This window comes from Danio rerio, chromosome 10 (assembly GCF_049306965.1).
Source record: "Danio rerio strain Tuebingen ecotype United States chromosome 10, GRCz12tu, whole genome shotgun sequence".
Taxonomy (NCBI): domain Eukaryota; kingdom Metazoa; phylum Chordata; class Actinopteri; order Cypriniformes; family Danionidae; genus Danio; species Danio rerio.
In genome coordinates, this window is record NC_133185.1 from 15,494,674 (window position 1) to 15,638,852 (window position 144,179).

The 144,179-nt window shown below is 36.7% G+C and overlaps 1 protein-coding gene across 22 annotated transcripts; it reads right to left on the reverse strand.

Annotated features, from left to right (window-relative positions):
- Nucleotides 1-3,316: 3,316 nt before the first annotated feature.
- On the reverse strand, nucleotides 3,317-101,436 carry il11ra (interleukin 11 receptor subunit alpha). 22 transcript variants are annotated; one of them, XR_012385801.1, is made up of 14 exons: nucleotides 101,339-101,434; nucleotides 80,082-80,233; nucleotides 48,249-48,345; nucleotides 39,341-39,407; nucleotides 38,742-38,902; nucleotides 36,599-36,713; nucleotides 34,896-35,080; nucleotides 31,219-31,385; nucleotides 26,633-26,789; nucleotides 22,404-22,481; nucleotides 20,429-20,531; nucleotides 20,242-20,321; nucleotides 10,897-11,753; nucleotides 9,656-10,710 (listed from the first exon to the last, which is right to left on the reverse strand). XR_012385801.1 is itself a non-coding variant. In XM_073913523.1 (13 exons), the coding sequence occupies exons 2-12, from the start codon at nucleotides 80,226-80,228 to the stop codon at nucleotides 20,243-20,245; spliced, it is 1,356 nt and encodes a 451-aa protein (XP_073769624.1). In that variant the 5' UTR covers nucleotides 80,229-80,233; nucleotides 101,339-101,434; the 3' UTR covers nucleotides 3,317-3,673; nucleotide 20,242. The 22 variants fall into 22 exon arrangements, 9 of the variants coding, with proteins under 9 accessions (XP_073769624.1, NP_001106971.1, XP_073769627.1 ...); XR_012385802.1 differs by lacking the exon at nucleotides 101,339-101,434 and adding an exon at nucleotides 80,640-80,904; XR_012385803.1 differs by having other exon boundaries at nucleotides 10,571-10,710; nucleotides 10,910-11,753.
- Between the last annotated feature and the right edge of the window lie 42,743 nt (nucleotides 101,437-144,179).

Consider the following 144,179-nt stretch of genomic DNA (forward strand, 5'->3'; position numbering starts at 1 on the left):
GATTGTGCTTTTTTGTAACATGGTTGCACTCTTTTGCAAGATGATTGCGCTCTTTTGCAAGATAGTTGCGCTCTTTTGAAAGACTGTTGCTCTCTTTTTCAAGACGTAGTGCGCTTTTGCAAGATGATAGCACTCTTTTGCAAGAGGGTTGCGCTCTTTTTCAAGATGATTTTGCGCTTTTGTAAGATGATTGCACTCTTTTGCAAGACGGTTGCACTCTTTTTCAAGATGATTGTGCTCTTTTGTAAGATGGCTGCACTCTTTTGCAAGATGGTTGCACTCTTTTTCAAGATGATTGTGCTCTTTTGTAAGATGGTTGCACTCTTTTGCAAGATGGTTGCACTCTTTTTAAAGACGATTGTGCTCTTTTGCAAGGCGGTTTTGTTCTTTTTCAAGACAGTTGTGCTCTTTTAAGACGGTTGCACTCTTTTTCAAGACAGTTGCGCTCTTTTGCAAGACGATTGCAATGTTTTTCAAGACTGTTGAGCTGTTTTGCAAGACGGTTGTGTTTTTTTGCTTGACGGTTGCACTCTTGTAAGAAGGTTGCGCTCCTTTAAAAGACAATTGCAATGTTTGCTGTCCAGACTGTTGATCTGTTTTGCAAGACAGGTACATTTTTTTGCAAGATGGTTGTGCTCTTTCGCAAAATGGTTGCAAAACAAATATGCTGTTTTTCAAGACTGTTGAGCTGTTTTGCAAAATGGTGGCAATGTTTTAAAGAGAGTTGCGCTCTTTTGCAAAACAGTTGCACTCTTTTTCAAGATGGTTGCACTTTTTTTTTAAAAAAAGGGTTGAGCTCTTTTGCAGAACAGTTGCACTTTATTTCGAGACAGTTGCACTCTTTAAAAATGGTTACGCTTTCTTGCAGATGGTTTACTCTTTTGCAAACAGTTAAGTTCTTTTGCAAAAAGGCATGTGTTCTTTTGTAAAAGTGTTATGCAAAACAGTTGCCTTTTGCAAAGAGTTGCTTTTTTTTTGGAAAACATTTTTTTTGCAAAATGGTTGTGTTCTGCAAAACTCTTGCCTTATTTCTGAGTTGCGTTCTTTTGCAAAATGGTTGCATTCTTTTCAAAGTATTTCCACTATCAAAATAATAATAATATGAATAATAATAAATTAATGAATCCATATTGTGTTGTTCTCTTGCAAGACTATGTAATTCCCCAGAGAAAACTTACATTCTTTTGTAAATGTCTTGCATTCCTCCAAGAAGCTGCATATTTTTCTTCGTCTTTGGGTCTAAACACTTTTATTCTCTCAAAATAGTTTTGCATTCCCCGAAAGAACGTTGCATTCTTTTACAAAAACATTAGCAGTCTCTCCCAGGCTTATTGCGTCTATCTAAAAAAAACTCAGCTCCCATCACGTTTTTTGATGGCCTTCCTCTAATTCCCTTTATCATCTGTCCAATACTAACCTGCCACAGCCATTGACATTGTTTAAAAAAACCACAATCAAAGTCTTAATCAGTAGCATAAATGATTGAGCCGAACATGTAAATATTAGGATTATGCTATTTAAAGTCAATATAGCTTTCAAATCCCTGCAGACTGCAAATCACCACTCTCAAACATCGGAGGAATAATATTTTACCAAAACCTTGGCCGAGTAACAGTGCTCTCGCTGTATAATTTCAACAGGGAACTGAATCCCTTGCCTGATTTTCATGATTAAATATTTGTAAATCAGTGTGAGTGATTGGAAGCGAGTTCCTGAAATCAGTGAAAAGATCTGTCGTTCATTTGGCAAAGAGCAAAGTTCTTCTCTTAACCTTTTTATAAAAAGTTATAAAACTTTCAGTATTCATAAAGATTCCCAGGAACATGCATTCTCACACACACACTCAAAAAAAAAAAAAAAAATCCTTAACTCTTTTATCATAATACTTAAGTATATTAATTTAGTAAAATGTTTAGTTCATTACTTGTACTAAAAACATTGTAAAATGATATTATAGTATGTTTTTAATTCAGTAAGTATTTCAAGAGAAAGTATTCTGGAGGCATTTTAGATTATTAATCAAACTGAAGCAACTATAATGATGTAAAAATGTGATTGTAAATTATACATTGATTACTTAGTACAAAGTGTTGCCATGAATATATCCAATCCTGCTGGTACGGCATTTAAACATGGGTAGATGGTGGATAGAATGCATAGTTGCTGGGGTTTTGCTAAGGTATGATATATATATATACCTATAGACAGACAGACAGACAGACAGACAGACAGACAGACAGAGAGAGAGAGAGATAGATAGATAGATAGATAGATAGATAGATAGATAGATAGATAGATAGATAGATAGATAGATAGATAGATAGATAGATAGATAGATAGATAGATAGATAGATAGATAGATAGATAGATATAGATTTTATGGTTGCAAGGGATTTGTTAGGGTATGATATATATGTGTAGATATATTTAATTGATTGATTAATTTATTACATGGTTGCAAAGATGTTGCTAGGGTATAAGGTGTTCAATCATTTTCTTTTCGGCTTAGTTCCTTATTCATCAGGGGTTTCCACAGTGGAATGAACCACCAACTGCTGCTGCGTAAAAAACATATGCTTTATTCAGCATATGTTTTACGCAGCAGCAGTTGGTGGACGCCCTTCCAGCCGCAACCCAACTCTGGGAAACACCCATGCACTCTTGCATTCACACACACACACATTACTGCCAATTTATTCAGTTGACCTATAGCGCATGTCTTTAGACTGTGGGGGAAACCGGAGCACCTGGAGGAAATCCACAAGAACAGGTAGAGAACTTGCAAACTCCACACAGAAATGCCAACTGACCCAGCTGGGGGTCAAACCAGCAACCTTCTAGCTGTGAGGCAATCATGCTACCCACTTGCGCCACCGTGACGGCGGTATTAAGTATTTCTTGCGAAAATATTGATTTTCCACAAGAAACATTCCATTATTTCACAGTACATTTCCTTTCTCTTACTAAAGTTATGGATATTTGCTGTTTATTAGTACTTATAAAGCACATATTCTACATGATCTTGATATGATGTATATTAAGATCATGCAGAATAAGTGCTTTTTACCTATATGTGCTTTCACCTAATCCTACCCAATAATTAAACATGCGACTTGTCTAATAATTATTAATAAACAGCAAATTAGAGTTTAAGCTAAATCACAGTTTATAGTTTATTAATAGTGATAATTGTTTATTAAAATAAAGTGTGACAAAAAAACGTTATTTTTATCTTTTTTTTTTATCTTTAGCAAAACATTAATGTTCTCTCAGAGTTCCCCCATTCATAAAGAAAAAAAAAAAAGAGTCAAATCCCTTTCTTCCGATAAAATAACTTTTATTTCACAAAAATATAAACAGGAGAATAATAAAAGAGCTTATGTTGCACAAGAAAAAAACAATATAGATATATATGTATACTATGTACATTTGCTGTGGACACCATTGTGTTCACCTTTTCCCCATTTAACAGGCAACAGTAGTCCAAGATTTATGCATCTCTTCAATACATCTGGCTTTGACAGGCATGCAACATTATAAAACAAAGCCAAACATGGAAATAATGGGAAATCAAGCTCTTTTCTCCAAAAAAGGCTGTACTTGCTGACGTGTTTGGCCTGCCAGTAAATGATGATTGCTGATCGATTGGCTCGTCTACTTTGGAATTGGATTTCTGTGATGCAAGAGTTGATGGTCAGTGCGGTGAGACTAGAACTGGCCAAACACAAACCATTTACAGACATAATAATGCGGTAGATGTCTAAAAATACGCTGAAATCAGTTATAGGAAGATATTTAGGCATGTTACACTTCTTGTGTATTTTTAAAGCAGTTTTCAGCTGGTTATGATCTAAATTATAGTGAATGTGAGAAATTAGCTGCAGTCAAACCATGAAACCATTGACTATTCACATAATGTTAAGAAAACGAATGAGGAAAACAAAATAAGCCAAACTACTTTAAATAGGGGTTTATGTACAGATATGAGCGTCATATAAGCGTTATAAATACATTATATAATCAACATTTGGAGTAGATAAAAAATAATAATAATCTTAATTGTCTTAAGACAAGATTGTGTTGTTCAGTAGTTTTAGTCAATTTAATTTTTGATCCACTTCAAATGTTGACTAGAGTGTTTGTACAGTAAGGGAAAGTATTCAACACGTTTTTTCCTGTGAATAAAGGAGCTGTTGACATGGAATTGAACCAGATTTTGGTGAAAGCCCAAACAATACAAACATATATATATATATATATATATATATATATATATATATATATATATATTAAAAAAAAAAGAAACTAATCTGAAAAAAAAATGTGTTATAACAATAGCATGATACAAGGAGAAAGTACTGAACTACTGAAATGTGTTTAATACTTTATAAAAGGCTTTTTTGGTGATGTCAGCTTAAAGACGCCTAATATGGAGACTGAAGTCACATCCATTGCTAACTGTGTAAAAATCTTGATGGTTTTGTGGGTCTCAAATCTGAGCTTTATTTAGTGTTTCCTATTGGATTCGAGTCAGGTGATTGGCTGGGCCATTCTACAGCTTGATTTTCTTTCTCTAAAAGCATTTGAGAGTTTTCTTGGTTTAGATTTGGATCATTGTCTTACTGAAATGTCCAGCCTGGTTTTATCTTCATCATACAGATGTTGGACCGAAGTAGCTAATATTCATTTACAATAATGAAGGGTAGACGGCTGCTAAAAAACTACTGAGAGATTTCAGCTGCTGTCTGGGCGTTCACTGCATTTCTACACCTTCCTTTCTTCATGTGTTTAATGCTTTTTTTCCTGTGGCATTTCATTTTATGACACATAACTTAATTTGTAAACTAATTAGGTTTGTTTTCTTTCCATATATGGATTTATTTGGTTGTTATTAACATTTGTAAAAAAAATTCAAGTCATCAGCACCTTTAGAAAATATGTTTCCGGAGAAAAATGGTCACATGTTCAATACTTATTTCCCCCTCTGTATGTATAATTTGCAAATGCAGGAACGTTAATATTTAGTGTTTTTTGCCATGCACATTTGTGGTAATTTGAATTTCATTTATTTTCTATAATAATAGGATGCAACAAAATTTCCAGGGATTCTAAAGCAAAACCAGTTGAGAACCCTAAGTTTACTGAATAAGCCTATCAAAAAAAGAATATTTTCCTAAATTGTCCACAACTTTAAACAATAAGCTTAAGAAAACGGGGAAGGTTTTTCTAATATTGCTGGTTAATCTGATTAATGACTAACTTGTTAACCAAACACTCTTTTCTTTCCATTTCTGCATTTTTATTGCACACTTCCACTGGAAAAATGTATGCAAAGCTGATTCATTTTTTGAGAAACAGACTATTTTTTTAAGGAAGTATCAAAAATGCACCAATCAAACAGGCCACTTTCAGAATGAATACTGCAACGCTAAAAACATCAAAATCATATTGCTGGTGGAAGAAGAACAGGCAAAAACGTTTAAGGCACATGAATGCCAGAGTATATAAGTAAAAGGTGCAAAAATGCATGAAAGATATGTACAAATAAAATGTTAAACACACATGTAATTGTAAAAGAAATAGTCACAGTGACATCTTTACAAAAAAAATATATCATTTTTGGTCGTAATATCATGGAAGCTTGTTTATGCCACAGAATGAAATAGTTTAATTATGTATTTCATTTTTTAGAGTTTATATCTCACCGTTTCGCAATCTAAACTTGTAATTCTGATACAAAAGGTCACAATTGTAAGATCTAAATCAGTGGTCACCAAACTTGTTCCTGGAGGGCCGGTGTCCTGCAGATTTTAGCTCCAACCCTAATCAAACACATCTGAACAAGCTAATCAAGGTCTTACTAGGTATACTTGATACATCCAGGCAGGTGTGTTGAGGCAAGATGGAGATAAACCCTGCAGGGACACCGACCCTCCAGGACCAGGATTGGTGACCCCTGATCTAAATTCAGAATTGTGAGATCGCCCATAAACTTGAAATTGAGAAGAATATAGTTCCACAATCAGAATGAAGATCAGAATTGCTATATTATAGTAAATAGTTATGTTACAGTAACTATAATAAATTCAGAATTACACGCGCATATAAAGAAATGGGGAAAAATGATAATTGGGAATTTGTAATAAACTTAATAGCAATATTTTTTAAAAAGTCTACATTTTTTAATAAAAAAATCTGAATTGTACATAAGATTTTGTGGGAAAAATAGTCAGTATAGCGAGTTTGCCTATAAATTTGCAACAAAGCTGCAATTCTAAGGGGAACAAAAATGTCAGAATTGTAACATGTGAACTAGAAAGTGCAAGAAATTTTTTTTTGCAGGATTGCCTATAAACTATAATGAGGTAAATGCACAGCTAGTGTTTTTTCCCATACCGATTACTTCCGGTGAACCATTAACGTGACCTTTTTCAATATTATACGGTTCCTTTGAAAGCATCAACATTGTAATGTAATCAAAATATAATCAGTTAAATAGATTTCAGCATTCATTTAGATACAAGATGTTTATACGCACACGCTGTCAGGATCAGCAGGCGTGTGCAAATACTCCATTGAGAACACTGGAGTAAAATAAATGTTCATAGTTTAGAGACATGGCATAGAAAATGTAATTAAATGCAGTGCTTCTTTTGCAATCTGCATAACCCACTTTTTGTCGTTTATCAATCAGGCAGTGAATAACATTGGTTTTTAGGGAAAACAGACCTTAAACACGCCGATTTTGTAACAACATACAGAACAACAGAAGCGTCAACTGAAACAGGTCAACAATGTCAGATGTAGACCTCAGAAATAAACTACAGACTTATGCGGTGTAAACATAATTTGCAAGAAAAGAAATCTAATTTGTAACTCTATATCTTGCAGCTTTGACTTTGTATCTCACAATTTAAAAAAGTGAAAGTGGAAAGAAAAAAAAACAGGATTATAATTGCAAAATGATAATAAATCATTCTCTGGCAGAAACAAGCTTCCATGATGTATAGCATTGCTGATGAACATCTCAAATATTTCATATTGTACAAAAGAAAAAAAAATGAAGACAGAATTTATACATAATCTACATCTGACAACAGCCATCTTAGTTTTGGACGATGTTCCTAATTCTTTGCTTGTACCTATAGGAAGGATATGTGTGCTAAAACCTTATAAATCAATAACATCATATATTTTTAAAGAATTGAAAAAATAACGGCATGCACTGAGCTTTATGTCACTGGAGAGCAATGTACAACAGAAAAGGAGAAACTATTATACAATATATGACTGCATATAAGAATATACCTATGTAAATGAGCTTCAATAGAACTTTATATTGTGTTAGCTTCAATGTAGAAACAATCAGCTTTGATCACCTCACAAACATGTATACTGTATGGGACGTCGTAAGACTGATTTACATTCAAGTCCCCATTCCATGCAGTAAAGAAAAAAAAAAAAAAAAAGACCATTTGCTTTTAAGGCAAGACACTGCAAAGGGAAAGGGTAAACAACAAAAACATGTATCTACATATTTTCAATGTTGATTGATTACATTATGAATTATTTAATTACATAATTATTTGGTATTTGAAGTTTTCTTAAATATGCAAATTATATATGATTAAATATGCATAGATTTGCACACATTTATAGCACAAAAATAAAATAAAAAAACGGAATGAAATCGACTTCAAAATTTATGTTTTATCCCTCTCAGGCTCAAATTAATTTTTTGAAACAGGAAAAATCTGATATTTAAGGAAAATTATCATATGGGGTAGTACAATAGAATCCTGACTTTTTTTTAGAGAGACCTTCACATGCAGGCGTTCTGGGAAGTTGCAGATTTGCAACATTGGCTCAGTGTGGTAATTAGACACTGACGACTGAATATGATATGAACAATAACTTTTTATATACAACTTTTTAAACAATGTAACTAATTGCTTTTCAGTGGCAGAACAACAACAAAAACAATATGAGATCCAAATCCAATATCTCAAATCCTCATTGAGTAGGTCATGTTTCCAAGTCACTTTGTCATGTGGTACTCCAAGAAACCTTTTTTTTTTGTGTGTGTGTGTGTGTGTCATCTGGTGAGCAAGTGGGGAAACAGTTTGTTGCTAATGGACAACCAAGTCCTGCAGTGGTACTTCTGAGTTAAAAAAAATCATAAAATATGTATCTGGAGTAATTAGGTAGTTAATTTTTAACTGTTGCAAAACAGCAACGCCTGCCTTGAGAGGGTTATTTGACACTCTGCATTTACATCAAATGTAGATTTAAGTATTTACTTGGGCTGGTCGATATGAACTTTTTTTTTAAATCCCAGATTTTTATTTATGCAGTATTTTTGTTCAGTTTCGACCCCACCTCCCCACAATAAACTATATAACATTATCATAATTATAATTATTGGACATAAAAATGCTAAAGAAGAAAAAAATAACTTTTCATTGAAAGATCAAATTATACAAGCTCTATTTACATATATATTTACTGTTTGATTGCATACAAGACTTGGTCCCACTTTATATTAGGTGGCCTTAACTAATGTCTACCTACACTAAATGTAATCATTTGTTAGAATGTACTTACTGTGTGAATACATGTTTTTACATTGTACTTTTGATTTATTAAATACCTACATCTGTATATAGTTTCTGTAATTACAAATTTAATTACACTGTTGACCATCCCTTATACATTTAACCTACTCATAGCACCAAACCTGTCCATAAACCTATCCGTATCTCACTTCAGGGGCGACAGAAGTGTTCTGCAATACATTGTGAACACAGTAAGTACACTGTACTTTTTTTTTTATGCAAGTCCATAGTAAAGGCCACCTAATATAAAGCAGAGCCAAGACTTTAATAATAATAATAATAATAATAATAATAATAATAATAATAATAATAATAATAATAATAATAATAATATTTTATACAATTACAGTGAAAAAAAATCATAATAATAATAATGTTAAAAGGGGGACATTTTTCAAGATGATTTTTTTTAATGAACTATCATTTTTATTCTGTGTTATATCAGTTCATATAAACATTATTTATTGCTTTTATTTACATGGGGTCGCTGCATCTGGTAGATTACTCTAGTGTACTTATCGATCTTTGTTAGTGTTGATATTTACAGTATTGAACATCTTTACGGCAGGGTCACATAATTTATCCAGAAACAGCAAAGTTGGATTTCATATGTACAATGTGTAATGTAATGTGTATTTTATATAGCGGATTTATTGTGTGCGGCCATACACCCAAAGTGCTTCACAATTATGAGAGGGTCTTTCCACACCACCACCAGCATGCAGCATTCACTAAGATGATGCGACAGAAGCCACAGGACAACAGCGCCAGTCCGCTCACCACACATCAGTTATAGGAGGAGTGGAGAGCCAATTCGGTGGATGGGGATGGGTGGCCATGATGTGTAAAGGCCGATAAAGGGAATTTGGCCAGGACACCGGGGTTACACCCCTACTCTTAATGACCACAGAAAGCCAGGACTACAGTTTAACGTCTCATCCGAAGACGCTAACTGACAGTATGGTGTCCCCTTCACTATACTGGGGCATTAGGACTCACACAGACTGAGGTTGAGCACACCCTGCTGGGCTCACTAACACCACTTTCAACAGCAACCTAATTTTTCCCATGTGGTCTCCCATTCAGGTACTGACCAGGCTCAGCGTTGCTGCAGCATCAATAAGTAACCACTCTTGGGCTGCAGGCTAATTTGGCTGTGGAATCTGTGCATCCTCTCCATTAATTGTCTTATCCATTACTTAACACTGTGAGAAATACATGGTGTGGTTCAAATGCGCATTTCAAATGTAGCTCCAATTGCTATTTTCTGGCGAGTGTGTTTGTGGGTCCGTGTTGTTTTTCAATTAATTTCAAAGAGCGCAACATTTTTCTGAGTTTTCTGCTCGCTGCATGCTGTTTGTTTGTTTCTATGGCAATGTCGGGGAGCTACTGGAGCGTCACGTGTTAGGGTGAAAACTGATTTTCATTTAAACAAATCAATGTGAACTTTGCATTTAAGTTAATCGATAAAATCGATTTATCGACCAGCCATTTGCCAGGTAAATTATTTACAAAGTCAATGCTAACACATATAGGGGTGAATTATTATCATGAGGCACAAACGATGTGAAATGTGCAATGTGTCTTTTTTTTTTTTTCAATTGCATCTACCACGCTAGTTCAAACAATTAAACTCAAGCGAAAATTTTGCATGAGTGGAAATAAACATTCCATGAGTAAATAAGAGATAGTGAACTATAATGATCTGCATTTGATGTAAAATCAGCATTTGAGTAAAAGTTCTTACAGAAATAATTTGAAAAATCTATTTTTTTTTCAATCCATACTTTTGATAAAATACTGTACACTTTTTTATAATTCTAGAATAATTAAAAAGGTTATGATTAATGAACAAATAGCTCTGTACAAACCTTCAGAATATTGATATGAATAAAAGTGTGAAGTTTAGTGTATGTGTTGCTGATTTATGGATCACTGTAGGAAAAAAAAAACAATTTGAGAAAATGGCCTTCAAAAATAGGTCTTGTAATTGAAATCTTAGGACAGAATTTGATAAAGTGCAACAAAAGAAACACTTAAAAGTGTATTTTTGGATGCTTTCTTTGCATTAGACCACAAGTGTCAATTCCAGTTCCTGAAGGGCCGCAGATCTGAAAAGTTCTAACCGTGCTCCAAAACACTTACCTCTAGGTTTCAAACAAGCCTAAATGACTATTTAAGGGACATAGTTTAAAGATCAAGTGTGATTAATTAGGGTTAAAACTAAACTATGCAGAGCTGCAGCCTTCCAGGAACTGGAATTGACACCTGTGCATTAGACTAAAAAGTGACACTTTGTTCAAAGCTAAAATGTTTAAAGATGCTAAAAATATAAGATCAAATAAAAAATAATAATTTTTACCTGGAGTGTCTTGCCTTAAAATAAAATAAAAGTAAAAAAAAACTAATAATAATAAGTGCACTGAAGGTCTTTTAGTTTCTTGAGCACCAGCTTTAAGAAAAAAAAAAGAAAAAACATCCCAGCTGGTGTTTATTTTCAAGACATGAACTCCAAGGCTGATGAGAAATGCGTTTAACAGGAGTTTATAATGGAGAACTGTAGATCCCACATCTGGCTGTAAATGAAGCAGACGAAAGCGATCAGCTGCAGATGTGTCCACCTGCTCCAAATCGAAGGAAAAAAACAGACAAAACAGTCTTTGTTTCTCCAAAGCAAGAGCAGCGTGTCCATCACTGAAGCGCAAGACAGAAAAACACCATTCTCCACAGATAGCAGCTGTCTAAAGGTGGAAGAGTGTCTACTTTTCACCACTTTACCCATAATGCCCTGTTTGCTGCTGGCTTTCAACAGCATCCATGTGTCTAGAGTCCAGTGGAGTGAGCTGAGAAACATCGAGGAGGAGGAAGATTAAAAAATGTTTTTCATCATCCAGGTACTTGCTGTGAGCGGTTAAAAGCCAAGACAGTGAGAGGGAAAACCAAGAGAAATCCATGTTTTTCCATTGCATTGTGCTACATTTGTAGATTGTACATGTTCACAGTTGATGGGACTGAGTGCATCTTCTAATTGGCTAAGAAGAGAGAGGTGGATTGTGGGTAATGAAGGCTGTTAGCTGCAGTGGCAGTGGTGGTGATTCCCATATGAGGACCGAACTGGAGACGACCAACTTCTCAAATCTGGAGTTTAAAGAGAAAAAGGTACACTCTTATAGAGCAACAGTTCACTTTTTCATTCACTTTACATACTAGGGGGAAGGGGATATGTATTTATTTATTTATTTATTTAATTGTTTGTTTGTTGCACATTTTTTAAACAAAAGTTAATGAAATAAACAAAAAAGAAACAAACAAACAAAAAAGCAACAAAACAAATGCACAATATACTGTAGCCTACATAAGAACAAAAAAAAAAAAAACAAGACATCAAACAACTTATTTTTATTATTATTATTATTATTATTATTATTATTACTAAAATTGACACTTGATAAAATTGACATCAGTTTTTCCCTGATTGAAAAAAAAAAAAACCCCAATTTGAACAATATACATTTACCGGCCACTTTATTAAGTACCACCTGTCCAACTGCTCGTTAATGCAAATTTCTAATCAGCCAATCACATGACAGCAACTCAATGTATTTGGGCATGTAGAAATGGTCAAGACGATCTGCTGCAGTTCAAACTGAGCATCAGCATGGGGAAGAAAGGTGATTTAATTAATTTTTGAACGGTCAGAAAGGCTGGTCTGAGTATTTCAGAAACTGCTGATTTACTGGGATTTTCACACACAACTATCTCTAGAATAGCCACATTTTGAGCCCATTAGTACCAATTGAACAACATATCAACACCACAATGTACCTGAGTATTGTTGCTGACCATGTCCATCCCTTAATGACCACAGTGTACCATTTTCTGATGGCTACTTCAAGCAGGATAACGCACAATGTCATAAAGCGCAAATAATCTTAAGATTGGTTTCTTGAACATGAAAATTCACTGTACTCAAATGGCCTCCACAGTCACCAGACCTCAATTCAATTGGGTACATGTGGTGGAACGGGAGATTCGCATCATGGATGTGCAGCTGACAAATCTTCAGCAACTGCGTTATGCTATCATGTCAATATACACCAAAATCTCTGATGAATATTTCCAGTATCTTGTTGAATCTGTCTTGAAGGATTAAGGCAGTTCTGAAGGCAAAGAGGGTCAACCCGGTACTAGTAAGGTGTACCTAATAAAGGCCAGAGTGTTTAACAAGTTTGTACATTTTCTATTTTCTTTAAACATTTTTTTTGTTTGTTTTGTTTACTGAAACATGAATGCTTATTTTTTACACATAAATATTAAACCCATAAAAACAGCATGAACATGCTTTCATTATCTACTCACTCTCATACCATTCCAAATCTGGAAGTTGGAATGACATGAGAGTGACTAAATAATGAAAGCATGTTCATTTTCATTCAGTTGGTAATTATTACATCATGTGAGAGAGCGAGTGGAAGATGACAGACTAATACAGTGCAGGCGTTTCTCATATAAATCATCATGTTTACAGCTTCTCATTTTCCCTTCACTCACAAACTGAGATCTAAAAAAAAAAGTTCAAAGTAATGTTGTTTATGTCTCAGTTTTTAACATTATTAATTTACAGCAGTCAGTGCTCATAACTGGATACAAACTAGCTATTACTGTAAATGAGTCGTGTGATGAACAATGTGATGATATGATTAAGTATTAATGTGTGCAGTTTTGTATTACAGCAATAAAAGCAAATGATAGCAGCTAAATATTGATTTTCAGTCCTCTTCAGGTAGAGTTTTTGAAGGATAGTTCAATTTTTCCTCCACCATCATCACATAGTGACCTGGCCACTATTCTGCAAGAAGAATGGCTCAAAATCCATCTGGCCACTGTGCAGGACTTGTATCTGTCATTCCCAAAACAATTTCATGCTGTATTGGCTGCAAAAGGAGACCATAACTATACTGATGAATTGTTGTGGTCTAAAAACAGGTGTTTCAGTTTCATTGTCCAACCCCTGTAGATATAGGACACACATTCTGATGCTAGCATCTAAAAATGTAATTAGATTTCATGGGGAAAGATGCCAACACATGCTAGTGCCATCTAATAGAGAAGCTAACACATGCTAGCATTAGACTAACAGTGTTAGCGAGCATAGATATATATGTACTAGATATCGCATAGAGACTCTGAGAATGTGTCAATAGCGCCGCCACATTTGTACAGTGCTCCCAGGACAAAAGTCATTCAACCGCACTAGTCAAGACTGTTTCTACGTAAAGATGCTGGACTTTAGCGCTGCCTACGGGCGTAGTAACGAGTAAATAAAGAAAACTAAGCACAAAGGCAGAACATTTCATATGTTTAGGTTTAGTTTTTTACGTTTTTCTATGCTATAAACTTTTGTGCTAAACAGGTAACGTTATTGATGATAATACAGTCTCTTACTGCATTCACCATAAGGAAAAGCAGCACCAACTCACACTAAATACTCAGCTTATGCTAGTTTTGTTGAACAAAATCAGCAAGCAATGCAAAAGAAATATGACAACGAGATGCTGCAGTGCCAGAAACTTGTATTATTGTCTGTTAGTGAAGGAGTCGTTCATAATGGAGTCGTTCATTAATTCACAAACGAATCACTTTCTCCGTCAGAATGAGAAGTGAAAGCAGGAGAGGAGGTGGTGTGTTTCAGGACACGGATTAGATCAAATTTAACAGGGAGGGTGGATAGTACATTTCCACAAACACAAGCTTTTTGTCAGGAATACCTGTGCAATCACTTCTCCATCAATGTAGAAAAGTGTAAAATTATAAAGATGTAAAATTATAATTTTCGTAATAATAAAAAAAAATAATAAAATAATTGCATACTGACCTCCGGGAAAACTCCTGATCATAGATATATGTTTATATATGTATATCTCTGGCTTTGGATGGCCACAGTCCTCCACTGCAGCTTGGTCCTGCATTCATTTCAAAGGAGCGCTACCCTGTACTAAAATGGTGGCTCTATTGACGCATTCCTTCCAATAGACAACAACAAGGTAGGTGACATCTAATGTATATATCTACTGCTAGCGAGTAGCTAGGTGCTAGCTTAGCTACAATTCACAATAACTTGACAGAAATTCAGCTACTTATGTTACAATGTAGCTTTTCCAGTAGCTAGCTACTGCAAGAAGTTGAGCAGCTATATTTCATTTAATGAGCTTAAAAATGGTCTGGAGCAGTAGTTTGTCATCTTACAAGCCAACATACTATACTAGTATATTAAAGAAATCTGCTGATATGTCACACATCTCATGGTTTTACATTTATTATTTTTTATTTATTTATTATTTTGGTTTGCTTTTCAGCAATAAGTAGGCCCACACATTTGTGTGTGCAGAAATCCGCAGAATTCTGCAGAATTGCGCAGATTTTTAGCCCATCATTGAGTCTATTCATTTATTTGTGTGTAAATTTATATTTATTCAGTTTTTAAATTATTTCAGTAATATTATTGTCTAATATGAAAATGTTGATATGATTTATTTACAATATAATTTGTAAAGTAACATTTTGTTTTTTAGTAGATCTATTATATGAGACTTGCTTTTCTTACCAAATAAGCGGATCTAATTGAATTTGCACTGTAAGCATTAAATATTTATTTTATTTTTTTTTCATATATTACGTTTTCAGTTGCGATACTCCCAAAATCATTCGGCAAAAATCTGCAGATTTTTTACAAAATTCTGTGCAGAAATAGCAAAAAATGTCCACAGATTCTAACAGGCCCTAGCTATAGAGTGGAGGGGAATGGAAATGCTATAAGTGGATTTAATCCATATATGGGGATTTCGTTCAGAAAGCCAATCATCTGAAAGAGTATATAAACGGGCCAATGAAATGCCAAATGACTTGGCAGCATCAGCTTGGGCAACTGATGCTTGTTGCAATCTATTTAGCATATAAGCACAGGGAAAGCAAGAAGATGCAAACTTTTTAAGCTAAAGAGACTAATATCAACAACTAAGGAACAATTGTTATGGAGATGCAATTCAGCATTTCCGTTCCCTTCCTCGGGGAACGAGGGTTACTTTAGTAACCAGAGCGCTCCCCTTCGGATGGGGAACTTTAGTGCTATAAGTGGATTTAATCCACGTATGGGGAAATGTCTGGAAAACGCCACAATGACTGCACCTTATCTTCGCCTCCGATGAGAGGATAGCCAGGCATAGTGTCTATCATAGAGAGGCGCGGTCTTCCAACATGATCCCTGGCCCTTACTTATCCCACTTCAAAGAAGATTTACGAATTTAGATATATTTTTCGGGAGCCGTAAGCGTCTAGGAATTTAAATATGACAGTACGTTGGGAAAGCATGCAGTCCCTAAGGGGAGGACGCTACGGAGGCCACCTGCTACCTAAATGGGATATAATATTATGGCAGAATATATGGACGACCACAACAGACGAAGAGCTGTTCAGATGATCTAAAGCTCTGAATGCGGTACAGATAAATTTGCAAAGCACGAACTGGACAAAGTAATGAAAGGGCTTTGTCTGCCTCTACCTGGTCTTTAAACGGTGTGGTAGGAACAACACACAGCCCCCAGCCCGTGCTGGAAGCATATTTTGAAACAACAAAATGACTGGATGCCTGTCCTAGAGGCACTCCGGCCTGTAGGAACGGGAGTCATTCCAAGGGGCTGAGGGCGAGGTGAAACATCGCAGTAACAGTGACTCGGTGTGTGCCCGCGTGCCATGTGCGTCTGGGGACTCGATCGTGAAGCCAGTGCTGAAGTGGTCTCATATGGAGTAATCCAAGCGGCGTGACAGTGGCTGCTGATGCCATATGTCCCAGGAGCCTCTGAAATAATTTCAGTGGGACCACTATTTTGCTGTCGAACTCTCTTAGTTCAGCATTAGCTGAATGCGCTCTCTGGAGAGACGCGCTGTCATGGTGACCGAGTCCAGCTCCAGCCCCAGAAAGAGATCCTCTGCACTGGGGCGAGTTTGCTCTTTTCTTGGTTGACCTGAAGCCCCAATAGGTGGTGGTGCCGGAGCATTTTGTCTCTGTGCATAATTAATTGCTCCCAAGAGTGGGCTAAAATCAGCCAGTCATCAAGATAATTGAGTAGCGGATGCCCGTGAGCAGAAGGGGCGCTAAGGCACCCTCCGCGAGCTTGGTCAAGACCCGCAGAGACAGAGAGCGCCCGAAGGGGAGGACTTGGTATTGCCAAGCTCGACTTTCAAACGCAAACCACAGAAACTGACTGTGGTGTGGAAGAATGGAGACATGGAAGTTTGCGTCCTTCAGGTCTGTTGCTGCAAACCAATCCTGAGGACAAACGCACCGGAGGATGTGCTTCTGCATGAGCATTCTGAACGGCAGCTTGTGCAGACAGCGGTTCAAAACGCGTAGTTCTAGGATTGGCCGTGACCCACCACTCTTTTTGGGCATGATGAAGTAGGGGCTGTAAAACGCACTCTCCATCTCAGCTGGATGGACTAGCTTGATTGCATCCTTCGCCAGGAGGACAGCAATCTCCTCTCCCAAGATAGGGGTGGACGGGGCTGACCCTGGTGAAATACACACCCGTGAACTTGGGGGGCCGTCTTGCAAAGACGAGTCAGATTGTGCGAGTCAGATTGTGCATATGAGCCACTGCGAAGGCATGGCCCATGCTAACCAGGCAGGCAGTGCTCTCGGTAATGGACTCATCACTACATCACTGACGTACCAGCAGTGCGGCAGCGCGGAGTGGGTGTGCTGATCCGGGAAGTGCAAGGGTCCCGCGGAAGAGCTGGAGGCGAGAGATTCACTCTCACCTTGCACCCAAGCTCTGGAGGGGGAGGGCTCGAGGAGTGGGAGAAAGGCGTCCTCCAAGCGCCTGTAAGCCACTGGCAAAAAGCACAGAACCTGTGAGCTCTAAAGCATAGCGTCCCAGACTGGCAGAGTTTGGGCTGTTACATCCAGGGAAGTGGAAAAGTGCTCTAACATTGATGTTTGCATGGCAGTGAAAAGTGCCCTTGGAAATGGGGCCCGGCCCTCCAGCAGGGAAAGGGCAAATACCCTCTTCTCCGGATGACCTTTCCCAGGGACGCTTTGTGGTCCAGTTACCGAACGTAACAGCACTAATGTAACCGAATGTAACAGGGGGGGCTGCCTGCTTTTGAGGTGCTAGACGCGCCCCCTGCACCATAGGCGCAGGCACGGCAGCTCTCGTAGCAAGCACTTTCAGCGAGGAGAAGCAAACATGCATGGCTCGCCGGGCGGAGCGGGAATACGGTCCTGCTGATAGATGACATTACCCATCGCATCAGACTGCTCTCTCACCGCCTTGAATTCCTGGGTGAATTCACCCACGGTGTCGCCGAACAGGCCATCCTGGGATATGTGGGAGTCAACAAAGCGGACTTTGTCGACTTTGCGCATATCAGCCAGGTTTAGCCAGAGGTGGCCCTCCTAGACCAATAATGTGGACATTATCCTCCCCAACGCACACGCAGCAGACTTAGTGGTCCGAAGAGCATAGTCCATTGCATTGCGGAGCTTGCAAAGCAAGCTTGAGTCGGACCCACCCTCGTGCAGCTGGGCCAGTGCCTGCGCTTGTTTGCGCTGGTAGGTGGCCAAAGCGTGCAAGGCGGAAGCAGCCTGGCCCGCAGCCTTGTAAGCTCTGGCTCTGAGGGAGGCAGATAACCTACAGGCTTTGGATGGTAGACGAGACAGACCCTGCCAAAAAGAGGCACCATGCGGACAAAGATTGACCACAATGGTGCGCTCGACTTGAGTAATCGCCTCATACCCCCTGGTTGCTGCACCATTAGGAGTGGTGAGGGCAGAGGGACATGCAGCACTGCACGAGCTTACTGTGCACCTCCGGGAAGAAGGGGATGAGAGGCTTCGAAGGCTTGGCCCTCTTGTCCTCTACGTAGCACTTATCTAGTCGGTCCGGCCGTGGAGCTGGGGGATAAACCATCTCCAACCCCACGGCCAAAGCAGCCCAGGAAAGCATGGCTAACTTGTCTGTTTTACAATCCGTTTTGATAGCGCTCACCTGCCCAGAGGGGGTGAGCGGGTCTGGATCCTCGTTGGACAATGAAAGCCTACCCTCCGATGCAGCCGTGGAAGTCTGGTCCCCGGTGTCATCGAACGCAAGGGCTACCATCTGGTTAGACGGATTGCTTCCTCTGCCCGAAGCTTAGATGGAGCACTTGGAGGAGCGTGAGGCAACAGATAATCTCCCACTGGAACCCTCAGACCTGCCCAAATGCCTGCTGCAGTGCAGGAGACAGCTGGGGTGGTTCGCCGTTTTGCAAGGGCTAGCCACAATCATAACTGCGCAACAAATAGGCATCTCAATGGCGACATGAACTGCCCACGAGCACCGCATTAACATGCTGGACCCCCAGACATGCAACGCAGTTCTTGCAACTTTATACAAACCACTCTGGAGGACTGGACCCAAATAACGCCAGGCAAGGGAGAAGCCCAGCTCGACCGTCTGCCGCTGCGTGTACACACTCCGGACCGGGAGACCGCTCTTGTTCCCTCGAAGCAGAAGGAACCCTCATCAGCAGAAGGAACCCTCATCTACTTTCTCAGAAGGCTGTAGAAGTCTCTGAAGTGAAAAGATTCCATCTTCTTGCTTTCCCTGTGCTTTTATGCTAAATTTATTGCAACAAGCACCATGTGCGCAAGCTGATGCTGCTAATTCTGTTGGCATTTCATTGGCCAGTTTACATACTCTTTGCCATAGATTATATTCACTTATAGCATGGTAAACACAAAACTAACAATATTTTTACTTTGACATTTGAAATAAAACCATCATAAGTACATAATGAAGTAGTATTTATACAATATTACTATAGTAAAACTATAGTCTCAATAATGTGAAGAGTAAGGTGACCTCTTTAGCATTACCTCAACATTAATCGATTCAATATCCATTTTAATAGTTGCATAAGGCCTAAATGTGTGTTCATTTAAACAGATGTCTCTCTTTTGGGTGCGCGGATAGAAAAATACTGAAACAGACATTTGTCCTGACTCGTTTGTAAATGATGGTCTCCGCAGACGTTCCTCACAGCAGCCCTGTGGTTGACAGGATTTGCAAACCACATTAAACTACAGTGCAGACAGAGAGAAAAGCAGCAGCTCCACAACAACGTAAACAACTTGCGATGTTCTTGTTTACAGTGTTTCTAAATATAAAACATCTCAAGCTACTAATATCAACAACTCAATATTCTCATGTTTGTAAGCTGCTGCTTTGTGCGTAGTTGTGAGATGAAAAAACAGTGCTTTGGTTTTGATTATGTCACTATATTCCACACACACCCAAAACAGTCATTTAGGAGATCCAATGCCACATAGGCAGCTGTCACTCCCTAAATTAAGTGAGTATGAAAAAATTGATTTGTTATTCCTCTAGTTGGTAATCTGGTTGGTTTTGTTGACTGCATGTTTGGCGGACTTAGATTTCTGTTAGTTTAAAGTCAACACAGTAAATAAAAATAAATGGATAGTTTAGCAGGGCTTTTTTTTTCTAAACAGTTTGAACTAAAAATGGGCAAATCGCCAAAACGGCAGAAGGGAATGTGGGAATGGAAACAAGTGTCTGTGCCAGCTTACTTTAGATTGGTATGGACTTCATCTTCAGCATAGAAGTCAGTTCTTGTTTCTTCACATTGTCTTGTTTCCTTTGTCTCACCCTGTGAGGAGAATAGTTGCGATATCAGGTCACACATTGTCTTATTATTGAATGCCATTTATTTGGTTTGTATTGTAAAATATAGGTTAATGTAAAACAATTTTTCACCAAAGAAGCGTGATGATTGTTAATAAGACAGCCACCATGATCGCTGCAAACAGCCCCAACAAAACCAACAGTCCAACATTTCCATTATGGTTTGAAGACGAATCTAAGACAGAAATGGAATGAGACACAAACAAAATAAAAAGCACGTATAAAACAGAAGTAATACAATATCAAGCACAAAACAAAGTGTAATCAAATGAAAACAATAATGACAATTATAAAACAAACAAAACAAATTTAAATAAAACATTACGCAACATATTAAACAACAAAAGAAACAAAATTAAACAAAACATTAAAATCATACCAAATAAGACGAGTTAAAACCACATTATATTAAACAACAAAATACAAACAACGTTAGATAAAAAGTTAAAATAAAATAAGGAACTAAATAAATTACCTTATTTGAACAACAAAACACATACCAAATTAAACTAATCATTAATTTAAAACCAAATAAAACAAAACTAAATAAAATTACCCTCTATTGAACAACAGAACACAAACAAATTCAAGCAAAACATTAAAATAAAAAAACTAAATAAAATAAAACAACATTATAATAAACAACACAACACAAATAAAATAAAACAAATCATTAAAATAAAACCAAATAAAATAAAACTAAATAAAATTACCCTCTATTGAACAACAAAATTAAGCAAAACATTAAAATAAAAATAAAACAATACTATATTTAAGAACAATATATATTCTGTCAATATAAAATGACAAAACAAAACAAAAATACAAAAACAAAATGAAACTAAATAAAAAATAATTATAAAAGCAATTTTTAATCAAGTCAAATGTTACAAACATAACAAAAAAGAAAATGTAAAAAAGCAACAAAACACCAAAACAAAAAAGCTAATTAACATAAAATTAAACAATACACACAATAAATAAAATACATCTTAATTTTGATAAAAATGTAAAACTAGTAAAAATAAAATGAAACTACATTAAATTAAACAACAAAACAAACAAAATTTAACAAAACATTAAAATAAAACCAAATAAAACAAAATAAAGTAAATAAAAATAAAATTATCTTATATTGAACAACAAAACAAACAAAATTACACAAACATTAAAATAAAACAAAAGAAACTAAATAAAATAAAACAACATTACATTGAACAACAAAACACAAACAAAATTAAACAAAACATTAAAATAAAACAAATAAAAAATAAAACAACATTATATTGAAAAACAAAATGCAAACAAAATTAAACAAACTATAGGAAAACAAATCAATATAAAATTAAATACAACATGCTGTAACAAAATAAAAATAAACAAAACAAAATAATAAAAGCAGAAAAAAAAGTAAAACAAATTCAAATGAGTCAAATGTTACAAACAAAACAGAGCAAAATGAACACTCTAAAATCAAAACTAAAGTAACCTAACCAAAACTAAAGAAAAACACAGCTAATATGATACAAAAGTGTAATATTAACAACTAATAATAGACATACAAGGCACTGTATTATGCTTTGCTTTTAAATCAACAACATCCTCATATGAATCATACAGTTCACAGAAGACGTTTAATCTGATTAAACAAATTATCTTAAATAATTAAACAGCTCTAATTATTACAGTATTCAAAATGAATGTACTTGTGCTGATAAATATGACTCTGCTACTGTACAGCATGTCCGCACGCTGGATGAACAGATATAAATAAACAGCCTGGAAACAGTTAGTTAATGAACAGCAGAATGAGTCACCCTGGTGTCTGTCACTTGACCTACGTTTTGGAATGCTCTGATTGGTCAAAGCCAGATGAAGGGGGAAACTCCGCCCACCGCAAGTGACTCTTAAGCATATGGGTGTTCATAAATCAGGCTCAGATCTTAAATGCTGCAGATGCTCTGTGTTTGATCTCTGAATGTGTTACTCACATTATACTCTAAGCAAAAGCATATGCTGGATTTGGATTCATTTTTTAAGTAAATACCTGTAGACTTGTCTGTTGTCCTCACTGGATAGGACTGAAGTATGTAATCCGGTTCCTCTGTTGGCTCTTTTGGAGGTTCTAAAATTGCAAAACAAATACAATTATATGTATTTATGACTTCTGAATTATTCATGACCAGCTCCCCTGAAAAGTCGTCATGTCAGAATAAGTTTTCCTCCATTTTATTTTATTGTATTTTTATTTAATTTACATTCATATAGTTAACAGAATTACTTTGTTTATTGTCTGACAAGCAACATTAATATTGCATTGCTTATTTATTGTATAATTGTTTTAATTATTCAATATAGTTTTACTTTTTTTAAACGTTTTTCTTAGTTTTCTTAGTTTTATATTTTTTAACTTAGTTTTAAGAAAATTAAAAAAAGAAATTCAATTATTTGAATATTTAAATAATAAAGCTCAATTGAAATACATTTAAATGTTTTATTTATTTTAATTTAACTAAACTTTTTATGTTCATTTATCTAATTTTATTTAATTTCCATAACCTGACCGACTTAAGTAGACTCTTTTAAACAAACACACAAGAAAAAAAATAAATAAATACTGAACGTTTTATTATGCATAATAAAAAAGTATGCTAAACATAAGTTGCCAACAACATCTAAACATAATTACCTTACTTTATTAAATTTATCAGCTTTATCAGCCTTAGAACTGCATCCAACATCCTGAGGGAACATGCTGATCTGATTTACACCATTATTACATTAGTAATCTGCAAGAGTTGATGGATGATGGCGAAAACATAGTACATTAAAACACTGGTACATAAAAACAAACAAACCCCAAAAAAAAGTGATTCAGAGTTTGAGTATTTGCATGCACTTATTTCTGATCCCTTGCTCTGATTAACCAACCCACCAACTTTACACTGAAACACAAATCTAAAGTATTAATCTTTTTATTTACTGCAATGTCTACCAAAATATCTGTTAATATAATTCATGCATTTATTTTCCTTTGGCTTAGTCTTTATTTTAGAGTTTGCCACAGTGGAATGAACCGCCAACTATTCCAGCATATGTTTTATGTAACGGATGTCCTTTAAGCTGCAACCCAGTATCGGGAAACACCCATATATATTCATTCACACACGCACACACACACACACACACACACACACACACACACACAAACACACACACACACACACACACACACACACACACACACACACACACACACACACACACACACACACACACACACACTATGGCCAATTTAATTTATTCAATTCACCTATCCGCTTGAAAGTGGTGACGTGTTGGTGACGCATGTAATACTGTTTCTAGGTCCAAGCGCCACTTATTTGATTAGAGACATTATTCGTTTATGATAACTTTTTATTGATATCACACATTAAAGTTAATTTTATATAAAGTCATTGTGTACTCAACAATCGCTGGGCTTGCTGCATAACAAATACCAACATTTTAACAATTTATAAAAAAATAAATCACTTTCTGGCCATTAGATATGGGCATGAGCATATGTACTGCGATCGTGATTTTCGCAAGTATTAAATTGCTTTGTAAACGTTTATTATTACCATTTTATGAGTCTCCCCATACAGCTGAATAGAGCACTTTTACCCGGAAGCCGCTTCGCGTGACGTCACACTTAACAAGCGGATAGCGCATGTCTGGATGTGGGGGAAACTGGAAGGAAACACGCTAACACGAGGAGAACATGCAAACTCAGAAATGCCAATTGGCCTGGTTGGGACTTGAACCAGTGACCTTCTTGCTGTGAGGCAACTGTGTTAACCAATGAGCCACCATTCCGCCCTTGTTAATATTATTCTTGTTAATATTATCACTAGTTTTTTTACTTTATTTATCACTTTAGTTTTTACTTACTAACCAATTAACAATCAAGCTAGCAAACATTAGTTATCATTCATCAATGATGAAAATGAATTAAAGCATCGGATTACTTTAAAGATGATAACTAGCATTACTTAAACATCTTAAAATAGACAAAAAGTAAATATCTTAAATAACTTAATTAGTTATCATTAGTTAACAAACAATGAAACAATTTTCTAAACTATTTTTTATTATATATTAAGTTGTTATTGATGTAAAAGTGGTGTCTTGGTGGCACAGTGTGTAGCACGATCGCCTCACAGCAATAAGATCACATATTCAAGCCCTAGCTGGGTCAGTTGGCATTTCTGTGTGGAGTTTGCATGTTCTCCTCGTGTTTGCGTGGGTTTCCTTGGGTGCACCCCCACAGTCCAAGAACATGTAGTATTGTGAGGGCGCACTCACACTATGCTATCCGACCGTGCCCAGGCCCATTTCCCAGACCGTTGTGAATGCTCTGAATCGAGCTCAGGCGTGGTTCAGTTGGCCGGCCCTGGACCAGTTGGTAGAGTTGTGCCAGAGAGTCACATCTTGTCTTACAATTCGGGCTCAAGACGTGACTTTTAGGGGACTGTTTCATTTGGATTTATTAATCATTCTTACTGTTTAATGAACGCAAACTGTCATAGATTATTAAACCCCTTATTGCACCACCATTGCATCTTTAACAAACCTCCTAATTCCTGCAGCACGAGGACTTGTTTATGAGCGTCAAAAGTGGCTCAGTTCAGCAAAATATTTGATCTCATGTCACTGCATCCCAAACGTCTAAAACGATATAAAGAAATCTCCACTGTGCTGAGCGAGAGAGCTTCTTAACCCGAACAGCGCATCATCGATGATGTTAGTATGCTCCGGCCCGAATGCAATGGAAGTGCAGGCCGTCGGGGGAGAAGGGAGGCGGGACAAGCGCGTTTAGGACCAGTTAAAGGCAACTGTACATAGTGTGACTACGCCCTGAAAGAAAGAGTGTGTGGGTGTTTGTGCTGGGTTGCAGCTGGAAGGGCATCCATTGTGTAAAACATATGCTAGGTAGTTTGGTGGTTCATTTTGCTGTGGTGACCCCTGATTAATAAAGGGACTAAGCTGAAAAGAGAATGAATTAATGAATGAATGAATAAAGGAAGGAAGGAAGGAAGGAAGGAAGGAAGGAAGGAATGAATGATGTGTTACTTTTCAATGCACACAAATATATTATTAAAAATGGAACACTAGCATTGTAACTACCAAGCTTACTAAATAACTAACAAACATTAAGACAAAAAAGGTAACACTTTAATTGATGATGAAACCTTTGAAATCATGACATGTCACAAATATGAATGATACTGTTATTAAGTGTCATTTGCTCAGTTATTTCACTTTAAATGCAAAGATGACATCGTTTGTCATGACAACTTGACATAAACAAATACATCACAACCAGCCTTTATCTTTATAATGACAACTTGACATTACCAAGAAAAAACATGTCATAAATCTGTCATAAACATGATTGTCATGAGGCTATTATAATTGTGTCATGAATATTTTTCTTATCACTTTCTGTATTTGGCATTACAATGTCTCATTAAAAGTGTCATTACTTAATTTTTAATAGCATCATTAATATTTAATGAATTTTAATGACAAGTTTAGCTTGTATACCCTGTAGTTGAGGTGACATATCATGACATTTATAATGACTTCATGACAGTCAAGTTTATGATGGATTTATGACACGTTTTGTTGTCTTGGTAATGTCAAGTCTCATTAAAAATGTAATAACTAGACAAATGACACCTAATGACAGTTGCATTTAACATTCATGACATGTTATGTCATGATTAAAAAGGTTTCACGACAGCCTTATGAACAACACTTCAAGGAAGGCTTTAAAAAAAAAAAATAGAATACTGTCATATCTTTACATCTCCTTGTCAATCAAGTGTTAGTTAACTAAAAGTTCTAGTCAAAAATGAAAATAAATAAGTAAATAAATAAACAAACAAACAAACAAATAATCAAACAAACAAACAAATAAATAAATAAAATTACTGCACACACAAAAAAATTATAACTACAATTAATTTCTTTTAATTCCTTCATTTTCCTTTGGCTTAGCTTAGTCCCTTTTCTTTCAGTGGTCACATAGTGGAATGAACCATCATAACTTTAATTATACAACCTAAAAATGGTGCAAAACACATATGCCTGTATATCTCATTGAAACTAGTTCATTTGCAATTGTGTGTGTGTGTGTGTGTGTGTGTGTGTGTGTGTGTGTGTGTGTGTGTGTGTGTGTGTGTGTGTGTGTGTGTGTGTGTGTGTGTGTGTGCGTGCGTGTTCACTGACCTGTCCAGGGTTTGGCCTCCACCATGTGACTCCACTCACTCCACTGGCTGTGGTTGATGAGGGCGTCCTGAGCTCTGATCTGGATCTGATGCAGGTGACCAATCAGAGCGTCTGTTATTATCAGACTGGTGCTCTCAGTGTCTGACTCTATGTCCACCTGAACACAGATAAACACAAAACAACATTTATCAAACAACAACACTCTTGAGTCAGATTCAGATCACTTCAAGTACTGATTTATTGCCACTGATTCATAATAATCCATTTGTAATACATTTTACATATTTAATTAATATTAGTGCTGTCAATTGATTAAAAAAACTAATTAATTGCACTTTTTTTTTGGAAAATTAATCACGATTAATTGCATTTAAAAGACTGAAACGTGTAATTTTGACTATTCAAATGTAAAATTAATATAAACGCAAGACAAAGACAGATTTCTTCATGTAAACAACAAACCCACAATAAACCATCAAGATCCTGGCTTGACAGCCATAATTATTACAGAAATTAAAACAGGCATGTTAATGCCATTTGAATTTCAAAACAATCAATGCCAATAAAGAAAAAAAAATGATTTCCAAGTTGGACTCTAAGTGGACTACAAAAAAAAAAAAAAAAAAATACAGGTGTTGCAGATATGGAAAATGGAAAGTTATAATAATAATAATAATAATAATAATAAAGTATTGAATACAAACAGTTGCACTCATTGTAAAGTTGTATTGCTGTAAGTTGAGAACATTAATTATAAAGTACAAACAATTTTGCTCAGTCCTTTACATTCATCCAGTTGCTAAGACTAGGAGTATCCCACAAATGCACTCTCCACCGCATCCCTCTTAGCTCTTCAGGTAAGTTGCGTGCAACTCACCCCCACCGCTCTTCAGGTACGTCGCGCGCAACTCACCCCCACCGCTCTTCAGGTATGTGACTCCCTTCAGATTCAACCCGCATGATCGCGTTCATCAAATTTGCTTAAACTAAGCGTTCTTAAGTATAGCTGTATTTCACAAGGATTCTGGCACAATAATGCGAAGCAGGCGCTTTCGTTGCGTTTAATGAGGAAACATGTCAAACTTAATGAAACATTGAAGGGTTCATGCTGAATGGCAGAGTAATGCGCTGTCTTTGACAGTTTGCGACTTCACCAGAGACTTTCTGAGTACATGTACATAAGACACCAATTCTCCTATTTTAATATGATTAAGATAGTACTCTTTTTAAGAGAGTGTAAGCAGTGTAATCAGCGATTTGATTACCTCAAATGAGCAAAGAGTCACGAAATACGGAGGTTTTTCTTTCCGTTCACCATGCGGTATCAAATTACATTAAAACAAAAGTCGAAAGCTGAAAGTGTGCCTGGTGATGCGACAATATTTTTTTTTTGACTGAAACTTGCCTTCAAAAAGTACTTTCTTGATCTTATCCATATTTCTTTGCATGTTGAACACGTCAACCACAACATTCTTAATAGCCCTATTTGGAAAAATATGTATTCATTTTCAATCAAATGGTATGATTTTGTAAGGGAACAAATCATGCATGAAATGTAATAAGCAAAATAGTGAAAAAACAATGCTTTATGGTTTTTAGAGTATAGTCAAACCGTATTCAGGCACGAAAAAAAAAAAAAAAAGATTATTTTATATTAAATATTGGGTCTGAATGCTCTTAGCACTTAAAAACATGTGAAAACGATAAACTTTTACTCCATTAAGGTTAAACTCTGCAGTAACTTAAGAATAATTGAGTATAGTCTATTTTGAAAATGAATATTTAGATCCATTTCTTTTCCCAGTGATGGGTTGCGGCTGGAAGGGCATCCGCTGCGTAAAACATATGCTGGATTAGTTGGCGGTTCATTCCTCTGTTGCGACCCCAGGTTAATAAAGGGAATAAGCCGAAAAGAAAATGAATGAATGAATGAATGAATGAATGATCTATTTTTCAGTGAATATAGGAAATTTATTTGGTACATTTAAACAAAACAGATTTATTAAAAAGATTTATTTATTAAAATAAAATTTTAGTTATCAAACATATTTAGAAATTGAAAGACAATACAATTAAATTTAAGCAAAATACTGCAAAAAAACTACAAAAAAACTACAAAAAAAAAAAAATAATATATATATATATATATATATATATATATACATATATATATATATATATATATATATATATATATATATATATATATATATATATATATATATATATATATATATATATATATATATATATATATATATATATATAAATACAATTTTAACCAAACTTAAATTTGCTTCTTTTGATTATTCCTCTTTTTAAGTTTGTATTTAATATTTTTCTATAACTTAAATTTGTGTGTACTGGATTTTGGACCGTTACCGTAAGTTATTTTATTAGATAAGCTCTAGATTTGGCTGCAGTACTTACTAATCTAATGTATATACAGAAATATAATATTGTAGAGCTTCATATTAAAAATATGAATTAAAAAGATACATTTGTGAGAGGTGAATTTATATATGCAGAGTACTGTATATTCCTAAACTGTAAAATCCCAACACACCATTGCAGGTCCTGAGAGGCGACATTGCGATATCCATTCTAAAACAATATATCGTGCATCCCTATTGCTAGTGGTACTGTATGTTAAAAAGTATGTGGTGAGTTACATTTAAAATGTGTGCTTGTGAAAATCTTGCTTATGCTCACCTGCATGTCTTTTTTTTTTGTTGTTGTAAAAACAACAACATTGTAAAATATTACAATTTAAAATAACTACATCTTAATATATATATATATATATATATATATATATATATATATATATATATATATATATATATATATATATATATATATATATATATAAAATTAAATAAATAATAATACTGTTATTATTATAGTAATTATTGTTATTATTAATATTATTAAAGCTGTAGTATTTTTTACATTTTTAAATATTTACAAATTTATATAGAAACTAAATGTAATAATTTTAGAATTTTTTAATGAACAAAAAACATAACAGCTAATTTTTGAAAGAGAAATCTTCTGTGATATCACAAATCCTCTCACTTTTGATGAATAAAGCACAATTAAATAAAAAAAACATACTCAAAAATACATAAACCCAAGAAAAATTATACATACACTTAATCACCTTTTTTTTAACTAAATTCAACAGCAGTTTGTCCTTTTTGCTTCTGATTGTTTTTATTCAAACACTCATTCATTCATTTTCTTTTCGGCTTAGTGCCTTTACAAATCAGGGGTCGGCACAGCGGAATGAACCGTCAATCTATCCAGCATATGTTTTACGTAGCGGAAGCTCTTTCAGCCACAACGCAATGCTGGAAAACACCCACCTCATACACATACACTACGGCCAATTTAGTTTATTCAATTCGCCTATAGAGCATGTCTATGGCTTGTGGGGGAAACCAGAGCACCCGAAGGAAACCCATATGAACACATGGAGAACATGCAAACTCCACACAAAAATGCCAACTGACCCAGCAGGGGCTCGAACCAGTGACTTTCTTGCTGTGAGGCGATTGTGCTGCTGCACCACCATGGGACCCTTTATTCTAACATAGTAATCAAAAACAAGCAAGTTTTAAACTGGCTTCCCTATTTACTTATCTGATAAAGTAAACAGAGCCTTCAACAGTCCAGTGACACACACACACACAAACACACACAAAAGGATTGGGAGACAGCAAACATCTGGTTGTCTGATGAAAGGCCAAGCAGGCTGATGTTATAGTAGATAAGATCAGCCCAAGCAGAGAGAACTGTGGGTTTCTGAGATTGTGTGTGTGTGTGTGTGTGTGTGTGTGTGTGTGTGTGTGTGTGTGTGTGTGTGTGTGTGTGTGTGTGTGTGTTTGCACTGAGAGGGTTGGGGCTCCAGAACTGTTTACTGAAGACTCATGAAATGAGGGTTGTGTGTTGGTCGTAAAGCAGGAAAATAAAAGTCAGAATGGGTACCTTGCTGGGCCCTATTGAACTTTATTATATAAGCAATAGTTTAATTTCCCCTATTATTTTAATTTAAAGGTTGCTGATTTTGTTTTGGAGGTCTCATACATTGGATTTACATGCATCTAAGGGTAAAAAAGAACACTTAGATGTTTATATAATGTACAGTACAGAATCATCTATTTTCTCTCAGAATTTTAAAGTTTATTAAAGGATCCTTTTTAAGCCCCACTTTTCAAAAAGTCTCCTCCGCTCTGATTGGTCAGAGGTTTGTGATTGGTCTCCTGTTTACAGAGAATGGCTACATTTCATTCCAATTTATTTTAAGCCCTTCCCTTTGTCTCATTCCCTCAGATGTATGTTATTAATTACTTTACACGAGTGTCCACTACTTGCGGAACATCTGAATGGGGTTAAATGAAATGCTCTAAACCCTTGGGCACTTGGAAATTACACTGTTGTGATATCACAGTTGCACTGCATTCTGGAACATATGAAGCAGACTCCCTCAGTCAAAATCGAGAGATAGAGAGTATGTCATTGTTTGTGTCCAACTAACAATACAATACAACCAATAACAAGTTGCTGAGGTTGAAAGTTCTTACCTTTGACCAGTAGTTGGAGCCAATTGGCCGGTAGCGCAGTAAATATGTCAATGAAAAAGCAGACATGCCAACCAGCCATGATGGGGGACAGTTCCACTGGACCAGTAACTGTGTAGGCTCACCCTCCACCTGAGAGACTTGAACATCTTCTGGGGGATCTGGTTTCACTAAAACACCATTATTAAAAACATTTAATTATGATGCACTTTATTTTGGCCAATTTTACAAGACACTACATACATCTCTGTGTAATATTAACAAAAAATATACCTTTAATCATTTATTGCAGCTTGGTGTTTATGTGTCTTTTTTTAATTCAAATTAGCTAATGCTCCCCGCCCCCTTTCCAAAAAAGTGCGGAACCTCAGCAAATCAGGCAACAAAAATCTGAATTTGTATTTTGCCATTGTTTTTACAATCAACATGCCTTGGCTACTTTATAGGGTACACAACCCAGGCTCTTTACTGGCACGTACCCTTGTATACATTTCTGGACAGAATAAACGCAAAATGCGTTCCAGGAGATACTTTTTTTTTTGTAGTTTTAATTTCCGTGTGTACACACAAATTTCTCTCACAAGTGCCATTCATGCCTGCTGTTCTCGCATAAAACCACCAGAGGCCACTGTCAACTGACTGACTGACTGACTGACTGACTGACTGACCAACTGACCAATACCCCCAACCACCCCCTACCCTAAACCTAACCGATAATGTTTTCAATAGCACTGATTGACCCACCCACCACTTTCCCTAAACCCAACCGACAGTGTTTTAAAAGCAATCCAGAAAAAAAAAGCCTTCGCGGCTGCCTAAATATTATGACATTTTTAGAATTTACCATGTTCTCACCCTGTTATTCACTTGTTTATTTTATTTATTGGCTTTTGTTTTTGTTTTACATGCTTTCTGGAACCTTTATTCACTGGACCACCGCTGCTAGTGCAAAAAGAATCTGAAGTTAGCACTGACGTCATACCACCCCATAGTGTTCATTTTAAACACGTAATGCAGCCATACGTTGCTCTGGCTACATAATTCCCACTCTCCAGAAATGTATAAAGGGGTGCGTTTTCACCATGAGCCTGTGTTGGTTTAATATGTTACTAGCATGTTTAACCACATTGATAGTATACTTGTGAATTGCTAATATGACAACCCATTGCTAGCATGTTTTATATGCCATAAATAACCCATAAATACAGCACATTACTAGCATGTTTGTTGAATCAACATGTTTTCATGCTATTTCTTTTCTTTGCAAAAATTAACCATGGTTTTACTATAGTAAAACTGTAGTACATATAACTGAAGTAAGCTTGTTTTTTGTTGCAAAATGTGATTTTAAATACCAGGGTATTGAAATATCATGTTTTTGCTACAGTAATATTGTAGTATCAGTACTGCAGTAAAGCTCTACTTCAGTATACTGGGGCATTAGGACCTACTGTACACAAACCATAGGGTAAGCGCCTCCTGCTGGCTCCTGGTAGCAACCCAGTTTTCCATTGTGGTCTCCAATCCAGGTACTAACCGAACCATGCACAGCCCTGCTTCGCTTCAGTGATTGTATAGCTTCTGTTACTAAGGTTTTAATTTAAATGCCATAGTAAAACTATAATTAATTTTGTGGCTACTATAGTTTTCCTACAAAAAACATGTAACTATGGTTTCACTATGGTTACTGCAATAAAGTCAATTCATATTTTAAGTATGATGCTAATGTTTTAAAATTTTGTTAACATGCTTTCCCACATTATTAGTATTTTTAAAGCTTTGCTAACATGTCCAAGGCATGTGCAGTTGTTTTAAAGTCTTGTCAGTTTAAACTCCTTACATTTGGTTTTCAGAGTGCAGAGACATGAAGTCATTTATTCATTCATTTTCTGCCGCTTTTCCAGGGCCATGGTGGCAAACCATCATGAACCGCCACTTTATCATGTTGGGGGGGTTTAAGTGCCTGAGTGATCCTAAGAGCTATGTTGTCGGGGGCTAATGCCCCTGGTAGAGTCTCCTAAGGCAAACAGGTCTTAGGTGACAGGTCAGAATAAGTGCGATTCAAAAACCCCTTATGAGTTCAGTGACATCAAGGACTGAGACGTCGCCTGGTATGGCGCAGCCGGGGCCCCACCTTGGAGCCAGGCCAGGGGTTGGGGCTCGTATGTGAGTGCCTGATGGCTGGGTTTTTTCCCATGGAACCCGGACGGGCCTAGCCCAAAGGAGCGACGTGGGACCATCCTCCTGCAGGCCCACCACATGCAGGGGAGCCGTAAGGGGCCGGTGCATTGTGGAACGGGTGGTAGTCGAAGGTTAGGACTACGACAACCCGATCGTCGAGACATGAAGCATGGGCACTTAAATACATGGCTCGAAAAGAAATCTTTTTTCTTGGTAGCACCGGTGTTCCTAACTTCAAAAATAGTCGCACCCACCAAAAAGTATGATCACAGTTACTACAAGTTTTATATTAACAGATTTATTGCATTTGAAATCAACTCTAATCAAATCTTACAAATAAACAAAAATCTGCATGCGCTCACCAACCCTGCACGCACTGCTTGATGTAAATGAGATGAACTGAATCAACAATAATAACTGTGCTGTTCTCATGACTGGTGTCTGATATTGCACAGATGATTCTGACATATAACTTATTATTTGCATACGTCATCTTAATAGCAATAACAGTCTTTTCATGAGCTGCAATATTAGTTTCATCTTGGTGAATACATGCTCTTTAGCAATGGTGAACGCGGTGTCAGTCAAGATTAAATGATGGATTAAATGATAGAACATCTAGTGCTTAAAATGTATAGATTCAGTGGCAAACACTTTTACCTGAAAACTGTCTCACCGGCTTTATGGTGAATGCTTTAGTCATTTTCATAGCAGACATTAACAGCTGGACTTCTTTTATCCACTCTTCGAAAAGTGTAAATGCCGGACTGACATTTACATGATCACTGATCACATGTGTCATTATTTTAAACTTTAGGTGGTTTCTAAAACTAAATCTGTCAGTGTTGTTTTCATTCTCTCATGTCCAGACCTTTACATTTTCACGGCTGAAGCTCTATGTCATCGGAACTGAGTGATTAACAGCTGATATTAACCAATCCATTCGCGTTCTGTACTAGAACAGTGGACCAATAAAAAGAGCTTGAAGGTGAGACAAGCGGTGCAGGCTTTGTTTACTGCAGCAAGTTGACTGGTCAAACCATTCCTGAGTGCTGCATTTGGTGTTTTTAGGTGCAAAGATGCCTAATGCATGAATGTCTCCGAAATGTTCATATGGTGCATTTTGCTGTTAAAAATGGTCGCACGACAACAATTTTACGCAGTCGCACATATGCTCCCAATATATTTTAAGGTCGCACAGATAAAATTTTAGGTCCATATGCGAGCAAAAAAATTGCAATTACGAGCGCTGAAAAATGTCTGTCACTCAGATTTGAACTAAGCACTCTTTCACAGCAGATGTAAAATACATAAATGTTTAAGTTAAAACCAACATTATGCAAACTTGTGTTTATGTCAGTGAATTTACACAGCTGGAGAACAAATTGCACGTGTATCAGTATGTTAAACTGTCTAAGATACTCTAATACTCTGTAAGGTGGGGAAGATACTACGAAAAAGAAGGTTTTAAAAAAGAATAAGAGGGTTCATTGACTTACAGAGTTCACGGAGATCTATTTGGATGATGGTGGAGTTAGATCCCAGCGGGTTGATTTCAGTGATGTTCACCAGGATCTTCGAGGAGCTCCAGAAAGGTGGGTCTGTAATTGTGCACTCATTTACCCCGGTATCCTTCTGTTCACAGGGTTCACTGGGAATTTGCTTGCGGCCCTGGCCCTTCTGACTGTATGGAATCAAGTAACAGAGAGTATGTTTACATGAACACCAATAATAATTTTTTAATACAATTAAGACAATACTCTGATTAAGAGTCTACCATGTCAACAATGATTTTTCATTAATTTAATCTGACTAAAGTCAGAAATGGAATTAGGACATCTGATGTATGCCGATTTTAGTCGCATAATTGAAGAACAGAACAGACATGTAAACACCATAATCAAACTATTACTGTCGTCTATGATTTTCGCATTTTGCAACAGGATTTTCCATGCATGGCTGTTTGACACTATTATCTGCACCTAAGAAGTCAGTGAAGGATCACAGACACCTGCATCATGAAATGCAGAGATTTTATTTCCCATACGACAGGTGGTATCATATTCCATTAAAACAATACTCTTGCCAAAATGCAGTTAAAGTCAACAAATTAAAAATGAAACACCCGAAATTACATAAACTGTAGAGTTAATTTAATGACGCAAATCCAATTATGTGCTATAACATATATATTGTTTGTTTTTTATTTTACATCCAACAGTGTCTGGAATGGTAATATAAAAGGGGTCCTTCACATCTTTGTGTTTAAAACACAACACGCAGCACTCAGGAAGGTGTTTATTTTTATTTATTTTTATAAGCGCCATGGTGTTTTCATGCCAACTTGCTACTGTAAACAGAAGCTCATAATGCTTGCCCCACCTAAGAGTTTTATGATTTTTACCAACTGACATTGATGAGCAGCGGCATGTTAAAAGTTCAAATTTAATGTAATTTTATTTAAATCTGACAAAGTGGCGCTTCAGAAGTTGTCTGTCATGTTTACAAAACATGTTTAAAAACAATAGAAAAGTAGTGGGCTGGAATGAAAGAATATGTTCTGTGTGAAAGCCAAATCACATGATCCACGAAGTGCAATAGCCATCAGTCAAAAATTTTATTGCAAAGTATTAAAGTCAACCAGTCAACTAAACAGTAGAACAGTAATACACAATATTAGTAAGTAAATATCAGGTTTTAACATGTTGCTAGAATGTTTCAGCATTAGTTTATGTATCATGGTTTTTATTACATCACTAGAATTTTTAACTCACCACTACCATCTTTTATGAGACTGCTAACATGTCCTAGGTTACTTTTAAGACTTTTCTTTTGATTGGATGGAAGACGAACAGACGAATGGACAGACAGACAGACAGACAGACAGACAGACAGGATGGATGGATGGATGGATGGATGGATGGATGGATGGATGGATGGATGGATGGATGGATGGATGGATGGATGGATGGATGGATGGATGGATGGATGGATGGATGGATGGATGGATGGATGGATGGATGGATGGATGGATGGATAGATAGATAGATAGATAGATAGATAGATAGATAGATAGATAGATAGATAGATAGATAGATAGATAGATAGATAGATAGATAGATAGATAGATAGATAGATAGATAGATAGATAGATAGATAGATAGATAGATAGATAGAAGTAAAGAACAAGATGAAGCTGCACCTGTATGAGGCTCTGTATGATGTGGGCAAGTTTGTCCTCTTGGTTTGTTCCCAGGAGCAGGAGATTTTCATATGATTCGGCACACGACAAGACACACTGACGAAATGAGGTGGGTCTAGATGTAGAAGACAAAGAAAATCTCATGAGATAACTTCACACAAAATATCATTCAGTATCTGTGAACACAAGTCGAATCATTTAAACAGCACTGGAGAACTGTTCAGCTCATGAACATCAAGGCTGTACATTAATTCTTTACTATACTTTACTATTCTTCACTCTACCCTGCAATCTCACCCTTCCTATCAGGAAACTGTGGAGCTGTGATGTATTGACTTCCTGTTAGAGGAAGTGCCTTGAGTTAAACAGAATAGGGCGTACAACTTTCTTTTGCAGCTCCCTGAGCTCAAAGAGTTTCCTTTTTACTAAAACATTTCCTGGCCTTCCAGAAATCTGTCCAATACAAGTGCCATTTCAGACACATCCAGCAATTATCAAGACTTAATGTACTTTAACCCTCCTGTTGACCTATGGGTTAAAATGACCCACGACCATTTTAACTGCAGAAAAAAAAAATTACATTTCTTCTTAATGACTTTTATGACGGCATCAATAATATTTTTCTTGACCTCACCTAAACATATTAAAATTTCAATAAATGTTATTAAATATCAATGATGCTGTAATACATTTAATTGACACTTTTGCTGAGAAAATGTAATCACAAATATATTTTGTTTCAGTGAAAAAACATTGAGAAAAAATTACTAATTGGATTTACTCTTTTATTTTAAGGTGCCGTAAGTGGGTGCAAGCTATTTTTATGTGTTGAATTTAAACAAACAAACGCAATTTAGCAATATTAAACTAAATATGTTAGTTTAAATTTTGCAGATATATATTTTTTTTACCCGCTTGCAGTACCATAAACGGCACCTATGAAAAAAATCTTCTTTTGTAAGCTGTTTGGACAGAACTGTGTATATGTATAGTGTGTCCACAGTCATATTAGAGTGATATAAGTCTCTTTTTTAAAATTTCCTGACATTAAAATAGGACCCAAATCCCAGTTATTTTGAAGCTCACCGCAACGTGATGTAGTATAGGGTCATAGTGACAATCTTGTTTATGACATGTATGACAAACCATGTTGTCTTGATAATGTCAAGTTGTCATGATAAAGATAAAAACAAGTTGTGATGCATTTCTTTGGATTGTCATTACCAAGGTATCTCAAACAATGCCACCTTTGCATTTAAAATGACAAAACTGAGCTAATGACAATTAATGACAATCTCATTTATATTTATGACGTGTCATGTCATGATTATAAATGTATCATGACAATCTTATTATTACCCCATTCAAGTAAAGTGTTTCCTTCTAGGGTAACCTGATTATATTTATATATATTTTTTTCCATTAATTTACAATCATTTTTGACCTTGAAGGGCCTTGAAGGACCTTGAAGGACCTTGAAGGACCTTGAAGTGTAACATCCAAATAATGATTATAGTGTGTTCATATAAGAAATAAAAATGTCAGCAAATGTCATTCCATTCTGATAAGGCAAAAAAAAAAAAAAAAATTAAATTCATTTATTCATCAATTTCCGGCCCCTTCTGCCCAAATAGGCTCAGACAGTTAAACTATTTTCGGTCCCCCTTTATATTAAGTGTCCTTAACTACTATGCAGTTACAAAAGATAAATACAATGTACTTAATGTGTTCATTAATGTGTTCATAACTTATTACATAACATAACTTATTACATAACTTATTGTGTTCTTCTTGAGGTGGGATATGGGTAAGTTTAAGGACAGATTTGGTGGTCTGGGTGGTTTTAAGGGTAGATTAAAGTGTAAGCAGGAGTCAACAATTTAATTATACATGTTATTACAGAAATTTATAGCAGATGTAGTAAAATTCAGGTATTTAATTTACCAAAAGTACAATGCAAAACGTGTATCTTCAAAATAGAAGACATTCTAACGTGTTTATAATTTCAGTGTAAATACATTTTAGTTGAGGCCACTTAATATAAAGTGGGATCCCATTTCCCCCTCATGTATTTTATCAAATAAAACACATTGAGTGTCAAAACACAAAACAAGGGACTCTTGTATAGCTGAATTTGACTTACGTCCCAGGCGCAGTTTGATGGACTGCAGTAAAGTTCCCTGTTCATCATGGCAGCTGTAGTTACCTTCCATCGAGTGTGTGGTGTTCAGTAGCGTAAGCAAGCCCTCGTGTGTTTGCCACGGTGGTACTGAGCTCCCATTGAAGCGCCATTCCACTGGAGACCTGCCGACCCCATCCAAACTCACAGTCAACATACTCAGTAAACCTTCACCTATTTCCCTGCTCTAAGAAAGATATACCTACGACAAAATACCAGCTATCAACTCCAGCTGGACTTGCGTATCATGTTACTCATATGTGTGTCATGCAAATCTTATTTTTGGCAGGCGGACTTTCTTGGATTGGGCCTTTATTGGCAAGAAATATGGATTATTCAGCAACTGCCTTTATATGAAACCCAAGCTTTGCCAAAATCCGAAGCTGGGGAAGCGAGCCCCCAGCCCGCAGTAAATGGCCTCAATGTGTCCAAACCCTATAAGGACTGGCCTCGTGCCCCAACGGAGGGGGGGTTAAGCACACTATTATCACTCCTTACAGGAAAGCTTAGCTCTAGGGCCTAATGGAGTTTTAGCCAGGCTTAATATAGACTGGAGAACATACCCGGTGTGAGAGCCTCCACATGTGAGGGTGACCCTGGAGCCCAGTCCACCGAACTGGACATCTGAAACTGAAAGCAGAAGACATGCAAGTCGTTTAGTTCATCAAGTCATTAAGCTATCAACAAGAAATGTTGCTGGTGCAATGTAAAATAGAAGCAATTAATTTTATGCTATATTTAGTGTTCCTAATTTTGGATTAGAGGGGTCTGATCTCCAATGTCAATCTGTCAAAGGTCAAAAAACACAGTGCAGCCTCAACTTTTCTTACAGTCTCTGACTATGCTCAGGCAGTTCAGAATTGCTTCCTTATTTTGGGATATTTTGCTATGTAGCCTGTACTTCTATATTGCGCGTCTATAGAAAAATAAAATAATAACCCCTTTAGAAATGTAAATGATGACCCATGTGGACAAAAATGTGTAATATTGGTGTTATGATTGGTGTAATGTTTGGTTTTATGATTGAATATGCGATTAAAAGATTTAGTTATCTACGTTGGGATTCTTAACTGGATACCTCAGAACATACATGGAACAAGTTTGACTGCTCAGCTGAAATGCTGAGATGTAGGCTACTCTGTACTGGTTAATGCGAAAGCCTTTGTTTTCATTATACTCACTCACTTAATTAAGGCTTATTCTTGTTGATTAGAAGGAAATTAAAATTAAATTAAATACAGATAAATTAGCATTAGGCGTTGTTAAAAATTAGTGCAGTTTTAGGTTTGATAAGTGTGAAAAGATGTCAAGCAGTATGTGTAATTTTGTTAATCCATTTTCTGCAAACGCAAGACATAAATGTCATCTATAAAAGGCAGAGTGTGGCCTCTGTTTTGAGGCAGTTCCCACTATGCTATGGATTTGACTTTTTGTTGAAATGAGTAGCTGCAAAACCACACTGCTAGTGAAAAAGTCAGCACACTTTCAAGGAACAAACCTCTAAATGGGTCTATAAAACCTGAACATACCTGCTGAAGATACTTCAAAAATTGTTGTGTTGCCTTAAGTAATACAATCTTTGATAAGATTTCATAAAAATGCAAACTCTCCACATTTATCACGGCTTTGTCATTAATAATTAATGGTGTAAAATCATTTTGAACATCAAAATCAAACAGAGTTTCCTTTTGTTTAAAGAGCATTCGAAATTAAATGGTGAGTTCTGTTCGGTTAACGCCTGATTTCAGTAGTCAGATTTGGTATTGTCAATTATTAAACTAATTATTATAGTATCACCTGCATTTTTTGTTCAACAGATTTGATGTGTGAAACTCAATTATTAGTGCAAATGGAATACAGAACTAGTCACAGTACACAGCCTTGTGTATACGCTCATTCTTATAGGGCTTGAGGTCATATTGTAAATTTTGACTACCTGTGACCTATTTTGTAGAAAATCCTGAATACACATGGCAAGCTAACACATATTATTGCTGGAACAATTGTGTTAGATGCTGATTTATAATCAGCGGTTCATTTCACTGTGGCAATCCCTTAGACCTGGGGGGTAAAATAGTATCAATATGTAATGACTGAACACCATTGTCAATAATGATAAAAAAAAAAAAAAAAAAAAGAGTTGGTATGATTTTTTCGGTATGAAGTGCTTTAGCTTTATTAAAATGTGGCTGCTGAGCATGCACCTTGGAAGGAATGCAAGTAGGCTTAGGGTTATTTCCAATCGAGGCACATGGCTTGGCACAGCACATGATGCATGCGCATTTTATTTGCTTCAAATTTTGTATGCAATATACACATTTCGGTAATAATGGCAGACTCAGACAAACACAGCAGTGCTTTTTCATTCTCTTCATAAATGCAAACTCGTTTTAGAATTGCAGCAATGGTTTGTTTGTCTGAGAAAATCGTTGAAGATCGCCTAGTAATGAGAGACACCAGAGGAGCCCGAGCGTAAACCACATTGAAAATGGTGAAGAAAAACTGAATCCACATGTAACACTTTTCATGTGCTTTTGGACACAACACGTGAACAGATTTTGTTGAGTTTCGCCACCTCAGGTCAGAATAACAACACTGGCAAAATGCCATATATAAAAGTTAGAAGATTGTAAATAAAAAAGGATGTAAGGATGTCGCCAGAGTGGCTTTTTGGTTTCTTTTCTTGTGCAACCCAGCCACTAGCTCCCCATCTGAAAGAGTTTTTTTAGCATGGGGTAATGTAGTCATTCAACTTCACAATTTCTAAGGCTGCAGTCTGTGTTTGAATGATGATGGTTGATTCCTTTACTTGAAAGCTCAGATTTGATTATCATAATTTGCTTTGTTAATAGAGTTTGTGGTATACTGTGATTATTATAGACACCTTACAGATGTTGATCAACCCTAACATTGGCTTTGATTGTTCAGAGTTTACACTTTGTAAGACACTTTGTTAATATTTGATTTTGATATTGATAATTAAAATAATATTGTTAAATTAAAAGAAATGAATCCCAATATTCCCAAATGGTTTGTAAAAATTATTCTTTAATTATAAACAATTAAGTATATTAAACATTTTATTGTGATATATTTTTTTTCTGTATCGCCCAGCCCTACAACCCCTGATAAATAAGGGACTAAGCCGAAGGAAAATGAATGAATGAATGAACGGACGAATGAATGAATGAATGAATGAATGAATGAACGAACGAACGAACGAACGAACGAATGAATGAATGAACGAACGAATGAATGAATGAACGAAACAATGAATAAATGAATTGAATGAATTGAATGAGAGATCTATCTTAAGTGGCAGTTGTCTCAAGGTAATGCAAGATTGAATGAAGACACAACGCAACAGCATTATCAACATCATCAACATCATCATTTATAGTGATTTAACAGATTCTGCTCCCTGACAGTAAAAAGACAAACCGGTTCTGAACGAGTGGCACTGTTGGCAAAGGATTGGTTTCAGCTCTGGCATAAACCCAATTAGAAAAGTTTCAAATAAACCCAAATATTTTCACAAGGGGTCAGCTACAGTAAGACACATTACTGTTTTCACAAGGTATTAACATGCTTATGTTATTAAGTACACTTATGTTCCTATTTCTATTTTAAAATTTAAATGTTTAAGTTGGAAAGTTGACGACTTTTTTTTTTTCAAAGGGTCATATTGAATGTAGTTTAACTGCAAAAAATCATATGCAATGTGAAAAGCTAAAGTTTCAAGGGTCGCTTCCCCTAAAATTGCACATCCTTTCATTATTTATAAGCCCAGCAGGGTTTCTATAGCAAGAATTAAGGTGTTTATGTTACAGTGCGTTTCTGCATAGTCAGATTTCAGTATTTATATCAGGGATGTACTGCCATGAGTTAAACAAAGAGACACACACACACACTAAGTGTGGCAGCATTCCAGTGCCCAGGGTTTAACTGCGCTCAAGAAACACTCATGCTCAATGTCGGCTTTCAAGAAATACTGGCAAAAGCATATTATTTGAAATCCCACCGCATTTCTCAAATTTCTCCCTCTCTGGCCAACTAAATTGCAGCCATAACACACACACACAGAAAGAAAGAAAGACCAGAGTTGCATGCATTAATTGAGCAATCCATATGCAGGGCAATAGAGACTGGGAATTTAAAACAGAGATGTTTATTGTTCTACAAAACAAGGCTACGGCTATATTCCTGCGATGGATTAAAATTGAATTTTGCAGATGATAAATCAGTTTGTTATCTGGCATAGCTGTTCAGAATAATTTCATCATGATTGTCTAAATGAGGACACGCTAGAGAGACTTCTGATGAGTTTCATATGCTGGAACACAAACCTAAACACTTGAGGCAACCAAACTGAATGATAACAATTTAGAGTATATTATAATTAAAAACAGTTCTTTTCCATTTTAATCATGTTGCACAATACTATGGTTATTATGTTTTAGTTTTTTTTTTCTAAAGCATTACTGTATCTTAGTGATTTTATAGTGCAAAAGTATAAAGGCTTGTGTTTCACCTTTAGATGTTTTTTTTCTTAAAACTCTTAACAATATCTAAAATTGAAATCTTGTATTATGATTCTTTTTATCATAAATTTGTATCTTCCCAATTCCAAAAAACTAAATCAATATATTATAAATAGTCTATAAACAATGGCAAGGAATAAACTTATAGAGCCCCTATTATGGGTTTTTGAAATTAACCTTTAATGCAGCATGAAACACAACTCTAAGTGTAGGGCTGCACAATATATCGTTTCAGCATCGAAATCGCGATGTGCGCATCCGCGATAGTCACATCGCAGGAGGGTGCGATGCAAAGCAAAAAAAAATTAATTATATATATATATATATATTATGGGTGGAGCCGAACCGGAATACGGTATTCGAAAAGCACGAATAGCGTGTTTTTACGAACGCTTATTTCAAACAATACTTGATAAATTATTTGTATTTGAGAACAAGAAAAACATTATATCAAAAAGCTGCGTTTCCTCATGAGACCGCAGTGCATGCCCGCATGAGTGAGTGAGTGAGTGAGTGAGTGAGACGTTCAGGAGTTGGTGGGCGGGGTGGGGCCGGGGTAAGGAGACTGAGCAGGCTGCTTCTCTATACAGCAACAGAGAAGGCTTGGCAGAGCGAAAAATACTTTTCTGCATTACTATTTTTGTTTATTTTATCATACTAAAATAACACGTGACAGAAGTTCACTCAAAAGTGAAAGTTCTTTCTGTCATTAATTAATAACACTCCTGTCATTCCTACTACTTTCAGAACATACATTTTGATATTTTACCATATGAAAATGCAATGCAGTTATGAAAATTGAGAAATTAAAGCAATAGTGCAGAGATCTGGTCCCCGCGTCAGGTCAGGGTGCACCTGCAACCTTAAAAACGCAGACGCGGAGGCGCACCAAACTCACACGGGAAAGAATTGGGCATTCAATTCTTGTTTTAGTGAAATAATTCTTTAAATACAGCTCTTTTGATCTCTAAAGGGGAAAAAACGCAAAAGAAATTTGTTGTTAAATTAATTTTAGCAGAGAAAATGACTCCCTGTCATTTTCACATTCGTTTTTCAGTTAGGGATTTGGTCTATTAGAGTAACCTAATAAAATTGTTTTGTTGGACACTGTAGTCTACACAATAATCAATATTAAAATTTATTATATACATTAGCTATTATTAAAACTAAACTATACAATTGATAAAACAAAACCCTTTTTAATGTTTGCTTTCATTTTGACACCGCTAACAGTTGTAATAAGAAACATCACATTATGCAGAAGCAGTCTCAAGTTAAAAACACCTTTTGAGTTTAAAGATGATCAGCCAGCCAAGTCAAGTTTACAGTGTCATAAATGAAATGGGTAGCATGAGTAAAGGGGATTTGCCCAGCACACAACCTCATGTGCTGCAGGTAGGCTGAATGATAATCTTTAAAATTATATAGGCCTATGCAATACAAAACTTTAAACATTTATTTATTTTTTAATGAAAAGAAATCAGGAGAGTAAAATATAATTTATACCACTGGTCTGGCACTGATACTATTGTTTGTATCGAGAAGAAGGGGAAAAAAAGCAGATGAAAACCTGGCTGGGGAGACGGTGATAACATATCAGTTCTTCAGCAAAGATCACGACATCATTGTGATGCGTTTATCATACAACGCAGTTCGTGTTTATAATCATTAATATTAACTAGTATTAATTCTCTCTCTAGACTTAGTTTTAGGGCTTTTTCTTGTCGGCGCAATATAGCCTCGGCTTATTGCACGTACGAATCCGATTGTGAAGAATGATTAAGCGCTTGCATTTTTTATTGCATCCTTTTCGCAAGTTATTCATTTATTTATTTTTTTAAGTGGTGAGAACATTATTTACTGGCAAACATGTTCCTCGATCTCGTACATTAACAAATAATGTAGCCTACCTAAGTTAATTTACCTTTTATGTAAAAATTAAGGAATAACTTAATTAAATATTAATAAATAAAACATCCGTATAAACATACATGTTTATTTTTGAACTTTCGTTAATAAAACAACATAAAACTGTTTATAAATATTGTAGTTAAATATTAAATTACTTTAACTGCTTGAAACCGTATAATAATAACAATTAAACGTTACATTTTTAAAAACTTAACAAATAGCCTAAATGGCACTTTACTAATCAGTGAATTATCAGTGAATAAATATTAATAATTATAAGTAAAAAAGAAAATATTAACCTAGTAACAATATAAGTCAGATGTTTAAAAAAAACAGCGTTGTTTCTCTCCACCTTTTGTATTCATATTTTAAATTATTTGCCAGAAAATCTAACATGTTGACTTTGTCCGGTTTAAGTGAAGAATGGGGTTATAATGTTTCCAGCAATACACTGTCAGACGGTGTGCTTGTAGCGAAAATGCACAGACAAGCTACTTTTTCACAACCATGCGAGGGAGGGCTTCTGCTTCTGTTCCGCCGCCCGCATTTCTCGCAACGCAGGTTTCTCTACTCTGCGGAGCGGCGCGTTCTTAACTAGCTACCAAATAGCCTATGTTGCTCCATTTCTCGTCAATGTCTTCCATTTATCACTTTCTCTTTTGTATCTGGCCATTTTTGCAAATGCCTCTGCCATGCCTGGCTGAGCTGGGCTTCTGCGTTTAGAAGATAGGAGTTGATTAAAGCCTACATGGCTTTTTTTCCCTCGCCGTCAATCGCCACTAGCTTGCATGGTTCGGGACCCGTGGATCTGCGTATCGATGGATTTGCTCCTCAGTGTTTGGACTCTCAGCAGTGAATATTAAAACACACTTTACTTAAAACCCCCATACAAAAAGCTTAATCCAAATTGATTCGTTTACCTTTCTCGGTCGGCACGAATCCAAAATGTTCCCAGATGTAAGAGTTCGTTTTCTAACAAGATTCATGGTTGAACTTGAACTTGCTGAATCGCGCCTAATGTTATATTCTAACAGATATGTAATACTTGGCAACATAACAGTAATTTGTGTTTTAAAGTGCGTGACGTCACATACTTCGGTCGGTGGCAATGGACAACCGAGGTGGCAACTGACCACCGCGGTGACGCAGTTGTCATGGTGACTGTCACAGCCCTAGTCTTAAGTATATATAGATAAAAAATATCGCAATATATATCGCAGGGGAAAAATATATCGCAATGTCAATTTTTTCCAATATCGTGCAGCCCTATCTAAGTGTATGAAAACATCCAGCTGAGGTTTAAATCTGAAAGTGCACCATGTTTAAAACTATTAATTCTTCGAGGAAAGAGTCGACTTAAAGTCGAATGTATAAATTGTTCTTTGTTTGGATCGTTTGCCTGCCCGTATGTACGATGATATACGCCAAATATGAAGTGCCGGATCTGGTAAAAAGTGAACGTGCTTTTCCCTTCAGACACTAGCAGAGTGCAGGTGATCATGTGCATGATCATGACGCAAAGATTACAATAACTCACAGATGGCCACATATGCAGCTGTGGGTTAATTTTCACAACAATACGACAGTATACCTTGTGCTGTGTGTGTTCCTTTCATTTTTCTAATGATTAATACAATAGCCTACGCTGCAATGAGGGGTTTGCTAATAAAGGAAGGATCAGTAAAGACTATTAATGTATGGGACGTTTCAGTAACTGTTAACACAGTTCAAATGGACCAGTTTCTTCTTCCTCCAGGTCCAGTAAGTGTTTCTCCTTCTTACACAAGCTGTAAGTATGAATAAAATGGTTGCCCTGTTTTCTGTAGTTTGTAAAATATGTATTTAATTGTGTGTTGTAACTTGTTATCGTTTTACATGCTTTGTAATCACTTATCTATTATAGATCAGTGATTGTAATGTATGTTTTAGGTTAAATCTTTATAGGCTATTCACATTCACATTAGTCCAAAAACACATTGAAAATGTGATGAGTGCTTCTTTCTTTACCAATTTAAATGCGTTTTTGTACTCGCAATCAGTAAATTTTCAAAATAGTTAAACTTTTGCCACTGTGTGGATTAATACTGAATGTGTGTCATTGTTATTACTTGGGGTTAGGGTTACAAGTAGAGTATATGCTGGTGTTTAACTGTATTGCTTTAATGCATTCCTGTATTGGGCTTACGCATATACTCTGAACTCTGCTACTTCATAACCATAGTGGGCGTTTCTGTCCATCTTGTGCTGAACCCGACATAGACGTCATCAGACCAATTAGCGCAGATTAGCCTCACGCAAAGGAGGAGTTTGGATACAAATTAACTGCTGAATGAATCATAAAGGATTTATTGGGATAATTAGGTAAAAATAAATGCAAAATACAATGAAAGTTTTTTTTTTTTTTTTTTTTTTTTTTTTTTTTACCTTACATGCATATCAGTGTTTTGTTGGAGAGCCCCAAAACCTTTTATAGTGCATAATATAGGCTCTTCAAAAGTAGGCGAAATTTAGAAATGCAATTTAATTTCTGAATATAAATAATGTGAAAACTGCTAAATGTAAACAGAGAATTGTGAGACAAACTTGGAATTCTGTGAAAAATTCTTAGTTCAAATAATTACTCTAAATAATGTGCAAAAAAGAGATGTAGAATAAAAGAATAGATGAGAATAAGAATAGTATAAAAAAGTAAAGATTTTAGAAGTAAAGATTAAATAAAGAAATAAAAATAAATCTTTAAAAATAAAGATTTCAACATAATTATACCACATATCTAAATTGTGAGTAAATTTGTGAGTAAAATCAAAACAAAATTTTTAATTTGCGAGAAAATAAATGCTGAATTCTGATAAAAAAGGTCAAAATTGCAGAACTGTACAATACAAGAAATACAACTTTGTATATGTAAATATTTTTCAAAACATAATTTTTATTTATTTAAATATTAATAATTGATGTATCACTGTATTACTGTCTACTGATTATTACTGACTATGGTTTAAATAACAGGAGTGTGTACCTTCATTGGTCCATATCTCTGATGTGACGAGCTCACAGAAGAGGATGATGAATCCAGTGACTATTAGATTTCCAAGACATGACACTAAACCGGGCATCTGCAAGAAGAAAAACACGGCAATTCAGTGTGTTTCCTACAAGGACGTCCTGTCTGCAGACTTAATGGGCATCAATCTGTGTAAAACATCCACCTGCTTAGCAACCAACAGCCCTGCAAAACAACATGACAATTAGTCGCTCTAATTTTGATATAAGCAAACACGACACCGTGGCAATCCATGCGTAACTTTGAATTTTCCATCTAAAAGGTGCAGAGAATAAACATCCACTGAATAGACCAGCTGTGCTAAAAAGTAATTTTGCTACTTTGGCTATTCATTAATTGCCCTGCAGAAATATGAAATAAAATAAATTAAAATAAAAATGTTTTAATGATTACAATGGAAGTTAATAAATTAATTAATAATAATAATTATATATATATAATTATATATTATTGTTTTTGTGTGTTTTTACTAGCGTTTTGTTATCATTTTTTTCAATTTATTTTAATGTGTGTGTGTGTGTGTGTATATATATATATATATATATATATATATACATATATATATATATATATATATATATATATATATATATATATATATATATATATATTTATTTATTTATTTATTTATTTTTTGATGTGATTTAATAGTATTTGCTTTTAATTATATTTTATTGCATTTCAACTGTACTTAATTGTGGTCAATATTTTTTTTCATTAAATTATTTAATTGACATAATTTGATTTACTTAAACTCAAATTAATAGATTTATTTTATTTTATTTTATTTTAGCTAACTAGCCTTTTCCTGGCATGTTAAATCCAGCATACAGTGCTCAGCACAGATAAGTTCACCCCTCACAAATCAAAGGAGCACTAATGGTATTGTAATGTTTTAGTGATTACATTAGAAGTAAATTAATTTTAACTATATATATATATATATATATATATATATATATATATATATATATATATATATATATATATATATATATATATATATATATATATATATATATATATATATATATATATATATATATGTCTAACAAAATAACTTACGACAAAAATCCAAAAACCAGTACACACAAATGTATATGTTATAGAAAAATATTAATTACAATTATTTAAAAGAGAGGAAAAATCAAGGCAATCGAAAAATTTGAAAAATGTGGTTTTGTATTTGTAATTTCCTTGAATTTATTTGTATTATCTTTCAATTTCTAAATATTTTTGGTGACTAAAATATTATTTTCATTAATATATCTTTTTAATAAATCTGTTTTGTTTAAATGCACCAAAATACATTGCCTATATTTACTCAGAAGTGGCTAAAACTATATTTTCAAAATGGGACATACTCAATTATGCTGAGCACTGTCTCCTGATAAAATATGTCTCAAAACAGACTAGAAACTTTTAAACTAGGGATTTTCATGGTTAAAATTTGATAGTTAATAATGTTTTAATAGTATTAGTGGAAAGCAACAGTGTCTTCTGTATTGGTTTCTGTTGTGTTTTTCAGTGGGGTGTAGAGGGCATTCTGGGACATGACGTCAAATGAAAAGGCCCGCTATCTGAAAAATGGCCCTGAGGAGCTGAGTATCAACAAGCTGTAAACGCTTTAAACAAATACAGTAACTGACAGGACACATCTGTCGTTTGCCTGGCAGGCTGGCGTTTTATGACAAACGGTGCCCGAGGAAAGACATTAATAAAAGTCAATGCAGGAACTCATTTCACATTCCAGATGCTGAAGTCACCACACCTCACAACAACACTCTCAGGGGAGATCATTTGATCATTGATGAAGGAAAAATGACAATGGTTTAAATATAAACACTAAAGATCAAAATGTGGAAACAAGAAAGAAAGAAAGAAAGAAAGAAAGAAAGAAAGAAAGAAAGAAAGACAGACAGACAGACAGACAAGACATTATTTTATACATAGAATGAATGAACAAACTAAACAAACAATCAATAATTAAGATAATTGTAAATAAATTACTTAATTATGAATGAATTGATTAATAAATCTGTTACCTAATTATGAATGAATGAATTAGTTAATTGTGAATGAATGAATGAATTAATTAATTAATTAATTAATTAATTAGTTAAAAGTAAACTAATAAATTAGTTCTGAATGATTGAATTAGTTAATTGGGAATTAATGTATAAGTTATAAATTAATGAATTCTTAAAGAATCAATAAATAAGTTATGAATTAATGAATCAGTAAATTGTTAATAATTAGTTAATTGTGAAATAATAAATTAGTTATGAATAAATGAATTAGGGCCATAAGGTGGTGTAGTGGGTAGCACGATAGCCTCACAGCAAGAAGGTTCATGGTTCGAGCCTCTGCTGGATCAGTTGGCATTTCTGTGTGGAATTTGCATGTTCTCCCCGTGTTTGCGTGGGTTTTCCCCATATGCTGATAAGTTGGCAGTTCAATCCGCTGTGGTGACCCTGATTTAATAAAGGGACAAAGCCAACAAGAAAATGAATGAATAAATGAATGAATGAATGAAATAGTTAACTGTTAATGATTGAATGAATAAAAAATTTATGAATAAATAAATTAAGAACTAAATAATTAATTAGTTATGAACGAATGAACACATTGTGAATAAATAAATAAGTTAACTGAAATAATGAAGGGCGATGCGGTGGTGCAGTAGGTAGGGCTGTCACATCACAGAAAGAAGGTCGCTGGTTCGACCCTCGGCAGGTTTAAAGACATGTGGTACAGATGAATTGGGTAAGCTAAATTGTCCGTAGTGTATGAGTGTGAATGGGAGTATATGGATGTTTCCCAGAGATAGGTTAAAGCTGGAAGGGCATCCGCTGCGTAACATGTGCTGGATAAGGTGGCGGTTCGTTCTGCTGTGGCGACCCCAGATTAATAAAGGGACTAAACTGAAAAGAAAATGAATGAATTAATTGATGAATGAAATAATAGATTAGTTAAAAACGAATTAATACATTATGAATAAATGAACTAGTTGATTGTGGAATAATGTTATGATTGAATGAATTAGTTAACTGTTAAATTATGAATTAGTTATGAACGAATTAATATGTTATGAATTAATAAATTAGTTTATTGTGAATAAATGAATCAGTTAATTGTGAAATAATGAGTTAATTATGAACAAATTAATATGTTACGAATGAATGAGTTAATTCTGAATGAATGAATTAGTTAATTGAGTAATAAGGAATTAGTTATGAATGAATGAATGAATGAATTAATGAATGAATGAATATGTTATAAATTAATTGGTTATTTCTGAATAAATTAGATTAGATTAATTAGATTAATTTAAATTGTAGTTAAATGAACTAGTGAACCATCTTACTGATAATGAATGAATGAATGAATGAATGAATGAATGAATAAGTTTAGTAAAAACTACAATAAAATTTGTAAACAAACAAACATTTGTAAAATAGTAAAAACTGTCAAAAAACATTACTAAATAATTTATTCATTCATTTTTCTTCGGCTTATAAACCAGGGGTCGCCAGAGCAGAATGAACTGCTAACTTATACAACATATGTTTTAAGCAGCGCATGCCCTTCAAGCCGCAATCTAGTACTGGGAAACAGCCATTCATTCTTACATTCACACACACACACACACACACAAACACACACACACACACGACCGCCAATTTAGCTTATTTAATTCACCTGTACAGCATGTCTTTGGATGGAAGGAAGGAAACCCACGCCAATACGGGGAGAACATGCAAACTACACACAGAAAGGGCAACTGAAAAACACTTTACACACTTTTTTGTTACAGTCTGCACTTTTTCAGCTTTCATACTTATCTCAACACAAAAGACTGTCTATTACTGCCAGCATCATTATCATTCTCACAGTGTAAAGAAGCTGTGACAAAAAAACTGTTAGTACAAATACCCTTTACTTGGGTGTATCTGACTACAGGAAATCATCGTTCAGATATCGCTATAGGGCTTCAAACTGAACAATAATTTGTTAATAAAATGAGAGCGTGTCAATGATTCACACACAGATACACACATGGTGACGCATCAAGCATTATCATTTTGGTCAAATGACGTGGTAAAACCACAACATGTGACATCCACAGAAAAACAAACAAAAGGCTTTTTTAATCACAGTTCTCCAGATGACAATCACAAGACAAACTAAATATTTTCCAATAATTAGGAACGAGTCACAGATGCCACCATCAGAATTTTTTTTATTTTTATTGATGATGACAGGTGTCTCAAACAAACAAACATGCAAGCAAGCAAGCAAAAAAAACAAACAAACAAACAAAAATTGTGTGTTTGAAAGATAAATACAATGAGATTTTAAAATATCAACTATTGGTCGGTATTCAAGGTATTGTGATCACTGCTCTAAAATATATTCTTGATATTAAAAAAAATCCTTTAAAAACAATATATTTTATTTTTTGAAAGATTTTAAATATTTTGGAGCAGTAAACATGTCAGGCTGAATAAGTCAAATGAATCATGGACTTCTGATGTCTTCATTTATTTCAAAATCACTGATGTCTTTACAATTTAAAACAGCATCTTTCGATATCTTTTTTTGCTGGAGATACTGTTGTTTAAAAAAAAAAAAAAAAGTAAAATAAAAAAAATCTTACACATACCTTAGAAATGGTATTACCGAAAATTTTGGCAGTTTTAAAACCCTGACTTATACAAACCACAGAATACAGTACTTTGAAAACGTCCCAATATCAACAGGATATTTATACAATATCACTGCACTACACTAAATAATCCATATCAATTTGTACAATAAACTTGTTAAATACATCAACTCATGTCCTGTAGCTGCTGCAAATTGCTTGTATATTGTTTATCATTTGTTTTCATATAACTCAATAACATCCCAAAACTTAACATGTCAGAGACAACCTGTAAATCAAATTCAAATAACGTTACAGGAGATCGATGTGGGCGTAAGATTTAGTTTAGTCTTCCAAATTATTATTTCAGACCCAAACAAAAATTCCTGCTAGATAATGATCACCTGTTTTTTTTTTCCCCATCACGGCTAGGCGTGTATCAGCAAACTAATAATAAAGCCAGATAAAGCCCATATTTTATTGACTAAACAGTGATCCACCAGACCCCGTAGGTCAGAAAGCTTGGTTTACTGCTGAACTCATTTATCATAGTAAAATATCATAGAACGGAATAATAACTCTTCAATCTCGTCCTGAAGCTCAGACGGTCTGCTTTGGGAAGCTTTTAACCACAACTGTCAATCATGATGACACGCCTTGTTTTTATAGCATTAAATTACTGGCTAAAAATGGTTACAAAAATTAAGATCTGAACCTAAATCAGCTTGATAACCAGAGCCTCAATTGACCTAAACAATATGCACATAATCTCTCTTTCCGTCTGTCTGCCTGTCACTGCTGATTCAGAAGAGGGACTAGAAAATCTAACATGTCAATATTGACAAAAATTCGGACAAATACTGCGCTGCAAAGAGCAAAACTTGTTAAAACTTAGGTAAAACTACCTTAGCAAACGACCATGGAATAAGCAGGATAATCAACGGCTTGCGTTGCGATAAAGGATTTTAATGCACTTTGCCTTCAATTTGTGTATTAAAATCCTTTAACGCATGGCAAGCTGTTGATTATGCCTTACACATACTGTATATGCAATGCTAATGCAATATATGTATTTTAATACTGTGTTTTAATATATTTATTTTACCATTGTTTGTTTTTCTTTAATTTGTCATCAATTATTTTTATTTTATTTTTTTCACTTGGATGGTTGGTTAAAACGGCTTTTGGAAAGATGTTTTTTGTTAAAAATAGCTTTTGACAATAATCAAAAATGTTGTTTTATTTGCATTTTTTTTTTCTCTAGAGACATTGTTGATAAAGCTTGATAGCTCATATGCAATATAAAGCAATTATTTACAAGATCATGCTATTTAAATGTAAATAGTATACAGATTTTTTATTTATTTTTTGCAATGCATTTTAAATTAAATTATACATCATATTTACTAAAATAATCAGATATAAAATAAACATATGGGTTTATATATGTATGTTATAAAAAAAAGATTTAAGAAGTTATTTAAAAAAAAAAAAAAAAAACTAAATCTTTAATGTTAATTTAATGCTAGTTAGATATACAAAACCCATCTAAATTATATAAGATGCATCATCCTTCATGATTAAAATTATCATTATCAGCTCCTGAAGAATGACAGGATGTGTGTTTCTCAAAGTAAACTGGTCAGAGAAACACTCAGGAGTTTATCAACATTACTGGCAACTGTAACCGGTAACTGAGTAGCCAAATTATAGACAATTATGTTTAACAGTAATCAGGAGACACATACTTAAGTCCAAAGACACATGTAATTATCAATCTTCCACAGTAAATCAGGTTTTTAGAGAGGAAAAAGAGTCTAAAACTCGCAGAGTGGGAAAAACACACTTGATTTTCATTTCCATATGGTTTAGTCATCATTATTACCGGACATCTTTTGGTAACTGGGAACAGGGGAATGTTCCTCAATGCATCAGAAAATGTCTAAAAAGTTTAACTTCTGAAAACCGCAGGCTGCATTCGCTGTTGCACATTAATTTTTTATGACACTTTATTGCAGGACTGCACCAATCCACAAAGTTTTCCCCACAGCATTAATACAAAACTTTATGGCAAGCAATTTATTATGAAATAAAACTTACTAGTAACTACTTTATTGCTACTAGTATAGAAGCTAATGGAAACTTTGTCATTAAGTCCTAGTGCATATCCATTAGCTGCTTCTCTTTTTTAGGACGTTTTCAAAAAAAAATTAAGATTAGTTTTTTTTTTGTTTTTGTTTTTTCATTAGTTACTAGTTTTTGTTTTTTTTAGAGACTGGTACTTATTAGGGCCAGACAGACATTTTGAATGAAATTTGTAAAGAAAAAATAAAATAAAATAAAATGATGCAGTACAGTACAGTACAGTAAAAAAAAAAAAAAAATAATAATAATAATAATATATATATATATATATATATATATATATATATATATATATATATATATATATATATATATATATATATTATTATTATTATTATTTTTTTTAAGGATTACAATGTAAATTGCAACAACTTAAGTCTCATAAAATATATCTAGTAAAATACATACAATATTATTTTACAAACAGTATTGTGAATAATTCATATACACATTTCCATATTGGTTAATAAAATGATGGAAATAAGTATAAAAATAAGGTAAATATTTATTTACCCACACTTTCATTTAAATAAACTCAATTATGGGCTAAAAAATCTGCTGAAATCTGGGCCTAGTAATACTTCATTAGACACTAGTTGCCATTTGTTAAATACTAGAACTTATTAATATTGCTAATTTAATATATATAAACACTATATATAAAATATGTATTACATAAATAAGATATGATTAGTGTGATAAGACTTGTCACTATTAATATGAATACTCATTTATACATTTACCTTTGGCTTAGTTCCTTACTTCCCTTACTTACCAGATACAAGTAAGTGTAAGAATAAGTACTTATGTCTATTTAATATGTGTGAGTTCCTAAACAGTAAGCACTAGTATCTAATAATAAGAACTTATATCTGATAGGGATGCTCTCATCAGTATTTTTGCAGCCAATACCAAGTACTGATTCCTTGTCATGGTGATCAGTCGATACAGAGTACCAATTCTGATGCTTTAAGCTTTAAAAGTAAATTTCCCTCAAAGTATGACACTTAAGTTGAGATCTCTTCTTACCTAAAGAAGAAAAAAAAAAAAAAAAAAAAGAATATGCTCTATATAATCCCTTAAACATGTCTCTTATAACTATTTAGGTGTGAACATGTCATGGTCAGAAGTAGCTTTATAGAAAATAATAGATAGCACAGATGAAAATAAAAATAAAACAAAAAGAAAAATGACTAACAATGCAATTTGGAAGCAGTGCATATGATGCAGAATTCTACAAGTCTCAATATAGATAAAGTTTGGAGTGCATATTTGATGCATAATAAGTTAAAATTTAACCATGTAAATCCATTACGTCTTTACTAAATGAAAATAGGTCTATAAACTACTGTTATTATTGCAATAAGTAAAATGAAAAACACAGAACTTACATTTCTTATACATAAAAAAGGCCTAAATGCATGCAAGGTCATTCAAATATTTTGCTCATCTCAAACTAACACAAACACTTGCAATCGATTCACAAGATTTTGAAAATGCTCTTCATATATGTCTATACGATCAACCAATCCAATCTCATCAATCTACATACAAATAACACATATTTACACTTTTCATTTACATTCTATGCATATGCCTAAAATCAATTTTGCCACCAATCTTTCCCTTTTACTTCTATGAAGAACAAATGTGTCCAAATACCCAGCCCGATCTTATGAAGAACAACTATTTTATGTATTGTAAAGTTTATGTAAAGTGGCAAATTCGCTCAAATTCATACAATTATTAAAAAGAGACTTGCCCCCAAACCCTATGCCTAACCCATCCCCTCATTAGGGGATGAGCAAATGGTACTAAAATGTATTAATTAGATCTTACAATTAATATGAATTGGCCACTAAATCAAAAAGTTACAAATTGCCATGATATTGCATTGGAAAAACGGTCTAATAATCACTTTAAAATGTCAGCTGCAACTTTTAACTTCATATATGTGCAATGACTCTTGTACATGTGTATCATAGAGTGCAAGTCCAGAGGGCAGAACATAGTCAGCAGTGGTTTTTCCCAGATCGGACACAGTGTGCTATCTGGATGCCCTCCATGTTCTCCAATCTCAAGAGACTGTCAAATTCAGCAGTGAGGTGAAGCTCCTTTCGCTTTCACGCAGTCCGTCAGAGTGACATGTTTTCTCTGTTAGTATGATAAGGGGCATTGCACTTAAAATAGAGCTGGATGAAATGGCAAAAATGTCAATATCAGTAATAGTCAGGATTAATGTTGAATATTTATATTTACTTTACTTTTTTCTTTGCTCTATAAAAAAGTTGTAGAAACCAGACAGTTGTGGTTTTAAGTTGTGGTCATGATTTTATTTTTTTGTCAGATCTTTCTGCCATGAAAAACACTAGCAGTAATTACAATTAAAATATTGTGATAATAAGCTTTATGGTTGATTTATTTAAACATGCATAAAAATAAGACAGCAGGTTAAGCAAAAATATAATGGATTTCAAATTGATGTTGTATATTTATCAAAATCCTGCTCTTTGTTTTTCTATCCAGCTAATGATTTTGGAGACAGTAAATGGTTTCCTGAGGTAAATGTTCTGTGACATTGTTTGCGAACTGTTTTACGGACGTCTTTCAGTGGTTGAAACACTGGCTGAGAGGTTATGTGAGGCATGATACATTTTGGTGAGTTGTATACAGTTTCTTTTGTGGTTGTTTATTTAGTGCTATAACTAGTAGTAAACAAGAAGAGAAGATCAGTTCCCCTTCGGGGGGAACTTCAGCACTATAAGTGGATTTGATTGTAAAATCCACGCATTGGGAGGTTCGGTTCAGAAGCTACTCGTCTGAAAGAGTATTGAACGGGCCAATTAAGAATGAATTGGCAGCGCAAGCCTGCGCAGGTGAGCGGCATAAGCAATCAACTGAGTATATAAGCTCACCTGGCGCAGCAGACGCTATCCTTTTCGCTTCAGAGACTTTCTGATCGAGTCGATGAGGGTTCCTCCTGCTGTGACCAGCGATTCTGAGCGAACGAGAGCATTCTCCCGGTCCAGAGTGTGTACACGCAGTGGCAGACGGTCGAGCTGGGTTTCTCCCTTGCCTGGCGTTCTTTGGGTCCGGTCCTCCAGAGCGGTGCGTATAAAGTTGCAAACTTCACAGAAAGAGCAACACAGTCGTGCAGCACGTCCTTATCAGGACGGCGCTCCGACTGTGCGTTTCTGGATGCGGTGGTTTCCTGTCCTCGGATGATGGGCGCGGGCACTGTGTTACATGTCTGGGGGTCCAGCATGTTAATGCGCTGCTCGCGGGCAGTTCATGTCGTCATCGCGATGCCATGACTGTTGCGCAAGATCGCGGTTAGCCTTTGCAAAAAGGCGAACCACCCCAGTTGTCCCCTGCTCTGCAGCGGGCACTCGGGCAGATCTGAGGGTTTCAGCGAGAGATAATCCGTCGCCCACGGGCCCGCGGACCTCCCGCTCCTCTAAGCGCTCCATCCAAGCTTCGGGCGGAGGAAGCGATCCGTCTAACAGATGGTAGCCCTTACGCCCGATGACACCGGAGACCAGATGTCCACCGCGGCATCGGAGGGTGGGCTTTCATTGTCCGATGATGATCCAGACCCGCTCGCCCCCTTCGGGCTGGTGAGCGCTGTCACTACGGATCCTGAAACGGACATGTTAGCCGTGCTTTCCCGGGCTGCTTCGGCCGTGGGTTGGAGATGGTTTATCCCCCAGCTCCGCGGCCGGACCGACTAGAGGGGCGTTCCCTTCTTCCCGGAGGTGCACAGTAGGCTCACGCGGTCTTGTAAAGCACTTTTTTCTGCTCGTGCTGCGTGTTCCTCCACCCTAACCACTCTTGACGGTGAAACAGCCAGGGGGTATGTGGCGATTCCTCAGGTTGAGTGCGCGATGGCGGTAAATCCGCGCGGCGCCTCTTCTTGGCGGGGTCCGCCTCGTCTCCCATCCAAAGCCTGTAAGTTATCTACCTCCCTCGGAGCTAGAGCTTACATAGCTGCGGGCCAGGCTGCTTCCGCCTTGCATGCGATAGCCACCTACCAGCGCTACCAAGCGCAGGCGCTGGCCGAGCTGCACGAGGGTGGGTCCAACCCAGGCTTACGAGCTTCGCACCGCCGCCGACTTAGCTCTTCGGACTACTGAGTCCGCTGCGTGTGCGTTGGGGAGGACGATGTCCACATTAGTGGTCCAGGAGCGCCACCCCTGGCTGATATGCGCAAAGTCGACAAAGTCCGCTTTCTTGACTTCCCCATATCCCCAGCCAGGTTCGGCGACACTGTCTGTGAATTCACCCAGGAATTCAAGGCGGTGAGAGAGCAGTTGGTGGGTGATGTCTTATCGGCGGTCCGTAGCCCGCTCCGCCCGCCGTGCCATTCATACCTGCTCCTCGCCGAAGGCGCCCGCCTACGAGAGCTGCTCCGCCCCCGCACACGCCTAAGGCGAAGCGAGCGCGTCGGGCACCTCGGAAGCAGGCAGCCCCCCTGCCCAGAACGCCGCTAAGTCCGGCAACGGACCGCGAAGCGCCCCTGGGACAGGCCATCTGGAGAAGAGGGAACTTGCTCTTTCCCCGCTGGAGGGCGGGGCCCCATTTCCAACGGCACTTTTTACTGCCATGAAAACATTATGAAAGGGCACTTTTCACTTCCCCAGATGTGACAGCCCGAAATCTGCCAGTCTGGGACGCTATGCTTTCTAGCTTGCAGATTCGGTGCGTTTCGCCAGTGGCTCACGAGCGCTGGGAGGACGGTCTCCTTTCTCCCACCCCTCGAGCCTCCCCTCCGGAGCTCGGGTTTGGAGTGAGAGCAAATATCTCACCTCCAGCTTTTCCGTGGGACCCGCGAGCTTCCCGGATCAGCACACCCACTCCGCGCTGCCCCACTGCTGGTACGTCAGCGATTGTAGCGATGAGTCCATTAGCGAGAGCTCTGCCTGCCTGGTTAGCGCGGGCCAGCTCTTCGCGGTGGCTCATACGCACAATCAGACTCGGCTATGCGATTCAGTTCGCGAAACGGCCCCCCAAGTCACGGGTGTGTATTCACCAGGGTCAGCCCCCTGTCCGCCCCTGTCTTGCGAGAGGAGATTGCTGTCCTCCTGGCGAAGGATGCAATCGAGCCGCTCCCTCCAGCCGAGATGGAGAGCGGGTTTTACAGCCCACGCTTCATCGTGCCCAAAAAGAGCGGTGGGTCACGGCCAATCCTAGATCTGCGCGTTTTGAACCGCTGCCTGCACAAGCTGCCGTTCAGAATGCTCACGCAGAAGCGCATCCTCCGGTGCGTTCTTCCTCTGGGTTGGTCTGCAGCATTAGACCTGATGGACGCGTATTTCCATGTCTCCACTCTTCCTCGCCACCGACAGTTTCTGCGGTTTGCGTTTGAAGGTCGAGCTTGGCAATACAAAGCCCTCCCCTTCGGGCTCTCTCTGTCTCCGCGGGTCCTCACCAAGCCCGCGGAGGGTGCCTCAGCGCCCCTTCGGCTCGCGGGCATCTGCATACTCAATTTCTTTACGACTGGCTGAATTGCCCTCTCTTTTGATTATGCACAGAGTTGATTATGCACAGAGACAAAGTGCTCTGGCACTTCCACCTGTGGGGGTTTCAGGTCAACCGAGAAAAGAGCAAACTCGCCCCCGTGCAGAGGATCTCTTCTCTCGGGCTGGAGCTGGACTCGGTCACCATGGCAGCGCGCCTCTCCGGAGAGCGCGCTCAGCTGATGCTGTACTGTCTGAGAGAGCTCGACAGTAAAATAGTGGTCCCACTGAAACAATTTCAGAGGCTCCTGGGGCATATGGCATCCGCAGCCGCTTCATGCCGCTCGGATTATTCTATATGAGACCACTTCAGCACTGGCTTTACGATCGAGTCCCCAGACGCGCATGGCACGCGCGCGCACACCGAGTCTCTGTTACTGCGCTGTGTCGCCGCGCCCTCAGCCCTTGGAGCGACCCCTCGTTCCTACAGGCCTGGGTGTCTCTAGAACAGGCGTCCAGTCTTGTTGTCGTTTCAGCAGACGCTTCCAACACGGGCTGGGGGGCTGTGCGTTGCGGGCATGCGGCTGCGGACCTGTGGAAAGGTACCCAGTTGCATTGGCATATCGCCTGGAGCTGTTGGCAGTGTTCCCCGCTCTCCACCGTTTTTTTCCGGTGTTGGAGCGGCAACACGTGCTGGTCAGGACGGACAGTACGGCGGCGGTGGCGTATATCAGCCGTATAGGGGGTATGCGCTCTCGCCGCATGTCTCAGCTCGCCCGCCGTCTGCTCCTCTGGAGTCATCCGCGGCTGAAATCGCTGCACGCCATTCATATTCAGGCAAGCTCAACCGTGCAGCCGATGCGCTCTCACGGCAGCCTTGCGTCCTGGAGAATGGAGACTCCACCCCGAGTCTGTTCAGCTGATATGGGCGCGATTCGGGGAAGCCCAGATCGATCTGTTGCTTCCCCCGAGATCGCTCATTGCCAGTTGTTCTTTCCCTGACCGAGTGCTCTCGGCACGGATGCACTGGCTTACAGCTGGCCTCGGGGCACGCGCAATACGCGTTTCCCCCAGTGAGCCTGCTCGCGCAGTTACTGTGCATGGTCAGGGAGGACGAGGAACAGGTTGCTGGTTGCGCCCCTCTGGCTCAACCGGACCTGGATGTCAGAGCTCTCCCTCGCGATAGCCCTCCCCTGGCAGTCCCTTCGAGAGAGCACCTACTCTCTCAGGGACAGGGCACCACCTGGCACCCTCGCCGATCTTTGAAGAGATTTTTAGACGCGAGGAAGACTTAGGTAACCTCCGATTGCGGTGGCTAATACCGTCACTCGGGCTAGAGCCCCCTCCCCGAGCGCGCCTATGCCCTGACGTGAAGTCTATTCACTGAATGGTGTGTCTCTCGCTGAGAAGACCCCCGTAATTTGCCAGATCAGTGTTGTGCTTTCTTTACGCCGAGAGAAGTTGGAGAGCAGGCTGTCGCCCTCCACACTCAAGGTTACGTGGCTGCCATCTCCGCTCTCATAACGCGGTGGCTGGCAGCACCGTGGGAACGCATAACCTCATCATCCGGTTCCTCAGGGGCGTTAAGCGAATTAATCCACCCCGCCCCCTCTCATGCCCTCTTAGGATCTCGCCCTCGCTACACAAGCCGCGTCAGATCCCTTCGATCCTCGACTCAGTATTTTCTGTCCCTGAAGACAGCTCTGCTGGTCGCGTTGATATCGATTAGAGGGTCGGGGACCCGGAGGCATTTTTCGGTCAGTGACTCGTGCCTGTAATTGGGCTGGCTTCTCTCACGTATGAGACCCCGCCCGCGATATGTGCCCAAGGTTCCTACCACTCCGTTTTAATACGAGGTAGTGAGCCTGCAAGCGCTGCCCTCGGAGGAGGCAGACCCAGCCCTTATTTATTGTCCAGTTCGCGTTTTGCGTATTATCCGGACCGCACTCAGAGTTTAGATCATCTGAGCAGCTCTTCGTCTGTTATAGCGGTCGGCAGCAGGGAAGTGCCGTACCGAAATAAGTTCCCACTAGATTGTGGATGCCTTTCTTTCACTATCAGAGCCGAGATGAGCCGCGTCCCCCGAGAGCGCGTGCGCACTCCACTCGGAGCTTCGCATCCTCTCGAGCGCGCGCACGCGGCGCCCCTCTAACAGACATCTGTAGAGCTGCGGGCTGGGTGACACCCAACACATTTGCAAGGTTTTACAATCTGCGAGTGGAGCCGGTTTCCTCAAGGGTATTAGGTAACCCTTGGTGATTGAGGAAACAATTCGGTAGGGTGTTGAAACACGCTTGCTGCGCCATTTTCCCTAACACGGAGATACGTGCGCCTTTTTATCTGTCAGTAAAGTTCCCCGTCAGGTGAGCCCTGCAGATTCCTCCGTGGCCCCCAGCACTGACTCAGCGGAGGAGTCACTTGCTGGCCCACTACGTTGTAGGTCTGCCCGCTGGTCAGCCCGCGTTTTGGGTAAAGGTGCCTGCTATGCGTGGTCCCCACTAGGCGATCCCATATGCTTATTCAGCCACGGTTAAGTCCCCCCCCCCCTGGGCGGACCCGTGTCTTCCCTCCCCGCTAACCACTCTTTTGCTATGCGTACTCCCCCTTTTTAGGGCTAGTCCATATGTAAATTCTGCCATCTATCCCCCCTTGGGTAACGGATGGCCTCCGCAGCGTCCTCCCTATCGGGATTGCACGCTTCCCAACGTACTGTCGTATTTTCCTAGAATTATCTAGATGCTCACGACTTCCCAAAAAATATATATAAATCCGTAAAACTTCTGTTGAAGTAGGATAAATTAGGGCCAGGGACACGTTGGAGGACCGCGCCCCCCATGATGCGGGTGCGTCACGCTTGCTTGACTATCTCCTCATCGGGGGTGTTGGTAAGGTGCAGTCATTATGGCGCTTTCAATGGGCTCCCAATGCGTGGATTTTACAATCAAATCCACTTATAGTGCTGAAGTTCCCCCCGAAGGGGAACGTTCGAGGTTACTAAAGTAACCCTTCGTTCCCCGAGGAGGGGAACGGAAGCACTATACTCCATCGCCATAATGACTGTCCCTTAGCTGTTGAAAGTCTCTTCAGCTTAAAAAGGATAGCGTCTGCTGCGCCAGGTGAGCTTATATACTCAGTTGATTGCTTATGCCGCTCACCTGCGCAGGCTTGCGCTGCCAATTCATTCTTAATTGGCCCGTTCAATACTCTTTCAGACGAGTAGCTTCTGAACCGAACCTCCCAATGCGTGGATTTTACAATCAAATCCACTTATAGTGCTTCCGTTCCCCTCCTCGGGGAACGAAGGGTTACTTTAGTAACCTCGAACGTTCATGTGCTGCTTGAACTGAGCAGTAATGCCAGCGTCAGAACCACATTTATTGAGTGTGTTTTGTCGTAAAATTGATTAAATTGAGAGGAAAGCTATTGACTGTCTTCTGCAATGTGGAAGTGCTCTCTTGTATGTGATTGTTTTAGAAGTTCTGAGTCATTTGTCTATGCAAAAATGACTAGGAAAAATAAACATTAATAAAAGGTCAAACTACTCGCTCTATAAAAAGTTGTGTTTATGACGATGCATGAACAAATATATACTATATAATAACAAAATAAAAAGTTGCAACTTCAAGCGGCATAATGAGCTGTTTTATGGCTAAAAATCAGCGGAAGTGAAAAAGATGGCTATGTCCATTTGTACTTAAAAGAATAAGGTCAATATTTATATTCCTTTTCCATTAAAAGCTAATTGTGATAATCATAAAGCATCAAATGTATGGTACAAATAGCATTTAGAAAAATCATGTATAAACAGAAAATAGCATAGATAAAAGTAAATACCTATATCAACAAGGGTCGATATAGAATTCTGTTGGTACCTTGGATAAAAATATCTCGGTTTCACAGTATTGTAATTACTACTCTAAAATAAGTTCTTTTTATTTGTCTAACATTTTTACACATAGAGCACAATATATTTTATTTTAGAACAGTAAACAGGTCAGGGAAAATAATAAAAATAAATCATTGACGTCTGCTGTCTTTGTTAGTTTTATTAACACAAATACATTGTACATTGTCTTGTTTTTTTGAGAGTATGCTGTATGTTGTTGTATTTTGCACTGTCTGTATTTTGCACTGTCTAGAGCCAGCACCTAAGCTTTTCACTCATCATAGTAAACATGGTGCTGATGATATGACAATAAAAGTGATTTGATTTGATTTCAAGAAAACTTGAAAAGCAGTTAATATCCTCTAGCCATCAACAGAACCCAAAATATAGCCATAACGATTTAGCAGGCAGTAACAATCGTGCGTTTAGAAGATAAATACAGGAAGATTCCTAAATATCAACAGGATATTTACACATATCTACCCTACAATTTGTCAATTTGTGCAAAAAAACTTTACACTATTAATACAATGCCCATCTGCTGCAACATCACTAGTATATTGTTTATTGATTTTCGCTTGAATTGTTTATTTATTTAATTTTTTTGCCTCCGTTTTCATTTGGTTTATTCGATGCCTTCATTATATCTGGCAACGAGGAATTTACATTCATTTTAATGTTTAGTTGGAGTTTTCAAATAAAACGCCAACAGTAAATGATGTAAACAAATAACATGTAACATTTACAGCTTTATTAGGCTATATAAGATTCGGTTTCAAGAACCTTATAATGTTTTATAACAGCAAATTCAGTAGATTACTTAATAACATGCCGAAACTTAAAATGCAGAGACGTCCTTTCTGAGGCTTTCTGAGGCGGACTGCTGGCGCGTTGCTATTTTGATAAACTAAAATAGATTTTTCATTACAAAAACAAACCCGGTCTAAACTCCAGCGCAGAGTTGCAACTGCTTAATACGCACAAGAGAGCAATAGGCAAATATCTTTACATATGAAAAAATTTAAATATTAAAGATATATATATAGTATATAATAAGAATAGATATAGGATATAAATATAAAGGATTAAAATATTACAAAACATATTATTTTCTAGCCTCCATAAATATGAAACATCACTGCTTTTATGTCTTCTTCATCTCGGGAGGCTTTTTCAGTTTATTCATAACAATTTGCTTTTGTATAATGTTATTATTATTAGCAGTATTATTTATTATATCCATATTTATATTTTTTGTTAAAAACAGGCTTAGATTTGCCCACCTGCTGGTTTTAGACCATATGGGTCTATGTTTTAGGATATAACTCAGGTTTTTGAGCACATTTCGTTATTATTGTTCATTTATTCGTTTGCTGGAAATTAGAACTGAATTTAGAAATAGTTTTGAAACTAATGTTTGCGCTTAACGAATGAAATTAATTATTTATAGACTAATTGATGTCTGTGCGTAAAGGTTTCCCTATCCAAGAGCGAAAGTGAAAGTAGATCCATTATCTCTCATTCTCAAGCAGTAGATGCTCTGTTTAACAGTTTTCTGTTAAAAAAACTGGTAACTGTTTGCTTGTGAAATGCTCAGTTTTTCCACTTAGACTTACTTTACGTCCTGTAAATAGCGAATGCGCTTGGCGCGACGTAGCTGGCTCTTAAAGGGAATGGGAGATGAGACTCTAATTGGTTTATTCTCAAAACACACCTATAACTCATTAAGAAAATAAACTCAACCCTTTTAAACCATGCGCCATGGCGCAAAGCGGATTTTCCTGTCGTTAAATTAACAAAAATGCGTTCTGACACGCCCTAAAAGTGTTTGCGCCCTGTGTTTTACGCTCTGCGCATGGACTGTCAAAATAGAGCCCTTTGTGTTTACATAATAATAACAAAAATAGCTATTTTTACTTTTTGGCTTTTGGATTTTGGCTTGTTTTTAGTCCAAATAAGTTCTTAAATCAAAAGGAATTTCCTAGAACTTAGAAATATTGTTTTGTTGTAGATTTGTTATGTCAAAAATTACGTGAATGTGTCCATAAAACAAGCAAAATAATCTTTAGATATTTGGATTAGAAACAATACAATCAACATTCAAATAAGTAAGAAAGTAAGAAAAAAGTAGAGTTTTTTTTCCGTGCAAATGTAAAATAAAATTGTAAAGCTTTGATTATCTAAATAATAAAAAAAAATTAATAAATTAATAATTTTTAATAAAATAATTTCATTAAAAAATCTTGTGCCTGAAAAAATCTTACATACAGTCACATACCTCAAAACTTTTGCTCTATTATGTTTAAACTTTGTAGTGACTAAAAATAGCATGTTTTGTAGCTTGTCAACTATATTTATAATTCAGACTTAGACATTGCAGACCCTGGGATATTCATTCATTCATTTACTTTACGGCTTAGTCCCTTTGTTAATCTGAGGTCGCCACAGCGGAATAAACCACCAATTTATCCAACATATGTTTTACGCAGCGGATGCCCTTGCAGCTGCAACCCATCTCTGGGAAAAAATTTAGCTTACACAAATCACCTAACGCATGTCTTTGGACCGTAGGGGAAACCAGATCACCTGGAGGAAAGTCACGCAAACATAGGTAGAACATGCAATCTCCACACAGAAACGCCAACTGACCCAGCCGAGGCTCAACCTGAGATATGGATGCTGAAATGATATATTGTGCAAACCTGATGCATACCTTTTCATTAGAAAAGAAAAGGAAGTCATGTGAAACTGAAGACTGGAATATTGATGCAAAAAACTCTCACGCTGAATCACAGAAATGCATTAGATTTTTAAAATATAATATAATAAAAACTTATTTTTAAATTGCAATACTATTTGACAACATTACTGCTTTTTTGTATTGTTAACAAATAAAACCAATGTAAAATTCACAAACTAATACCAAATGAGAAGAGAAAAATTGCAACCTATAAAAATGTCCTAAATGCACATGCATTAATAATTCTGCACTATAGATGGAATCATATCAATACACCGAAAATTCAACTTCCGTAAGCTCTGTATTCCTTTCCAAAGTGGATGCACCTGTGGTTCTTTCCGCTGAAAAGGGGCAGAGTTATGACTCCGGCTTCATCAACCCCCACCCAAAGGAATGCTTCTCCTTCTCCTCAACCACAAAAATGCACCTCTACCATCCACATGTCAAAGCCACAGCGTGAAAACCCAAAAGCTAAACGCTGACCACGAGCCAATGGTAAATTATATATCCTTATATATTATTTAGTCTGTTGTCTGTTGTTGTTCAGGACGACTGGCTCAAATGCAACTGAGCGATGAAGCATCTGGCGAAGATAAACATAGAGCTGTTAATCCAGGTTAAAAACAGACCCTCGGTACCCATAACACCCTTTAGGATTTTCCAACAATACGAGAAATATGACTGTCCTATATTGCCCTTGTATAAGTTTAATAGTCTTTAAAAAGAAAAAAATAATCAAATACAAAAGTTACTACAGGAAAATTGTGACAAATGGATACAGACTACTGTAAGTATGTTGAAAACAACAGTAGTCTTTTATTTCAACCTTTTATTATCAGATCAGTAATAGGGCTGCACGATAGTGGAAAAATCTGACATAGCCATATTTTGTTTATATTGCAACATAAATACATGTTCACCTGATGATTTGAATAGCTCTCTTAGGGAAAGACAGCAATCATTTAGATAAACTGGAATGATCCAGTCTTTTTTTATGCATATAAAATACAATAAATACAATAAAATAGAAACATATATAAATAATATACATTTTCTGGGGAGTGTAACCATATTCGAGTATGGAAACTGAACATCAAAAATGTAAAATAACATGGACATCATTGTATATATATATATATATATATATATATATATATATATATATATATATATATATATATATATATATATATATATATATATAAATTTCTTTATCTTTTAAAATTTAATAAGCAATCCAATTCTACAATGTGACTATTGCAGATACACACATTGCGATATCAATGATCAAACTATGTATTGTTAAACCGTATTCAGCAATAGAATATGCATATTTTAAAACTAATAACATCAATCATGCATATAACCACTGGCTTTGTATTAAGTGCACTCACAAATGCAGGCTCATTAAAAATACAGTATGTGCTTGTGGCAAAATTGCTCACCTGTTTCATATTGAAAGTTCTCTCTAGGCACCATTTGAAAATAACAAACTAGAAAATAAATAAAGATACATTTCCTTAAACTACAGTAGGACTGCAGCAAATGATCCATTTGATAATTAGTTAATCTACATCTAATTAAAATATTTTAAGGATAGATAAAAAAATGTCATTGTTTAGTCATCCTCAACTTGTTCCAAACCTGTTTGAGTGTCTTTCTTTTGTTGAACACTGGAGAATGCTGGAAAAAACAGTCATTGACTTTCATAGTAGTTTCTATATGGATGTCAATGGATACTTTTCCAACATTTTTAAGAATATTTGCTCTGTGTTCAACAGGGAAGAATGGACATTCACTTGAGGATGAGATTATTTTTATTGGTTTGAGGGTGAGTCATTTTTCAGTGAACTGTCTCATTAAAAAAATAAACTGGCCTTAATACTTACTATCAGAGTTGGGTGTAAAGTTACGTTACTGTATACATTTTTGGGGAACGCAATAATGTAAATTTAGAATTGCATTTTAAATGTGTGTAATTTGATTAGAGTTACTAAAGTTGATGTAATTATGTTACATTACAAATATAGTATTTAGAAGAAAAAAATGCTTCTTTTAAATCCCGTTTTCTGCTGCGATGTCAGTTAATAAGCATTCTTACAGCACTTTTAAATTGCTGGAGAACAGGAGCTGAAATGGCTGTTGACGAGAGTGGTTGCTTCTTTAAGTGGAACACTGCAGTGCTTTTTCAAACTATGGATGTCAATGGTACAGGTATCCAATTTTCTTCTAAATCCCTTTTGGGGGTGAATTGTCTCTTTAAGTGTTTTTAATATGTCAAGCTGCTGTGATCAACCCATTGTAATGCGTTTCAGTGATTATTAAATTACTGAAAGAGCTGCAGTTTACTTTGTATTTTTAAATAGGTTTTATATGTTTTAAAAGTAACTTTAAAGTGAAGTAACTAGTAATCTGAATACCTTTTACATAAATTAATTAGTAATGTAATCAGATTACAGTTTTCAAGAAGCAGTCAGTAAGCTGTATTCGATTACTTTTTTGAAGTAACTAACCCAACACTGCTTGTAATGCACAATATCAACAATCATCAGCCTCGAGGGATAAATGCTTTTATAAATAAAATTCTAAGTGTTCTAAACATAAAGTAAATAATTGGCCCACAAATTCATTCATTCATTCATTTTCTTGTCGGCTTAGTCCCTTTATTATTCCGGGGTCGCCACAGCAGAATGAACCACCACGTTTTTTTTTACATAGTGGATGCCCTTCTAGCCGCAACCCATCTCTGGGAAACATCCACACACACTCATTCACAAACACACACATTCATACATTACGGACAATTTAGCCTACTCAATTCACCTGTACCGCATGTCTTTGGACTGTGGGGGAAACCGGAGCACCCGGAGGAAACCCAAGCGAACACAAGGAGAACATGCAAACTCCACACAGAAACGCCAACTGAGCTGAGGCTCGAACCAGCAACCCAGCGACCTTCTTGCTGTAGGAGATACATCACTACCAACTGCCAACTACCAACAATAAATTTTATGGATTATTTCTGACGGAAATTGTTTTCTCCTATAGTTAGTATAGGCTAAGTTTATTGTCTTAATTTTTGACTATATTCAATTCTTTACTAGGGCTGCACGATATTGATAAACAACTTAAATTTTGATATTTTAATTTTCTGCAATTTATATTTCAATATTTCATAAGATACCTTGAATAGCTGTATTGGGAAAAAATATATATATAACTTTAAATTGACTGGGATGTTTTTCCCAGGGATGGGTTGCGGCTGGAAGGGCATCCACTGCATAAAAACGTGCTGGATAAGTTGGCGGTTCATTCTGCTGTGGCGACCCCGAATTAATTAAGGGACTAAGCCGACAAGAAAATGAATGAATGAATGACTGGAATGATTTTGTATAGGAGTGCATCTGCATAAAATATTCTAAACAAATTACAAGCATAAATACAGTAGAGCAAATATACAAATGCACTATAATAGTATTCACTAACAGAAATAAAATAATCAAATGTAGGATAAAGCTGTATAGTCTTCATTGTGTAAAAAAAATAAATACAATTATTTTTTGCAAACTAATGTAAAGTTCAAATGCGTTAAACTAACTTATAATGCTTACACATGCAATTTATTAACTTTCACTTTATTGTGGTTTTATTTTTACATAACTACCTAACTAACTAACTTTTACATTACAAAACCATTGTTTGGCTTTACTTTCAATATAGGGGCACGCGAGAGATCAAGATATTTGTGCTGCCCATTACATTACAAACCACAGGAGAGTGCAAATTCTTCAGAAAGATAGCTCTCCTTCTCATACTTCAGATTCCACATCAAAGTTCCTGAAAGCAAAGAAGGTCAAGGTGCTCCAGGACTGGCCAGCCCACTCTAGAGACATGAACATTATTAAGCATGTCTATTAAGTTATTTGAGACATTGCAGAGATGTATGAATGCGGTAGTCCAAGATCATGGGAGTCATACCATGACTTCTATACTGTATATTATTTCTGTTATGTGACAAGACTTTTGTTTAAGCAAAGTCAGGCATTGCTGTCCTAATTAAGTAATTAAAAATCAAGGCATGATCATGTTTTATTTTGGTAAAATAAGCATGCTCTAAAGGCCTTTCATATAAGCCACTTCTGAAACCAAATGATTAACTAATACTATTTGTTGTTCCTAAAACTTGGATAGGCATAACTTTTGTTAATAGAGACACGTGTCCGATAAGCCTGAATCTATATAGACATATCATGCAAATTGTAGGACAGTTTCTATGCACTATGAATATCCTGCAGCAAAACCTCTTCTGTGAAAGACAATCATTCAGTTTCACATTTGTTTATACGGCATTACAAATCCTTGTTACACAGTGGTCCCAAATGTTCCTAAAATTACCATTTATGAAAATGTGATGGTTTTGGAGAATTTTTCCCACCACAAGTTTTCATATTTGAATATTCAACTCCAAAGCAAACATATACACACAAACGCGCATATGCCAACCAGATGTTGAGTTTGCATATTTAAGCAAGTCAAAAAAAGTGAAAATTTACAACTGCACAGGCAGGAAAAATTAATGGCATCTATCAGGTTCTGGAATACAAAGACATATGCATTTATTTCTCCAAAACTGAATCATCAGAATACCACATGTGCAAGTGTAACACAGCTCATCCATCAGAATACACCTCACCTCAATACAGCAAACCAACCATGACTCTTTACTGACACTAATGGCTCTGTTCCAAAACCTAGAGCACGGCCTTGCTTTCTACAAATGACCGCGACTGCTGCTCCTAAGGCAATGTTCTAACACTAATCACTGTTGTTGTTTTAACTACGGAGAGTTTCCTCTTCTAAAAAAAAACAAAACGGGTCCAAAAAAGTTTGTAAAAGCAACTATACAGTATAAGCTATAGTAGAGGTAATATGATGATAGAATTTTGGGTGATTTAAATGTCTTTGCAATTTACTTTTGAAGAGACATTGTAGCATTATGATACTACACATTGTATACATTGCAATTATGGAAGCAATATATTTGGATAATTTAGTGCATGACGCATTCACATCAAATATTAACTAAGTGGTTGAGTTACACTCCCAGGACACAACACTTATTCATAATGATAAAAGCATTCTAGTTTCAAATGCTTTAAATTCTTACTGGTTACACAATTCACTTGAATGTTACACACACACTATTTTTAAACCTTGCACACCTGGAGAGCTTGTGAGTTATGTGGCCACACATAACTAGAAAAGTTCATTTAAGTCAACTAAAATATTTAAGGCATCTAACGTATTATTTTAGCAACACTCCTATGGTTTGTATTTCAGTAAAATAACAAAATTCCCAATATGATTGTATAAGTCGGAAGACAGGATGTAACAAAAAGAGTGTAAATACTTAATTGCCATTTAATTAATTATACTTAATTGTAGATGTAAAACACAAACTGAAAATTAAATGTGTTTTGGCAGTCTAAAAAAATGCAAAAGCTTGAAAATCCCCTGCAGGCACAGGATGTCAACATGATGTTGTACCCCAATGTCGTAGGGACGTTGGATTTTATTTGCAAATAAAAATCGGGTTGACATCAGAACCCAATGTCCAGCGTCCTACCTAAAATCAACCAAATATCAACGTCTAATCATGTTACAAATTGACATTGTATGAAAGTTACCACTATGACATCTATCAGACGCTAAATTTTGGTCACTTTCCAGCACAACCTAAAATCAACCAAATATCAACAAAATTTTATGTCATTAATGGACGTTGGCTAGATATTGAATTTTGGTCACCTGACATCATGGCCTAAATCTAACCCAATATTACCATCTTATGATGTTGTGTGCCTGCCAGGTAAGTTTTGGAAAACATTTGCTGTTCTGGAGGTCATTAATAATATAATAACACAAAAACTGAAATGGGTCGGGCATTTTAGAATGACCAAAACAACATTTCAGATGTTTTAAAATGTGCTCAGCCTGCTGGTTTGTCTATTCACACACATTTTTATCATCGTATGATCTCATTTAACAAAATCACTTGACTTTTTCAATGCATATACTGGAATTTGCAATGCATACAATGCATAAACTTTATCCTACTTAGTTATGCGCATATGTTTTTGATACACATTTTCAAAACTTATAAGCATCATGTTGTTTCCATCAACCATTTTTTATGCACATATCCAAAATGCACATACAAATAGGTGGATGAAAACGTAGCTACTGAGTGTGACATGAGAACGACGTCATTGTACATTATCAAAACTGGAGTTTATAAACAACAGCAGAACTGTAATTTTCCTTTATTAATTTCAATAGGTTTTTTAAAAGTACATTATAGCTAAATAGTTTGAGTGTTCCATTTACTACATTTCAACCCTTAAGCATTTATAAGTCTGCTATATTTGTCCTAATATATCTAGCTATGTTTGTTCATGTTAAAAATAAATACACAACAGATTACTTTTAGAAAAATGTCACTCGTTTGTCATTACATTTGATAATTTGGGTAACGTGATTCATATTTCGAGCTTCTGAACTTCCTTAAATATTGCAAAGTGCAATAAGTGCACTGGAAGAATTTTGCAATTGGCACAGTGCTTAAAATGGCTGACAGCTTGATTCATTTAACTATGACATCATGTGTTGCATCTTTTGCAATCTATGAATTCTTTACAATAAGACCAATGACTGACTACACATCCATATCTGTGCAGGTACAAAGTTATTTGGCTGTTTTGGATGAAGGATTTGTGTAAGCTTCATAAGGCCTCAATGTATGCATATGTTGTTTTGACTCGTGTATTTACATGCATTTTATGAATAACAAAAGACCCCGGTTCCTTTTTAGACTTAACCACGTCTTAGTTGACCTGAGGGTGAGTAAATAAATGGCAAATTTACATTTTTGGATGAACTGCTGCTTTTAAAACATTTCTCTGAATGTCAAATCCATTCCCCTGTGCTTAGTCACTAATCACTGTGCGAGAAGAACAATGGACCAGAAGAAGAAAAAAAGAGAGGCGAATGAGAGTAGGGGAACCTCGTGGGACGTAAGTCGCCTCAAAGTAGAAAAGACAGCCAAAAAAGTTTGAAGGAATGTGCAAGTCTTGCCAACATTTAATGTTTCTTTCCACTGAATTCCAACGTTTGCTCCGTGGGGTTGCTCACTACGCCTGCCAATAGTGAGGCCGACTCTCACAGTGCTGCGATAACAAAAGATAAGACTCACATGAATGTCTTTTTTGATATAATATTGTTTTTATTGTCAGCTGAGCTGCAACAATTATATCTCCATCTGCTGCTCAAACTTATCGCCCATTACTGGTGTTTGTATATGGAAAATTGAAAAGGTATTGTTGATAAAAGGCGTAGAAGTAAAGACATCCTGTGGCCTTTTGTGAGGTATTGCTCAAAAAAAGGAAAGAAAAAAAGAACAATGACTTTGTGAAATACCTTCTCAGTACAAGTACTCCTTTTAGTTTCTGATTACAGATAAATTTTTTTCAAGTTGTTTTTGTCTTGGTTTAAACAAACTGTTTTGTTTACTTTGTAAGTGCAATTAATTTGTATAAAAGTGAAAGACGCCATTTGAAATTTGGAGTGCACTAAAAAAAGTGGACTGAGAAATTAAGGATTGGATACCAGCGGGTAAACTGTAAAAAAATTATATGATCAATAAGTCATATGTTTTTAGATAATTGTAACTCTTTAAACTAAGTTAATCATGTTCCAACTTAATTTTAGGAGTTACGCAAGCTGTTTTAAGTCAGTATAATGTAGTGTAAGTTTAAGTGACTCATAAAGTTAACTTGATTCAGCATTCAGTATTTCTTTACAGTGTATGCACACATGGATCTGGGCAATATCTTATTGTTTGCAATATACTAGGGATGCATTGAATTATTGGCCATTGAAAAATTACAAATTACAGTTTTTCTCAGTCGCTTTGGTGCGTTTCTCACAACACTAGTGCATTTCTGCACAACAGTTAATGCATTTCTCAAAACAATTAGTACAAACTGCAAAACCTAGATGATAACCTGCAAAAGCACGTCACATGCTCAAAATGGATAGTTCATTCCTCAAAAGCAAGTATTCATGTCAATCAAAGTGTCAGTATCATCAAAATGAAAAGTCCTGACACCATTGTTTATAAACAAGAAAGTCAAATGGTTTTGTCATGTTTTCATTATGACAGTTTACTCTCTACATTTTTTCAATGCAAAAAAGTCAGATTTTGGTGACACTTCCTTAAAACGCTCAAGACAGCACTATATACTATTTGCACAGCCATTTGAAAACTACAGCAAAGTTAGACATCACTGCATTTAGTGAGTTATCTGAGTACAAGACACTGAATATGTATGTTTCACATTTTTACTGCATTTGCTCTTTGCAATACAAACTTATACCCAGCATTGTGCAAAAGAATAAACACCCTTATTTACAACAAACATAAAATCCCTTTAGGTAGAGCTGTGCACAACTGTAAACAATATTGCAGTACATACTGGAACTGAGCCTACAACATACACCGGTCTGTAATTCATTCATCAAATTGTTCAATTTTAAAGACATTTTCAGGAAAATAAAGATTTAAATTTGTTTTATAAAATTTGTTTGACAAATTTTGACAACTAGTTCAACATTTTTGTATGTAAAGACTCAAGTAATGAAATGAGGACTGTTAGTTTTATATGCAATGACTATTCAGCGTTCACAAGTTTAGTTAATTTTGACTGACATGACATAAGCAAATGATAATGTTATTAATAGTAGAGAGTTGTATCAAAGCAATTGATGCATGTCCAAAAGCAATTGCAATTTGTTGAAAAGAACGAGAAACTGCTACTAGGATGTGCACAAATGACTAACTGTTTTGAGAAATGCATTACCTGTTGTGCAAATGTAAATAGTGTTGTGAGAAATGCACCAAAGCCACTGAGAAAAACTGTAAAATATCTCTTTGGCCAAAAGAGAAAAAAATTGCTAAAAATATTTACCAAAAAAAGGGGGCTATGCTGTGTCCCACTGCCCACCCACCATGCACAGTTTGTTCTCTCCCTTCATTCCTGGTCACTGAGTGGGGTGAAGTGGCTTTCACACTGGATGTGAAAAGTGCTGCACTATGAAACCCATTTATTTCAATTGCATGTTCTGCCATGCAAACTAGCTTGTGCATGTCAGGGTCAAAGTAATAAACAACTCAATATTCCACTATACTTATCTGTGCATGATCTGCATATGCTCTGCCGAAATGCAAAATCCACTCAAAACGACATTTCTTTTTTACTTGTTCCCGCTACTTGCAATAAAATAAATAATAAGACCTCTCAATTTGTTCACTGTCAATAAACTTTTATTCATTAAATTGGTAATTTATTTACTTGTGTTTTTAAAAAGCAGTATAATTTAAGTTATTTGGTTACAAAATATTTGTGTAAATAATAATTTGTTAAATAAAGACACCATTAATGACAACACATGTTTTTTTTGTTTTTTTTTTCACATAAATAATGAATTATCAGCACTATTTTGATTCCTTTGGACATTTTTATCAGTTTTCAACAAATGTAAATACCAAGTACACACATATAAGGAGCACAGCTAAGTTTTGGATGTCAGCAAGATCTGTCATTAAATATAAAGCATTAAAGATTTTGTTTTATTTTTTTTTTTTTTTGGTTTGTGTCGTTAGATTTGTCTTAAAATTTACAATGTAATCGCTAAGTGAAAACACACAAAAGCAGGGGTGTACAAACTCGGTCTTGGAAGGCCGGTGTCCTGCAAAAGCTCCAACACGCCTGCCTGAATGTTGCTAGTATACCTAGTAAGAGCTTGATTAGCTAGCCGAGGTGTGTCTGATTGGGGTTGAAACCAAGCTCTCCAGGACGCTGGCCCTCCAGGAATGAGTTTGGGCACCCCTGCACTAAATCTATCATTATCTTTTGTGATTTGGACCAAATTAACCAAGAGGAATTGACTACAAGGGTAAACACAAACCCTTCAAAAACAAGTTCACTCAATATAGAAGGTTTATTTAATTATCAAGACCAATACAGAGCAAGTCTAAGCACAGATTGCAAAGATGATTCATGAAGTAACATGCCGTCTTTTTACAAGGGAAAATGCAGAGAGGACGCTGAAAATAGACAAGCGTTCCCCTCTTTGGCACATTCCAACTCATTCAACACGCTTGAATGGAAAACAGATGACCTGACAAATGGAAAGGAACACGTGAGGAATGTGATGCATATTTGCCCTGGTTTTGATGCATTTTTCTGTGACACTTGTTTCCTATTCTGCATGCATGCACAGGTGGTGAGCGTTTCAGACAACGTAATTCATCAGTCAAGTGACATTTCTCTAAAGTATCACCTTTGCAAAGGGCAGCGGGAGTAAACAACTACACAAATATGAATGGGCTAAAGGTGCTTTGGACAAATCTGACATTTGCGTTAATCTGCTGTGTTTAATGAGCCTGCTCGACGAGAAAATAAAAGGGGGTTGAACTTTAACACTTGAGCTGGCAGAATTTTGGCAATCCATGCATCATGGAAAATAAATAGAAAATTATTTTTTATTCATTCATTTTCTTTTGGTTTAGTCTCTATATTTTTCAGGGGCCGCCACAGCGGAATGAACCACCAACTTAGACCCTGTTTACATTATTACATTTTCATTTTAAAATACATAAGTTTTGCTATGGTTAAGTCTTCATCCTCACTACCCTGCCGAAAAGAAATGTTTTGAGCCGTTTTCATTTTAAAACACTGCTGCTCCGTGTCAGTGAGGATGGGGGAAAACATCTAAATATGCCTAAAACATCTAAAAACGTCTGATTGGGGCTTTTCCCTCAATATTAAGTAGCCTAAACAAAGTTCAGTCTTGCATCCTTTCTTTAAGTTCAGACTTCGAAAGTCTGATATTTAAAACAAATTACCAAGGACACATTGGGTGAATCTTCAAAGGGAAAAGTGTACTTTGTAGCGTCATTCACATCACCCTGGCTACGTTGTTTCACTGATAAAAACATGATATAAGGAACTTCCTATTTTCATTTTGATATTAACTTAATAGACACAAAAAGTGTTGAGGTTTCGTGTATATTTATATGACCATCACTGTATGCATATTTATAACAAAACGGAGCCTATAGCATGCTTCCTTTCTTTTTCTTTGAAAAATATGAGCCATACCCTGTCTCTTTTGCTGAATATCAGTTTTAATAATCAATAATGGCCATTATAAAAGTATCATGTACAACAAGTTTATACAATATAGGCAAGCCATCAGTCAAAGGTGTAAAATCAGTGTACACGGTTACATAAATTAATATATTAACTCATCTTTGCACTCAGCCAAAATACGTTACCTGAGAACAAGTAATAGATTAAAAAGACCAAAGAGTCGTTAGACAGAGACAAAATTATTTAAATATCACATTTAACAACTATAGTGAGATGAGATACAGTAGAACATTCTTGGTGAACTTTCCGACCTGCGCTGCTCTCATCTGGGGAGGTGCCTGCAGAGCACCCGCTGACTGCCTGGAGCTCAGACACGTGCATACGCTGCAGCACATGCCAGAAGTGATGTGCATTTTCAGCAGTGTAGTGCGGATGGAGAGCTGTTCAGAAACACCAAGTGAAACGCCAGTGTGGACGTGGATAGTTTACATTCTAAAATGCCGTTTTAAAACTAAAATGCATTAGTGTAAATGGGGCCTTATCCAGCATATGTTTTACACTAGGCATGGGACAATAACTGTTTTCAAGGTTTACAGCGGTTTGTAAAGTCAAGGTTTTAAAACTGCCAAAACATTTTACTGTTACTACAATATATGTATGTTTTTTTGTTTTTTACGTGTTTTTTACAACTATTTTATTTAGTTTTTTAGGGCAACAGTATCTCCAGCTGAAAAGGACCCTCCACATCAAAAGCTACTGTTCCAAAATATTTTAATGTTTCTTAAAATAAAATATATTGTGTTCAATGGGGGAAAAGTTGTTTTTTTTACCCAGACATTTAAAAAACAACATATTTTATTAGAGCTGTGCGATTTGGGGAAAATAAAACAATTTTTTGACAGATATTGCAATTTTGATTTGAATTTGATTTAATTTTGTAGTCAAGCTTCAGCTCAATAATCTGTGTCATATCTAAAATGCAGTAAATATTAGTTAAAAAAGGAACTGAAAAGATAATAACTTAAACATTTATTTAAATTTATTTTTAAATATTCAGAAATTAAACATTTTTTTTTTCTAGAACAAACAGTAAACACAAAAAAAAAATAACCTTACTGTTCTGTAAACAAGTTGAACTCAAATTAGGAAGATAGTGTACCGAATTATACAGACAAAAAAATAAAAATACAGAACACTCAGCAAACTAACAGGGCTGAAACAACTCTGAAACTGTACTTTGTTGTTGCTTGCTAATATCGAGTGTCACTGGCAAAACTTTCGGTTGACTTTTTAGCAAGAAACTCATCACTCAATTGTGCTCAATCAATTGGCCAGTAAAACACAGACGGCAGTCACGCATTTGCTCTGGGCAGACAGGGGTAATTAATTAAATTCATTAATTAGATAATACAAATTTATTTCATATTGCAGCCTCTTGCGATTAGCCATTGCCGTGTTTCATATGGCGATTGCGATTCGATTACTCGCACAGCCCTATTTTAGAGAAATAATTACAATACCATGATACTGGGAAATGCTGATATTTTATCCAGGGTTACAGTCAGAATCTTATACCATGCCTATTTTACACAGAGGATGCCCTACCAGCTGCAACCCAGCACTGGGAAACACCCATACACCCTCACATTCTCACACACACATAGCCAATTTAGCTTATTCAATTCACCTAGATCACATACCTTTGGATTGTAGGGGGAAACCGGAGCATCCAGAGAAAACCCACAGAAACACAAGAAGAACATGCAAACTCCACACAGAAATGCCAGCTGACCCAGCTGGGACACGAAGCAGCATCCTTTTTGCTGTGCTAACCACTGAGCCACCATACCATCTGAAATTGAACTTTTTATAATTAAAAAATACATCCAAAACAGTTTTTAACAGTAATTAGTAACATCAGAAGTGATATTTATAATTACTTATTATTTATAATTTACAATGATAATAAAAAAATCAAGTGAGGCTGTCTCCTGATAAAACACTCTTTGATGTTGTTGTATTCACTTATGACAAGCCAAATTAAATTTAAATACTTTGTCAATGCACTGTTTTGGCAAAGCTACTTGAAATCGATCTCAAAATGATCAAAAAAAGAAGTCAAAGCAAATACAGAAATAAATAAACACATGAAATATGCAAAAACAAACATTTCTTTAATGTCTTGCTAATGTGGATTAACTACATCCTTCTTAAAAGGCCATTTATACACTTTTTAAAAAAAAGCTCCGATGTCCTACTCGTAAGTCAGAGAGAATTGAATGCGTTTTCCCAGAGTTGCCTGTGGTGCAGGGCCACTGCGGGTCTTCGGAAAAAGAAAGAGAGCGGTTCAAGCACATCTTCGCAACAAGAGACAAGTTTCAAGGGATTGAAGGAAAATAAAGCTGCAAGTAATCTTCCCTGTTGTTTGGATGGGCAGAGTCTACTAAACAGTCCAGGATGTGGATACACTGGAGACCATGGCTTGTGTTCTCTCTTCGACTTGAACAAAGACCACCCAGTGCCCTGCAGATAAAGGTGTGGTTTACAGATAACTGACTGGCAGAGCTTGCAAAAACTAAGCCCAGATATACAGCATTAGTCTGGAAAATTGGTGATGTGTCAGTATCTACCGGGAGGGAATAACATGTTGCCCATTTCAGGAAAGATGTAAACCCAAGATACAGGATGCATTCAAGATGGGCAACAGCTAGTGTGCAGTCTTACAAAGACAGACTGGAATTTTTGTTACCATGGGAGGAACACTGAAGGTATGTTGTGAGCAATGTCAGCATGCCTTAGGCAAAGAGTTAATGACTTGAACAACTTCTGTATCGCTGGAACAAAACCTGATGTAAACACAAATCAACCAACCAATTCCAGAATTCATTGCATATGCAAGATAGGTGGTCTTTAGTGGCTGTCTGAAAACATTCGACCACATGAGCGTTTATACTTATCAAAATAATCAGATCTGGTGCACTTTTAACTACCTTTGGAAGTGCTTTAAAGTGTATGAGCTCAAAATGTTTTAGACCCTTTCTAAATGACTGAATACTGAAAATAGCTGACTTTTAATTTAATAATGCAAAAAGAAAAGGGAAAGCATGAAAGGAGATAATGGAAAACAATATAAAGATATAAACTCACCTGCATTCTGGCTTAATCAGGGATGGTGAGATTACAGAGCTTTACAAAGTTTCCACTTAAATCAAACTTATGACTATAGGTAGCAAGGTTTAAATCCAGCTAGCACACACTTTATCAACACACCCACTAATGTATAAGAATTAGGTGGAAAATAGACGGTCTTTAGAGTTTCTTTTTTTAATCCTTTGTCTTTCACACCCATTACAAGTCTTTCAGTCTCTGCTAATGGGCCAATGATCTGAATAAGGTGTGTTTGGTTAAAGAGACATGGGTTGCATCTAAAATCGCATACTACCATACTATGTAGTATGTTAAAAACAGTTTGCGAGCCGAGTACTATGTCCGAATTTATAGAATTCGAAAAACAGTACGTGAGAAGTACCCGGATGACCTACTACTTCTGGCGAAATTCTGAAATGTGCATCTGATGCATGCTGCACTATCCCATGATGCCCGTGAGAAAATTCATGAATAGGAGTGAAACGACGCAAATCATGCGGGTAGGTCACGTGATTTTGACAAAATGGCGGATGTAGTACATCCAAGTTCCATTCATCCTGCTTACATTATTACTGTACAGAACAGGGGTGGGCAAACTCGGTACTGGAGGGACGGTGTCCTGCAGTTTAGCTCCAACACTAATTAAACACACCTGAACATGCTAATTAGTGTCTTCAAGATCACTAGAAATCCATAAGCTGTTTGCCCTCCAGTTTTCCCACCCCTGTTATAGAAGGTACTTTTGTAATGGCTGAGTAGTTCATTTAAAATTCAAATGTAGCATGTTTCAAATGCAGCCATGAATGTGTCGGTGGCCCTCCAGGAATGTGGTTGAGAAACACTGATCTAAGTTACTAAGGTAAACAGAACTAATAGTAGAAGTAGTAAAATGCCTAATGCCATAATTCCACTTGTACTTAGTGTCATCTACTAATGATTGGCTCAACAAAAAAATGCATCTTAATACCAGGTGTAAACAGGGCCTAGAATTTTTCTTGAGGAACCATCAAAATATAGTGTTAATAGATATAAGGCAGATAGTCTACTAACACTCTAATGACTGGTTGCTGGCATGCAGTTGCCCAATTACTAACAGTCAGATCTTTAAAGTGCCACCAACAATTACCAGTCATTTGTATTGTTGAGTTCCATGGACGAAAGTAGGTCAGAAGGGTTTGGAACGATGAGTAATGGATGAAAGAATGGTAATCTTTTTTGTAAACTAATCCTTTAAGGTTTAGATAAAGCTCACGATCCTGCCAAACCAGGTAGACTGGCCAATATCCACGACAAGTGTGGCTAAAGATAAAAAAAAGAAAAATCCACATGCTGGAAATGTGTGAAAGACTTCAGAAAGATTACTGCAAGGCTCCTAAAGCTATGTGCATACCACAAGACAGTCAGGCTTATTTTGAGCTGATTTTTCCCTTTCTGACAATCCCAGGTAATTTACAGAGATCTGTGTTGATCTATCTTTATCAGATGTTCCTATGGAGTGAGGTGTGAACATATCTTCATGATGAAAATTTACGATCAGAAACCATTGTGTGGGGGAAACCCAGAAAAAAAGCAAACATATGAGCCAGAGACAATGTAAAACCAAACAACTGATTGTCTATTTGCGGCAACCATGTGAACACTTATTAGTTTATTTATTTATTAATTTGCCATGTTGCTTCTCAAGTCTTGAGGGATTTTGCAAGATTCATTGAAATATTTTGGTGTGTGGTAAAGTCAAGGATTTTGTGTCCTTATGTTTGTGGTTTTTTAACATTAAACACCAAAAAAATAAATAAAAAAACATAAGATTTTAATGTGTTCCCATCCCAAGGAAGCACAGAAGTAAATATAGCCTGGGTAACAACACAGACAGCAAATAAACTCCAATGCATGCTTGAAGTTTCCCTCCAAAAGCTTCAGAGATGCCCCTTTACATATAGCAAACTGATGATCTCATGAGTCAAAGAGAGAGATCAGCATCTGTTTGTAGACTTCTCCCAGTCAATGTTTGTGCAGTTTGACAGATACAGCTAAAAAGACTTTGCAAGAAGGCCAAATTACGAGCATTTAGAGCTGGCTTTGAAAACAGACATCAGCTTGACGCAAAATAAGGATAAGGTCGTGAAGCAACGCTCTACACAAGAGCTATCACAGCCACTCAAGACTGGAATTTCCTCAGGCACTGGCCAGAATAAGATGGCTACCAGATGCCAGCTATTCACTGAGCTTTTGGCTGGTTTCCCAGGAGAATTGCAGCCTCAGCCAGTTCTGCTTGAAGGTAGACTGTGCGTGAACACTTACCCTCACTTTACTCAACACAGGATTAAACAAAAAAGGACAAAAGCATCACCAACTGATTGATTGCCTTGTTCTGCGGTTCCAAACATGGCCCGAAGACTTGATTACAACTTGGTATGGCACAAACTTTCTCTAGGAAACGGCGCCTTTCATGGAAGTTCTCTGTTTCTTGTGAGGAACACCAGTCATTTACCTCAAACAAGAGGTTTTTCGTATACTGCAGTTGTGAGTCACACTTACAACCAAACTTGGAAGCGTACAATGACCCAACAACAACCATGTGAGATCCGCTACCTGCTCTTCGAAAGCTGCGTCCCAAGGAATTAGAGGATCTCTCCGCAAAAGAACCACATCGACAATGACAGCTCAACACCAGCCTTGGCTTCTTGGCATTTAAAATGGCGCCACAGTCCCGCTGCATGTAATTATGGAGGCCGTACGGGCCAAAGCTCACTTCGACAAGCTACCACATCACGAACAGTGCAAAGCTCCACAACGCCAACCTGTCATTTCAGCAAACGAGCGAAGGCAAATAAATGTCAGATGAAACAAAGCTCAGACCAGCAGCCTGTTTCTTGTGTCCTGTTTGGCATTGGATCTGCACAGTCTTATTATGTCCACTTAGCGCCAGCCAAGTGAGTCAAGGGGAGTATAAACCCCATGAGCGCATTGTGAAGTGCTCTGAATAGCTTGTTGAATGCTCTCCAGTGTCATTTGTCAAGTCTTCTTGAAGGTTGACACTCCCCTGTGGAGATGATACTGTTTGACCCTTATGCATGTGATAGGCACTGAATGAAGAAAAGGTCCCACAAACAACTGCAGATGATCCATTGGTGAATGGTTTGCGAAGCATCAAACAGCACGACAGCTGGAGTATCAGATTTTGCCTGCAGGTATATGTATTCGTATATGGTTCCCAAACAGAGAGGATTTCGCTCCAGAAGATAAAGTACTTTCTTTGTGCCTATGACTCACACCTGCTGGGAAACGGCACACATATTCTGTTACCACTGTTCCAACATGCTTGCCTCATAGAGTGCTGGTCTCTGGCATGAGAGTAGAAAAAAAAAACATACAGCGTCCTGACACAAGCACAGCGGGACAATCTAAGCTTCTGCTAACAGGAATTTTTGAATGTACTTACTGATAGAAGTCATATGTCTAGCAAACATGTATTCTTGTAGTGTGTACATAGGGAGGCTATTCCTCAAATGGAATACAACCATTTGAAACTCCTTATTAAATTTGAGTGGCGGCAAGAGATCTTCAGAGATAAAAGGCTTTAGCTGATTCAAAGCGAGTTGCCATGACAGGCCCGAGCCAAGAGAATTTTTACAGCCTAAAATCAGTCTGAATCTGCCAACACTTATGAGGTAATTGCGATTCTACAGACTCTTAAAATAAATCTAAACTAAAAATAAAATATAATTCAAATGGATAAATAAATACATTTATTTTAATGCTTAAGTAGTTCATTAAGGTAATCAGTTTTTTTTTTTTTTTTTTGAGTTGTCGTTTTGGTTTTAGATAATGGTTTGACAGTAAGGTTTCATTAACACAATGTTACAAATTTAAAAATTCATAAAAAAAACTATTTATTTAACAGAAAATTAACTCACTCAACAATAGGGATGCAAGGATTAACAGATTTCTCTATTAATCGCACTTTAATTTGTCAAAGTAATTAAACGTTCCTAACACTGCGTTTCAGCATGGAACAAAACTACTGCAACTAAACAAAGTTACAAATATGGCTACTGAGAATGTGCGAGTGAATGAATGTGATCTCACACGGTGCTGCAGTACCGTGCAGCACAGCACAACATAGTCTAACACAAGAAAGACATGACCAGCAGGGGGCAATCATGTAACATTCTGAACATACTGATCTGATATACTGTAGCAGCCAGAGCATGTGAGCGGAGCTGAGCGGCGTAATGCTCCGCTAAGCATTCCTCCATGGTCATGCACTCTACTCCGTCCCTAATTTCCCAAAGCAAGCACATTCCACTCACGCTATTTTATTAATTATGAACTAGAATAATTAATTCCTCGATTAGTCCTACTAAAACTATAAAACAAAATTAACTTACAAATTAATTCATGGCATTTAAGCCTTAACAAAAACAATATATGCAATTCAAATCGAATATATTTTAATTTAAAATTAAATTTTAATTGATGTCATAATATGTAGCTTAAAAAACTAATCTAAATGGCAACTGCACGCTAGTTAAAAGTTCCAAGCTTTCACACCAAAGCTAATATGCATTCACACTGAATTAACTATGGCTGAGGCAATTAACTAAGGGCTGTCATGTACATATCACGCATTTTGCACTCGCAAGTTCGTTATTTCTTTTGTTGTGCACATTGGGAGTGACATGCATTTGGTGCACAATCAACGTGATGGTGCTTACACTTTTCAAGTGCACCTAGTTGAAAAAATGGTGTGAGCACACTGCAAATCAAGTGACATGAACTGACCGTTCAGCTACATATGGAATATACCCATTTCTACTCCAAAAAGAAAAAAAATACCAAACAAGTTCATAAAATAGTTGATCAAAGTGCATTTTAGACCGAGGTTCAGCTTTTGACTACATCTCTTCTCTTTAAAAGGGAAATAATTAGCAAATATGTTGCTTAGATTTACATTAGACAATTACTATTCTTAATTTATTTTTATTTATTTATTTATTTATTTATTTGTTTATTTTATTTTTTATTTTTTTATTTGTTCATTCATTTATTCATTCATTGATTCATTCATTCATTCATTCATTCCTTTATTGTTCATTTATTTATTTTCAATGTAAAATTATTCGTTTAAATGCCAAGGGACTTTTTCAGTTTTTAAGTCCAAAGAGAAAAGGAATACTATTTTATTATTATTATTATTATTATTATTATTATTATTATTATTATTATTATTATTATATGTTGTATTATTTGGTTACTGAGCAGCAATAAACAATAACTTAATATATAAGGAATTTTCATGTGATTTTCAAAACAAAAAAAGGTTTTGAAATTAATGAATGCATAATAATCACAATAATCGTGAAACCGTGATTATTCCTCAGGCTATAATTTTACTACCAAAATCTGTAATTATTGCATTCCTATACTCCACAAGATTTTGTTACATCATTAGTTCCCAAGTATGCTATAATCCATACTTTCTTAAAAAATATATATATAATTGTAAAGCATGGGTCTCAAACTGGATTTCTGGAGGGCCCAGCTCTGCACAATTATGCTCCAGCCCTAATCAAACACACCGGATCAAACTAATCAAGGTGTTGAAGACTAATAGAGACTTTTAAGCTGATGTGAGTTGGAGGTGGTATAGGAGATAAACTATGCAGAGCTGCGGCCTCCAGGAATGGAGTTTGAGACCACTGTTGTAAACACTTCAATAAACACAGTTTCAAATTTTAAATAGATAGTTCAGCCAAAAACATTTAATTCCTTGTTCTTCTGTTGAATGCAAAATAAGGTATATAGAAAAATTATGGAAACCAATAACCATTGACTTCCATAGTCTTTGTGTTGCCTAACATGGATGTCAATGGTTACATGTTTTTAATATTCTTCAGAACATTTAATTGTTTTTCTTTTCTCATAAAGGTTTGGAACACTTCATGGTTGCAGGGGTGTACTATCCCTTTAAGCCAAAAGTGGCTGGCACTTGGGGTTTCAGTGATGAGGTCCATATATTTAAAAGATTCAAGTTAATCCTTTCCTTTTTCAAAAATTTAGTGGTTAGCATGGTAAATGTGAAACCTGAATTTCTTAGACAGCATTAAGTCAGCAAAGTGCCTCTAGATACCATTTTCGGGTAAAATATCTGCCTCTTATTAAAAACCTTTCAAAAATGGAGAAAGATGAATACATACACTATGTCCGGCACAACATCAAGTAAATGAAGCATGATGTGTCTGTTTCAACCACTAAATGTTTTCATATTTGGACCCTCTAACAAAATTCCAGCTATTAAATTAATGATTTGTGTTTTTAACCAAACTGAATCCAAAGATGAGCGAAAGATTTATGGAATAAAACCTATTATTAAAGACCCCATAAAAGGCCCCAGATTTACCATTAACATTGCATACAGTATTTTCCATAATAATTAAAACAGTAAATGACTTATCAACCATGACACATACAAACTAGTTCAGGGGTGTCCAAACTTAGTCATGGAGGGCTGGTGTGCTGTTGTTCACACTGTTGTTCATGATTGGACATTAAAAAAGCTAGCAATTGTTCCATGTTTTACATCCATGTCCAGAGAGGTCATGTTCTGATCTTCGATTGGTCTCACACAATCATGTGATGCGATTTTGCAGGTCAGAGTTCACCAAGCTTGAACTTTCCGAAGCAGCGAGCTGCGAAACTTCTCGCACAAGCTTACGTTTCTGCTCTGATGCATTCCCGTCCATATGTTTATGGGGAGAAAAATGCACTGCGACAGCTGCTTTACTACATATACAAGAAACGTCCTGGCAGGTGTTTTGAAGCAACTTGGAGATTAACTCTCCAGGACACCAGTCCTCCAGGACCAAGTTTGGACACCCTGAATTGGGGTATACTAACAGTATTATTGCAAAATATTTTTACAATTTAAAATAATGTTGTTGTTATTATTATTATTATTATTATTATTAAATTTAATTTAGTTTAATTTAATTAATTTATTTATTTATTTTTTATTTTTTTCATTTTGCTACATTTAAAATGATAATTTATTTAATGCAAAGCTGGATTTTCAGCATCATTACTCCAGTCTTTATTTTAACATAATTTTTCAAAAATCATTCTTTATGCTGATTTTGTGAATAAACGTATATTATTATATGCAATATTAAAAACCAGTATGCTACTTAGCCACTTAAACTCTGCGGACCCGGTACCCGTGACGTCATCGACTTTCACTTTCAGATTTAAAGGGCTTGCATTGCACCAGACCCCCGTAAGTGGTGTCGTTTGAAAGTGTAGAATGTATATTTTATGCACATATGCATCATTTTGGTTTTTATTCTACTGTATAAAAGTTATTTACACTTAAAATACATAGTATTTTGGATACCCGAGCTAGGTATTTTACATTGGTTCATTTTCATATTTTTTTTTATATGATACATGTACAAGTTATAGCTCAAATGAAAGCTCTTGCCGGTGCTCATACAGTTCTAGCATTCTTTTTACTGAATTATATTCATATGCCAAACAGTTGTTGAATTAATTGTGGTGTTTCCATGGCGCAGAAATGTAAACAATACATTCATGATCAATAAGCAGCCCCAGATAGCAGAGACAGCTGTCATCTCTTACCTTATGCTGTGCCCTTCAGGGCCATTCTCCACTGTTTTTGAGGTGATGTGCATAAGTAATCCTTTTATATGTCTGATGTGGTCCAAACACAGTGAATTATGTTTGATCAAACAAAAGAATAGTGAAATATGTAAACAAGGATTGGTCCCTGTTCCTTGTATAGCACCTCTCATCAGTTGGAATACAATAACCTTTGCATAGATTATGGTAGAGACATTTCTCTTTTTTCCTATGATTACAGACATGTGCAGGAACCACCACAATTAATTACAGCACGCTAGACCACACAAAACCTAAAAGGTACACTTTCAAATTTGAGTTTATAAAAAAAAAAAATACAAAAATCGCCTCTTTTTTTAGGTGTTTATTATAACACAGATGACATATACAGATATTTTAAGCACTTTCAATAGTGTTTTATGAAAATTCAAATGGTTTTCTTTAAAATGATACCAAATTTTTGCATTTACACCTCTTTATGTGGATTTGGGAATTTTTTAAATTTGGGTAGGCAAAATCCAGGTGGAAATCCCCAAATAGCAGCAGGATCCTATTATTAATAGAAATACAGATTTATTCGAAATACAAATGATTTGTTATTATAAATATATAATATATTATAACTATATCTACTGGCACAGTTGGACAATTTCCTGTTTACATGTGGCATATACATTATCCCAAATATCGAACATATGGAACAATCAGCACAGATTACGCTATTTAAATCCCAGATGGAAATGTTTTCAAGCGACGATAGTGTGCATATTTAAAAACCATATGACTGATGACATTCTGTGGTTTCTAAGGACAAATCATATGGATCATTAGTAGAAAAAAAAATTAAATGACAATTTAAGTCAATTAAGAGTTATAGTAATCTAGCACTCACATAAAAAAGTGCTTCTTGCACAACATTACCATGTTCTGCATTTCACCAAATGGACATCAAAGACCCAGACAAACAGCCTCTATTTCAGTATAATTACCGCATTTCCCAACTACAGGGCTTTACCAGACCCCGACACTTTCAACTCATAAACAAACTCCTAACGAACTCAAGCTCTTAAGCAATGACTCACCCTGCCCTTGCATTTCAGCTTCATGGAAAATGACACAAATTGAAGCATCAAACTGCCTAATTAGTCACTCAATAACTGTCCAGTGCATATATATTTGTTTTTAATAACGAAAATGATCCTGCACAAATACATATGAAAACTCTTCCGTTGGATGTACTGTATAAAATCCCATGTAGGGCCTCAAGCAAGTTAAATCCTGAAGCAACTTAGAGCCAACACACCGTCAGTGTGCCAGTGAGATAGTCCACCACGTCCCCTTCGTTGAGGCCCCTTTCTCCTGACAGAACAAAGAGCACTCCGATTTAATTTGAAATTGATTACAGCCACTCATAATGCGAGCTGAAATATGCGTTGGAAACTAGTGTGCCGAATGAGAAACAGAACTTGGCAAGTTAAAAAACCAGAGAGGATTGGGTTAGAGGGGATTGAGCCATGCATTCCAGCGCCAAACAAACTTTGCAGGCGTATCACTTTCCTTGCATTTGAAGGAGAACCTGAGTGTGTTTTATTTTCTCATGTTTGCATTCCATTTACAAGTATTTACAGTATATAAACCTTCTGGAAGCAAGGAATGCACATCTGGGCAGACGTTCTCCACGTAGGGTTCACCATCTAGGGTCCTCAAAGCAATAGTTCTCATCATTCATCACATCTATTCCGGTGTTAATTTATTACATTCTTTTTCACATGACAAAAACAGTAATAAAAGTTAAATAAAATAAAAGTTTTATAATGGTCCTATTTGATGAGTTTCATATATTCCAAGTGTTTTTATGTATAAAATTAGATTTTGCATCAAAAACATTACATATCTATGTGATTTGCTCTTTTGACATATAAATGTAACGAATATTCTTTTAAAATATGACATTGATATATTTAATATTAACTGAGTTGGTGGCTGAGATTTGCTTTATTTCAAATTATGGACATTTTTTTGAGAAATTTATTTTTTTTTTTTAAATACAGTTTAAGTAAAAGCTTATATTTAAAAACACATCTGAACTATAATTATCTTGACTATATGCTGTATGTTTGTGATATATATATATATATATATATATATATATATATATATATATATATATATATATATATATATATATATATATATATATATATATATATATATATATATATATATATTAGGGGTGTATGGGTATTACAAACCGAACCAAAATATTGCGATACATAAAAATAATACGCGATACGTATTGCGAAACTCTCGTGGCTTACCGTGGTACTCTCATGCCCCCTGCTGCCCATTGTTGAGGTTGTCGTCACTTGTCTAACTAATTAAAACATTTTAAACATTTTTTATTTTATCACATTTGATTAAATTGTATTAGTAATGATGAGCTCTTCTTTTAAATGTTATATTCTAAAGTTAGTATTTTCCAAGTGCATGTCATGTCATGTGACTTGAGTGAGCATCACACTCAGTTACTACTGTACGCAGCATGGCTGCTTCACATATTATTGAGATTGCAGATCCCCAGACACATTTAAGTTGTGTGGGAACATTTTGGTTTTCCAGTGGAGTACAGGAATGGACTTTGTGTCGTAGACAAAGCGCACGCCTATCTGTCGTAACTGTTTCACGAAACTTACTTATAAAATTCAATAAGTGTCGTAATTTAATTTCACAATGTGAGGGTGTAAGCTAAAGACACTACAGAACTTCCAAACTACCAAAAGGTGGTTTAATGTACAAAAGTGAAACCAGAATAATGCTTAAATATATATAAAAAAATGTACAATTATAAAAATATAATAAAGTAGCAAACTCAAAGTATCAAACAAAAATGAGTACAACTCAAGAGTAAGGAGATGATAGTGAAGCCAAACAAAAGAAATAATTATAACAAAACAATTCTAATTCATGAATAACCCCTCTTACCCCGCTAGAACCTGATGAAAAGAAAGAAAGCTCTTCAGCGCAGTGCGCCGCATTCTTCCTTATACTGATCTTTAGAATAAAATAAAAAGCTCTCTTTCCCGCTCTTCTGACATGCTGTTTTGCTACGTCGCAAAATGATGATAGATCGGTCTCCTGACCAATCAGCGGTTGTAAAGGCGGACATACAGAAATGACACGCATCAGCTGTCGTAAAGGCGGACCTACAGAAATGACCGACACGGAGGGAGAGAGAGAGAGAGAAAGAGAGAACGGGAGGCAAAAATACAGCCGGCTACAACCATAACATTAGTTTCAGACAAAACTGCAAAGTATTTTACTAGTAAGTATGTCACGTAAAAACACTTTACAAACACATTTTATGTATATTTTTTCATTAATTTAAATGGAAACCTGTCTAAATGAAACCTTAGATAATCAAAAATGAGCATCACTGTGTCCATGTCTGCACACACCTTTACACCTATATATATACTGACTGGCTGGCTGACTGACAGACAGGTGTGTGATGCGTGAGGCCAGCAAACAAGACATATAGCCGTTCCACTTCACTTCAGGACGCTATATACCGCTCTGTGGGTATTGGAGACATTTATAAATATTCCTAGCAAATCTAATACATTTTGGAGACATACTCGTAAACGCACTAAATTGCACTTCAGCAGTGTTTATTTAAAGGCGCACTAGAAAATCTGCGCTTGAGCAGCATATAGTTTAGGGTTTGTAAGAAGTTTTGTGCACGAGCAGAGGAAATCGACGCGCAAGCAAAGAGATCCGCATGCTTTAGGCTATTAAATAAATGTGATCTCGACTTCTAATACTGCGCTGACGACATTTGTCATTTGAAATAACGCCACAGGTAGTTGGTAGATCTGTGTAAAAAAAAAAAAAAAAAGGCCTGCCGCCACAGCTGGAAAACATCCTAGAGGAAACACTGTATATATATAGAGAGAGAGAGAGAGTTATACTGACACTGTTAAACATTTGTTTTCATGCACAACACTTTGTGTTCGCTATGAAAGAAAAAAACAAATCAAATGCTTATTGTAATCAACTTTAAGATGTGATATGATTATTTAAATGATGTACGTGCCGGTTTCACGTTCACTGCGTCTCATGGCTGTCGTTACTTTAAAAAAAAAACATACATGGAAATCATATTTGCAGCGCAGCTCTCAAACAATCGCTCTGTGCAACAAACTGAACGTTATTACAATTTGATTACCTGTTATTCACAGCCTATGCAGGTTCTGTTAAATAGACATCGCTGGCATGTATGCGCGTCTTCTTGGTAGTAAACAGTGCATCAGCTTATGTGTAATTTTACAGACGCGAACACGTCATTTTGTTATGACAGAAATTAAATTTTTGGCTGAATTATACCTTATAAATACAGTTTGTGACACTTTTAACACCATTTGGAGTTGCCCATGTTGCTAGTTGCTGCCCATGTTGGAGTGAAAAATTGAGCATCTGCCTTTATGCTTCTCTCCTGAACTTATACATGAACTTCTCTCCAGAAAATATAACTGGCTGAATAGCATTAAAGCTAAATCAAGATCATGTGTAGGGTCGAATCAAGATCGCAATCTTTTTTCAAATAATTGTGCAGCTTTAAGACATAGTGTTAAAAAAAAATGTAAATAAAAAGTATCATGTTATAAATGTAAATATAGTACTGCATCTCAAAACCTTTAGATATCTTATTTAGATAATCTGATGCAATAAACGGAAATTGCATATTTTTGTTATTTTTATCACTTAACTTTGAAAATAGATTATACGACTTTGGCCAGGTATTTCAGAGAGAGGCTCACACATTTATTTAAATTAATAAATAAATGCAAAAATATTTTACCTCTTAAAAATGAATGAAGTTTTATTTCCTTATTAAGTTTATTTTTGTGCAAACTTGTTTTACTACATTTTTCTAAATTACAGTAATCATGTTCAGCAATTATTTTTTTAATTACTTTAACAATGTAATATGTTCAGTGGTTGCAATTAGCTTAAATGGCGTTTGTTTTATAATGTGATTACTGAATGAATTGAATACTAAAACCTGTCTTTTTCTACTATCGAGTTAAACGTTTCTCATTAGCTTAACAATTCCACTCTGTGCCTATTCAGGCCAGTTCACATGAATATGGTTTATTTTTCCATGGTGGTGCTAATAATGGAGATCTCTGGAATGTAATGTTTTTGGAAAAGTCAAGGTCTTAAAACCATCAGAATTTTCTGCTATACCGTTCTTAAGGTATAGAATTTTTTATTTACATTTTTTTTGTAGGAAAACAGTATCTTCAGCAGAAAAAAATATCAAAAGATGGCATTTTAAATAGTAAAGAAATCAATATTTTTGAAACTAATGAAGACAGCAGAAGTCAATGATTTATGTGAATTATTCAGCCAGACATGTTTACTGTTCCAAAATATCTTAAATATTTCTCAAAAGAAAATATATTGTGTACAAAGAGGAAAAAACGTGTTGTTTTTTGTAACCCAGACATTTAAAAAGAGCTTACTATAGGGCAGTAATCACAATACTGTAAAACTGTGATATTTTACATTCATTCATTTTAACTATACAATTTAAAGACAATATCTAAAGACAATATTTAGAACCAATGTAAGCCTATTAAATGTTTACATTTCATTCTTAAAGTCTGTGTAAAATCAAAATTTACAATGTTTATTTTGATAGTGCACATTGTTATTCTTAGGGCCTACTCACACTATGCTATCCGATCCATGCCCGAATCGTTTGAGAAGTGTGAGTTCGCTGAATCGGGCTCTTCACTTGGGCTTTGTTGCGGTACGCTTGTGTGTAAGTGCAAAACGAGCCTAAGCCCGAAACTGAACGCGAGATGTGACTTTTAAGGGACTGTTTCATGTGGATTTATTTATCATTCTTACCGTTCAGTGAACGCTAACTGTGGTAGATTATTAAAGACGCAAACCCCTCACTGCATGACAGCTGCGCACCTTCAGCAAACCTCCTAATACCTGCAGAACGAGTACTCTATGGTTGTTTATGAGCGTCAAAAGTGGCTGATCTGTTCGCCGAAATATTTGACTGCGTGTCACTGCATATCAAACAACGCAATCTCCACTGTGCTGAGCGAGAGTACTTACTGAACAGCGCAGCATCGATGACGTAATTGTGCCCAGGCCCAAATGTAATGTGAGTGGGTAGACAGAAGGGGGGACAATCGTGCTTTCGGTTCAAGTTAACTGTAAATAGTGTGAGTACGCTCTTAAGGTGAACAATTAATCTGTGCAAGTTAAGTCGCAATCACAATGCACTTTTTTTGACCAATAGACTTCTGTTCATACTCAAGTGAATGAAACAGACCAGAAACACATGCTCATGCGACAAATTTAGCATTTCGCTGCATTCCAAAGTTAAAGCTTGGTGAACTCTGACCTGCGAAACCGTATCCTGTGATTGTGTGAGACCGATAGTGGCTAAAATGTGACCTCTCTTTACAGAAATTTAAAATATGGAGCAGTCACTCACTTCATCGACATTCACTTTATCCACTACACTATTCTACAGTGTACTATTCGACAGAATTTTGCATGCTTAAACTCCAGTGTGACCACGGCTTTAATCCACTGAAAATAACATATTTGATTTGGTAATCATTAATCAAAGACTGCTTCTGTATTTAGTGTTTCGCTCCCACTCTGTTGGCGTCAGTTTGACAGCTTCAATATTCTCAACCGTTAAGTTTGCAATGAGGAAATGATGTGCAAAAAGAAAACTCCTGCCCCCAACTCAATATCCTATTTCAGTTGGAACTATGTTAATGCACTGAAATAAAAGTTTCAACAACTTCCTTATTATTACTACAGTGCTTCCCCCACATAGACTTTAATTCGGCAGGCCTCACAGGTATATTAATGGGCCAAGTATATTTGGTGGTGACACATGAATAATCCTGTTACTATCATCCTTTTACATTTTTTTGTATCAGTCCAAGAAAGCCAAACATTCGCAATCGATTAACCAGTAGAGAATCTTCTCTCGCTCTGCACGTTTCCTACTGCTTGTTTTGTGTGCGCGAGAACCATTATCAACACTCAATCATAACATGCTCTGCAGACCCACAGAGACGCGCCTTTAGTGCCAAATGCGTCTGACCGTAGTTTCTCCATATCCTAATGTCTGGGTGTTACTTTCGCTTTCTAAAGTTGTCATTATTTGTATGCATTGTTAATATAGGTGGGAATAGATTGTTATTATTATTTTTTTAATCTAGATTAATCTTACTGTAATCTTGGAATTAATCTATATTGATCTAGATTAAAAAGGCTCATTTGATTTCTACCGAAGGCATTCAGAATATGTGAGCTACCCAAATAATGACATCAAAATGCAAAATGCATCCCAAACTGCTTGAGAAACTGTTCTACTATGATAATTGGTGATGAAAATAAGCAAAAGATGTACTTTTTTGTTTACTAACTGTTTACTCAGTTAAACATGAATTTTGAACTGTAGGCCTATATAAGCTCGATACATCGATTTTTGATTACCTTGATCTGACTAAAGTAATAACTGAACTAAACAGAAATGGAATTAAGACATGGAGTATGCATATATTAGTGGCATTATTGAAGTAAACACCGCAATCAAACCATTACCATCATGTAGGACTTTTCGTAATATTTTCCGACAAGATCCACACGTGGCTGTCAGTAAAGGACCGTACACGTGCACGTACACACACACGCATACACACACGTCGCAAAATGCGGAAGTTTTTTCTTTCCATTTGATTTGCGTTATTAAATTCCATAACATTCTCACCAGTTTTTACTCCTTATTTACGTCTACTACCCCAGTTTGTCACGAGGGCATGAATAAAATGTTCATAAGTGAAACTGCTGAACTGCAGTTAAAGTCACCCAAAATAACAGGAAACTCTTAGATGAAAGCAACACATTTGTTGCTCTGCAAAGCTCAGTTCTACGTGAAAATGACTAAAAGCATGTACTGTGATGTAACGTTTGCAGCACAGGATGCGCATACATGTTTTTAAAAGCTCCCAACCCAACTTTGAGAATAAATTAAAGGTGATATTTTTTGTATCATCCGATAAGAGTCTCACGTTAACGCAGCATGTTTTATATTTTATATTTTATAAGCTGACTGTGCGCGCACAGACCCGAGAGAAACATTAAATTATTTATCAAATTATAAACGTCTCAGATAAACTTTACTATATCTCGAATAGAACAAAATATACTGGCTGCAAAATATTTGTACACTGTTATAATTGGCTAATCAACTAATTTGCCTTTTTATTCTAGTAATTATTATCATTTTTTGGAATAATGTATCTTTTTATTCCTTTTTTCTGTTATTTATTTCTTATTTGCTGTATATTGTATTTATTTAATTATGTTAATATTTAACATACTATATACATATCTAAAATGCTTTGGCAATACTGTACTATGTCATGCAAATAAAGCAACTCTGGGGAGAGAGAGAGAGAGAGAGAGAGAGAGAGAGAGAGAGAGAGAGCAGCTTTTATCTGTCAGTGGGTTCATATGGCTCCTAAATAGCAAAAAAGTAAGAGAAATAGTGGATTTCTTTTATTTCAACAGCCTTTCTTTAATAACTTTAACCCATTAACAAGAAAAGGTGATTAACAGTGTCATAATAAATAAAAATATAGTTAAAAATCACATTATTTTTGTTTGTTGCATGTAGTTGACCATTTATGTGCTGTGGGTAAAAGGTGTGTTTTAATCAGGCTATCACCATATTTCAAACCTGTGGGAAGCATTGTACCTTCATCATTAACATTAATTAATTGCAGTTAATTTTCTCAGCTACAACTGTTCAGACCAGCATCACTAATTGACAACTTCAGGCAGCAGCACAACATGCATTTAATTTGATATGATACAATAACTTCAAAATTTCAAGAAAACAAATAAGTAAACACAACACTGGGTCGGGAACCCATTTAATAGTGTCATTTATCAACAATCTCACTGACTGATGTGAAAATGTTATATTTTCACTCAATATTGCATCTTTGATACTTTCAATTTTCTTTTTATTTAAACACTAAATAAAAAAGAATAATATTCAGCTTTAGATCAACACCTGCACAAGTAGATATTACCTGAATGTTCATTTTTAAGTGAGCTACGCCTTTAGTACCTGATTAAAGTAAGGCTTGATCTGAAGGCAAAGAGACTGGTCTGTATTTAAGATTTTTTTTGGATTGTGCAACCAGTGTTCACTGGATCCAAGGTTAAAATACACAAAGAGATTCAGCATAAATGGCTGGAGACGCTGTTCCCAAACAATTCAAAAACACAGACCTTTCCAAGAGATTAGAAGCATTAAACGTCTCGGTCTGTCTTATGTCTGGATGTACAAACAGTTATATTTAAAGTCCATTGCAATTGCTGTAGTGTGATGTGTTATAAAAAGGGTAATGGAGTAGAAGCACAGTAAAGGAAAAAGAAGGTATTAGTAAAACTTAAAATTGTTTACATATTCTTCTGCTTCTTGTAAATTAGTCAATCCCAGTTTTAGGATAAAGTGTGTCCAGCGTTTGAGAATGATACTAGCATGCACAAATTATAAGTTTGATATTTGCTGTTATTTACCAGATTTTGTTTGTTTTTCCATTATGAGTGTAACTGTGTGTTTAATTTGTGTTATATTATTTCATGTTAATGATACAGTGAATGATTTCTAATATGTCCCAACTGTTTGAGGGAAAACCCATGCGGGCCCCTTTTCAGTCATGTGATGCTGGCACAGTTCATGTCTGACACAACATTATCCTGTGCACAGCTTGCTATTGTTCATACAGTTATTACTTTCCTGAAGAATGAAATGGAATCCAAATTCACTGTAAACAAAAAGAAAATGTTTTCTAAACAGCCTAAAATTTAAAATTGTAAATGATACTACTACTACTACTACTAATAATAATAATAATAATAATAATAATAATAATAAAATCTATCTATCTATCTATCTATCTATCTATCTATCTATCTATCTATCTATCTATCTATCTATCTATCTATCTATATATCTATCTATCTATCTATCTATCTATCTATCTATCTAGCTAGCCACCTGATGATATAATGAAAAAGAAAATGAATAGCCACTCTCATATATAATGATGATTACTTGCATAACTAAAACTAATAATAGTAATATTATTTTAAAAAAATAATTTTTAAGCAAGAAAATTGGGATAAAAATAGAACAGATACTTTCCAATGGTTATAATAAAATGATTAAATGCAATAATAATACAGTTTTTCTCAGTCGCTTTGGTGCTTTCTCACAACACCTGTGCATTTCTGCACAACAGTTAATGCATTTCTTAAAACGATTAGTACAAACTGCAAAACCTAGCTGATAACCTGCAAAAGCGCGTCACATGCTCAAAATGGATAGTTCATTCCTCAAAAGCATTCATGTCAATTAAAGGGTCAGTATCATCAAAATGAAAAGTCCTGACACCATTGTTTATGAACAGAATAGTCAAACGGCTTTGTCATGTTTTCATTATGTCAGTTTACTCTGTACATATTTTCAATGCAAAAAAGTCAGATTTTGGTAAAACTTTGTGAAAATGCTCAAGATAGTACTATATACTATTAGCACAACCAATTGAATACTACAGTAAAGTTAGACATAACTGCATTTAGTGAATGTATCTAGTACAAGACACTGAATATGTATGATTCACATTTTTTCTCCATTTGCTCTAAACAATTAGAATTTTTTTCACAGCATTGTGCAGAAGAATAAACACATCCTTATTTACAACAAACATAAACTTTCTTTGGGTTGAACGATGCACAACTGTAAACAATATTGCAGAACATATTGGAACTGAACCAACATACTTACACAGGTCTGTAAATCATTTATGAAACTGTTCAATTTAGAAGACATTTTCAATAAAATAAAGATTTAAACATTTTTTTAAATAAAATTAGCTTGCAAGATTTTGACAACTAGTTCAACATTTTTGTATGTAATGACTCAAGTAATGAAATAAAGACTATTAATTTTAAATGGAATGACTGTTCAGCATTTACAAGTTTAGTTAATTTTGACTGACATGACATAAGCAAATGGTAATGTTATAAAAAAGCAGAGTAAAATAGAGAGTTGTATAAAACCAATTGATGCATGTCCAAAAGCATTTGCAATTTGCTGAAATGAATGAGAAACTGCTACTAGGATGTGCACAAATGACTAATTGTTTTGAGAAATGCATTACCTGTTGTGCAAATGTAAATAGTGTTGTGAGAAATGCACCAAAGCAACTGAGAAAAACTGTAATAATAATAATAATAATAATAATAATAATAATAATACAATTTATTCTCAATTCCTTAATTCAGATAATTATGTTTACTTAAATAGAAAGACAAAACAAAACAACACTATTTCATTTTAAAAGTGTTTAAATAAATAAATAAATAAATAAATAAATAAATAAATAAATAAATAAGCAAATTAATTACAGTTAACAAATATCAATTAGGCAAAGAAACATAAATTTTAAACAAGAAGACACTTATTTTGAATTTATTTGAAAATAAAAACTGAAACAAATGTGCAATACATAGGTGAATCGCACATGTCCAATACATTTTCAAATCAAACAGTTAATAAATAAGCCGTCTCTTATGTGTTGTAAAAGGTTATTGATAATAATACCTAAAATAAAAATAAATATTTAGAAAACGCTTTGAAAGCATTGTAATAAACTTTACCCTCCTTTTCCAGTACTCCAGTAAATATCTTCAGCATAGCCAGATTTCCTTGCATTACACACGTTACAGTACAAGCACTTCACAAGATGTGCCTCTAATCCACTATACATAACCATCACCACGAACTCAACAGGTTTCAAGCTAATGGTTACTGCACACTCAAAGACACACTTTTTACAAGGCTTTAAAAAGCGAAAACTGAAAACACATAGTTATTAACACGACAAACAGTTTATCGTCACTGTAGCGGGCAAATATCCAAACTCAGACATACGATCTCCGTCGAGTATCCCAAACTTTCCTCTCACTTCCACTATCACACCACTTCAAACACATTACAACTTTTCCGCAAAGAACAGCTTTTAAAGTGTTTGTTGTCAGTCCTTACCTTACTTTTGTCGAAGCATTAAGCGAGCATTTTGACACGGTTTCTCTCCATTGCTGTGACTGCGCTTTACCTACAGTAGAGTACAGGATGAGGATCGCCTTCCCATTGGAGAAAAGCTCTGTCAGACACGCGCGCTCCCGCCGTCACTTCCTGCCGCGGATCCTATGCTGATTGGGCGGTGTATACTATACTATACTATACTATACTATACTATACTATACTATACTATACTATACTATACTATACTATACTATACTATCATACATTCATGTTAAAGTGTTCAGTTTGACTAATATAATGTTTAAACTGCAATGGAATGAAAATATTTTGACAAACAAACAAACAAACAGTTCATTATTGATCTCACCTGAAGGACATCAAAACAACATGTATGAGGGATCATGCAGTCCCCTAAATAGTTAGAAGTAATTTGTTCTGATTTGTATCTTAAATAATAATATTAACAATTAAATTAATACATAATAAACACATTTGACCACCCCTGCATGGGTCATACGTGAATGCACGCCAATCATTCATTCATTCATTCATTCATTCATTCATTTTCTTTTTGGCTTAGTCCCTTTATGAAACAGTGGTCGCCACAGCAGACTATCCAGCATGTGTTTTACGCTGTGGATGCCCTTCCTGCAAGCCATCACTGGAAAACACCTATACACTCTCATTCACATACAAACATACACTATGGACATTTTTAGCAAACCCAATTCACCCGTATCGCATGTCTTTGAACTTGTGGGGGAAAGCGGAGCACCTGGAGGAAACCCACTCGCACACGGGCGAACATGCAAACTCCACAAAGAAATGCCAACTGACCCAGCCGAGGCTCAAACCAGTGCATCCAATGCTTTTTAATGAGCTCACCTAACCCCACACCTAACACTACCCCTCGCAGTGACGTCACTCACTTTATTTGAGTGCATTGTGAGTGCTAATCAGAGGAGACTGTATGGGCAGAATAAACTAAATATTCCTCGTAACACTAAAAATGTAATTGAATTTATTAATAAATTAGATGTAGGCTAAATAAAGGAAAACACACATTTAATTCACTAAAACATTACACAAATTAATATTATCAAAGCAATTGACCGCCCTGATCACCGATGTGGCCTATAATTCACAACCTAGTAATAAAATATCAAAATAGAATACTTTTAAGTGTATGAATACATTTTTTAGAAAAATACTGTAGGCTATGCATACATATTTTAAACGTATATTTTAAAAGTATTATAAAACAATACTATACAATATAGTATGACAAAATAGTCTGTTATATTGTTAAACAGTTATATGTAAACAATATTATTTCCCCTGCAGTTTCTTTTGTAGTTTAAATGAATTTGCACATGCACAATTTTGAAACGTGGCATTGTAATTTATGTGTACATTTGTTTGTTTTTTGGCTTGTTTGTATGTATGTTTGTTTGTTTATTTATTTGTTACAATTTTGGAATGAATGCAATTTATTTTTATAAATAAATAAATAAATAAATAAACAAGCAATCATGTTGTGTTTTTGAAACCTTTATTATGTTATTGATATTATTTGCCCTGAGGTAAAAGTGTCTCAGAAAACTTGCATGTCATTTTTGTATTTATTTGTTTGTTTCTTTGTTTGTTTGTTTATTTGTTTGTGTTCTTGTTTGACTGTTTGTTTGTTTGTTTGTTTGTTTGATTTTTAATGAATATAATGTATTTTTATTAATTAAATAAATAATTAAATGAATGGAAAAATAAATAATGAATAAATAAATAAATAATGTTGTGTTTTTTAAATTGTTATTATGTTATTGATATTACTTGCCCTGAGGTAAAAATGTCACAGAAAACATGTTTCCTTCATGTAATTTTTGTTTTTATTTGCTTAGTTGTTTTTTTTTTGTGTGTTTTTGAATAAATACAACATATTTTTTTCAACTAACTAACTAACTAACTAACTAACTAACTAACTAACTAAATATATTAATTAATAATACAAAATAAATAAATAAATAAATAAATAAATAATGTTGTGTTTTTAAATTGTTATTATGTTATTGATATTACTTGCCCTGAGATAAAAATGTCTCAGAAAACGTGTCTCCTGCATGTAATTTTTGTATGTATTAGTTTGTTTGTGTTCTTGTTTGATTGTTTGTTTATTTGTTTAGTGAATTATTTGTTAAATGAATATAATGTATATTTATAAATAAATAAATAAATAAATAAATAAATAAATAAATAAATAAATAAATAAATAAATAAATAAATAAATAAATAAATAAATAAATAAAATGTTGTGTTTTTAAAACCATTGGTATTTTATTGATATTATTTGCCCTGAGGTAAAAGTGTCTCAGAAAACATGTCTCCTGCATGCAATTTTTGTATTTATTTGTTTGTTTGTGTTCTTGTTTGATTGTTTGTTTATTTGTTTAGTGAATTATTTGTTAAATGAATATAATGTATATTTATAAATAAATAAATAAATACATAAATAAATAAATAAATAAAATGTTGTGTTTTTAAAACCATTGGTATGTTATTGATATTATTTGCCCTGAGGTAAAAGTGTCTCAGAAAACATGTCTCCTGCATGCAATTTTTGTATTTATTTGTTTGTTTGTGTTCTTGTTTGATTGTTTGTTTATTTGTTTAGTGAATTATTTGTTAAATGAATATAATGTATATTTATAAATAAATAAATAAATAAATAAATAAATAAATAAATAAATAAATAAATAAATAAATAAATAAATAAATAAATAAATAAATAAATAAATAAAATGTTGTGTTCTTAAAACCATTGGTATGTTATTGATATTATTTGCGCTGAGGTAAAAGTGTCTCAGAAAACATGTATCTTGCATGCAATTTTTATATTTATTTGTTTGTTTGTGTTCTTGTTTGATTGTTTGTTTATTTGTTAGATTTTTTATAAATACTATGTATTTTATAAATAAATAAATAAAGAAATAAATAAAGAAAGAAATATTTAAATAAATAAATAAATATTTTAAAAAAAATAATTTTGATTTGTTTTTAAAACCTTTATTATGTTATTGATATTATTTGCCCTGAGTTAAAAGTGTCTCAGAAAACATGTCTCCTGCATGTCATACACAAAGACTTTTTTACTCTGTGCTCTTTCAAAAAGCTCCTCTATTCCCAAAGGTGAACTGTTATGGACAATCACTTATGTGACTGGCTTGTCAGAAATGATAAACTACATGATGTTTACACAGATTTGCGATTGTAAACTATGTTTGTTTTTCAGTGAAATGTAATGTGGCATGGTCTTTAACGTTTCATGGTCTTTTTACTTTTCTAAAAGCATATTCTGATGCATGGATTACGTTACTCTAATTTTAAATAAAACCCACACAAATGTATAGCTGATTGCATATATACATATATATTTGAAGCACAGTATGAACATTTTTAAAGTTAAATTAGATATTTAAAAAGATCACTGACTAAAATCAATGGACATTGGTGGGGTAATTGGTGATAATTTGCTTGTAATTGTATTTCCTTAATCATTCGACAAACACTAATGCACTAGCTGCAGATATTTCCAGTTATAAAAAAGTTTGTAAGACAGTAAAATTATCGAATGTGACTGAAATGTTCAGACAGCAATTAAAATCCATTCAGCAGTACTATAAGATTCAGGGTAATTCAGTATGAAGATTCTAGTCAACACTGCAGCTGGACTTGATGCAGTTAAGGAACATATAAGGATCTGTATATCTTCTCAACATACTGTACAGTTTCTTGATGTATAAGAGTTTTGTATTTTCATGCAGGATGACATGAAATGGCAGCCCATAGTCCTGATCTAAACCTTTTTAAAATTTCTGGAAAAATCCTTGATGACAAAGTTACGGCTAAGAAAACCTGCAGTCAGAGACTAGTGAAGATTGTGATAAACTTTTGATGTCTATGAGAGTGATGTTTGGTGAAATCAGATCTGCTGAAGTCATAAAACTTCATGGGCAGCACAGTGGCGCAGTGGGTAGCACAATCACCTCACAGCAAGATGGTTGCAATTTTCATTTCTGTGTGGAGTTTGCATGTTCTCCCAAATGTTCGCGTGGGTTTCCTCTGGGTGCCCCGGTTTCCACCACAAGCCCAAGAACGTGGTATAGGTGAACTGGTTAAGCTAAATTGTCTGTTGTGTATTTGTGTGAATGAGTGTGTATGAATGGGGATCCTCTGTGTAAAAGATATGCTGGATAAGTTGGCAGTTCATTCCGCTGTGGCGACCTGCTGTGGGACTAAGCCAAAAAGAAAATGAATAAATGTTCACTTCGTACTAATTTTTCAACTGCTATAACTTTCTAAAATAGTTTTAATCTTTCTCTGTGCTATACAATAATTGGTATTTTTATTTCTGATCAATTTGTTTCTACAATCAAGTGCCTTGATTATTTTTTTAAAACACTCTTCTATTTCCATGATATAGCCATTACTGAAGTTTTGAATGATGTTTTTTTTTCTAGAAAAGTGTAAACAAAGTTTCCTTTATGTTGGTATCCATTGGATGAATGTACATTACCGAATGCTATATGCAACAGGTATTATTATTATTATTATTTTTTGTATTTCTTAAAAGTGAATGGAACTTGTAAATGCGTTTGGAGTGTTACACTGATCAGAACACCCAGATACCATCTATGCTGCTTGGAGCGACATTTAGATGAATGTGTTAATATGAGCTGTGGTCTGTCCTCACAATAACAAAATAAACACAAAAGAAAATTGCTAATGGTTAAGAAAGTATCTGATCATAGAGATATGAATATGTTCGCACAAGCTCTGTAATTAACCAGCACCAAGTAGAAATACGGGGTATTGAAAATGACTGTTATGATAGTTTTATTATATAAATATATATAAATTTAAGGACAGTGTGAGACTCGTTTGAACAAAATACTTTCATTGCAAACCACAGTAACCTTACAGAATTTAGACTTTCTCTTTCATCTTATATATATATATATATAATCTTATATATATATATATATATATATATATATATATATATATATATATATATATATATATATTTATACAGACACACACACACGCACACACACACACACGCACGCACGCACGCACGCACACACACACACAAGATCAAATAAATCAGTTATTAGAGATGAGTTATTAAAACTATTATGCTTAGAAATGTGTTAAAAAATCCTCTCTACGTTAAACGTAAACAGAAATTGGAGAAAAAAAATACAAGCAGTCTAATAATTCATTGGGGCTAATAATTCTGACTTCTACTGTATAAAATTATAAGGTTCTATCTTCTTTCTGGATGATTTTGAGATATCGAGTTTCAAAATTTTTGCAATCCATATAGCAAACAGTATGTGTGTAACAGTTTTCTTTCATACATTAACATGACAGAGACCCTAAAGGTTCTCTTATTTTAAATTATCAAAGTTCTCTTACATTTGCAAATTGGAGTAAATAAAAACACGGTAAATGCAGATAGAACTTTCTCATTCTGAATAGTCATTTTCTGCTTGGAATTATAAGGTTTTATCTGCCAGATAATTCATTGAAGCATTACTTTTCAAGAAATACAATCATAAAATATATAAGTTGGTGTTGTAATAATATGATGATGCTTGAGAAAGTTACATTTTTGCTTTCTATAACATTTATTTCATGTTTTAGGATAAATAACTTTTCTTGTTCAAATTAAACATGCAACGCTGAGCTAAATATTGTTCCCCTTCGGGGGGAACTCCAGCACTATAAGTGGATTTGATGTTCTAAATCCACGTATGGGAGATTCGGTTCAGAAGCTACTCGTCTGAAAGAGTATTGAACGGGCCAATTAAGAATGAATTGGCAGCGCAAGCCTGCGCAGGTGTGCGGCATATGCAATCAACTGAGTATATAAGCACACCTGGCGCCAGCAGACGCTATCCTTTTCGCTTCAGAGACTTTTCTGATCGAGCTTCATGAGGGTTCCTCTTGCTGTCTACAGCCACTTCGAGCGAACGATTGTATCCCGGTCCAGAGCGAGTCTACGCAGCGGCAGACGGTCGAGCTGGGTATCTCCCTTGCCTGGCGTCCTTTTGGGTCCGGTCCTCCAAGAGCGGTGCGTATTGCTGCAAACTTTCCTAAAAGAGCAACACAGTCGTGCAGCACGTCCTTTTCAGGACGGCGCTCCGACTGTGCGTTTCTGGTTGCGGGGGTTTCCTGGCTCCGGATGATGGGCACGATCACTGCATTACATGTTTGGGGGTCCAGCATGTTAATGTGGTGCTCGGGGGCGGTTCATGTCGTCACTGCGATGCCATGACCGTTGCGCAGTTGAGATCGCGGTTAGCTTTCGTAAGAGAGCGAGCCACCCCAGTCGCCTCCTGCTCTGCAGCGGGCGCTCGGGCAGATCTGAGGGCTTCAGCGAGAGATAATCCGCCGCCCAAGGGCTCGCGGACCTCTCGCTCCTCCAAGCGCTCCATCCAAGCTTCGGGTACTGGGAGTGATCCGTCTAATCAGATGGTAGCTCTCACGCTCGCTGACACCGGAGATCAGATGTCCTCCGCGGCATCGGAGGGTGGGCTTTCATTGTCTGACGATGATCCGGACCCGCTCGCCCCCTCTGGGCAAGCGAGCGCCGTCAAAACGGATCCTGAAGCGAACATGTTGGCCGCGCTTTCTCGGGCTGCTTCGGCCGTCGGGTTGGAGATGGTTCATCCCCCAGCCCCGTGGCCGGACCGACTAGATGGGTGTTATGTAGAGGATCAAAAGGCGAAGCCTTCAAAGCCTCTCGTCCCCTTCTTCCCGGAAGTGCACAGTAGGCTCACGCAGTCCTGGAGGGCACCTTTCTCTGCCCGCGCTGCGTCTGCCTCCGCCCTCACCACCCTGGATGGTGGAGCTGCCAGGGGGTATGAGGCGATCCCGCAGGTGGAGCGCGCCATTGCGGTCAATCTTTGTCCGCGTGATGCCCCCGCTTTGCGTGGTCCGCCCCGTCTCCCGTCCAAAGCCTGTAGGTTATCTGCCTCCCTCGGAGCTAGAGCTTACAAGGCTGCGGGCCAGGCAGCTTCCGCCTTGCATGCGATGGCCACCTACCAGCGCTAGCAAGCGCAGGCGCTGGCCGAGCTGCACGAGGGTGGGTCTAACCCAGGCTTGTTACACGAGCTGCGCACGGCGACTATGCTCTCCGGACCACTAAATCCGCCGCGTGCGCACTGGGGAAGACGATGTCCACACTTGTGGTCCAGGAACGCCACCTCTGGCTAACCCTGGCAGATATGCGCGACGTTGACAAAGTTCGCTTTCTTAACGCGCCCATATCCCAGGCTGGCCTGTTCGGCGACACCGTCGGTGAATTCACCCAGGAGTTCAAGGCGGTGAAGGAGCAGTCGGATGCGGTAGGCAAAGTCATCTATCGGCGGGGCCGTAAGCCCGCTCCATCCCCGGCCGAGCCATCCACCTCCGCTGCTACTCGCCGAGGGCGCCCGCCAACGGCCGATGCCCCGCCCCCGCCTCCGGCGAAGCGGGCATGTCGAGCACGCCGAAAGCCGGTAGCCCCTCCTGCCCAGGGCGCCGCTAAGTCCGGTAAATGGAGATTTGCTCTTTCCAGTTGGAGGGCGGGGCCCATATTCAAACAACGGTACTTTTCAGTGCCACCAAAATTTTGATCAAAGAGCATTTTTCCCCTTCCCCGGATGTGACAGCTCAAGCCCTGCCAGTCTGGGATGCGCTGCCTCTCAGCTCGCAGGGTTTGCATGCTCCGCCAGCGGCTCTTGGGCGCTGGGGGGACGGTCTCCCTTCTCCCAGCCCCCAAGCCCCCTCTCAGGAGTCAGGTTGCGGAGCCAGAGCGAATCGCTCTCCTCCAGCTCTTCTGCGGGACCCTCGCGCTCCCCGGATCAGCACACCCGCTCCGCGCTGCCCCTCCGCGGGTACGTCAACGATTGCTGCGATGACGTCATTAGCGAGGGCTCTGCCTGCTTGGTTAGCGCGGGCCAGCCCCTCGCGGTGGCTCATACGCACGATCAGACTCAGCTACGAACTACAGTTTTCCAAACGGCCTCCCAAGTTCACGGGCGTGTATTTCACCAGGGTCAATCCCCTGTCCGCCCCTGTCTTGCGAGAGGAGATTGCTGCCCTCCTGGCAAAGGGTGCAATCGAGCCGGTACCTCCAGCCGAGATGGAGAGCGGGTTTTACAGCCCATACTTCATCGTACCCAAAAAGAGCAGTGGGTCACGGCCAATCCTAGATCTGCGCGTTTTGAATCGCTGCCTTTACAAGCCGTCGTTCAGAATGCTTACGCAGAGGTGCATCCTCCGGTGCGTTCCTCCTCAGGATTGGTTTGCAGCCATAGACCTGAAGGACGCGTGTTTTCATGTCTCCATTCTTCCTCGCCACCGTCAGTTTCTGCGGTCTGCGTTCGAAGGTCGAGCATGGCAGTACAAGGTCCTTCCCTTCGGGCTCTCTCTGTCTCCGCGGGTCTTCACCAAACTCGCAGAGGGTGCCCTAGCGCCTCTGAGGCTTGCGGGCATCCGCATACTCAATTATCTCGACGACTGGCTGATTTTAGCCCACTCTCGGGAGCAATTGACTGCGCACAGAGACGAGGTGCTCCGGCATCTCCGCCTACTGGGGTTGCAGGTCAACTGGGAAAAGAGCAAACTCGCCCCGGTGCAGAGGATCTCTTTTCTCGGGATGGAGCTGGACTCGGTCACCATGGTAGCGCGCCTCTCCGGAGAGCGCACTCGCCTGCTGCTGAACTGTCTGAGGGAGCTTGACAGCAAGTTAGTGGTCCCACTGAAATATTTTCAGAAGCTCCTGGGGCATATGGCTTCCGCTGCGGCTGTCATGCCGCTCGGATTGCTCCATATGAGACCACTTCAGCACTGGCTTCAAGATCGAGTTCCGAGACGCGCATGGCATGCGGGCACACACCGAGTCTCTGTTACTGCGCTGTGTCGCCGCACCCTCAGCCCCTGGAACGACCCCTCGTTCCTGCAGGCCGGTGTGCCTCTGGGACAGGCGTCCAGTCATGTTGTTGTTTCGACAGATGCTTCCAGCACAGGCTGTGTCGCGGGCATGCAGCTGCGGGCCTGTGGGTAGGTGCCCAGCTGCATTGGCATATCAATCGCCTAGAGTTGTTGGCAGTGTTTCTTGCTCTCCGCCGTTTTTCTCCGGTGCTGGAGCAGCAACACGTGCTGGTCAGGACGGACAGTACGGCGGCAACGGCGGCGTATATCAACCGCATGGGGGGTATGCGCTCTCGCCGCATGTCTCAGCTCGCCCGCCGTCTGCTGCTCTGGAGTCACCCGCGGCTGAAGTCGCTGCGCGCCATTCACATCCCAGGTATGCTCAACCGTGCAGCCGATGTGCTCTCACGGCAGCAGATTCACTCTGGAGAATGGAGACTCCACCCCGAGTCTGTCCAGCTGATATGGGCGCGATTCGGGGAGGCCCAGATCGATCTGTTTGCTTCCTCCGAGAACGCTCATTGCCAGTTGTTTTACTCCCTGTCCGAGGGCTCTCTCGGCACGGATGCACTGGCCCACAGCTGGCCTCGGGGCATACGCAAGTATGCGTTTCCCCCAGTGAGCCTGATCGCGCAGTTAATGTGCAAGGTCAGGGAGGACGAGGAACAGGTTCTGTTAGTTTCGCCCCTCTGGCCCAACCGGACCTGGATATCAGAGCTCTCCCTCCTCGCGACGGCCCTCCCTTGGCAGATCCCTTTGAGAGAGGACCTACTTTCTCAGGGACAAGGCACCGTCTGGCACCCTCGTCCCGATCTCTGGAACCTCCACGTGTGGTCCATAGACGCGAGGAAGACTTAGGTAACCTGCCGCCCGCGGTGGTTGATACCATCACTCAGGCTAGAGCCCCCTCTACGAGGCGCGCCTACGCCCTGAAGTGGAGTCTATTCACTGAGTGGTGTGTCTCTCGCTGAGAAGACCCCCGATCTTGCCAGATCAGTGTTGTGCTCTCTTTCCTTCAAGAGAAGCTGGACAGTAGGCTGTCGCCCTCCACTCTCAAGGTTTACGTTGCTGCCATCTCCGCTCACCATGACGCGGTGGCTGGCGGCACCGTGGGAAAGCATAACCTCATCATCCGGTTCCTCAGAGGCGATAGGCGAATTAATCCAACTCGCCCCCCTCTCACGCCCTCTTGGGATCTCGCCCTCGTTCTCACGAGTCTGCGATTTGATCCCTTCGAGCCACTCGATACAGTATCTTTAAGATTTCTGTCCCTGAAGACAGCTCTGCTGGTCGCGTTGGCCTCCATTAAGAGGGTCGGGGACCTGGAGGCATTTTCGGTCAGTGACTCGTGCCTGGAATTCGGGCCGGGATTTTCTCACGTTATCCTGAGACCCCGCCCGGGTTATGAGCCCAAAGTTCCTACCACTCCCTTTAGAGATCAGGTAGTAACCCTGCAAGCGCTGCCCCCGGAGGAGGCAGACCCAGCCCTGTCCTTACTTTGTCCAGTTCGCGCTCTGCGCATTTATGTGGACCGTACTCAGAACCTTAGATCTTCTGAGCAGCTCTTTGTCTGTTATGGCGGACGGCAGCAGGGAAGTGCCGTGTCTAAACAACGTTTATCCCACTGGATTGTGGAGGCCATTTCATGTGCTTATTTGAGCAGAGGTCAGCCGCGCCCCCCGGGAGTGCATGCGCACTCCACTCGGAGCGTTGCATCCTCTTGGGCGTGTGCGCGCGGCGCTTCTTTAACAGACATTTGTAGAGCTGCGGGCTGGGCGACACCCAACACATTTGCAAGATTTTATAATCTGCGAGTGGAGCCGGTTTCCTCAAGGGTGTTAGGTACCGTTGGTGATTGAGGAAACAACTCGGTAGGTGTTGTACACGCTTGCGGTGCCTTTTTTCCCTAACACAGAGAGATGTGCACCCTCCTGTCTGTCAGTAAGTTCCCCATTCGGTGAGCCCTGCAGATTCCTCCGAGGCCTCCAGCACTGACTCAGCGGAGGAGTCACTTGCTGGCCCATTACGTTGTAGGTCTGCCTGCTGGTCAGCCCGCATTTTGGGTATAGGTGCCTGCTATGGCCGATCCCCGCAGGTGATCCCCATATGCTTTTCCGCCACGGTTAAGTTCCCCCCCCTAGGCGGACCCGTGCTTTCCCTATCTGCTAACCACCTTCTTATGCGCACTCCCCCTTTTCAGGGTTAGTCCATATGTAATTCCATTTATTTCCCCCTATTGGGTGCGGATGGTCTCCGCAGCGTCCTCCCTACTGGGATGGCACACTTCCCAATGTACTGTCGTATTTTCCTAGAATTATCTAGACGCTAGCGACTCCCAAAAAAATATACCTATTCCGTAAAACTTCTTTGAAGTGGGATAAGTTAAGGCCAAGGGCACGTTGGAGGACCGCGCCTCTCATGATCTGGGTGCGTCACGCTTGCCTGACCGCTCTCTCATGGTGGGTGTTGGTAAGTTGCAGTCATTATGGCGCTTTCAATGGGCTCCCATACGTGGATTTAGAACATCAAATCCACTTATAGTGCTGGAGTTCCCCCCGAAGGTGAACGTTCGAGGTTACTAAAGTAACCCTTCGTTCCCCGAGGAGGGGAACGGAAGCACTATTCTCCGTCGCCATAATGACTGTCCCTTAGCTGTTAAAAGTCTCTTCAGCTTAAAAAGGATAGCGTCTGCTGGCGCCAGGTGTGCTTATATACTCAGTTGATTGCATATGCCGCACACCTGCGCAGGCTTGCGCTGCCAGTTCATTCTTAATTGGCCCTTTCAATACTCTTTCAGACGAGTAGCTTCTGAACCGAATCTCCCATACGTGGATTTAGAACATCAAATCCACTTATAGTGCTTCCGTTCCCCTCCTCGGGGAACGAAGGGTTACTTTAGTAACCTCGAACGTTTTACAGTGCAGCTGTTAATTTTATCTAATTAATATGTTATTACTAATTAAATTTTATGCTTTATATGAGTTATTGAATTATATTTATTGAATTATATGTTCCATGAATTAAATTAAGTATTTGCCCTTCAAGGCTTAATATTAAATTTAAAAGCTTAAAAAGAAACAGATGATGACTAAATGAGTTTATTAAACACTGAAAAGTGCTTCACTGAAAGTATGTAAACAAACAAATATATTTTACATTTAATATATGATATATCATTTTAATATTAATTTCTTTTTCAATAATGTAAAATGTACAATTTCATCTCAATGTCGGTGACATATACGATCGCCTCACAATAAGAAGGTCGCTGGTTCGAGCCTCAGCTGGGTCACTTCTGTGTGGAGTTTGCAAGTTCTTCTTGTGTTCTGTCCAAATATAAGCCCAAATACGTGCGGGACAGGTGAATTGGGTAAGCTAAAATTGGCCATATAGTGTATGTGTGTGATTGAGTGTGTATGGGTGTTTCCCTGAGATGGGTTGCAGCTAGAAGGTCATCTGCTGCGTAAAACATATGCTGGATTTTGTGTGATTTTGTCTTTCTGGTGTTTGTCGCTGTCAATGGAGCAGTCCGGCGAAATGACAAAGAAAGATTGGTCCTTGTGTGTGCATTTAAAGTGCTAATTGGCTCACAGAATCAAATATTATATATGTATATTATAAACATATATATAGAGGGCTTGACATTAACAACTGCCTACCCGACAAATGCGGGTACATACCAAGTTAGACAGTTGCTCCCAATAGCCACTTTGTCTGGTTAAAAAAAATTTCATTGTAATTTTCTTAAAAGCAGGGTTCGACAATAAGGATGGCCCAGTATTCGTCTTAGAATCGAGAAGCAGCAAGACTGACAAAAATAACGGTGTTTGTGCGAGCAAAAGAAAGCAGCTCAATATCGAATGAGAGGATGATCACTTGCACGCACAGGTGATGTGATGCGCAAACACTCCCATTTACTTGTGTGAGGTACTGGTGCTATGGGTTCTCTTTGAAATAGACTGGACAAAAAGCAATGGTCATGCACCCACAGTCCTGCTGCTTTCAAGAGCTCAAAAGTTTAAAAAAATATATAGCCTATATATGTTTTGGAAGCAGCAGTGGCAAGTGCTTTCGTTTGAATTATTCTTTGAACAAATTATTAGCAGGCCTTACATTAACCATGTGCATGTGATCATCCTTTCATTATCACTCACAGTGTTTTTTTTTTTGACCTGCTTTCTTTTGCTTACAGTTATTTTAGTTAGTATAATTTAATTATCATTTTTTTTACAATACCATTAATTTAATATTAGTTATGTTGGAAATCTACTAGCCATAGTAGCTAAAAAAGTTAATGTCATGCCCTGTATATATATATATATATATATATATATATATATATATATATATATATATATATATATATATATATATATATAGTATAATGTCACAGAATAAAAGTGACAGTCTTGGGAGAATTTGTAACTAGCACATCTTAAATAGCTAAATAAATAAGCAATAAACAAAAATCCATCATATAAAAATTACACAGTTTCAAGAAATTGTGGAAGGTCTTTTTTTTATAACATAAGCTGTTCACACATTGGCAAAAAAACAGTAATTAATGCATTGAAATATACACACAGTTACGTTATTTATAAAGCATGCATGATTTAGCAATTTTATAAAACATCTTTAAATAGATTAAAATATGGATGTTTCAATTCTGTCTAAACAATGGCCAGACTGAAGTGATGCTTATTGGTTCGCTTCGTTAATTAAAAACAACGCAGAGCACACAGCTGGTGGATTGCTCTGCTTTGCAGTTTCTAACTAAACATATTTAACATTTTTGGGGGGTGGTAATTAACCTTTAAATTTGATCCTCATGTGTGCATCTCAGGGTGATGCAGAGCCGCCTTAGGTAGTGCTGTCGTCTCACAGCCGCTGCTTTGAGCCTCGGCTGGGTGAGTTGGCATTTCTATGTGGAGTTTGCATGTTTTCCTGTATTCGCGTGGGTTTCCTCCGGGTGCTCCAGTTTCCCCCACAAGTCCAAAGAAATGCGATACAGGTGAATTGGGTAAGCTAAATTGTTTGTAGTGTATGTGTGTAAATGAGAATGTATGAGTGTTTCCCATGGATGAGTTGCGGCTGGAAGGGCATCTGCTGGCTAAAAATATGTGCTGGATACGTTGGCGGTTCATTCCACTGTGGTGACCCCAGATTAATAAAGGAACCAAGCCAAAAAGAAATTAAATGAATGAATGTTTGCAACTCAGACTACATGTTGGCTTTTCTGTCATGAAAACTTTCTGAGAGATTTAGTATGACAATATGTATATGGCAATATATTTCGTCTTGGCAGCATAAATCTGCTATGCTGCTGCTGCTTTGATTATTCAAGTAAAGAGACCTGCTACTGCCAGTATATTCATGTAAATATGTTGATAAAGATCTAGGTGGAGCTGGGGTGGAGGAGAGTCTCTGAAAACATGCTGCAATATTACAGAACAGAACAACACTGGGCATTTAAAACACTGAAAAAAAAAAGACTTTCTGTTTTATTTCAAATCAGAAACAAATCAAAGCTGAAACAACCAAGGGCGATGCAGTGGCACAGTAGGTAGTGCTGTTGCCTCACAGCAAGACTTTTTTACAACTTAATTGTTGTACGTTCAATCCACTTAAATTTGTAAAAAAAAAAAAAAAAAAAAAAAAAAAAAGTTAACCTAATTCTTTAATTGGTAGTCTGGAACCCAGCATTTTTTACAGTTAATGTTGAGGAGAAAACTTATTGGTTGCCAAGGTGACACCAACCAATGTACCATTGTAGTTAATGACGAAAGAGTAGATTGGGTGACCTATAAGTCTGCACATGTAGACTGTATTATGACAGAACTTTATATTTTCAGTAGCTAAAACATTAATCAACACCTTTGTTTTTCACAAATTGACTGTGTGTTATTGGCCAGAGCTTCAAATACTCCATTAAGCCAATTGATACAAAATTCTGAGGTAAGAATTCTGACCAAGACCAGTGGAGGAGAGCACAGATCTGTTTATGATGTATTAAAAATTTAAAAGTTTATCCTTAATATTTTTTGAGAATACAGACTATAATTACATAACTGGTCAAATAAATAAATAAATAAATAAATGATTGATCGATTAACAAACATAATTCAAGCCTAAGAAAACAGGCAACTCTAAAGATCTGCTTACAATGTATTAAAAATATTTAGCAAACAGACAATAAACTAATAAATAAGTGAACAACTAAAACAAACAAACAAATAAACAAACAAACAAACAAATGATTGACAAATTTTATTCAAGCCCAAAGAAAAATGAAGGGCTCTATTTTAACAATCCATGCGCAAAGTGCAAAGTGTAGGGCGCAAACGCATTAAGGGCATGTCACAATCCACTTTTGCAAATTTAAGATGGAAAAATTCGCTTTTCGCTTATTTTCTCAATGAGTTATAGGTTGAGAATAAACCAATCAGAATCTCATCTCCCATTTCCTTTGAAGCTGCGGTCACACCAGAGTTTGAGTTTGTGAAATTCTGTCGTACAGCTCTGCGAAAAGGGGCGGGATTAAACAAGTTTATTAGACATTTAAAAAAGCAAGCAATTGCTCCATTTTTTAAATTTCTGTCCAGAGATGTCATTTTTAATCCTCGATTGGTGTCACACAGTCAAGTGATGCGATTTCGCAGGTCAGAGTTCACCAAGCTTGAATTTTACACCGCAGCAACCTGCGAAACTTGACGCATGACCCTGCATTTCCGGTCTGACGCATTTGAGTGCTTATGAATGGAAGTCTATGGAAGGAAGAGCCCAGTGTGACTGCAGCTTAAGAGTTGCGTCGCGCCATGGTGCATTTGCTTATTACATGACGTAAAGTAAGTGTTAGTGGAAAAACTGAGCATTTCACTAGCAAGAAAAGTTAAACAGAGCATCTATAGCACGAGAATGAGAGATAAATTATTAAATTTAACTTTTGCTCTCATGGACAGAGAAACCTTCTACGCATAGACATCAATTAGCCTATAAATGATTTATTTTGTTTGTTAAGCACAAATATTTTAAAACTTTTTCTTCTAATTTCCAGCAAACGAATTAATGAACAATAATAACAAAGTGTGGTCAAAAAGTTATATCCTAATACTAATGCTGTGACCCATATGGTCTAAAACCTGACAGGTGGGCAAATCTAAGCTTGTTTTTAATAAAACAAATATAAATAAACATATAATAAATAATACTGCTAGTAATAATAATAACATTATGCAAAAGCCCTTTTAAGACGCCTATGGGCCTATGGGCGCACATATGAGCGCAAATGCATTTGCTATATAAACAGCATGGCGCAAAACGTCAAAACGACTCTTGCACCAAGCTGAATCTAGCAAACAACAATTGGGTTGCGCCTTGTGCCATATTGTGCCAGGTGTATGATAGGGCCCAATATATTAATATATCATAATAACGCAGTGTATTAAAATAAAACAGTTTATCCTTAGTATTTTTGAATTTTTTTTGCCTACAGACAACAATATTGTCAAAATAATGCCAGCACGACTAAAAACAATGTGCCTTGCCGCTTTGAATGAGAAATGTTTTGACTACATTGTTTCCTTTAAAAAAGGTTGAAAAATGCGAAGTATCACATTGTTATGTAAACATACACTAAGATCATTACAAATAACATTGCTGAACACATATCATGTAACCAGCTGCTTCATATTTTTTGTATATGACGTTGTATACCAATAACAATACTACAAAAATGGATGGACAAAAAACTGTTCTGTCTGTGTTAAACAGTACGGCCTCCTTTAATCAGCTATATAAAACAAAGTGAGTAGAAAAGTTAAACAAAGAATATCTACTGTACTTTGATCCCAATGAATGCAGGGAACACTGATTAACGAAATGATAATATTATTATTTTTTTAATTAATGACGCTTATTAACAATTATAGTCATATAATTATATGATTGGACTTTAATTTCTCATTCCCCTTTTTTAACTCCTTTTTTATGAACTTTTATTGAAGTTTTCAAGTCCTTTCTCCAGCCTTTTCCATTTCTCCAAGCATTTGTTTTTCCATTTCTAAAGTACCATGGTATAATTGCTGGTGGATAATAATGATTTAAAAGCTTTAATCTCTAAAATCACAGAGTGGAGAATTAAATGAATGTTTTCCCAGTGTTAAACATTACTGAAACATGTTGCATCTTGACAGTCGCTGGAGCACATGTATCTCACAGATATGAATTTAATACGCAATGGTAGCTACTCAGGATGATATTTTTGTGTTTACAGTCTTTAACTTGTTGTCCATCCCAGATGTAACATCTGAAGTCTGTAATCTGAGCAAGAGAACCAGATGCTCCAGATGTCTGGCCACATCAACATCCCCACAAATATGTTACCCAATATATATTAATCTTCAAATGGCGCTGTGGCCTCTAAACTGAAAACTCAGACATCACTCAAAAATGTTGGCTAATCATATATTGCAGTTTGATTTCAGATCAGCATTTGAGGTGAGTTTCGTTCTTGTAGAAAGAATAACACAATTTACAGCTTTAGTTACAATATACAATCTTATTTTATTTTGAGTCCCTAAAACCATAAATATCGCACACTGTAATCATGGTGGACAAGTGTTAGAGTCATTAGCCATTTGAATTTCAAGCGTTGGTTTTACATTTTAGTGGAAGTTTATTTACTTTGAATACACTCATTTGATACATGATTTTTAATACTGAACAGTCCTTGACTTACAGTGGGTTTTCTGAACAGTTGTATGGCGACCTCTTCTGGACATAGCTTATAAAATACATTTTAGCCTAACTCAGTAAAGAGTGTTCTATTTAAAATGTAAAGAGCGTGGTGTTTTAAACATACTCTATTGTTAAAGACATTATTACATATAAAAATATTGTGTTTGATCAATATTGATATGATTAAAACCACTGGTAATTTGCTGCATGTTACAACCTCTAAATCTAATTGAACAAATTGTCTTCCAGCTTTTTTCAGTAACGAACAAGCATTTGTCCAACCAGTTTTCACATTTTCAAAATTCTATTCACAATTAGAAGAGCATCAGTCTTTTGTGGCCATATCATTCACACATTTCATGTCGTTTTCACCCAGTATGCAGTCAGTTAACATCTACACAATGTTTACATTTTCTTAACAGACAAGCTACCTCCCAACAAAACGATAGATTGTTTTTGTAGCATTTACGAATGTTAACACACATCCCACAATAGCAAAAACAATATTCCAAACCTTAAATACAGTACAAAAATATCTGCTTCTGCAATGATATCAGTTCAAAAACAATATCAAAAATATATCTTAGCTGATAATTAACAAACAAGTGCATAATTGACACACAACTGATTTATGTTGGGTAAATTGGCCCAACCACAACTGACTCCAGTCTGGGTTGGAATCTATTACATTTACAAATATACAGTAAAAGGAAGACTTTGAGGAGTGATGTTGATGAAAACATGTGGCCTAACCCTAGTAGCAAAGAATTCTGGCCCAGATTTGGCATAAAGCTGGCACAGCAGGCATTCATCCGGCACTGGCATACAGCATGTGGCCAAACATGGCCCGGGTTTGGCAGAGGCGGCACCGTCTTTAAGGCGGCACACAAGATTTGGGCCAGATGAAAAACGTAGTATTTGGCCCAGATTTAAAAATTTGATAAGTGGGCCATGTGAGTTTGGCCAGTCTTGACCCACATTTAAAATACACTAAAATCATTTTTGAGTAAAGAAAAAAAAATCTACCAATCAGGTCACTTTGAGAAAAAGTGTGCCCATAGTGTGCCTAAAGCGCATAACTCCATGGGTTTATCAATTTCATTGGAATCGTGACACACCAACCTATCTGGCACAGTTCAGGCCCAGTTACGAGTTATTAACTTGGCTGAGACTTGGCCCAGATATGGTCCGTGTTTGGCCCTTGTCTGGAAGCCAGATTTGGTCCAGTCATGTACCGTAATTCACTGCAGCATGTGGGCCAAGCAAAACCTGATTGTGTGGGCCAGAGCTGGGCCAGAGATATTTTGCTATGTGGGAACCCTGAACATCACAGAGATTAGAAATAGTCATTTTGTGCTTTTTTGTTAGATTTCCAGTGTTTTGGTAAAGTGCATGCAGAAACATGTGCTCTATTATGAAATGAAGAGTTAGTATATATTCAACAAAATTTATTTTTGAGAAGAAAATTATCAATTTGGCCTGTTGTGTTTTGTAGGTGTGAGTCTGTGTTAAGAGTTTAGAAAATATGGGTAAGCACTTGTTAGCGATTGAAAAAAACTGTAAGAGTTTAGAAAAAGTATCTGATGTATATGGGTAGGCGATTGTTAGCGACTAAACAAAAACTGTAAGACAGAGGATAGAGGCGACCTAGGTGCATAGGACCTAGGGCGGCAGAATAGAGACGGTGACGTCTGCAACACTACCCTCACCACCCTCAGTTATAACCGCGTCCCCGACACTACCTTCAGGCAGAATAGAGAGGGTTGGGGTTGAGGGCGGCGTGACCGTCTTTTGCCTAGAGCGGCAGTTCGGCTTGCTCAGGCCCTGGGTAAGTTTGATTGTGGTGCTAACATGTTTACTCTCTGTGTAGTTCGTATTGATCTAACTTTGCCATCTGAATAAATAAAGACCACTGGTTGCTCAATTACCAAATCTGTAGAGACAGGCCAATCAACACCAACGACGGCCGCGTCTTTATTAAGAGAACACGAGCCCCATTTCTAGATCTCACCATTTCTAGATGAGAAAAGCTTGCGGGTATAAAAATGTTCCTTAGACACTTATTGTTGTCAAACTTTGTTGTCGAACAACGAATTGTTGTTGGCACTGTAATCCACACGTGAGTCCAGCTGCGCTCTCATAGAGAGAAAATGAAAACAAAACCTTCACTGCAGCAAATTATAAAAGCAACACTGCACGCTTGTTTTGGCAACACAACAGAGCCGGCCCAAGGCATAAGCGAGCTAAGCGGCTGCTTAGGGCCCCATGGCCACCAGGGGCCCCCCAAGAGTGCATGAAATTACTATCTTTCGTTTTTGTTTTAGTTTGTTGGAGAGTTTGGTTATAGATTATGGGTGGGGCAAATATATCAATATGCTCTGGCGCCAAGAATCGATATTTATCTAAATGTACAAAAGATCTGAATTAAATAATCTACTCTGACTGCAGCCATTTACCGCTGTGGCTGCAGTACACCCAGCTAATTTACCGTAATGGTGGATCAACAATACATCAGAGACGCACCAGCCTTTTTAACCACTGACAGATGAGCGATTGCAATTGTGAAACTTTATACAGGAATATGGGCTCACACTATTTAATTCCGCCAAAATATATAAAGATATCAATAGGACAAGAACACATAATTTGAAGGGTTTTTCATTTGTTTAACCCTTGCAGACCTTTGCAAAGTCTTGTAGATGGTATTTTTGCTGAAAATATTAGATAAATTAAAAAGAAAAACTTAAAAATAATGCTCTTTTTAAATTGATGAGTAAATAACTAATGTTCTTCACTGCTGGAGGCATTATAAGTGCTCAGAGGAGTCTGTGCTCACCTTTCTGAGCATTCCAATCAGTTACTGTTCTTGAAGAAAATATATTAATGTAGTGGCAATGCAAAATTTAGCATGATTAAAAATAAACCAGGGCTATGCATAAAATACATCAAATAGGTTGGCCAAGTTGTAATAAATGTCTTTAGTTTACAGAAAACTAGAAAGCAATAAATTGCTATTTTAACTGTTTTCTAACATGCACAGTTGAAGTTAGAATTGTTAGCCCCCCTGAATTATTGGCCCTCTGTTTATTTTTTCCCTAATTTCTGTTTAACGGAGAGAAGATTTTTTTCAAAACATTTCTAAACATAATCGTTTTAATAACTCATTTCTAATAACTGATTTATTTTATTTTTGTCATGATGACAGTAAATAATATTTGACTAGATATTCTTCAAGACACTTCTATACAGCTTAAAGTTAATTGTGATGCTGCTGCTCTGACTAATTTAGAGATGAGCCCTCTATCTCTGCATTTTTCAGCTTGTTAAACAGTTGTGTGCTTTTATACACAGTTGCAATACTATAAACATGCTTTTAATGAAAGAAATGCATCTTATAACTTTTTGATGCATTTTTTAGTCTTCATTTGCAAAAATTTGTATATATCATGGTTGGTTTTCTTGTGATCAAATTTCACAGCCATGTACTATGAATCATTGTTGGTAATTACTGCAAAAATTCTTTCATTTTTATTGTTTTTGTCTTGTTTCTAGTTCAAATATGTAAAAAAATCTTAAAGAATAAACATTTTCTAGACAGATTTTCTGTGGAAAATGCTTCTTGATTTAATTTGATTTTGATTTAAAGTGATTTTTTTTAGATATTTGAACTAGAAAATACAAAAAGTATATGTAAGAAAAAAAGCATATTTTATAATGTAAGCAACACAGCTACAGCAAATAAAATTGATAACGCGTATTTTAAATTGAAAGTGTGCAAATAATCAAGGATTAATGATAATTTATCATATTGTCTGCACCAAGGGGGCCCCAAATAAAATTCTCATTAGGGCCCCCTAAAGTCTTGGGACACGTTGGAGAATGTTTTAAAAACAGTCTTGGAAGCTATCATGCATATTAATGAAGTTGCACAATAGAGCGCACTGATTGGTTTGAATCAAGTCTTACTTATGCATTAATGCAGCACGCTCATGCTGCATTGACACTGCAGATCTTGATGGTCAAATCCGATTTTTTGACTGTATCCGATATTTTTGCTGACCTGCTTACGTCATCTTTTAAAAGTAACTTGTATCCAATCATCTGCATTAACACAGCAAATGGCAGAGGCGCAATGACCAGGAAAAAAAAGAGCGGGCGCTGACTAACAGCTAATAAATTTCTCTATTTCTGTATGTAATCTGTTCACAGCTTTTGACAAGCTGTTTTACGATAGTTTATGACAGAAAGGTTGTCATTTGTCCATTTTCTTTTGATATATAGGCTTTTTTTAAACCTTTAGGCATCTTAGTCAGGCCTGGATTGGCTAATCGGGAGGACCTGGAGAATTCCCGGTGGGCCGGTTCGTTTATTGGCCGTGAGGGCCTGTGTTTCTAGCTCCTTGCACTCTCAGCAGTCGCACTTTTTTTCCATTTATTTATTTATTTGACTGTAGCCTCACTCTTTTTATTCATTCTTTTGCTGCATTCTTCTTCTTATTTATTGTCTCGCAGCCCCATGAGCAAAATGCAGCCTGCAGGGTAATGATGATGTAACTATCATTCCGGCCACACAAAAGTAACACCGCTATTGTTGTCAGCAAATTGCGTTACGACGCCGTCGGTCCGTGTTCTATCCTCACCTGAGTAATTATTATTTTTCCTTTTTATTGTTAAGACATATAAAACTGTAAGGTTGTTGAACATTTGAAGTTCTAAAACAGCTGTTTTCTTGAAATAGACATGATATTGTAATTAGAAACTGAATTGGAAGTGACCTTATTTTAATATAGTCAGTCGCGAACTGAGGTGGGCCGGTCTATGGCTTGAAACTCCAGGGCTGAAAAGGAGTCCCACTCCAGCCCTGATCTTAATGTATGTCCATGACGTGTTTTATGCATGTCATGTATGCACTTGTTTTTATATTAGTTTATACTGGTTATGTGGCAGACATTGCACTCTCTCGCTCTTGTTAACATGCTTAAATACCTGTGCTATATAACAATATAAAAGCGGTTTAGGTCCTCGTGTATGAGATTTAAGGTTTGGGACTCTGCTGAAGTCTGTCCTGAAATAAAAGTGTCAGACTTGACATCATTCGCTATGGTTTTAAATGATGCGCGACTGGCATGACAGGTGAAAATCTGATCTACCTGCTTACACTGCAGACACGTGGACACAGATTCGATTCATATTAGATAAATTTCCTCATATGAACAAGGCCTGAATCTGATTTGAGTACATCGGAATCCATGTGATTTGTTACTGCATGGGCCAAATCCGATCTGTGCCACATGAGTGAAACAAATCGCATTGAGACACTTGAACAGTACAGTGTAAATGCGGCCTCAGAGACTTAATAAGGCACTCCCAGATACAGACGTCAAGTCTACACGCTGGAATATAAGCTAAGATATCATGCCCATGACGCAGCTTCAAAAATTTGTTTTAAACCGGAAGTACAAATTTTCTTGAAATAACGCAAAAACAACAATTTTTCACTCTTCAGTAAAATATATTTGTCCTAATAGTGTTTTTAGTAGAATGGGACACATATATGACGGTCAACGGCTCAAAAATTGTGCTTTGGTCTTTTGTGACCCTTTAAGCTTCACTCCAACAATTTTAGGAGGATTACTTTGCCCCAGAATGTATATAGAGAACAAATCAGCATATTGCTAGCTTATTTAATATGTGGCTAGCATGAATTAGTATGACAAAAATATTGTTTGCATGTTTAACATGTTACTAGAATGAGTTTGCATGTTACAAACATTGACTAGATTTAGTAGCAAGTTTGCTACTATGTATTTCCATGTTACTATCTTTACTTTGCTTCTAACAGGTTATACACAATGCTAGCTTAAGCTAACATGCTTCTAGCATGTTTAACACAATGTGTAAATGGTTAATGCACAATTGCTTACATGTTTTAACATGCAGCTAGCATGAATTATGTTGCTAGTGTAATGGAGGCCAGCTAGTAAGTGCTGTGCAGGTAAATCTCACTCCTTTGACCTCTAAAGGTGCTCTAGTGACAGACAGATGGTCTTTAGCCTCCTTGGTAGAGCAACTGACTCCCATGCAAAAGGTCACCGGGGTTGGATGGCGTAAGACCGACGGCGTTACACTAGCATGTTTAGAATAACATTAACATTTTATCATTGTTTAGAATGCTCAATATTTCTATGAGTATACTAATAATGTGTTAAGACTACGTTAGCATGAATAAATATTTTGCTAGCATTTTTACTGTTTAAGCACATTGCTAGCATGAACTGTTTGTTGCTCCCATGTTTATAATGTCATGATTCTGTTAGCATGTTACTAACATGTTTGAAAATGTTATCAGAACATTGTAGACGTTTAACACATTGCTGAAATGTCTCCAACATTTAGAAGGTACATAATGATTCAGAGCCCATATCTAAAGGGTTGTTTCATTTTTGTTTTTTTATTTAATTAGGTATACTACTATAAGACTATTAGTGGTCACACATTGGGACATTATGGTGAAATTTTCCATCATGTGTGGATTTCTCCTGTAAGACGAAGATTTGCAGAACAATGATAGATGTGATTACATTGACATTTAATATACAGTAACAGTATAAACAGTATATATATATATATATATATATATATATATATAAATAATCCCATTGGTGGTGCTGGTGGGTGATTTAACGCAGGCTAGTTTCTGGAATAAGAACCTCACATTGACAAGCTAAATATTGTTTAACATGTTCCTGATGTTTTCCCAGCAGTCTCCACTTGGAGGCAATAAATATAATGGTGCAGAGTCCAACAGTCTGTTTCAGGCTGAGCTCGACGAGTGCAGTTCACAGCAGGAGCAGATTGAGCAGCAGGAGCATTGTGGACGTTCGGCAAATCCTCCTCAACATGCACTTAAAGGTTTGAGCACACATATACATTTCACTGTTGACATCTACTTGAAGACTTCCTGTCACAAATTTCCCAATTTTAGAAATGCAATTTCAACATTTCCAACTTCTGGAATACTATACCTTTGCAGTGGTATTGTTAAAATAAGCGGTCACTGTGGAAGTTATGTAATACAATACGAATATGTAATTCGCATATAGATTTTTTCACTTGAGCTCTTGTTGACCTGCAGGCTGATAGGCAATGACTTGAACTTTAAGATGAAGGCTCTCATTAAAACTTGCCAACTAACTCAATCTTGATCGTTTGCCTGTTCTGTGTTAAAGATGAGGCCAAGAGTCTGCAGAGCTTCTGGCCTCATTAAACCTGCAGTGTAGCTTGTATATATTTCCAGGTCAACCGTCTTGCGACTGGTAATGTCACATGTCCACATCTGTACCCATTTGATGTTCATTTTAAATCTGTCCACTTTCAACCACTTTTAGATGTTGTTGAAACCAGTTAAATTTAATTGTTTTTACAGTATAAGTGCATGTGGTTTAATGTGTTCAGGCTGTCACAATGTTCTCCACATACTGTCTTAATATGTGATTATTATGGGACACTGTAAAAAATACTGGGTTTCATGCAATTCCATTATGTTGTCCCAAACAAGTCGATTAAGTTAACTTAATAGTTTTTACAAACTTAAGTGGATTGAACATAAAACAATTAAGCTGTCCCCCAAAAGACTTTGAAGTTTGAACAAGCAGCAAAGTGTATATTCAGAACTGTAGTTACCATCCTTATCCTTTCATTCACTTACTTTCAATGACGCATGTAAGTTGTGACAATTGTTTGTTCATTTAATGGTATGCATTGTACCAACTGCTAAAGTATTGTAGAACATGAAAAAAAAAAATAATAAGGAATGCTCTCAAGACAATCTCAACACATGTCCACAAGAAATGAATTTGAATGCAAGTTAAAGTGAAAACAGGGCCTTCATTTGACAGCCTGCAGCCTCTGTGCATCGAAATTAATTACCCTTCCACTGTATGACACCTTGTTAATCAGTTATTACCCTGAAGAATAGCTAAATATGAGCTAGTCCATAGAGTAATTATAAATAACCTTAATGGAGGAGCTGAAGGATGGACACCAAAGTACCTTACCAGTTTCCACTGTCCTTCAGTGCAAGCTTGTGTAGCTTCAGTTGATCAAACATCTGCCCTCTGCTGGCCTGTTTTGTGAAACAAACCTGAATTAGTCTAAAAGATTGCTGGTTAGAAGACATTTTTATTTTGTTTGGTGACAGTCACAAACAAACAATAACGTCAAAATAAAATTAACTAAAAATGTAAATTAACAAAAAGGCCAAAGAGGGATAATACAGCCCTTTATGCTTGTTTCTGGTCAGAACTGTTTTTTTTTTTTTTTTTTTTTTTTCAAGACAGAGAAACTTGATTCAACATTTAATCACTCACTCACTTAGATAGAGATGGGTTTAAAGGAAAATTATCATATAACTATAATCTGGTAAAAACTGGTATCTCTGGGCATTTACAATGTCCCCTGCAACAGAAAAAAACCCCTCTCATTTGGGACTGAGGTTTCTGGGACAAGAGAGATATGACTTGGCCCAGGTTGACAGCAGTGGGTAACGTTGTGCATTGTCTTTCCCCCACTTAAAAGGACAAACCATGAGTAAGATAGAGGTCTCATGTATGCATCAATCTGAACAGTGTGCTGACAACACCGCTATTCAGTACGCGCGCGACAACACAGCTGATAAGAACTCGCGCGACAACACAGCTGATAAGAACTCGCGCGACAACACCGCTATTCAGTACGCGCCCGACAACACAGCTGATAAGAACTCGCGCGACAACACAGCTGATAAGAACTCGCGCGACAACACCGCTATTCAGTACGCGCGCGGCGACAACACCCGCTTTAGAGTTTTCCAGCTCTTTTTCATCCCCGCTTCTAGCAGCACACTCCATTTCCGCATTACTGGATCTGTAGTGACAACAGACCGCAAGGGATGATGGTCAAGCATGGGCCTATGGGAATTGTAGTTTTCGCTACCTCCGTTCGCTTAATCGCCTGAGCAAATTTTCTCAGAAGACCTATAGTTTTACCGAGTCATGGGACTTCGGTAATATCGAAAAAAAATTATATTGCGGTATGACGGTATTTACAATACCGTTACATCCCTACTAAATAATGTTTAACAGAGCATGAAATAATTTTTCACTGCATTTCCTATACTCCTATAATTTCCTATAATTATTTGTTTTATTTCTGCTAGAATAAAATCAGAATCAGATTCAGTTAAAATTAGAATCAGTTAAAAACAACAACAGCAACAGCAATAGCAACAACAACAATACATTTTAAGTTCAATATTATTAGCCCCCTTAAGCAATTTTTTTTGGGTTGTCTACACAACAGAACAAACCACTGTTATACTTGCCGATACTATACTATTGTTATACTTGCCTATTACCCTTACTTGCCTAATTAACCTTGTTTTAAGCCCTTAAATTGCACTTTAAACTGAATGTTAGTAAAATATCTAGTCAAATATTATGTGCTGTCCTCATGGCAAAATCAGTCAGAAATCAGTTATTAGAAATGAGTTTAATATTATTATGTTTATAATTTGTTGAAAAGACACCTTCCCATAAATTAATTTTTTGGGGAATTTTTTTTTTTTTAAATTAAGGGCTAACAATTCTGATTTTGTAATATATACTACACTACTACTACCACTAATAATAAAAATAGTAATTAAATGAACATTACAATTCTTAATATTCTGTTTATAATACATTATTTTTTTTATCAATACTCAATATTATTACATTTTTTTATGGCCTTACATTTCTCATGTTCTGTTATGTTAAAAAGAATTTTACATACCATACATACCAATCAGCATGTTCAAGTTAACTACTTAAAAAAAAAATAAATAAAAAATAAATAAATATATATATATATATATATATATATATATATATATATATATATATATATATATATATATATATATATATATATATATATATATATATATATTTTTTTTTTTTTTTTTTTTTTTTTGGCCATATATATATATGTGTAGATTTGTGGTAAAAATGTATATACTTAAAATAAAAATGAAACCATCTTTTATATTTGTATATCCATATCTCTTAAGAGTGTACAATAAAAGCACCTTCTCAGAGACATTTTGCTCATATTTACTGATATATATATAATATTTGATTTTATTAGCAGAGCGCAGGAATTATTCTGACACTTTTTCAGCGTGTGTCCAGCAGGTGTCAGTTTTCACCTAGAGAATGTTCTGCTGCTGCTTTTATTGGGCACTAACTTGGGTATGTTTGGATAGAGGAGACAGTGTAACTCTGACAGTAAAATTTAATGGTGACTGCTTTAAGTGAGTGGCACACTTTTCTACGGGGCGCAGACAAGTATTGTAAAACACACTAATAAAGGGCAATAAGCCATGTCTGAAGACAAACTTCATAGACAAAAACATTCTAACAAGGGCTTTATGCAGAAAGATCAATCATTTATTAGAAATGTATTCAGTTATATCAAGCCAAGCATGAAATTATAGACTTTTGTGACTCTTGGGTACACATTTCAGATAATATGTACGGCCACACTCGTTCCAGCTTAAAGAAGTAACTGAAGAAACTCTGATTTCATTTAATTCATGGTTTCCTTTTTTTTTTTGAAAGTTGAATTATATTAACATCCTAAGTGATACTTAAGTAACATTAAACTGAATTAATACAGCTTGTATTAATTCAGAATTAAGTTATAAGCATTACAAATAATTGACATCAATTAAAATAATGGTTAACATAAAAACATGTCATGACTTTCTATAAACATATTTTTTTACAGGTAAAAAAATGCAAATAATATTTATCATAATTGAAACAAAAAGTTGATTTTGATGTAAAAATAATCAATAAGACACACATAAAGTGTAAAATCTCAGCTAAACCAGTCAATTTCATGTTCTGATGCATTAAGCAATAATTATAGGGTGTCAAGGAGCTGCGATTTGAACGTCTAAAAATAAAAGGTGAAAAGCTGTGTCTCACTAACTTCTCTAATGGCCATATCAGCTGTTATTTGCTGGATAATGGGCCAGCAATCAAAGTTAATCAAGCACAGTGCCTCGTCTGTCATTTAATTGCACAGCATATTATCCATTTTAAGGCATGGTCTGATATTGCTGACAGACATGATGAACAGTTGACTCCATCTGCTATGGCTCTTTTAAAACTTTTTTTTTTTTTTTTTTTTACCAAAGTTCAACTAAAAATATAAATCTTGTTTATTCACTCACCAATATCATGCCAAATCCATGCACTAATTTATTATTATTTTTTTTATGCTGCTGCATTACAGTTGGTTATGACATCTGGGGAAAAGTACATGAATAATTGTATATGAATAACAGTACATGTATAACACATAACAGTACATGAATAATTGTCAAGGTCAGTGGTTGGGGAAAAGGAGTGAGGACTCAAGTGCAGAAACAATATGGGTTTTAATAATAATAAAATAAAATGAAAATTACTAAACTAAATTACCCCGAGGGGGAAAACATTAATAAAACAAATAAACAATCAAGACAAACTAACACATCAGGACAAGGTGACATACCACAACGAACTGGCACAGGACAGCAGACATGAGGAGAATATAAGCAGAAGAAAATTAACACAAACAGATGAACATAATTAATTTAATTTTAAATATTTAATTTAATTAATGGGTTAACAACAAGCATGGGACTAGACAAAAGATGGGAGAGCACATGACACAGACAACACAAGCCATGGGCTCACATAAAACGCAGACATCCCAAGTCTCCCGGAAGTTCCGGGAGTTTTCTGCAAATGCATACAGACTCCTGGATGCCCGCAAACGAATGATAACCTCCTGGAAATTGCGCGTTTCTCATCCAGTCCTGTGCACACCCCTCTCCATCGCATCCCTCCCAGCTCTTCAGGTATGTCGGGCGCAACTGAACTTCACCGCTCTTTAGGTACGTCGAACGCAACTCACCCCCACCTCTTTTCAGGTACATCGCACACACACGCCCCCACTGCTCTTCAGATATGTCGCCCACAAATGCCCCAACTACTCTTCAGATACGACGTGCACCCAGAGACACACACAATGACAGAAAACAAGTGCTCGACCTGAGAAAACTCAAGCTGAGCACAACATGACAGAACAAGACAGAGCTAGTGTCTGGAAGGGCATCTGGTGTGTAAAAACTGGCTGCATAAGTTGGCGGTTCATTCCGCTGTGGTGACCCCAGATTAATAAATGGACTAAGCCGACAATAAAATGAATGAATGAGTTTTTAAAACTTATATGTTGAGAAATGTGTTGAAAAAAAAATCATCTCTCCATTAAACAGAAATTGGGAAAAAAAAATAGACGGGAATAATAATTCTGACTACAACTTCATATATTTGGCTGGATTAGGGGTGTAGAATAGGATGATGCAGAATATGTACTTTTCAAGTAATAATAAACAGCCAATATTGGGGTCGCAGTGGGACTTTTTTCAGCCCTGGAGTTTCAAGGCTTAGACAGGCCACCTTCAGTTCACAACTGACTAAATTAAAATTAAAATCATTTTAATTCAGTTTTAATGACACATCCACATCTATTTTAAGGAAACAGCTGCTTTAGAACTTCAAATGTTTTTCATAAATATGAGAAGATTAAATGGTAGCTAAATCTCCAACACTATTCTTTAAAACACAATGTTCTTTCCTGCAATATCTGAATATATATTCTGTGCAAAATTCTTTATAGATATACAGTCCTTTGTAACAGTGGTCACACAAAAAATAGAATAAAATATGTACACCTACATAAGTAACCTAAACAGTATTATATGTCTTAACACTAAAATTTTTAAATAATAATATTAATAATAATAAAAATAAATAAATAAAAATTACTCAGACGAGGTTCAAACTTGGGTCTGTGGTGTCATAACGCAACATGGTGACCACTGGACCACAATGGCGCTGATATGCCAGTACTTTTGGAATAATAAATAAACATTGCACTGTTATCTGCAAAACTCTTTTAATCACAACTTTCTATTGATGGCTTAATCTTTTTCTCCCTTTTTTAGATTTCTGTTCAAGTTATGTCAGATTTATTAGTGTAGTGAATCATCTGATTTTCATTGAGCCGGTGTAAAATTCATTAATATTAATTATTTGAATTCTTATATTCACTAAGGTGCCGCTGTTTGGGGTCAAATGATAGTTACATCATCATTAACCTGCAGGCTGCATTTTGCTCACAGGGCTGCGAGAAAATATTCGATACAAAGAGTGAGGCTATGGTCAAATAAAAAAATAAACGGGCCTGGCTAATATCATAATACTAGTCAGGTAAATAGCCACTGGTTAATGAGAATTACTCACTATACCAAAGTGTTACTGAATCAATACATCATTCCAACATTTACAATTCTGCATGAACTGTTCTTCCAAAATATCTGAAAGATCTTTCAAAAATTGCTGAGGTGGAGTTACTTCTGAAGAACAAAATAGTGGTCGTAAGCCTGTCACTTCAGCAGGAATCTAAACACGGTGTAACAGTGTGTTTTCAGTTAGTCTGAGTTGTATAAGCCAAGACGTTTGCTTTGGGCTGTGAGTGTGGCTGTTAGTATTTGTGTCTTGGCCTTGACAGTGGCCGTGAATCAGGCACACCTTAAACCTTACAGAAGAGTGCTATATCCTCCCTTTGACAGCGGCTCTTTTTTTGCCAAGTCATAAAAGTGCCAGTCACGGTGCGGCTGTATTTGAAGACTGTCACGGGACACCCTGCGCCCCGAGGTGTCGGGCTTCACCGCGGCCCCTTGAGAGCCGTCTCTCCTCCGGTACCAGATACAGACATCACAGCCGTTAGCTTGGGACGTTCTGGCAGGATGGGGAATGCTAAGCGCAGGTCATGCTGATGGACATGATTGTAAATCAGGCTCAGATCATGACCGTAGCCTGGCTTTGAAAATTAGAGAGGTCTGGGATTGCTAGGAATTCTGCACCAATAATAGATACAAATGGTAATTTTTTATTTTATTATTTTTTTTTTTTGCAGTAATTTATTATTACATTTCGCATTACTTTCAAGATTGGCAATTGGTGTATGAGAAGCTATGATTCCATCCACCTATTTTTATGCGCATTCTGGAAAATTGCATACAAATTGTATTAATGCACATTAAAAATTTAAGCACACAACAGAGTAGGATAAACTTTTATTTGTATAAGAAAAAACTGCACATAAACTATGATGGAAACACATTGAATAATTCCAACATGATCAAAACAAAAATCATGTGATTTAATATTAACAGATCATGGGATACCAAAGTGTTCTCTGATGCGAGACAGTTTGGATTAAGACTTAAGAGTAAATTTAGGCCCAATGCCAATTCTCCCCCTTAGCCCTTCACCTTACCCCTACACCTCATTTTGCACATGCCCGCCAAGGGGTAGGGGTGTCCCATTTCTCTTTAACTTGAAGGCGTAGGGCTAAGGGGAAGGGGTGAATAACCCTTTGAACGAAGATTTTTCAGGACCACACTTGAAACCAAGGGGTAAGAAAATTTCCCAGAATGCACAAGACACAGCGGCAGTAGTGCTGAAGTAAGAAGATTTATAGTTATTATTAATTATTTAACCCTAACCCTAACCCTAACCCTAACCATCTCTGGGAAACATCTACACACACACTCATACACTCAGACAATTTAGCCTACCCAATTTACCTGTACCGCATGTCTTTGGACTGTGGGTGAAACCGGAGCACCCGGAGGAAACCCACGCGAACGCAGGGAGAACATGCAAACTCCACACAGAAACGTCAACTGAGCCAAGTCTCGAACCAGCGACCCAGCAACCTTCTTGCTGAGGCGACAGCACTACCTACTGCGTCACTGCTTTGCCCTTGGTGGAAATGTAGGTTTTAAAAACGTTGTAACAAAGTTATCCTAACCATAAAAAAAAAAAACGTTTTAGCAACATTAAGCAAACTGGGCATTTCACCATTCTTGGAATGTTACAGATAACTTTATGAGAAAGTTCTCACAACCTAAATTTGTTATCTGGTACAGCATAAATAATCCACATGAGGGGCTCACACAATACAGGATATGACAATAACTGTCACTAAACAATTTTGTCCAGTTCTCAAACCACAGTAAATAAATGTTCAGGGCGTCAGAATAAACAGAACCCTATTGTGTAATAATGACATCACTGACACACAGAGTTTGAAACCTCTCTGAAAGCATACAGTACATCAAAGTGTTTGAACGTTGAGTCAATCAGCTGATCCGCCAGAGGATCTGTCTCTTATCAGTTCAGCTAACATGGCTTTCATATGGGGTCCATTCTTCGTACCTTGCTTAAATGATCTAAGATGATTTGGCAGATCCTGGATCTTTTAATCTTGATAACTGATCTCTCGCTAATTTGGTTCTTCAAACAAGTTTGCGAATCAGATTAGAATGTCTGGATGAACTGATCTGAGATCGCTGCGTGTGTTGTGAAGGACAGATCTATCGATTCTCGAAATCATGATCTGCAATGCAACGATTGGTTGACGTCACAGCAGCGTAATGACATCATCTGATTAATATTCAATTATCCATGTGAGCAAAATTACATCAAATTAGCAGTAAACGGTTTGTTAAATATGACACGCAATAACCTTCCACATTTGTTGTGAGCTGCAGGCTTTACACTTTCATGTGTCAAGAGTATTCATCATGTATTTCAATGCAAATCAGTGTATTTAGTACTACATTTAGAGAAGATTTTCTTTATCGTAGTAGCCGTTTTTTAATCGGTGTAAAAAATAACTGGTTGTTTACAAAAGCATTTTCATATTGGTAGGCGTCTGCAACTTTTGTGAAGCATCAAATCACTGACATATTAACTATCAAAACATGTTCATGACTGCATAAATGTATTATTGCTTTAAAAAAAAGTCACATATTGTGCATTTCTATTATACACAATTTGTACTAAAGCGATCTAAAAAGTTCATATCAATAAGTTTTCTCTTTGCACCACCAGGTGGCAGTCTTTGTACTTTCATTTCAAGGGTGCAGATTGCATACGTTTTATTAATATGTATAACTTTATTTATTTTATGACTATAATTTTATATATATATAGTTAAAAAATATGTACCATTTTCCCAAGTGTATATAACTTTTACTGTAAGAAAATATCAGAATTCGGAACATACTTTCTGTATTATCTTTGCTTGAACTAAGCCGATCTAATCCTGTTTATATGAATTGAACCTGCTCCCGATCAGGTTTGACCTAGCAGAACTGTTGCTATGACAACAACTCTCAGATCAGCTTTAAAGAACGAAACGATCCTGGATCGTGTCAAATCATCAACATCCAAATCCAGCTAATTGAGTAATCCACATACGAAGAACGGACCCATGGTCTTGTGTCTGTGTAAACGCTGAATGAAGCCAGTGATGACCAATCACACACATTTTTGTTGAGCGCATAAACAGAATATCCAGTCAACTTGCTCTCTCTTTGGCTGTAGCTCATCACTACATTTAAACCCACGTGTTTGAGTTTGCAGACTGGTCCAAAATATTTAGCATGCTAGATAACGGATTTACTTTTGTGAGGTGTTGGTGATGGGTAAGTGAGCCACTTTCATGTTTTGTTCAGTAGTTCACACATAAAGACTGCTGAGTGCATTATAATTAGTGCGGTATAATTAAGTCTAATTTAATCTTGGAAATAACCTTTATAAGCGGTCTCATTCATTTTGTGCCTAAAAATTTATTTTTAGGCTTCATGTAAGGTAGCGCTACACTAATCATACTGAAGCAGAACTAGACACACTGTGAAGTGACATCAAATGGTTTCAAGTAGTGTTTTATATGTCATTTCCACACATGAAACAAGAAAGACCCTACATTTGAGTCTGGAATGTATCATTAGTAAGATTAAAATGAGGAAACTCACCTTTCTTGTTGGCCGTCTGGCCCATTTCCCTCCTGCTAACCTCATGACCCCAGAGTGCTTGCCACCGCCAAGCAGGAATCCAGTTGGTCACCTGGCCAAGACTGAAATTAATTAGCGCCTTCCCACCTTAACCCGACCCCCCTTCCTCTCTGGGCCAGACTTGGCTCTCAACACCAGCCATAAAATGGGGGGCGCCTTCATCCGCATTGGGAAAGAACTAATTCATCAAGCTCTGCTTCTGCCATCGGGAGTCAAAGGAAGATGAACAGGGCTCTTCTCAGCTGTCCCGGGACGTCTGCGGAGGCCAGGATCATCTGTCAGGTGAGACAGCATAGCAGTTGTGAGCTTCTGTCTCTGCTGAGGATTACACAGCGCCATCCACACTTGATGTGCATCAGATGTGCTCTTTACAGGGCTAAACCAATACAGGTTTGAGTCATCTTATTCACAAGATGAGCACATATGAAGATGACATTTATGTATGGTAGACTCTAAAGATATTTAAGCCCATAAAATGAGTTCAGGTTATGGCAGTTTTGGGTGTATGGTATGGTAATTATTATCTATTATAATGGTAATTATAGTGTTTCAGTAATAGCAAAACATAAATAGATTAAACTGAGAAACCATTTCTCGCAGCCTCATTTATTGTTCATAATTACCAAAGGTGTCAATATTAGAAGAATGCACAGTAACTCTTGAAGTTAATCCATGAAGTCTGACCTCATCTTGACAGGTTTAAACCAGCCAATTTAATTGGTTGTGTCAAGGACAACTATGTGTGAAGGACAACTACTAACTTTACACACAACTATTCTAACTTAACATTACTTACAGCATACATGACTTCAAAAGCCAAATATTGTATCATATAACAAAATATACCTTGAATACAAGTCACTTTGGATAAAAATCATACATAATAGATAAATAGAAATCTGATTGTGTTACTGAATCTCCTGTCATCAGTCCTCCGTTGGCAAATAGACAAATATCAATAAAGCAGCAAATGCACATCTAATTTGCACACATGACCTTTTGATAAAAGTCTTTCTGTTGATGGCAGCAAGCAAACAAACAAGTAAGCATGAAACTGTAGAACATACTAAATTATGCACATACTAATTTTGAGTCTTATATGATGAGTAAATGGCACAGCAGGCAAACATTATAGTGCTCTGTTAAATACATGTTGTGGCGTAATTTTTAAGTAACCATTAAATGTATCATTAACATTGAGTGAAATCCCAAAGCCACAAAAAGGTAAAGTGAATTAAAGTAAATTCAAGAGTTCACACTAAGATATTGCTTAACACTATTAGCAGGTTTGGTATGTTGTCCCAGGAGCGAACCCTGTCTCTGAGATAATTAAGGCTAGGGCTCCTACCTGGAAAGAATGGGTTTTAACCACAGCGGTTCGAACTGTAGTTCTGCCGATTGACTAAAAAGTTATCAGCATGATGATAAAAAAACTGTACATTTTAGTCAAACTATTCTTCTGCAGTCTCATACCAAAAACGGAAAAAAGGGCAGTATTAATAGCTATAAATTTGGGAGAGCGTTGATATTATGTGATTGTATTGTATTGCATTATGGAACAATTAAGTGTTGATGTTAAATCAAAAGTAATTTACAAATACTTGAAAGTGAGATGATTTAATGAAAATAATTCTCTGTGGTTACAACTGAATTAATTAAAAAACAGCTATATAAAATGACAAATATGAAATGATAAAAACATAGAATATAAATTGTACCCAGCTTAAATGTAAAATTAAAGTTACCAGAGGTAGAAGGAGAGACACAGGGGAAGGAGAGAGAGACAAAGAGAGCAGGTCCAGAAGCCTGATTGCTGTAGAGTCAGAGAAGATCTAGAGGAGGAGAGGAGCAGAGCAGGAAAGCACAGAGATGGAAAAGAGTGGGCAGGAAAAGAGACAGAGCTCGAGTTTACCATCTATTTTGTATCTTTCTTGACCATGTGACTAAAGCCCAAATGCTGAGACATTCAAACTGACCAATTAATACCACATCATAAAACCCCCAAAGTCCACACAACAGGCTCTGATCTTATCAGTTTCTGCCTTTAGAGTCAGTATGGACCTTCTTGAGTCAAAAAGACATGTTTTGTCATTTAAACAAATGAATATGATAATTTAGCCTCTTACACTGGTCAATAAGCACATAAGGGGGTCTAAGATCAGGTACAGAAGGTCTCAAAATCTCCCCCTGCTAAAAAAAAAGGAAAAGGAGGAGATGGGGTGGAGGGTGGGTTCTTCCTAAAAAGAAGATGAGTCAGTAGAGGAAAATCTGTCTATTTAAGCTTGAATCAATCTGATTGGATTATTGCTGATTATTGCTGATTTTCCATGATGTCCCCTTGAGTAAAAAATAAAAATAAATAAATGAATGAATTGCACAAGAATATATTGATGTAGCCAGGAAACCAAATGGGAGGCACTTTCAACATGGAGTAGAATAAGGGTTGGGTCTTCATGATCCTGTACAAAAATTATTTTTTTAATGTTTAGTTTTAATAGTGTTTTTTATTATTGTAGTTGTAGATTGGCGCAGGTGTGGAGATGAATTATAAACAACAGGTTGGGCTCTTTAATGTGAAAGAAAGTAAATAAATTGAATAAAAGCACGAGGAGGTTTGTCAGCTCACTTTGAGCTAAGGGGTGTATTTTTCGGAAGTGGATTATTCAGTTAGCTAGATATGGTTGTTGGTGATTTGACGCGATCCAGGATTGTTCTGTTTTTCAAAACTCATCTGAGAGTTGTTGTCATAGCAACAGTCTGGAAGCTCAAACCAGCTCGGGAGCAGATTATTTCATATCTTGTAACGAGAAGACTGACACGGAGGGATCCAATATGCAGTATTTATTAATCACAACTTCATTCAAACACACAATATGCACCGGAGTGCACACACACACATCCACAGTAGTAGTATGGGTATCGAGACTGATGATGAACAGACACAGAGTGAGTTACCAGGCATGAGTGGAAGGGAGTGAGCGAGAACCAGAATCCGTTATGCAGGCTTGGGTCAAGGGCAGGCAGCAAGGATCAGAGTCCGTATAACAGGCGTGGTTCGTGGGCAGGCAGAGAGAGAGTCAGAGTCCGTATAACAAGCGTGGGTCGTGGGCAGGCAGAAGGCGAAGCAAAGTAAGAGATAGGCTGGAGTCGTGCACAGGAGATCAGGCTGGAGATAACGCTCAGAACTGCTGGCCGGGGCTAAACAAGACTTCGCACTGAATGAGTGTTTGAGTGCGGCTTATAAGAGGTACGTGGGTCATTAGCCAGATTCAAATCAGGTGTATGCGCAATCAGTGTAGATGGATGACGTAATGCTAAAAGTCCGGAGATGGTGGCCTCGCGAGAGGAGTTACTGGGACCGAGTCGGTGACATATATAACCAGAATTAGATTGGGTTATTTCAAGCAAAGGTAATACTGAAAGAATGTACCAAATGCTGATATTTTCATACAGTAGTAACCTATAGGTTATATACACTTAGAAAAATTTAAAAATAGTTTTAAAAAGCTTATAAATGTATGAAAAAAAATATTTATGTTTAGATACATTTAAGAAAAAAAAAATCTATACACACACACACACACACACACACACACATACATACATATATACATATATACATATATGTGTGTGTGTGTGTGTGTAACAAAGTGGCTGATAAACACAGGATGAGTATGCAGGCATGGGTAAGAGGCAGGCGGCTAATCTCAATGTCGGTGTGCAGGCTAGAGTTCAAGGCAGGCGTGTATCAGAGTCAGGAAACAGGCACAGGTACAAGGCAGGCGGCAGGCAGGACAAGGTCAGTAATCAAAGCAAGGTAAGCAATGGGAAAGCAGGCACGGATGAGAAACGCTCAGTAGTGTTAGCCAGGGCAGAACAAGACTTCGCAATGAACTGGGGTGTGTGTGCTGCTTATATGTGTGAGCGTAGGTCATCAACTGAATGAGCTGCAGGTGTGCATGCTATCAGTGTAAGTGGATGACGTAATGTTAGAAGTCTGGTGATGATTACCTCTGCTGGCCAGCGAGGGGAATGACTGGGACCGAGTTGGTGACAATATATATATATATATATATATATATATATATATATATATATATATATATATATATATATATATATGAAGAAAAAATCTGCTGACTTCGTAAGTGAAAAACTGAACGCTTCACTAGAGAGAAAACAGTTAAACAGAGCATCTACAGCGCGAGAATGAGAGATGAGTTTCATTCAGTTCTAATTTCCAGCAAACAAATAAATGAACAATAAAAACGAAGTGTTTAAAAAAATATAAATAAGTATAATATAAATATAAACAAATATAAATATGTATATAATAAATACTACTACTGCTAAAAATAACATTATACAAAGCAAATTGTTTCAAATAAACTGAAACCCCCCCGAGGCAAAAAAGGCATGAAAGTATGGTTCTTATATTTATGTAGGCTAGAAAATAATTATTTTTTTTGTAATATTTAAATCCTTTATTTCTTTTTCATTTGTAAAGATATTTGTGTATCGCTGTACATCCTGTGTGTATTAAGCAGTGTGTAAGCGAGGAGCACAACAAACTTTAGAGGCCTTATCATACACCCGGCGCAATGTGGCGCAAGGCGCGGCCGCAATTCTTGTTTGCTACTTTTAGTTTGGTGCAAAAGTCGTTTTGAGGTGTTGCGCCACACTCTTTAAATAGCAAATGCATTTGCGCTCATGTGTGCGCCCATAGGCGTTCTGGTCTAGAAAGGAAGGCGTTCTGAGGCGCACTGCTGGCGCGTTGCTACTTTGAGAATCTATAATAGATTTTTCATTAGACCAAAACGAACCCGGTCTAAACATATTACAAAACATATTATTTTCTAGCCTACATAAATATGAAAAACCACTGTTTTTTTGTTTTGTTTGCCTTTTTCATCTCGGGAGGCTTTTTCAGTTCATTCATAACAATTTGCTTTTGTATGATGTTATTATTATTAGCAGTATTATTTATTATATCCATATTTATATTTGTTTTATTAAAAATAAGCTTAGATTAGCCCACCTGTAGGTTTTAGACCATATGGGGCACAGCATGTGTTTTAGGATATAACTCAGGTTTTTGAGCACACTTCGTTATTATTGTTCATTTATTCGTTTGCTGGAAATTAGAACTGAATTAAGAAATAGTTTTGAAACAAATATTTGCGCTTGACAAACAAAATTAATTATTTATAGGCTAATTGATGTCTGTGCGTAAAGTTTTCCCTATCCACGAGAGCGAAAGTGAAAGTAGATCGATTATCTCTCATTCTTGCGAGGTAGATGCTCTTAACTGTTTTCTGTTGAAAAAAAAAAACTGTTAACTGTTTGCTTGTAAAATGCTCAGTTTTTCCACTTCCACTTACTTTACGTCCTGTAAATAGCAAATGTGCCTATGGCGCGACGCAGTTGGCTCTTAAAAGGAATGGGAGATGAGACTCTGATTGGTTTATTCTCAAAACACACCTATAAGTCATTAAGAACATAAACTCAACCCTTTTATAAGTCTGGCCATTATCTAAATATGAAGCAAATAAAAAAAGCACAATTTGCAGCATATTTTGAAATACCTGGTTTAAAAACTCGTTCATAACCACATACTTGTAGGTAGAAGTCTAAACATATAATTTTATAGAAAACAATTTACCACATTGGTGTAATAATTCATATTTTATATAGTGTTTTGAAGATACAGCAGAAAGAACTGCCAACGTATCCAGCACATGTTTTACCTGTAGGATGCTCTTCCAGCCGCAACTCATCACTGGAAAACATCCATACACACTCATTCACAAATATACACTACGGACAATTTTGTCTTACCCAATTCACCAATACCACATGATTTTGGACTTGTGGGGGAGCACCCGAGGGAAACCCATGCCAACACAGGGAGAACATGCAAACTCCACACAGAAATGCCAACCGACCCAGCTGAGGCTCAATCCATTGACCTTATTGCCGTGAGGCATTCGTGCTACCCACTGTGCCATCGTGCTGCAAAAATTTAAATTAAATGTGTTAAATAAAATAAAATGATAAGAATCAATAAAAAAGGGAGAAATAAGTGTCAAAAATTAATAATTCATGCACACTCAATTGTCATTTTTATACTAACACTGTACATAACATGTGCACAAAAAGGCATTACATGATGCTTAACTAATGCACAAATATTAATAAGTTAATGTATGACTTATGGCAAACTAAATGTTTTATTAATCATCCTAACAGATCAATACATTGCTTTTAGCTAAATAAGCTGTAATGCATTAATTCCCTAATATTAGTGCCACAATATTTGAAACATTACCTGCATTTTTCCTTAAATCCACATTTGACTGTAGAAGAAACTTTTCTACTGTAGAAAAAAAGATGATTCATGCACAAAAAAACATCAAACACTAGCTGCAAGAGCATGCAGTCATCTCTCAAACTAATCAATAATTAGATAATGTTTTGATATTTAGGTATGTAATGCCATAGAGGCTATTTAGGGGTGTTAAAATTGTGTTTTCTGGGCCAGTGCATATGAGCTTTTTAAATCCTGAGAGTTCCTGAGAGCCACTTAATGTCTAGCAGCTGCAGAACGCATGCAGTCCCAACTTTCAAAAGAAAAAACAAAATGTGTTACAAAAAACTTCCAAATGACGTTCTACAAATAACACCCCCTCTAAACACCCAGCATAGAGAAATATAAACAGCTGGCTCTGCATGAAAAAGAACTTTCAAATGGCCCCAGTATATATTGGTGTATACCTGCTGTCCCGTCATCTGCCAGATAAAAGCCTCCTGCCGTCAAGTGCTTATAGGATCCACAAACTAACTTCATGACAAGGACTAAATCAGAAAATGTTCTTCATTAGTGTTTGTAGATGCCCTGCTTCATGTAATACTATATGCAAAACACACAATATTTCTCTATATCTTTGGGGGTAAGTAGGAAGCAATCCAGAAACGATGATCTGCGTGTTGTTCATCCTGTCATAAGGGACAACAGTTCTGAAGCTCTTGTTAGTACTCAGAATAGTAAAAACTAAGAAAATAGAGCACATTGATTAAAGTTTACATATAAATTGTTAACCCAGCAATGCAAGAAGTTACCCATGTTTACAAGACTTTATTAATAAAATAGTTTCTCATAATTCTCATCTAAGGGAAATGATTAGTGAACTTAGCTCAGAATTTATGTTAGTTCTCATAAAAAAAATAAAAATAAAAAAAAAAACTGAAGAAGAGTATTGCATGTCAGTGTAAAAGTTTGTTTTCATATGCAGCTATTTGATTGCACCAGTTCTACTTCAATGTACAAGATGAGTCTATACTGTACAGTACAATGCGTATTACTGAATCTGTTCAATTGAAAAATAATACAAAATGGAATCTTCATGCTGTGCTTGTGTTTTCCTCTCTTCAAAAAAGAAATAGTGTGTGCATCCAATTGAACTGATCCTGAACAGAGACTGGAAATATGTCAAAGTTATTGACACAAAATCAGCAAACATTGGAATGGGACAGGTATGGATCACACACCAGAGATTGAAAACTGTATACAAGATGCTACAGAACCATCTTTATATTTCACACTTTGTGTGTCATAAAGTTCTCTGTGCTGCGAGACAGAGGTGATCAATTTGTCAGACGCCATTCTAGATTTTGGCTTTTGCTTGAATTGTGGCCCTGAATTGTCAAAACAGCTCACAAAACATTTGCTACAAATGCAAATAAATAAATAAATAAATAAAAATTATGTATTTTAAGAGATTACACTAAGCTAATGATTAATAATAAAGCCTTGAGACCTGGGTTAACTCCTGTTAGCAGGGCGAGTGGAATTTTATGCTCAGGTAGATCTCGATGACAGATAAACTGATGACTAAAAAAAGTCTTACTAGAGTGTGATGCCATTTTAGAGTGTTTAATTTACTTATAATGTGAGTTTTTGGACTGTGGGATGAAGCTGGGAAATCAGGGGGGAAACTTTAACCTATGACAATCTTGCTGTCAGGCAACAGTGCTAATCACTGTGCCACTTTGTCACCCAATCTAAAAAGGAAGGGGAGTAGGGGTGGGAGGGGGATTCTTTAAGGCAGTGGTCACCAAACTTGTTCCT

What these genes read in the sequence shown, in the direction of transcription:
- il11ra (XM_073913523.1), bottom strand. Translation starts at nt 80,228, where the DNA reads ATGGTGGCTCAGTGGTTAGCACAGCAAAAAGGATGCTGCTTCGTGTCC. An exon ending in TGTGGAGGCTCTCACACCGG is followed by an intron (nt 38,903 to 39,340) that starts GTATGTTCTCCA and finishes TGGGGTCGGCAG; the next exon opens with GTCTCCAGTGGAATGGCGCT. An exon ending in CATCAAACTGCGCCTGGGAC is followed by an intron (nt 36,714 to 38,741) that starts GTAAGTCAAATT and finishes TTCTACATCTAG; the next exon opens with ACCCACCTCATTTCGTCAGT.